The following is a 139,037-nucleotide window of genomic DNA, read 5'->3' as shown; positions in this document are numbered from 1 at the left end:
TCGTCTCGCGGTTTCTAGGCTAGCCGTGAAATTCGTTTTTTCATTCGTGTCCGAAAACCCCTTCCGACACCCGACCAAACACTTAACTTAACGTGACACTTCTCCTAAAAATTTTCTCAATCTAAACTATACCTTAAGAGTTGCTTGGAGGTAATAATCTCAGTATAATAACTGCTACGAGACCAAGCATCTCCTATGATTAGACTATATATGCTGCTAACCTCTCTAGATGGACTTTTTTTCAAGAAGAAACTTATGACCAGATCGTACACTATCCAGTAGCATAAGTTGGGCAGATAGATCACAGATGCGCGTCCACACAACTTTTAGATTAAGGCCTCGTTTAGTTTCTAATTTTTTTTTTCAAAAACATATCATCGAATTTTTGGACACCTAAATGAATTATTAAATATAGATAAATCAAAAAACTAATTACACAGTTATGGAAGAAATCTTAAGACGAATCTTTTGAGCCTAATTAGTATATGATTAGCCATAAATGCTACAGTAACCAACACATACTAATGACGGATTAATTAGGCTCAAAAAATTCGTCTCGCGGTTTCTAGGCTAGCCGTGAAATTCGTTTTTTCATTCGTGTCCGAAAACCCCTTCCGATATCCGATCAAACATTTAACGTGACACTTCTCCTAAAAATTTTCTCCAACTAAACAACACCTAAGAGAACACAAGAGTGCACATTGACGAACGGAGCTCTAAATATCATAGCCGAATTACTAGTACCTAGGCCTTGTTTAGGTCCAAATTTTTTTTCAAAAACATCACATCGAATTTTTAGACATCTAAATAAAGTATTAAACATAGATGAACCAAAAAACTAATTGCACAGTTATATAAGAAATCTTGAGACGAATCTTTTGAGCCTAATTAGTCCATGATTAGCCATAAGTTCTACAGTAACCACGTGTGCTAACGACGGATTAATTAGACTCAAAAGATTCGTCTCGCAGTTTCTAGACTAGCCGTGAAATTCGTTTTTTCATTCATATCCGAAAACCCCTTCTGATATCCAGTCAAACATTTAACGTGACACTCCCAAAAATTTTCTCAATCTAAAGACCACCTTAATCAAGCTAGTATCAATCAGGTCACTGTCAGTTCATTCAACGGGCGTTTCATCATTCACCAGGCATGCACGCCAGAGACTCCCATTCGGACTCGGAACTGTGAAATGGTTTCTTTAAGGTGTTGTTTAGTTTGAAAAAAAGTTTTATGAAAAATATCACATCAAAACTTTAAACATGTATTAAACTTAGTTTAATTATAAAATAAATTTCAGATTCCGTCTGGAAACCGCGAGACGAATCTTTTGAGTCTAATTAATCCATAATTAGCACATGTTGGTTACTATAGCACTTATGGCTAATCACGTCCTAATTAGACTTAAAAGATTCGTCTCACTATTTCCTTCATAACTGTGTAATTAGTTTTAATGTTTATATATATTTAATGTTTTATTTAGATGGCCAAAGATTCAATGCGATGGTTTTAGGAAAAAAATTTGAGAACTAAACAGCCCCTAAGCTTCGGCAGCATTGGCGGTATGGCCGCCTGAAACCTCCTGTTTCTCCTGACAGTGGCATTGCCATGATAAAATTGACACTTTTGTGTTCTCCTGACGTTGTGAGGTGCTCCAGCTATCAGAGAACAAAATAAATAAAGAAGAGAGAAAAAAATATACTCGTGTAGTTGATTAGTAGCTGATTAGTGCTGTAGTTTAGGCGTGATTACACCACTGGCACGGTAAGCGCAATGTGAATCTATACGATCTTCGATGGCAAGATCGCCAATTCGCCATTGATAAAGGAGAATGTCGGTATTAATCAAATCGTTGACGTGCATCGGACGCTGCAGAAGGTGGGGAATTTAAGGGCGTCAATGCCAGTAGTATTTTGCTCTGGAATTTGGGGGGGTTATCGGGAAGGCCAAATCCCCCCATGCTTCTCCTCCTCATCGCCGATGCGTTGAAATCTCTATAGTTTTTTCGTGGCTCGTGACTGCATCGAGATCGGTGGTGAGAAATTTTTACTACTGCAAGGGCTTGGGATTCAGTTCAATGGAGAAGGGGACGCCGGGTCCTGCAAGGCTTCCACGCCCGTGAGCCGTGACTCCTCGCATTTTGATTTTTGATCACATTAAAGCGCCCAAATGCGTTGTTGAACGGGAGAAACAAGAGAGAAATGAACCCCCCAAGTCCCCAATTAGCAAACGTTACGTATCAAGCTGTTGATCTCAGAGGGTCAGAGTAAAAGGGAAGAAGAAAAAGAAAAGAGAAAGGGTTGCTCTAGACTGGTCGGAGAAACGTTTCGCCCCTTGTTTCCATCGTTTCATTTCGGACAAGTTCACCGTCCAACTGGTGGGTACAGGATTCTAGTGACATCATTTTGGAAAGTATTTGAGAAAGAATTATATGTTTTATACTCCTTCAGTTTCATCAAGATATTTTGATCTTATCTAACAACAGTAATGTATATCTAGGATATAGAATATGGGTGGTTTAACTTAGGTGACCATCTTTTAGGTATTTGAGAGAAAACGATGAATAACATATTTGCAAAAGAAAAATAATTTATAAATAAAACTTTTATATACTTGTTCTTACTAATTTAAATTAAAGATTAGAAAATAAACTAAGATACAAAATATCATAAAATTAACTTTAAATTTAAGGTAAAAATTCAAATTTTGGTTTATAAAAAAATAAACAAAAGCGAAAAGACTAGGTTGTTACAGATATTCTTTAACATCACATGAAAATACCAAAATATACCATACAAATACGTCTTAAAATCAACAATTAAATAAGAATTTTGACTTAATGGCTTTAAAAGTTTGAAAGAATATTATCGTACTACTTCTTATTGGGTCTATGCTTTCTCATGCCAAGAAAGTTTCTATTATAGCTTCTTCATTCCATTCGAAGAAAATATCACACTCATTAAATTTGAGTAAACAATCATCCAAAAGGCCATCGCCTATCTTATTTCTCAACTTATTCTTAATGACATTTATAGCAGAAAATGCTCTTTCACTATAATCAATACCAATTTAAGAAGCAATTAGACCAACATATAAACATTGTGTCTCTTTGTTTCAACAAGCTTAATTGACGATTTTTGGCCTCTCCATCGAGCCCGTTAATATCAATCTCCTGAGAGCATTTACAAGAGTTTGCTATCCCTACACCTCATCCCTGTTTTTGGTAAATTAAAAAAACGTCCTCCAATGGTTTGTCATATAACTTTCCCAAATTTAGCAATTTGTCATATCTTCTCGTTTGCACCTATATTTAGGAGTCCAGTTTCATTTGCCATCCACATTTCTCTCCCACGCACACACGAAACTCGCACACGCCGACTCTGCCTCCTCCGCGCGTCACCGCGGTGTCATGTGTCGCCGCCTCCGGGCACCGCTGTCGCTGCGGGGCGAGCAGACGGCGGGGGCGATGAAGGATCGGCATGGACGAGAGTTTTGACTCCCAAATTAAAAATAATATATTGTGTGCATAATTTTAGTTTTGCCAACTGAAATATAACAAAATATTAGAGATTCGGTACAGTTTCCTTTGCCAAACTATTTGAAGACTTGCCAAAACATCAGATTTGGGAAACAAAAAATTGCCTAGCTCTTGTAAATGCTCTTACATTAATTCAGATTTGCTATTTGAGCTTAGAATGCCTGCAGTTGACTTCCAAAACCACGCAGGTCCAGAAAATTGAGGATAAACTAAGATTTTTGTTTACATTACATAATGAGAGGATAAACAAAGATACAGCATACAGGATAAGCCCTTCATCAGACTCTATAGGTGCGAACAGGCTGTGAGCTCGGATGATTCTCCAGCTGCTGGCCTGCAGGCTGCAGCCATGCCCCACACACAACACCCATCACCTTGAACAAGAGAACCATAGATGGAACTCTACGAGATAACAAGCAGAAGACATGTATGCGCCTTTTTGGTGGAAATGCCTCCTCCATCTGAATCCACAAGCCACAGCCATCCGTTCGCCAGCCGTCTCCTCCCTGTACTGGTTGTCGGACAGCCTGTTTGCAACGGGCGCTACCCCGTCGAGTTTCCTAAGGCTTCAAGCAAAAAAGAGAGCAGCACAAAAGAGAGGGCCCGAGATATCTCAGATATTGATTGGGTCTCACGTCTACATCCATATAATTTTAGTATTGAACAATCCAGCTCATGGAAATCTCAAACCTTTATAAAATACAACCATAAATAATAATAAATTCTTTCTTTTGAAAGAACTAAAGTAACACGCAAAGCCAAGGCCAAATACAGCTCCTCATCTTGCATTTCTTTGAAGCCCATGAATCAGTACAAACCAAAGAACAGAACAAACAGTACAATACTTGCCACTAATTAACCACGTCGAAAGCTACTGCTGCTCAAGCCCCCCCGCGAGACATGAACCTATATAAACATTTGCGAGCTCGCTGGAGATTGATTTAGAACAATTTATTTGTTTCCAAATCGACATCACAACAACAATTCCTACCCAGCTGGTTAAATTAACATCTCCCGGCCGATCGAGCTAGCCGACGACGAGCGTGCCGGCGCTACCGTCGTCGTCGTCGATGCCGGTGAAGAAGGGGTCCTGGAGGAGCTCGGCCGCCGACGGCCGGTTCCGGGGCTGGCCGATGCAGCGCTCGATGAAGGCGCGCAGCTCGGGGTCCCTGATGCGCTTGAGCGCGGCGGGAGGGACGCCCCGGGTGACGCTGTGGTAGATCTGCACGACGCTGTCGCACTCGGCGTAGGGCATCTCCCGCGTCACCATCTCCAGCACGCACATCCCGTACGAGTAGATGTCCACCGACTCGGTGTACGTCTCCGTGTACAGCTCCGGCGCCATGAACTCCGGCGTGCCCAGGATCGTGTGCGCCACGTGGGTCTTGTCCACGATCGCCGCCAGCCCGAGGTCCCCGATCTTGACCTGCATCATCCACGTCGCGCGGCGGGCCGGCCGGCCGGCCGTCGTCGTCAGTCTCACACGACCAGTCCAAACTCGACTCGAACAAGAGACAGCGACAGCAACGGCGCCACGGCGAGCAACGCGTGCGGAATTGCGCGACGCCCACGCGATTTGAAGTAGTAAAAACTAAAGAGCTCCTCGGCGTGCATCTCACTTGTGTTTCCCTCCTTTATTCGAAAGATGCAGCTCATGCACAAACCGAGAGCTACATGCTACAGGTCATCACGGAAAAGAGGCGGAAAGGGCAAAGCCACCCGCCGCACGCTAATCCCCTAATGCCGTAATGCGCCGGTCGGTGTACATTTCAACGGCCAATAAATCATAAGCTATTATCCCCCTCCTACCACCGTCCACCAATTCAAAATTTAAAGCCAACTCAAATACTAACTCTTTTCTAAAACATGAGCATTTGTGTTATCGAGATTCATTGGAAAAAATGGGGGAAATGCTTATGTTTTGTTGAAATGGAGCGAGTACTTTTCGAAAATTCGGTGTTCAAATATCTACAGAATTTCAAAAGCCCTAATTAAGGTATTGCTCCTAATATAGTCGAACGGTTGTCATGATTCATGAGTACGCACGGAGAGATTTGATTGTGATTAATTCTTTCCCTAAATTCTGAGGATGAGTAAACTTGCCAAATCTACTAGTCTTAGGGGAAACTGGATGCAACGATGAGGGGGATGGTATGAACCTGGCCGGTGTTGCCGTTGATGAATACGTTGCTGCAGTTGAGGTCGCGGTGGATGATGCAGGGATCGTGGGTGTGGAGGTGGTCGAGACCGAGGAGGATCTGGCGCGCCCACTTCTTGAGCGCCTTGACGGAGACGTGGCGGTGGCGGTCGCGGTACTCGCGGAGGCTGCCGGAGGTGCAGACCTCGGTGATGAAGTTGAGCACGCCGGCCTCGCGGTCGAGCCAGACCTTGTGGAAGCCGATGATGTGCTCGTGGTGGAGGGAGCGGAGGAGGCGCACCTCGGCGTGGAGGCGCTCGACGATCCCGGGGTCGCGGTCCGCCAGCGCCCGCAGCCGCACGCGGTTCCACGCCACCTCGATCCCTTCCTCCTGGTCGAACCCGCGGTACACCTTCTTCACCGAGCCGAGGCCGAGCACGTCGGCGTACCGCCCGAACCGCCCCGTCGGGTCCACCTCCTCGAACGCCTCCTCCTCCTCCGCGACCGCCGCCATGCCCCCCTCCTCCTCCTCCTCCTCCTCCTCGCGGCGGCCCCGGCCCTGCGCCGTCGTGGACGTCGTCGTGCGCCGCGGCGGAGTCGGGTTGGGGGGCATGCGGCGCGGTGCGACCCGATGCGGGAAAAAAATAGGGGTGGAAGGCTAGCAGCAGCAACAGCGCCGAAATCGGGGGGCAGCCGCTATTTATACGCGCGGCGGGGGCAGGCCTGACGTGGCCGTGTGAACGCGTGGTGCGTCGCGGTTGGGCTACGCCTAGTCGAGGGAGCCTGCACCGGGCGGAGCCTGTATACGGTCCACTCTTCGTATAGAGCTACGGTCTACGGCGTACTGGAGGGTTGACCAAGCTTGGTGGGGACCCCCGCCTCGCGGTACCGTAGGAGTGGAGAAGCAACGACACGTAGCACGGATGAGCTGACGACGCTAGGAAGGCGTTGGGTGAGGTAGGCGTAACCTGGGCGGCCAAATGCTCATCCATTTCTCCAGAAGAGACTTTCGATTTTCGAATACTTTTAACAAGCCATCCTAGATGAAAATTCTGGTTAACTAGCAAGCATGTCAGGAGCAAATGGCAGCGTCCACCTGCAAGGCTGCGACGTGCAGTCCGTTTACCAAACGGTAATCCCTACGTTGCTCTTATCCGTTGGTAGCCGCTGTTGACCGGGCGCAGCTCGCGATCTGATCGCTACCGTTCTCTGTGTTCGGCGTGATCTGTCTCGGAGGATGCGGCCGTTCAGGCTGCCATTTTACTTGCTCAATTCAACGTAACAGTTCGTTGAATAGTCACGCAATCGTTAAAATTTATGTTTGACTATAATTTTCTATTAAAATATATAATAAATAAGCATTTATTTATTTTCATAAAGTCCTAACTTATTTATACATGTTGTCCTAATATTTCTATTAATGACAACCCAAAGATAAATGTTACTAGAATATAAACTTAAAAGAAACATTAAGTTTTAAATTTAAATTAGGCCAAATGCCCGATGAATGTAGCAGGCCGAGCAGATGGTTCTCTAATTCTCTTCGTTCAGAGCGTGCAGCTGCAGACAGGCAGACAGCAGTCAGGTTCTCCACTCCATTATGATATTTCTTTTGTGTTGACACAAAAGAAAAAAAAAAGAGTAAATGGACTTATGAGTGGGTACAATCTAGTACATATACTTGTAATAAATTGCTCGTTTCATATAAGTTTGTCTATTGCATGCAAAAAACATGGCTATTCCACTAAATTGGACATTGATTGGGATCTCACGGGATGCCAAGATAACGTCATTTCCATATGCACGCGCACATTCAAACATAGAGTAAGTTATTTATGTTTCATATTTTACACACACATATGTATATATATAGATAGATATATTGCACATATAACATTGACATGTCATATATGCGTGTAACATCCTAATCAACTCTAACTCAACATAATTTGTCTCGGTATGTCGTTTTAAGCAAGATTTGCCATAATGTCATTTCGCAACCTCTCCTGCTATTTACTATCAAAAAATATCAATTTAGACTTGGTTCACACAAACTAAAGAAGTTCATGAACCATAATGAGTATTTTACGAGGTTACATACTAAATTGCATGAACCATAATGAGTATTTTACGAGGTTACGTACTAAATTGCACTCACCTGACAAGTGTTTGTACCACCGACAGAATTTACACACGTAAAAAAGAGAAAAGGCATGTAGAGTACAGAAGTAGACAACACAGATAAGGTAAGACAGTAACTTGACCTTAAATTGTAAAGCAAACCAGATCGACCTCACGGCTTGTCTAAAATGTAATAATTCAATCTTTGCAGCGTCTATGCAAATTCTGCCTTCTGGACAGGTCTCAAAGTCTAGGTAGACACTCAAACACATCCTTGGCCATTTAGACTTCGGAGAAAGTTGGCATCAAAATAGATAATTGGCTAGAGAACGCTGCCATTTGCAAGCTTTCAGATGTTAAGCTGAACACACAATAGATTTCACGACATTATATTGATAAATGCAATTTCATGACGATGGTCCTCGCCAGATAATCAATTTTTAGGGAGAATTGACTGCCAATATTCAGCAATATTTTACATGGTTTCAAATGACTGCATTTGCAGTCTTAGTAGTTCAGCAGTTTTCCAGTTACCATCCTTCTTTCAGCATCATGTGCTTCTCTAATATATATTTTCCTTCTTTGTACTTCTGGTCCTCACTATAAGCTTTCTCCTGCATATTGTTCAATGAGGACAGTTATCAACATGATGATCACAATGTCCAGCAAAACAACCGATTCACGAGAAAAAACTGTAAGAACATTAAAGAGAATATTCACTCCTTCACTTGCTGAAATTTGGATCAAATGGTTAAGCGTATATGACACAAATGACAGTGGCAAGTGTAGAGGTATGATTAGTCGTATGCATGAAGGAACATCCAGCCCATGCTCCTAGTTGAAATCATTACTAGAAAAGCAACCAGACAAAACAAATCCATATTAAGCTAACAGACAGCAAGATTTCATAGAAAAGAAAGCCAGATCATGGAACTGAGAAGGAAACATGGTTGTTAAGGCGTCGCTATAGCGTCGCCATAGTGGTAAGGCAGTTGCAGGGGATAAGGCGTCCCTCCGCCTTATGTTTCTTTCGCCTTATATGCAAAACCAGTGGAGAGAGAGGGAAAGAAGGGGGTAAGCTCATCCTAGAACCCTAGCTGTCTTGCAGTCACCTCCTTTCTTGCTCTAGATGGCTTGTTGTCGCAAATCCCACACCACTGCCTTCAGATCTAGCTCCAGATTAAATATGTTGCACCTTGCTGCATCCTTTGTATCTCTAGTGGGGGCAGTGGCAGCAGGCAACGAGATTAGAAGAGGCATCAATCTCCAATGGTGGTGGTAACAGCCTGAGATGAGCGCTCATGCATAGGTGGTCGGTGGCCAGAGACATCGATGGTGGCTGATACATATGCTCATTGCGGTTGCTGGTGCCTAGTGGTGTATGGTGTGTTGAGCCTCTAAGGGTAATGTTGAGCTTTGGTGGGCTGGTTGCTTGGCTTAGTGAGACTTTTATCAATTCTCCCATTTTCTTGCTGATTTCTCTACACTATTTTCCCTACAAATCACACATCGGCCATCTCTTAAGGCGTCGCAACGCCTTACGCCTGCAGTGTGGTGTCGCCTCAAGACGCCTTACCGCCTTAACAACACTGGAAGGAAAATGGAGTAACAAGTTGGATATATGCACCTTGGTTGAAATTTCAGCCACACAATGAACTAGAAGTTCCCAGCACAGGCAAAATACAGCACAGGCTATTGACTAGTGACTAACTAATCTCATTATATATTAATAATATATTATTGCCCCTGTTTCACATTATAAGATGTTCTGGCCCTCTATATTTATATGGATGCCTAATGAATACATATATAAAAGATACTCATTAATCTACAAATAAATCGATGTAAGACCGAAACATGTTATAATCATGAACAGAAGGAATATCTGTTCTGGGTGCAACACAAGAATACATGCAAATGATGAAACGTTGCATGGAAGCTCATGAAACATGATCTAGCAGAGAAGCCTACGAAATCCTATGAGCACAGACGAATTTGCAAAGAGAAATAGCTTGTTAAACTTTAGCCAACCACCGTTAGTACAACATGGAGCATGGATGTATCATGCATCTTCTTAACGACTTCATGAAATTTTCGAAACAGTGAAACAAAAAAGGCAGATCATGTTTGTCTTGTGTCAGAAGTCACAGCTACATCCTATCCCGTTTTGCCTTGACATGCATACAGTATAAACATAGATGGTTTACACATCCAAGAATGGATAACACAAAAGAGGTTCTAGGAAATAGAATGTCATGCAACCACTTAATGCCCACAAATAAGTCATAAGGTAATGTGTGTGCTCTTAAAATAATGTAATATATAGCCAACATAATTCTAAGTTGTTGCTCCCGAGAAATGCAGAGATTATGCCTTGGAAGCTCCCATGCATTTTGTGGCAAAATCTACCCTCCTATTGATTAAAAAGACATCAACCATATCTGTCAAATTGCTGAGTATAAAAAATCAGTCCAATATCATTTTACATGATTATGTTAGGCCAGTAATTCATCTAGATATGGATAAATCATGGAATGTTTAGCAGGTTGGCCATCATGAAGTCTTAAACCATCCTACATCCGTAGTTTTCAAATGAATACTCACTAAACAGCATGGGAACTGGCAACTTACGTATCTCCAGCCAAGGAGTCGTTGGCAGCAGCTACAATAGATATCATTCACTGTGTGCAATCCAGTCATGAGAAGGCGATCCTCCCTGGGACCAAGGCTCACGTTCACCCTGGATGTCACGTTTACTCCGAATCAACATGCAAACAAGAATTGGCTGAGTGGTTGTTCAAATTCTCAATTTGAATGGCCAGTTATGCATTATACTTAACTAATATTATGAAGTAAATTCATGTAACATTAACAGCATTATCCTAATTATCATGTTTGGTTATAGGATCTGACAAAAACAAATGCCAGATAGAAATACTTCACTTTGGCAAATGAAATGCATGACATATTGCTCGCCTATTTCAGAACTACATTTGGTTGACATGTTCAACTGTTTTACAAAACATAACCACCACATGACTCTAACGTCTAGTAGTAGGTCATTTACAAAGAGATGAAAATAGACCAAGAAAAACTTTACTATATTATGTTATACGCTGATATCCCTTCTTATGAGTAGTAGTCCTAAACTGGATTGGGTATTGTGGCATAGATCCTACAAACTGAAGTAGGAATCCAAATCCTGTTAAGATTATTACAGGAATACTAGGTTTAAGACAGAAGCCACTCTCGCAGCATATCAATTAACTTGGGTGGTTCTTTACCGAGCACAATGTTTTCAATCCTGTTACATATAGCACGGGATTGTAGCTAATTAATCTCCAAACATTTCATCGTGGTCCATTTATGCCTACATTGGTAGATTAAACATAATTTATCGTGTGCAACGTTGTTTGCTTAGCTCTTATGCCCCAGCCACCCAGTATCGATCAAATCCAACACGAATCTACTTCCAAGTGCTTGCAATCTAGCTTAATTGCACTCAACAATATTAGATACCGCCGATTTCCCTCCCATCCAAAACAAACAACACGAAACCCAGCAGTAAATAACAGTATTACCATACAGTTTTCTATCTATTGTCATTGACATTCAGAGCAACGGAACAAGCAAAAGAATGGGGGAATAGAGGGATATAGCCTAGCTCACACGCTGTCGAAGAGATATGCCCGGCCGTGGCGGCCGCGGAACTCCTTGGACACGATGGCGTCCGGCGACGCCGAGTCCACCCCGCAGAACTTGCACTTGAACACCTTCGGCCCCGGGAGCGACTCCACGAACAGCAAACCCATCGCTCCCACGAAACCAACCCCCCCCCCCCCCTCCCCTGCCTGACCGAATCAGCAAAGAGAGCAAGCCCGCACGAGCCGCGAGGCTACTCAGACCTGCCAAATCCGAGATACCCCAAATGAGGGGCGGGAGAGGCGGCGATGGGGCCCGATCTCCATGCGTCGGGGAGGGATCGGGCGCCTCGGCGGCGGATTTCTCGACGGATTTTGGGTGGGAGAGAGAGAGAGGGCGAGCCGGCGGTGGGTTGGGAAAAGCGGAGGCGACGAGGAGGAGGAAGAAGAAATGGCTCCTGGCCCCGTCCTTCCTCTCTGTTTTTGGTAGTTTTTTTTCCTTGTTTGCTCGCCTCTTTTCGCCGCCCCGAATTTATAGGGGATGGCCGTAGATAGCTTGGCTTGGTACGCCACTTCTCCTTTTCTTTTCCATTTCGTGGTCGCCGGCTGGTTGCGGTTGGTTGGTGGAGGATCCGTGGGCAAAGCCACATGCGGAAATCAACCAAGATTGGGAAATTGATCGGATCCACGCCCATCGCAGAGGCACTAGACATTCGTGGTGGTCCCTCACCAATTCAGCACAAAAGCATCTCTAAAACGATGTCTAAAATTGATCAATGAAATTAAATTACAGAAATTATGTTAGAAAATATATTTACGACATGTTACCAAATACATTCATAATATTTACACGTGCCTAAAATTAGTCCTCTTGTATTCTAAATTTAGAAAAAAATATGTGTTCCTAATACCACTTATTCAGTTTTAGATTTTTATTAGAGGAATGCATATCTCAATATTTTTGGATGAATCTAATATAAGTTTTTAAAAAGTAAAATATTAGCATTTTCTTGGAAATACTCTCCGGTGCACCGTACACCAACACACTGTCAGTCTATCTCTGTTGTACTACAGTGCCTAATTTTTTTTAAACTCAATGCCTAGCTTAATTAGGCCCGGTTTGCTTAGGTGACTAATCCATTAGTCCCTTTATTTTAGTCTCTTTTAGCTCCTAAAAACCCAGATAGGAGGGACTAAAAGGGAGTAAAATTATTTTAGTCTATTAGTCATTTCCATAGGTACTTATTGTGACTAAAACTTCCTTTCACACCAACCTCACAAAAATTTCTATATATGATGCACTTTTAGTCTCTTTTAGTCCCTCTAACCAAACAGTAGAGACTAAAGATTTGAATCTAGCGAATAATTTTTAGTCCTAGGACTAAAAAACCAAACACCCAACACCACCTTAGTAGTCCAAAGATCCATATGGAAAGACGGTCTGAATGTAGATGAATCATGCTGGGTGTTCGTGGTGGTTTTGGGTTTAGTGGGATTGTTGCTAAATATTGAGCTACCCTTTTTGCTTAATCTCAATAAAGTCCGATCGACACGTCGGTACCAGTTCAATGATCAATGTTACTGCATCGGTCAAAAAAAAACTTCGTTTTTCGATTTATATGTCTAACGTTTCTGTCTTATTTAAAAAATTTCTAGAAAAACTTTAAAAGTTAGTCACGCATAAATACTATTTATGTTTTATTATCTATTGACAATAAAAATATTAATCTCAAGAAAAATTTCAAATATAACGGGAGTCAAACATTATATCCAAAAAATGGAAAATGAACTTATTTTGAGACATAAGTAGATTTTTTTCCCATCGAATGGTACGTAAGATAATGATTAAATAAGCACGAAGTAGCGATTATGGAGAAGAGAGGAACACATTCTGAAAGTCATAATAGGGCCATGTATAAATTGAGTTTATCAAATATTCCCGAAGGTCAATAATAACCGGGTATTGTTAGGCACGTGGTATTGACGATCAAATAAATGTTATTATGCTATTTTGCCAAACATTTGAGAGGAATTTTGCACTACATCTGAATTCAGTGTCATGTTACAATCATATAATTTTCTCTATCTAATACTGAGAATATAAATATCTCACGGAAGACATTAGTTAACAAGTACTCCTTATGAATAACCCCACCACAGCCCAACCAAATTCTTATCCAACAGGCCATCAGCCTAGAGATGGCAACGAAGAATTCACCGTCGTATTCACCGCCGCGTCCCTGTTCTCACAATGATAAAAATTTCCCGTCCCTGTCCCCATCAATCACGATGAGGCTATATTTTACCCCATCCTCAATCACCGCAAAGAAAAATTACCTGTGTTTTCCTAGCCCCGTGACGCGCTAGATGAGGTGGAAGGCGTGAGCAGCATATCGACGGGCAGGCAAGAGGGCGGCGTGCTGGCGGGGCCGGTGCACGTCAATGAACGGAGGCCGGCGAAGAGGCGTCGCGTCAACGCAGCGACGGGCGAAGCAAACGAAGGCCCAGGCAACGGTCAGCAAAGAGGCAGCGCGCCAGCGAGCAAAGCAGTCGGAGGCCTGGTCAAAGGGATGGAGGGGTAGCGTGCCAGCGGGCGGAGTAGCTGGAGGCCCGGTCAGCCAAAACGCTCTGAGCTACGGTGCTCTTGTTCCACGCCTCCACCGGTGGATAGGTTGTTTACTAGGGTTTTGCTTTATATACCATGGTTACATGTGAGATTGCTGTTGGGTTATCTAATCCAACGTTAATTTCTAATCTTAGCCTAATATTGATCATCTCTGCTAATGTGAAAATAAATTGATCTACTGACTTGGTTGAGAAGCCATTGAAGTCGAATTTAGTCTTCTGCTCTTTCCTTCTTCCGTGTTTTCTTCTGAGATCACTTTATGATCCCCTCCAATACCTAATCGATCGGGCTATTAGGTTTTTAGTTTGAGGACATAAAACTTAGGCGTCCCCTTCTCCTATGTTGCTCTATTTATATGGTATTGGTGGGGCTCGGCGTATATCTCTAATTTAGTTGGGAGTTTTGATTCTACTGGTCACCGAAACAAACTTCTATTATATCTGTTTATCTGAAACTTTTCTTGTTAGAGAAGGACATAGTAAATAGTCTTGGTAGATTTCGAATTTCTTATACCGATCTTTATCTCCATTTCTGTTATCCGGTGTCTAAAAAAAATCAACCAACAATGGCTGCTCTGCTTTCTGTGATTTGATTGGTTCATTGGTTGATTCGTCATGGGGGTTCTCCGTTTCTGCTCAAATAACAGGTACAGTGTGATGGTGTGCGTGGAGGCTTGGTTCTTTGTGGTTCTGATTGGAATGCGTTTCGGCCATGTATTTTTTTTTTTGGGTAGGATCTAGATGTGGCTATCGAGGAGTCAACGGTAACAGATTGTGAGATTATTGTCAGTATGGTATGTTTGGACAGCTTCTTTGGGCAGTAAACTGCCCATTGCCATATCATGTGTCTGCATTTACTGCTGAAAAACAACTTGATGCTTCCAAGCATGGTGTAAATGTTTTACCCGATGCTTTTACAGGAGGTAAATATTTCCCTGGTAATCTTGTGCTCGAAAAAACACACTTGTAAATTTTTTATAGGTGAAAAAAATTCAATACCCCGAAGCAGACCCTAAATGAAATGAACGGTTTCACTCGTAAAATTTTCGTGTTTCGAATTTACCTTTAATCTAAGGACGAAGGAGGCAACAAATCAGCAAGCACGTGAACACATGGAAACTCGGTTTAAATAGCCTCCACACCAGTACACTGCCGATCCGTTGGCATTGCGTGTACGTGAGATTGGGAATGTGAGAGACGTTAGTATGACCAAGCAACAACTTTGCAGGCGGATCTATATATATCGCTGGGTGTATTAAACTTGTCAAATTTTTCCGTACCATTCAACACTGGCATGTTTACTGCACAAGAGATTCGGTACGATACACTCGATTTTTATTTCTCTCGTGTCATTACTTCTCACGTTCCGAACATTGAACAACATGGTGATTATTTAGGAATCCGTCATGTAATTTTTTCCAACGGCAGGGCAGGAAGGGGGCGTGACTCGTGCGTGGCTAGGCAACGGTGTGGCCCGTGTGCAAACGTGAACCTTAAGGTTATGGTCCAATACTAGCATTGGTTAATGGCCCAGTGGAATCCTCGAATTGATTTTTGATTTGTTAGTTGTAGCTTTTATATCGCTAATATATATATATATGTATATATAAATTTTGTTCATAAATTATTTTTCTGCTTATAAATATGTAGTAGTGGTGCGCGCGCCGCCATGGCTACGGATTACCTTGCCAGTAGCCTAGCACCCTACTATACGTGTACATGTAAATCACATCCCATGCTCAAAAGAGAGATGCTATCGGCAAATCCTTTGTCCCACTGAACAGTAATAAAAAATGCATCCACACGACCACACATGTATAATATTTATTGGCTCTAAGATTTAAATTACAGGAGGTGAAGGTGGTGTTTGGGACGAGGGATTTATTTGTAGTCCCTTGTCCCAGTGAATGTTTGGACACTTATTATAAATAGTAAATATAGACTATTAATAAAACACATCTATAATTTTGGACTAATTCACAAGACAAATCTATTGAGCCTAATTAATCTATGATTAGACTATGTGATGCTACAATAAATATGCTCTAATTATGGATTAATTAGGCTTAAAAAACTCATCTTGTGTATTACCTCTCATTTATGAAATTAGTTTTTTATTACTTTATGTTTAATACTTCAAATTAGTGTCCAAACATCTGATGTGACATGGGGTTAAAAAGTTTAGCTCCATCTAAACAACCCCGAAATCATATATCTTACTTCTGCTTATACTTATAAGTCAAAATTTGAAATTACAATCTTAATTTGGAGTTGACTTCTAGGGTTGTTTTACCAAAATTTATTTGCCGGCCTTGACTTTTATTTTAGATTGCTACAAATATATACCTATAAATATGTACATACATGTTTTATTTATAAATTATTTTTCGCTCGTAAATATGTCGTTCGGCCGAACAACAACCCATGCATACTCATGACACAGCCAGTACACCAATGATGTTTCCTCGAGACATTGGGAAATTTGTTGCAAGCTTCTCTTCCTTTTGCCAAAAGATAAACTTGTTTTTATGTGAAGCAGGAATTATACGATCATGTTGTTACAGTAATCGGAGACAAATGATCCACTCATCCAAGCGAATCCATATTCGCATAGTATCCTGCTTATACTTTCGGACACACGTTACCCCGTTTACACGGCAAAGGCCCAGAACCACCAGATATACAATGGAGGTTTATGCACTCATATCAACTGTAACACTCTACCTCCAAAATCCACATTTGTCCGCTCTGTACGTTGAGCGGACCTACGTTCGTATAGTATCCCGATACACTTTCGTACTTACTTCGTATACAAGGGTTAACCCGAGAATACCATGGTTAAAGCACCAAGGCTAGGCAGACCGTCACCCACCTAAACTTACAAGGTGGCTAAAGTACCACTACACTTTCACTAGATCACATGGGTCATACACACACTACTGACACGCTTCAAACCGGCTAGGGTGTTACATATTCACATATCAAATACCAAAAGAGATAAAAGCGGCACACACAAAAAGCGTATAAATTAGTATTTGCCATGGTCGATGTAAAGAGATACCTCATATATATATATATACCTTGACAATAATCTCATATACATGGATAAAGTCCCGAGCAGATAATAATTGAGCCCAACAATTTCTTACTCTCTCCGTCTCATATTATATGGGATTTTAATTTTCTGTTTGTAATGTTTGATCACTCATGTTATTAAAAAAATTTAAAAATATTATTTATTTTGTTTATTATTAAAAGTAGTTTAAGTATTACTTATAAATTTTTATACTTGCACTAAATTTTTAAATAAGACGAATGGTTAAAAATTACAAATAAATAAATAGTCATAATCCCATATAATCTAGAACTTACATTTTAGGACCGATCCTCACGTTGTCGCCACAAATATAATCATCCACGACCCAACATAGCTTTTTAATATATATATCCACTAGGGGCCTCACATACGGAAAAGCCACGAACTAAAAGAAAGAGAGATCATTATTACCGACGATTAGGCACAACTCATATTTGGAAACGATTGACCTCAGTTCTCGGAAAATTGACATTGATACAATTCAAAGTTAAACTTTAGCTAGCACTATATTTTTAGAAAAGAAAATAAAAATACTGGGCATAATGTGTTATACGATTGATGTGTGCAACATACTACTTTCATTTATACTAAGTAACTTTATAAACTATAATTTACTAAAAGTCATTTTATGTTCAAACTGAGATGGCAATAGTCGACGGTGATAGTAGTTCCTTCGTGACCATTTGAGATCATGTGCCATTCTGAAGTTCTTTGTCTATACGAATAACCGATGAGGCAAAACACCTTTTGATCTTATATGTAGAAATTTAGGACTTAGGTGTCATTTTCTTAGTTTCTTGTTTTCTTAGAGCACATCTACTTGATAGGAGTCAATCCAATAACTGAAGAGACCTGAGAAAATTCCCACGACATTAAAAAAAAATCTGACATAGATGATGCTTCAATTAAATCCAAACTGACGCACAAGGGTACATTGTTTTTTTTCATTCCTCGATCAAACTGAATGTAAAAGTTAGTACATTCCAATATACCCTCATCTGATCACAAATATTGGACGTTTACGATAAAAATTAATCATTTTTTAAAATTTCAAATATTAACTCTACACTACAACAAATTTATAAAATATAATAAGTTTGTAATACTATATTAACATTCTGTCATCCCAATCTTATCATTTCTACTTATGCTTATAAGCCAAATTTGAATATTTAATTTTAAATTTGGAGTTGATTTTAATGTTTATTTTCACCAAAATTTATTTTTAGCCTTGTCTTTTAGATCTCTAACATACGTATATAATTTTTATTTATAATTTATTTTCTATTTACAAATATATTGTTTAGCTTTGGTTTATGAAAAAAACCAAACCACCACCTCCTATGCCTCTAAAGTACTGTTTTTGACAAAATCTATGCATACCATTTTACTTATTCTTATGCTATGGTCGTAATTTCAAAAAAATATCAACCGCATTGAACATGAAATATTTACAATCAGATAATAAAGCTGTAGCACCAACGTTCAAATTATTTCCTTCCCACTATAATAACGAAACAAAAGTTACAAAATTAGAGCAAGTATAATAGCAGGCTATAAGTTAGCTAAATGCTTATGTGGAGGAGAGAGTGGATGAAAGAGAGTGTAAGCACGGTGTAAGCTTATAGCCAGCTCATGCACAAGAACCAAGAAACTCTGTAAGAGTGACATGTGGGTCCTGTAATGATGAAGAGCTAACTATTATATAAATATGCTAAGAGCTGGCTATAAGAAATCTTGTTGGATATATTATTAAACTTGCTTCTTAACCACGCGTAAAATGTAAAAACATTTGGCATTCAATTTTAGATTCACCCCTCCTCATGTTCCCATTCAATTTCAAAGAGATCATGGGGGTACACTCTGACAGGCATACCACGCGGAATTTAAAACACACATTTATCTTCTCCGCCCGACCTCCCTAGACGCACCCGCCACTCGTACACAGAAAACACAGCAACCCACTGACGGTAGGACCACCCTCACGCGGGCCCACCTGCAGCGACGCGGGGCGCCCTCCCACTCGGTGCCCCGAAACACCCAGCAAGCCAGCCAGCCGGGGTCGCTGTCGTCACTCCCTGCCCCCGGATCCCACCACCGGTTTCGTGCCCCGGTTGCTCACATCACACCAAGCCCCCACACTTCCCACTCCCCGCAATTTCGCATACCGAGCGGGGGCAAAAGGGTCAGTTCACGGGTCGCAATTAATTAAGTCAACACGGGCCGCAGCCCCCCACCCCACGCTACCTTGGCTACAGGGCGACCCCACTTTCCCCAAACTGCCCCTCCCCACCATCGCCCTCCAAAACCACCACCACGCCTTCCTCTTCACTCTCCTCTGGCCTCTGCCCACACCTCGCGCCGCGCCCGCACCGCAGGTCCGCAAGCAATGGCCGATTCGCCAAACCCTAGCTCGGGCGACCACCGCGCGGGCGCCGGGGGCTCGCCGGAGAAGCAGCCCCCGGCGGATCGGCGCGTCGCGGCGCTGGCCGGGGCTGGGGCGAGGTACAAGGCGATGTCCCCCGCGCGGCTGCCGATCTCGCGGGAGCCCTGCCTCACAATCCCCGCGGGCTTCAGCCCCTCGGCGCTCCTCGAGTCCCCCGTCCTCCTCACCAACTTCAAGGTGAGGCTGATCACCTCGCTGGCGCGCGCAGCCGTCCCCCCCCCCCCCCCCCTCCTCGCGCTAGTTACCTGCGGGATCTACGAATTTCTACGGCCGTCCGTGTCGTGCCCGGGATTAATTTGTGTCGGGGGGAAAGGAGGGATTCTGATGCGCATTATTAGCTTTATGCTCTAGTTTATGAGACATTTGCACCGCGGAATTGGCTCGTGGCGTCGGAATAATGCGCTTTTGCCGCGAGCTTTCGCATTTCTGGTGGTGCCATGCGGCTTCTGGAACTGACTTTTGGCGGGGTTCCGCGCGGATATAGTTGTTTGTGCTCTGTTTCTCCTTTTGGGGCGCCCCTGCGCCGTCAATTTGCTGTGGAGTGAGGTGGGAGCTGTTGTTTGTGCGGTTGGGGGAATTATTCTGTGCTGCATACACTTGGTGGCTCGGGGAACAAATCATCATGTGGCATTTTCCTTGTGGCAGCTTGAAAGGGCCTTACTTAAAGGAACGCTCCCCTTGGCTTCGGCTGCTATTGTGCTGGTGGTGTGCGTACTAAGAAATGGCCATCTTTCGTAAGGGAAGCACCAAGCAACTGCGAAAGAGTTGATTTGTAGGCTTGGATTAGCCATGATCGTTTTGCTATTATTGTTTATTGGGTCTGGCCGTAGATGTTGTATTGAGACAACCCACAAATTGAAATTTACTTGCTGAGCATAGGGTGCTTATTTACAGCTTCATTATCATTTGCTTTTCTCTTGGTTCCTTCTTTACTTTGCGGATCTTCCTCTTGATGTTTCATTTCTCAAGGCATATGGATGCTTCAAACAGGTTTTGATTAAAGGGAGAATTTATGAAGGTAGAATTTGGTGTCAATGTTTCTGGATAATTTTTCATTCTGGAGTATTGTTCAGTATGTACCCTGTAATGCTATTGTACGTTGTCGTGTTCAAAAAGTTGAAAAATAATCATCAAACTTTCCTCTTTAGGTTGAACCCTCTCCAACAACTGGTACTTTCAGCATGGCCGCAATTATGAGCAAGAGTGCAAATCCAGACATACTGCCTTCTCCTAGGGATAAATTAGCTGGTAATGCCCATGAAGATGGTGGCTCTCGAGATTTTGAATTCAAGCCTCACGTGAATTCATCTTCTCAATCAGTGGTACGAAGCCTTTCTTTGAGTGATTACCTGGTGTTGTGTAATTCTCTATTAGCATGTACTGGAATTTTTTTCTTTAGAAAATAATATTATCTTGTACAATGACTGAATTGAATTTAATCGTTTTGTTTACAAATGATTCCACCAAACCAATATGGAATATATACTGGGGATCTACAAAGGGGAGTGTAAAGATCTAATATGCTTCTAATAACTTCCTTTTCATGACCTAAAGTTGTCGAAACTGAAGCTGACCTTATTGATATGATATCTACTGGATCTATATTGCATTTAATTAGTGAATCTATCTGGGATTCCAGCTCTTGAAATTCAAGTTTTTCTACATTTAATTCAAAATATTCTCAGTGGAATCTCAATTCTCATTAGGAATATAATAAATTCGTTTTATTATTGTTTCTAGGCTGTGTTATTACTAGTCCATGGTTCGGTGTTGTCAAATTTAGTGTCAAAAAATGCAGTAGCTTTTGTTATGACTTTAAGTTCAAATAACTAGACCAACTTTATTGTATGGTTTGATTACCGTGGGTCTCACAACTAAAAACAAGGTATAATTATTAAAGAAGAGATGCAAGATCTTTGATAAGAATAGAGCATAACAGGTGTACATGATATTTCCTTGCTAGGTGAGACATGAGATGTGCGCTGGTTTCACATTTAGAGAAGTCGTGAAAATGTGAGTTAGAATATAAAGAACTAGCCTCAACTTCCTTGAGAAGAATTGAAAGGATCAACCTAATGAGTTCTTGGTGCTATAATAATTAACGCTAACATAGAAGTATGTGGATAAAATCCTTTCCTCCTGTAATGTATTCTAAACCAAATGACACATTTCTTCTTTAGTTCTCATGAGTACACGTGTCTTGAAATGGTGGATTCCCTTTTAGTTTGACAAACTCTAGTACATATTTAGTGTTATCTACCTTCTCTCTTACTGTTTTCTCTTGCACTTATTACTTCCTCATCATGTAATTTGGGTGTTACTTGTGCTTTGTACTGCAGGTTCCTGCTCTCAACGATCCCCAAAAGCATGAACCTTCTATGCAAAATGAAAGCCTAAATACGGCAGCGTCATCTAACGATATGATGATTGACAATGTACCTCCGTGTTCTCGTGAGTCAACTCTCACAGTTAATGTTTCAAGTGCCCCAAACCAACCTGTTGGTATGATTGGTTTGACTGACAACGTGCCTGCTGAAGTTGGTGCATCTGAGTTGCATCAGATGAGTAGCTCTGGAAATGCTATTCAAGAGACACAGCCTGAAAGTGTGGCTGAAAAGTCTGCAGAGGATGGTTATAACTGGCGCAAATATGGGCAGAAGCATGTTAAGGGAAGCGAGAACCCGAGAAGTTATTACAAGTGCACACATCCTAACTGTGAAGTAAAAAAGCTTCTTGAGCGTTCGCTTGATGGTCAGATTACTGAAGTGGTTTACAAAGGGCGTCACAATCACCCTAAGCCCCAACCCAATAGGAGGTTATCTGCTGGTGCAGTTCCTCCAAACCAGGGTGAAGAAAGATATGATGGTGTGGCAGCTACTGAAGGTGAGGAGTTTATTCTTTTTAAAAAAAACTGAAGCCGTATTCCTCTGGTTGGGCAGCTTGGCCTCCTGCTTCTTGGATGTGACTCCCTTTTTTGTGAATTCCCTAGTTATTCTTATTGTCTCTAAACTTCTTATTGCTTGTCATGAATCTGCCAGATTTATGATTCTGGTCTATGCAGATTCTTGAAAAAGAATTATTTGACATACAAAACACAGTTTGATAGTCTCTGAGTTGTTTTTGAACATAACTGCTGGCATGCTTTTCCAGAAGAGTACAGTTGAGAAAAGTACAATTTTGTTGAAATTATTACTTTGCGTAAGTAGCCAGACATTTCATAATAAATTGTATGAATTAATCGAACTGCAATTTTATACCCTCTCTCTGGAAACTTGTAACAGTGAGCATTGCTTGTGTGTCTGATAGGTGGGCCCATACCTATCAGATGAACAAAGCTGCAGTTTTCTGAATTGTGTAGCTAAAGTTGTGGTGAACTGATAATTCTGACAAAACAATTGTGCTTTTCTGAAACTTATGGTTATGTAAATGTTTTTATGATGTTTTTTAATGGGCATCTTAAGACTTAAATGTTATATTGTTTGTATGCAGACAAATCTTCAAATGTTCTTAGCAACCTTGGTAATCAAGTACATTCAGCTGGTATGATTGAACCTGTTCCGGGCTCAGCTAGTGATGATGACATTGATGCTGGAGGTGGGAGACCCTACCCTGGGGATGATGCTACTGAGGATGATGATTTAGAGTCAAAACGAAGGTGCGTTTCATTTGACTTCTTTCATGCTAAGGAATTGATCACCCATTTCAACCGCTGAATGTGTTGTCTACAACTGTTCAAACAGGAAAATGGAATCTGCTGCTATTGATGCTGCTTTGATGGGTAAACCAAACCGTGAACCTCGTGTTGTAGTACAAACTGTTAGTGAGGTTGACATCTTGGATGATGGGTACCGCTGGCGCAAATATGGCCAGAAAGTAGTTAAAGGAAATCCCAATCCACGGTCAGTTGTTTCTTTATTCATTTATTAATCCTAGTAAATTCTTCTTTTTCTTCTGACATGTTAGCAGATTTTTAACAGTAGCAATAAAATGTTCAACGATTTTCGGGTAATGCACTTTTAATAAGAAGTTAAAAATTCCTTGCACATATTTGTAGTGCTGTTAGGGTAATACCAGGGGAGTAAGGCTTAAGGGGCTTAATGTGAAGGCTTGGAATCACTTACTTGAAAATTGGACCTTCCCTTAAGGCTCTAAATTTCCATAGTTCAATGTAATCAGATATTTTCCATCACTTTTCTGAATGGGTGGATGTGTCCATGATTCATATATTACAAGCTGCAACTCTTCCATATTGGGATGTCAAACGTGAGGTGCACTTGTATATTCATTTTATTTCATTATCGTATATTCATTTTATTATTTCATTATCGCAGGAGTTACTACAAGTGTACAAATACAGGATGCCCAGTCAGGAAGCATGTTGAGAGAGCATCACATGATCCTAAATCAGTTATAACAACATATGAAGGAAAACATAACCATGAAGTCCCTGCTTCGAGGAATGCAAGCCATGAGATGTCAGCTCCCCCCATGAAGCCTGTTGTTCATCCAATTAACAGCAGTATGCCAGGCCTTGGTGGCATGATGAGAGCATGTGAACCTAGGACCTTCGCGAACCAATATGCTCAAGCAGCCGAAAGTGACACGATCAGTCTTGATCTTGGTGTTGGAATCAGCCCGAACCACGGCGATGCCACAAACCAATTGCAGTCTTCAGTTCCTGATCAAATGCAGTATCAAATGCAATCCATGGCTTCTGTATACAGTAATATGGGACTTCCATCAATGCCAGTGCCGACTATGCCTGGAAATGCCGCTAGCAGTATATATGGTTCGAGAGAAGAAAAGCCTAGTGAAGGTTTTACTTTCAAAGCCACACCGATGGACCATTCTGCTAACTTATGCTACAGTACCGCTGGCAATCTAGTCATGGGTCCGTGAGAGTCTAATAATGCTTATAGCTCCAAGAATCATATATTACCAGTGCTTCCTATTGACACATCTCTTCAGAAAGATGCTCAACTGTGTATCATTTACACATCAGATGAACCGGAGGCAAGAGCTGTACCTGTGGGTTACAGCAAACACACACATGGGTCTTCTGGAGCGGCAAAGGCCTTGTTGTATACTTGTATGTGGCATTGGCCCTACATTCGTTGTACAGTGAACCCGTTAAGATTAATTAGATTATGAGAATTTGCTTTTCGTTTAACTATCTTCTCCTTCAGTGGAATGTGGATAGAAACAACGTTATGGTTAATTTGGTTTTGTGAGCTTGTCTAATCCTCTTTCATGGCAAAGCTTTGTATCTCACTGCATGTGTACGGATTTAAGATATGCATGTGATACCTGTACCTTTTACGAATACTAGGTTTCTGTTGGATTCATACCAATCGAACATCATGCATATGCATTTTAAGCCCTACTCGCCACCATTCCAATGGATCGTTAGCTTACAGTAGATAATCTTAAGCCCTATTGCCCTATTCGCCACCATTCCAATGGATCTTTAGCTTACAGTAGATAATCCTGATAAGATTAGTGTGACAACATTACAACAAAACATCAAAAAAAAACTGAAAAATATACTCCCAAACATTATACTACACCTCATCAGCACTTTCATGCCTGACCCTAAACGCTACGGTTGCCATTACAACACCATGTTATAAGCTACCCTGACCTTACGTCCTTGCCAGCACGTAATCACTATAGCTTCCTAGAGTATTACAAGGGAAGTTTTGTCGTCAGATCACACCTCAAAAGTCATCACAGCTTTTCCTACCTCTTCCTAGTGCCATGCCGACGAGACCACCAGTGGCCTGTTCTTCCACCCGAGGTAGAGCGCCCCGTCCCTCTCGGCGAGCTTGTAGTCGTCGGAGTAGCTCTGCAGCAGCGTCCTGATGGTGGCGTTCACCAGCGAGCTGAGCGGGGACGGCCTGAGGCCGGCCATGGTGAGCCGCGCCTTCCACTTGCCGAAGGGCTCGTACCGCTCCGCCCGCTCCTCCCCCTCGCAGGCGACGAGGTTGACGATCTCCCTCGCGAGGCAGTGCTGCTCCATGTTGATCCTCTCCCTGTCGTCCCTCGGCAGCGTCAGGTCGATGGACTCGAAGATGGCGGTGTAGTAGTCGAGCGTCTCCGCGAACCTCTGCGTGAACGGGGCCGTGTTCGTGTTGGACTCCATCTCCACCAGGGTGAGCACCCTCGGCGACAGGCCCTTCACCATCCTCAGGAGGCGGTCGCGGTGGTTCGCCGTGCTCACCGACTCGTCGGGGACGTGGTGCAGCTCCAGGGTGAAGTTCACGGCGACGGCTTCCCCCGGGAGGACCCCGAGATGCGCCTCCTCGACCTGGCTGCCGGAGATGGCGAGTGGGTGGAACTCAAATGGCACCTTGCACAGGCCGGCGATGTGTGACAGCCTCCTCCCGACCAGCTCTAGCCCGCCGCCTCGTGCGTAAGCTGAAACCGAGTCATCGATGCCTGTGATCCTCACTGTTGGTGGTCCACCAGGCCTCGCTGCAAGGGCTTGGAGGAGAGAAATCCACTGAGCACCCTGAGAGATATGGAAGTCGATGATATGAATCCTGTCTTCTCCCTTGACAGCCTCTGCAATGGCGCCATTTGCTGACATATAACCAAACTTGAAGTAGGGGCAGGCCTCATACAGGAAGTGCATGTAGGACAGGAGGTCAGAGCTCTTTGGTTCCTTGCACTTCAAAGCTTTATAGATCGAGCTGCCAGAGGAGGCAAGCCTGGCAACAAGGCCTTCTACCATGTAGGCTCCCAACCTCTCAAGCGGTTCACCGGATACTGAAACCATTTTCCTCAGCTCAGTAATCATCAGATCAATTGCAAAGCTATTCTTCTCTTCCACAGCTCTAGCACAAGCAATCAGTAGCTCTTTCAAGTTGCCTCTGGGAATGCCCATCATATGCACCCACTTCTCCGGCTCCAAGGACAGTTGGTTTGCCACAGAATTCTCAAGGCTGTTGACTATATGGGAGTCTGGCCCAAGCATAACAGCCTCGAGATCCTTCAGTTTTTGCTTCAGATCAGTAGGATCGTCAGTGACACAGGAAGCGCCTACAGGAGATCCATCTGTCGAGTCAGAGTGACTGTCTTCCTGAGATAGAGGGCTACCGCTTCTGGTGGTGAAACTTTGACTGGAGGGAGAATCATTTCTCATACAACGAGCACCTTCAGAGGAGTCCAGTGTGTACTTGTTAGGAGCAGCCTGGCTTTCACAACCAGCATCCGGTGAATGTGACTTTAGGCTATAATGATGCTGTGGTACAACGTGGGTGTCTGAAGGTCCCCTATAAGGATGACAAGGATGCTGTGAATTATCAGAATACTGGAACTGCTTCAGGTTCTGGCTTGATATATTGCTAAAGGGATGAATCATTCGGGAAGTTGGAGTATCAGCCATAGTGGTTTAGTCAAGACTCCAAAGCTATTTACTGCATATTATCAAGTGCTTCGTTCGCGTATGACAAGGAGATCCCAGGAACAGATTAACTGGAGGGGAAGCTTTATAGTTTGTTGTTGATGTCTTGATATCTCCAGTCCTCCAGTTCAATTTCAGAAATCCAGCAGGGACAAAATCTGCAATAAACCAGTAGATGTTAGAAGTCAGAACAGAAACATACAGGGCTGCCAACTCAAATCTAGCACTCAAATACTGGAAGCGTTTGTTTTAAGTAAGCAGTATAAAAACCAACCATATCAGTAAATGAAATGGATTTCTGATGTATAGTTTCATAAAGAAACCACCCATTACCAATTCCCATACCGGAACAATGGACATGCACTCATATCAGCCGGTCTGATCTGCATGCGAGCGTGTCCTAGATACATGTTGGATTGTGGCAACTAAACTGGGATCAAATTGTCACGCGCGTTCTTTTCCGCCCACGAAAACTAAATGCGAACACAGCCAAGCTTCTAGATAAAGCATTATTGTACAGTGAAAACTTGTGAATTTGTGATCCCACTAATAAAAGACAAAACAAAAACAGTTCAGCAATCAGGCTATGCAATACCACCAACCATTTGGCATCCTAGTCCTACCGACAGGTGAACCAAGCAGCTAGCGTGTCGTAACGCTGACCATAGAACAACGTCATGACTGGTACCGTACAACCATCGTACACCACAACTTTGACCAATCTATGCGTGAACAAAACAAGGGCTGTAAGATGAAGTCGTAAAGTATCCCCTCCCATGATTTCCGTGGGTTTGCTAACAGCGTGTGTAGTTCGCGAAAATTTTTGGTTGAGTTTTACATCGGATGTTCGACCGGATGCAGAAAGACTGTTTCGGTGACTAATTAAAAAACTAATTACATAAGGTATCATGAAACCACGAGACAATTTTTAAGCCTAATTAATTCATCATTAATATATGTGAGTTACTGTAATAGTTATATAGCTAATTATGGACTAATCGGCTTAAAAGTTCCATCTCGCAAATTTCTTCTAAACTGTACAATTAGTTATTTTTCTTAACTATATTTAATACTTTATACATGTGTCGGTTCATGAACGGGAAAATTTTTGAAAACTAAACAGAGCCTAAATCTCCGACACCAAAACAGCCTGCTGCACGAGCAGTTTTGACACTTCGACCCGTCTGCTCAACTACTCCCGGCAGGCCGGCACCAAGATAATTAACACTCTCACCTAAAAAAATTCGCTGCAAAGTCAGCGGCCAAAAAAGCAGGGGGCGGATCATATGTGTGACCGGGGGGGGGGGGGGTTCAGTTCAACCCCCCAAACTTTTTGGGAACAAAAAAAACTGTTATTACTAGTTCTTAAGGCAAATTAAGCCAGATCCAGAAGAGAATCTACCTACGGTTCACGATGCAGACTCCATAAGAGAAAAAAACCGCGTGGTGTAGAGAGAAATGAGAGAGAGGATGGACGCTCACCGGTGAGGACGCAGGACGACAGCGCCCGGCCCCTGCTCGCGGGAGATCGGCGCAGGCGGGAGGAGACGAGACGGGAGCTAACGCCGCCGACGAGAAGAGCGGGCGGGCAGACGAGAGGAGGAGCCCGTCCTGTGCCGCCGCAAGGGAGAGCGCGGAGGTGGTGGGGGTGTGGAGCTCGCCGGCCGGCTATGGCGGGGCGCTGCCTTCTGCCGCGTACGGGAGAGAGAGACCGGAGGAAAGAAAGATAGCATGGGGAGGTTCTCTGGTTACGTTTAATAGAAAAGGCTGGGGGTATTTTTGTCTTTTCAAGTGGCGGTAAAGTTTAAACGTAATTTAAAACAAAGAGACGTCGTCCATCTGTCGAGCGACTCGTTTCCTGGCCGTCAATAATTTACTAATATTATTGATATTTTCATAATTATTAACACAAACTTATTTTTTACCTGAAACTAAACATTTCTCGTAATATTCCTTCTTTCTTATTTTCTCGCCCCTTCTTATTTTCGATAATGATATTCCTAGTCCCAGCCACTACCTGGTACATCTAAATAGTAGCTTAGAAACAGGTTACACTTGCTTTTGTCGGCCCTAGCAAAATTTAAAATTTAATTTTAGAATTTATTTTAATATTCAATCGTAGTTTATTCTTTTTAGCATTAACCTTTAAACCAAAAAAATATAGATACAAACGTTTTTTTAAAATTATTTTGATTGCCTAGTTTATTTTTATGGTTTTGTAGTCGGAGAGCAAACGGTTCGAGTGTGCGACAAAAAAAAGCTCATATTCTATTATGGATTATGCTAGGCATATTTGAGTACGATCAAATGTAACGACACGGTGGGCAAGAGAGAGAAATGTAACGATGCTCATATGCTCTAAAGCCTAATTAGCATAAAAATTTTATCGTACACAACGTATGTCCCAAAATAAATGAATTTTTATGTTTTCATATACTATCTCTGTCCCAAAATAAACGAATTTCTAGATAGAATTTTTGACTCTTCGTCTTATTTGAAAAATTTTTGATTAATATTTTCATAGTTACTACATAATAAAATATAAATAGTATTTTATTTGCGATTATTTTTTCAATATTTTAATAAATTTTTTAAATAATACGGATAGTCGATCTACAAAACCAAAAATCTTTTTTGTTTGGACGGAGCAGTATATAGCAGAGCTGATTCCATTACTGTTTACAACCCCGTTATAAAATATAGAAGTGAGCTTACCGGAACGAAGGCAGTAGTCACTATTGTTAGGCTAGTAATAGTTGCTACTTGCTAGTAGCCTAGTTGTTGTTACTGCCGGTTTTTCCTGCCGTGACATTGAAGTATATTTATCACTTTCTTTTTACTTAGAGCATGTCAACAACAAATTCGAAAGATATTTTTGCTGATGGCTAAAACATACTTTTTAATAAAAGTGAATATGATTTTCAGTGACAGAATTAAAGGGAGGTGTCATAAAAAATCGTTTTCTATAGTGAACTAATTGACTCTTCAAGTTTATCTAGACCAAATATTAGGATATATCCTAGGAAGAACGAAGATTACACTACCTGAAAGAGAGGCAAATGAGAGGCACTTGATCATTAATATCTCATGGAATTGGGAATGGAGTTTTCATCCTTTATATACCATTTTATGAATTAGCAGGTAAGACAAATTTCTAAACTCGATTCTTGACTTGTAATATTTACGTGTCACAACTCACACTCGCCGTGTAATGAATAATCTTGACAAGCAGGGTTTTCGTATATGATATTTAAGTTGGCATAGGACCTAGAGCTTAAAGGTCTTCCGATAAGATTATGAATATGTTAATCAGGACTAATGTAAAAAAAGTCAAACAACATATTTATAAATAAAAAATAATTTGTAAATAAAATTTTTATATACATGTTCTTGACAATCTAAAAACAAATATTGAAAAATAAATTAAAAGATCCTAAAATTAACTTTAAATTTAAGGTAAAAAAAATTCAATTTTCACTATGCAGTTTGACAACTATTTTATTCTTGGAATAGGACGATAGTATTTGAAAATTATAATATTGTAAAGTACTTATAAAAAGAATACCTTTATGAATTTTTTATTCATACTAAATATTTTGAGAGCTAATCAAGGTCAAAGAATCATTATATTAACTAAAAAAAGTAAACAATATCATATATTTAACTATGGAGTATTCAATCTGTTCCGTATTAAGTTGATGTATGTTTGCCTTAATTCAAATATTTTCATGTTCAAGTTTAGAGCAAAATGCAGCAATATTTTTAATATAAAATAATTATAATAAAGATATATTTAACGTTGGATTTAATCAAACTAATTTGATGTCGCAGATATTGCTATTTTTTATGAGCTTGACTAAACTTAAAAAGTCATGGCTTAGAATAAACTTAAATCCAATACATCTTATTAATATATAACAGGTAGTAATAATTTCGAAGAAACCATTCAGATGTCCTTTGGAATGTACGGTTTCTAGATGATTTTTTTTTTGAAAATTAAAGGTACCAGTTCCCGCGAAAATTCATGTTTTCTAGTTAAACGATGGATTTAGATTGAGAGGTTGAGATCAGTAGATTTATCGTTCCATCCAGCTGTAAGAGCATCTCACAGCTTTAGTACTGATGCTGTCAGAGGTTGCCACAATTTTAGTATAGTATTGATGCTATGATTTTTTTCATGACGATAAATTATTTTTCTAGGAGTGGATACTGGTTTCCGCGAAAATGCATGTTTTCTAATTAAAGGATGGATTTAGATCGAGAGGATGAGATCAGTAGATTTATCATTACATCCAGCTGTAAGAGCATCTCACCCCTATGTTTTAGAATATTTATGCAGCCTCCTAGCTTTTTCCAGCACATATCCGGTAGATTTTTTTTGTGTCTACACTGATAAAAGGTAGGATGTCCTGATCATCTTTAACTCCTCTCTTTTACTCCTTTCTTTCTAGTGGGCATGGTCTCTACTGATTTCTTATCTGTCCTTGGAATGTCATCCACATTCCCCCGTGCGTGCATCGCATGGTGGGCCCCATAGCGTGGTTTATGACTAAGATGATGACCCTGGTAATAGGACACTGGTGCACTAATGTTCAGAGAGCGACGTCGCCTATTTTCAGTATCTCTGTGACCTCAACCTGACGAGACACCACAGCCTTGCGTCTTGTTTCACTTTCGTTGTCATAAAGAAAGTCCGATGGGTTGCATAATGAGTGCTGATTTATGCATGCTTGATCTGTTCATTGGATTGGAGTGTAAACCTTCATGATTGTGGTTTGTGCGTGTGTACACACACATTTGGTTGTATCATATGTACCACATGTTCTAACTGGGATGAAACCAGGAAACCTTATAGTATCATGAGAACTCTCGAGTTTATAGATTATTATCGAATTATTTGAACAAACTATTCAAATATATGTTAAATTTGGACAGGGTAGCTGAACAAGTTTGCTAAAATTTAAGGAAGAAGTGTCTAATATGGACGATCATATTGTTAGGTTGCTTAGAAGAGCTGTTACAGTGTTAGGGTGGAGGCGTGGAGGGAGAGTAATCAGTCATCTTTATAAGAGTGCTGAAAATAAATAAGAGGTAGCGTACCATCATAAATGCGGCGCAACCTAGGGTCATCTCTAATGTGAATGCCTACATCTCTAGGGTCGTGTTCGCCCCCCTTTAAGTTAACTTATCTCATCATTTACTGCACGCATGCTTTCTGAATTGCTAAATAGTGTATTTTTTTCTAAAAATTTTCTATAAAAAAGTTGTTTTAAAAAACATATTAATCTATTTTATACTTCCTCCATCTTAAATTAATCATCATATAAGGTCTAGGTACAAAGACCAAGAATCTATTTAATTAGCATTGGAAAACTAGAGTTACAAATCACAAGTTGCATGTACATCAAAGCTGATTGGGTAGATACATGCAAATATTTAATGTGCGTGTTAAACAAAGGGTTTTTCACACTATAATTAATGCATAATATGTTATCTTCTCTTATATGACTATCAATTTGAGATTTCTAGTTTTCTCTTATATGACTATCAACTTGGGATGGAGGGAGTATATTTTTAATAATAAAGAACTAATTAATTATGTACTAATTTATTACTACATTTTTCGCGCCGAGGTAAATTAACTTACCAGCCCTTAATCGAACGCGGCCTCACGTATTGACAAGAGTATGTATTGGCTATCTAAAAAAAATATTGAGATTTTATCACTCGTGTAACTTATAGCTTGAGCCGTCTCACGTATTGACAAGTAGTATTGCTCATAAATTAAAATTTTAGTCAGAATACATTCTTTACTAGGACTTGTCATTAAACCACTTTTCGCCCCTCACACTTTGGATTTACTATATATAAATTAAAATTATGATAATTTAGTTTTATTTAATGTGATTTAATTAAATGTGCATCATTACTAAATACTATAATTGACACTGGACCAACAGTGCACGTGGTTGGAATTAAGAAGCTAAGGATAAATTAACTAGGATGATAGTAACTGTCAACTTGTCATTTTGGTCACGAAATAGTTGATCGTGAGACTTATGCCCAAATCGAAGAAAACATTAGCTCTAATATATATAAAATGGTTTCATAGAAAGTCCATCCAGGTATGCTCACCAAATCGTCATGCACCTATCTGTTTACGTAGCGTAGAAGCGCACAAAAGCCTCAAACACCTGGATATAATATGACAATTGACAATAGATTGGTCATTTCAGAACATTAATCTCAAAGAAATAGAGCACTAACATGCCCAATAGCTCACTCAGGTCAGTACCAAACAAAAAAACCGGGGCTGAAACCGTGTGGCTGGGAGAAATTGCCGAGTTGTTGAGCTGATTTCGGTCAACTTTTTTTCGGTCAATGATGTGGTCAACATGAGTATGTTGACGGGTGGTTTGACCCCAACCGTACAATACAGTAATGCACAGCTCCAGCAGATAAGTATAGAACACGTCGTCGTGGAGCAGTTGGTATCGCAAGACTTTGGTTATAGAAAAATGTCGAGCTCACGATCAAAGCATTTGAAGCTACCGCTGTACAGTTGCATTAGCGTCAGAGCAAAGGCTACCTTCTTTCCTAGTATCATCGTTAGTTTTTACCTGCCTTTTACGGCTGCGTTCGTTTCGAACTGCTCCTCTTTTTTTATTAGTATTTTTTTAAACTACTAAATAATGTATTTTGTGCGAAAATATTTTATATAGAAATTATTTTAGAAGATCAAATAAATTTATTTTTTAAATTTTTAATAAGTAGTACTTAATTAATCCTATACTAATTACGTTTATCTTTTTTCGTGTTGCTAATCAGCTTTTGCAACAGCCTGTTTCGAACGTAACCTATTTATATGTTTCTTAAACTGCTTAACAGTATATGTTTTTCTTTAAAGTTTATTATCTCACTTTTGTAAATTATAAATTTTTAATAATTAATTTTATTATTTATATTATTAAATAGCTATTAATACTATAGTAGTAGTTACTCTTGTGGCTTTTCTCTGAGTTTGACTGACTTTAATATTTCTTTAGAAAATGATATTTTTTTATCCGACCTCTCTCTATCTAACTAGATATATGTGCTATTTTTTTTAATTGTGAATCTAGCCAAGTAGGTAAACTTAGTAGCTCGTTCCATAGGAAATTTGAACTGAGGATCTTAAAATTACTAATCATATATAACAACCATACTCTATGTACCATTACACAATTAACCTTTAACATTAGAAAATTGAGGCAACTATAGATTGATTCTCGATTCTCTATGTCAACATGATGCCCGCTGGGTTTTTCCTTCCGCTGGCTTTCGTATAATGCTCCGTGTCCCCGACCTTTTTTCCGGCCTGATCATACCAAAAGCTTCTCCTTGACAAGAGAATATAGCGAAGTGGCTGTGACGAAAAGCGAGTGCCTTACGAGTCACGGCGCAGCATGATGACTCGACGCAGCTCCACCGTATAGCTGCAGCTGCTGCCGTTGCTGCTATTATCCATCCGGATTCCGCAGCAGCCAGCCCCCATCTCAGGTGCACCCATGGGGCGCTGCAGCTGCGGCACAGCGTCGTGAGAAGTTTCTCTTTTTCGTTTCGTTCCTTCGCATGATCCGCGTCGCGATCGCGTCGACGCGGTTTCCGATCGGGGGCGGGCCCGTGTGCTGTGTTTGGCTCTGTCCCGTGGAAGAGATTGGAACCACCGTGCACCCGGTCGGGTCGGGGGCAAACGGGCCGCGGCGGGCAGGGATTCACACGTGTTCCTCCGGGCGCTGCGCTGTACGCCGCCGACCACCACGGCCAGGCTGTGTGCGACTGGGACGTAGTACACACCTGCTGCTGCTGCTGTAGTGGTGTGGTGTGCTATAGTAGTAGATTTTTGTTGGCTTTGGATGGAGAGGTTTTGGCCCAGAGAGGCGGATGCGCGGCGCACGCAGATTCGGCCCGGGAAACCGACAGGCAAGCTGCCCCCTGCTGCTGCGTGCGGCGTGCGGCGTGCGTGCGTGTGTGGCTGCGTCATGCGCTCCGTGCTCATCGTGTCTTGTGGTGGCGAAACAGCGTCTCGATCGATCTCGAATCCACGCGGCCGCGTCGACCATCCTATCCTCCCCGAATCCCCGAAGCAGCGCGCGCGCGCGCGGACGGAGGAATAGCCGTTCCGCGTGGCTCGGCGTTCCACGCTTTCTGCCACTTGGATACTAGGAGAAACGCTGCGCGCACGGACGCACGACCAGAGGGATTTGTCCGTCTCGTTGCGAGTTGTTGGTGTTGCACCCTGGTCCTTTTCTTTTAAGTAAAGACCCGATTCTTAAACTTGTGACGTGATGTGACGTGGTATCACTTAGATACATAAACTTAGAAAATATATGTCTAGTTTATAAACTTGTTTGAATGTATCATCTAGATTCATGAACTTATTTTAATGTACCATCCAAGTCCATTAACTCGTTTTAATGTACCATCAAGTTCCATGATTTTAGATGTTAAAACGAGTTCATGGACTTAAACGTGCATTTTCTAAGTTTTATGTAACTAAGTGGTACCACGCCACAAATTTAAGTACCGACCATGTAGTTTACTCTTTTTTATATTCATATCTATTTCCTCTGTTTCATAATGTAAGATGTTTAACTTTTTTCCTCGTAATGTTTGACCATTTGTCTTTTAAAAATTTAATATAAATATAAAAAATAATAAATCGTGTTTAAAGTTCTTTTGATAATAAATGAGGGATTGGAGTTTCTATATCAGTATATCACGACAAATAAACGAGGGCGTCCAGCGCAAATTACCTTAAAACGCGCTTTACATGTTTCGATTTGGACCACGTTGTTAGATTGGACGGCCCAAGCCAGTGCGTGAGTGTGGGCCAAAATGTACTAAGGCCTAAGGGCAGCGCTTTTCCGACCGGGGCCGCCTCGGCCCATGTGACAAATAAGGCCCACTAAAACCGAAGGTGAAACAGGCAAACTCCGGTTCGAGGTAGACGAAGCGCGCGGCCGGCGACGAACGGCTAGGGCTCGACGTGCGGCGGTTGGACTCCGGCGGACGGGCCGGAGATCGCCGCCGCTCGGCACCAGGATCCGGTCGACGGCGCAACGGGCATTCTCATCCGCATGCTCTCCATCCTCATCCCCCCAAGAATTAGGAGAGAGAGAGACACCAACCAACGAAAGGTAAAATTCAGCGCAATCAGTTATGGCTCAACATGAGATTAATGAACATATGCGATCATTGCCACGAAGGTGCTGTGAGCTTAGAACTGTTGATCCGACTTCTGTGCTTATGATCCTACATTTTTTTCTTGTGGACTTCTTTTGTGCACTCAGCCAATATAATCCTCGATATAGCTTCATTTTTTTATATGACGCCGCTAATTTTTAGGTTACCGTTTGATTGTTCGTCTTAATTAAAAAATATATATAATTATTAATTATATTGTTATAATAGATTTGTTATGATAGGAATTTTAAGTATGCATATATTTGGATATAAATTTCCAATAAGACGAATGATCAAACTTAAATCTAAAAATTATAGGGAGTATTAGTATTATTTCTATTTGGAGTCGAGCGAAATATATATGGCAGTTAAAAGTCTCATGTCAATGGCTGTTTCTTTGTTTCCCTTGAGTTCGATTAAATTTCTATACATATTTGCTAGTAGCTGATATATATCACATGGGGGCATCATCGGGTATTTTTTGTTGAATTTTTTTTTTGCAAAATATATGACTTATTTGCCTCCATTTTTTCTTACTGCTACAAATTCTCTATCGATGATGAAACCATATTTCACGATGTAATTTGATATTTGTTAATAGAAAAGCTAAAGCTGCTAGCTGTGTAATTCATTAATTATCTATGTTTGTGTAAATTCATCATCTGCCGTCTCTCTCTGCCTCTATGTGTGGGCGTGTGTGTGCACGCGCATGCTTGCATATATGTTCTGTTTTAACGTGTTCTCTCTATTTTTTTTTTAGATTTCCCAGTCCATCGCAAAGTCGATCATTGGATCAACATAAAGTAAACTTTATATATATCAGTATAGTAAAAAAAACATATATATTAGAAACGGCCGCCTGTCTGCCTCCACTCAATACGACTCATGGACTGTGCCGTCTACACCATAGGCTGAAACGTTCGCGCGCAGCACCGGCGCACGTGCGCGCACCAATTAGACTGTTCGCCATATCACCCCCTTCTAGTACTAATTGTCAAGGTTAATAATATATTCATTTATAAAAAAGGATTGAATTATTTGATAGTAATTTAAGAAATCCAGTTTACCTTTTTTTTCATAAAAAAAAGTCCAAATACGATGAATTCCAGATAGCATTTGCAAATAGATATGAGCACAAATAAAAAATAATTTTGGTATTCAATTTCTCAAAATAATTTATGGATATATTAATTTTTTTAGAAAATGGTTGAAAGTTTAAGATTTAATTTTCAAATTTAACATCAAACAATTTTATGCCATTTGATTTTATTATAAAGTACTTTTTAACATTGTATTTTTAAGTAAGTTGCATGTAGTTGTCAGTAAGGGTTAATATAGTTATTTTAGAAGAATGTAACAATCAACTAATGGAGAGTATCCAGAGTATCAAATTATGAGATTTGCTCCAGTCTAATAAAAAGTATCATCGTTTTTGATTATTGAATCTAATGATGTTTATCCTGCTGAGCTAGATCCAATGATAAGAAACGTATTGTGAGGTATCAATACATCGAGATACTTTTTGTTGGACCGAAGCAAATCTTTAAATTATACAGTCATGCGGAGGATTCGGCAAAATTCAGAGATTTACAAAGTACACAGGAAGAACTCAGGGGCACACGAGGAATTGTCTCTTTTAGTTTCGGGGGAAAAAGAAGAAGAGAAAAACTGTGTATCCGAATTCCGAAGAACAGCAGCGGTCCGGCGCAGACCCGGCCTTGCTCGTCACTTGGTCAGTCAGTTCCGCAAACCGCTCTCCCTCCCTGCGAAAATGGTATTATAAACCCTTCGTCCCAAGATTTAGGGAAAACCAACTGGCGAAAGCTGCATCCTTTCCGATCTCGGATCGATTTCCATCGGCTGAATCCCACGCCGACGTACGGCATTCACGCCGCTTGGGATTCACATACATGGTGCCGTGCGTCCTGGATGAGGAAGGGATCTGCGCGTTAGGGGAACAGCCGGACGAAGAAGGGTGAGTTCTTTCTTGGGCACGGTTTGTGTGGGACTATGTGGTGCAATCCGAATGGTGTTGGCTGATGCTCTTGGGCATGGCCAGAACGATTCATGGTTAGAGACGCGTTAATTTATTTCGTCCTTTTTCTTTCTTGTGCCATGAACGGGGGTCTATCTCGCATCATAAGAGGAGTAGGTTTTGATCGTTTTTGGTTAGATTCTGGGAGGGATGGAACAGTATTTCTTGATCATGGGTTCGTTCTTGTATTCTGGAGGTTTAGGTGGTTCTAGTGGAGGTAGGGTTGGTAAGTAATCTTTTAGCAACAGCCATTCCCATTCTATCCTTTGATTTCGGAAACAGGAATTGGGGTACACGCGTTTTTTTGATAAATACTTCTGTTAATTTTTTTTTGTCGTGGGGGTGGAAACAGGTAATCCAAGCTTTTCTCTGTCGTCGAAGTATTTTATTCATAACTTTTCTCAAAACAGTCTTAAACTCTTAAAGTCATATCTTTTCTGGTTGAAGGGTCTTGTTTTATAATGAATTCCAATATTTTGTGTGTTTAGCAGGAAGCAAGAAATGGAATTTGCACTTCTGAAGGAAGTTCAGCGATCTGAGCCTAATGGAATCGGTGGCTACACCCACTCAACAGGTTCATATCCGCAAATCAGACAATGTGCATTCAGCCCGGATGAGCAACTACGCTCCTTGACCACAGTGCTGCCTCCTTTAGCGTCTCAAGAACTCCCATCTCCTTACTGGGAGCCTCAGTTTCAGTCAAGCGATAGTTATCAGGGAATCCAAGCTCAGCGTCGTCCGGTTGATCAGACTGGAGCATTGCAGAATCCACTTCCTGAATCCATTTACTTCAAGGAAGTCAAGGAACAGTTGCAGTCTTTGACCCTTACAAATGATGATGGCGCAAGGAGTTCTCTAAATTCTGGCCCAAATGTCGTCAGGTATCCTCAAAGTAGCTCCAAGTCGAGGTCCAGGCTTTGTCATTTCCATTTCTTCAGGGGTTACTGCAAGAAAGGTGCTAACTGTCAGTTCTTCCACGGTCGTGCCTCTGAGGTGCATACTGCGAGGCAAGCTGAACCCTTTGTGTCACTGAAGAAGCTGGATATGGAGATCAGAGAACTCCTGACTGGAATACCACCACCGGTCCCAGTTGATCTCTTGCCATCGATGTACTTTGAGATGTATGGGGGCCCCCTGCGGCCTGATGGATGGCTCACCGAGAGCCAGCGGCATGAGAGGGCTGGTTGCAGGCTTACAAGTCTGCTCTCGCAGCTTAACACCATCAGGGTAATCGAGAGGTATTTTTTTTTGTGATTTTCTGCTATGTTTGTTTTAGATGTTTGCTAATCAATTTGTGTTATGGCTCCATCATGCTTGGTTCTTTTCATTTCCTTCACCTGATTATGACTCTTGCCGTTTCAACTTCAGAGAACATGGACAGTATTATGTAGTCCTTGTGGAAGATGTTCCGAAGTACATGGATTGCCTGGGCTTTTGTCCCAGTTGCAATTTGATGGACACCGGCACTGGGTCTAATCAGATCTACATGACCTTCCCTGTTCACAGCAAATTCACAGAAGATGACGTCGAGAATTACTTCAAGTATTGCCTTCGCTTTGTTGTCCTAGGTGTACATTGTCATGCTATTACGTTTGAGTGATTAACATTATAATGATAATTTGCCAGGCGGTATGGGCCTGTATCTGGTGTGCGAATTCCCTATCAGGAGAAGCGCATGTTTGGTTTTGTGAGCTTCCTATACACCGAAACAGTGAGGCTTATCTTATCAAAGGGGACAGCTCACTTCATCTGTGGATCACGAGTACTTGTCAAGCGCTACATGGAAAAGCCTGAACTAAGGTAACACTGGTACTATTTTATACGGATGCTTCCCATGTCGCTGAACAACCCCCCTCATCCATACACATGTAAATTCCTGAATTGCTGTAATAACTGTTATACTTGACAAATGACATAGTAGATATTGGCTGAAAAGTGTTTTTGGAAGTCACACTATAGCAAAGACCAAGGCCCCATGTTGCATAACAGTAACCAGTGGGGCTTATTTGATTTCACAATCAGGACAGATCTAGGGTATCATTTCCAGAGCCTGATTTCCTTGATTATCCTTCATATTGACAGCACTAGGCTAAATTACAAATTCAATTTGCATTTCTTTATCACTGTTCTACGCGTACCATCATTTGTAAAATCATTAAGCAATTTTACCATTCTTTAAAAGTACCAGGAGATACGATTGTCTTCAATATAAAATTTGGTACCTCTTGGTACCTTAGATACTACTAGAAGATACCAAATTTTACATAGAAAACAATGGTACCTTTTTAAGGATGAAAAAAATACTCAAAATCATTAGTCTTTCTTGCTCAGCTATGATTGTTGATTGGATTGTGTTTTTCAATATAGATTGTATTGGTAAGGTTTTTTTCCTAACTTTTTTTTAGAGAAACGGTGAACTAATAATTTAAGGTTATACCTTGTGCACTTTTTTGCGCTTTAGATTATCAACTTCAGGAATAACAACATTCTATCCCCATTTACTAATACAGAAAACTTTCTCGGAAAAATAAGCACATTGACTATCGTGAACACAGGATCTCAGGTTGCAATGTCACTAATGAGCATAATATAGGTTAGTAAATTCTTACACTTGATTTTGTATTGTGTCACTTCTGAGTGAATGGTACCAATTCAGTCATTTTGCTTACTATATCTGATTCTGTATCATGTAAATCTGCTAGGTTTCACCATGAGAAAATTATCACACAAGCCGGATTGTTTGGATGAAACTTCAGCATATAAAGATAGGTAACCGTTGCTTCTTATGGTCTGTTAGCTATCTTCTATCTACATGTAAGATGCTTTATTAAGCTGGTGGGAAGTAGAGATGAAAACAGATAAACCACCGTTTTCATATTTTTTTCGGAATCGAAATCGAAATCGGAAACCTCATACGAAAACGGAATTGGATATTATCGAATACGAAAACGGCTCGAATTCGAATTGGAGCGGATACGGTAACGAATATTTATCGTATTAAAAAACTCTCAAACCGAGGTTTCAATTTTTTTTCTAAAACAATAGATCAAATTTCAAACATTAGCAACTAACCACAACATTTTTTAACATTACAACCAAGTTCATAAGTCACCTTATTAATGATTGTCTAAATACCAAACAAAGGCTATAATTTACAAATTATTATAGTAAATACAAATCACGCAGATTATTATAAAAGTTCACATATGATATTATAAAATAAAATATGTGTCATACAAGTTGATACAAACTAAAGTGATTTTATATGTTTTTTGATTAAGAACTTAAGGCAAACTTGCTGAAGTGGGCTGGACCATTTTGGTTGATATTGTGAATTTATGTCATATAGGCCTGCAGAAAAATTCTGAAAATATTCCGGAAAGTTTTTGAGAAAAATTCCAGAAATATTCCGACCGACTCTGATTTCCGACGGATAGTGCCCTTACCGTTTCCGATAAATTCCAAAAAAATTTCAACCGACGATTTTCATTTCCGAAAACTGGTCCGGAATCCGGAAAGATTCCGAACCGTTTTCATCCCTAGTGGGAAGCTAATTCGGACTTTCACCTTGTGTCTTGTTGTTCTTATAATAGATAAATCATAAAATTGTGCTAGGATCTAATACCTTCATATGCTGCCTACATAGCTCTACATCCATAATGTAGAGCGGCAATAACATCGCTATTTCATATTCTTCTTTGTTTTCCAAGATAACTAATCTGGCATTTCTGGTTGTAACATCTTAATCTGTTTTGCAGTGATGAGGTCAGTCTTCCAGATAGCCTTGGTCTTTACTGAGCTTTACTGAAGAGTTATTATTTACTTGCATAGATTATATATATGTACCACAGGACACAGTTGCATTTAGGTCAACAAAAGGGTGCTTTCGGTAATATGGACCGGAAGCATTCTTTAGTAGGTTGGTTTTTGGGTCATTCAGAAGTTAGGATCATAAGCATGGTCAGATAGGCAGCTCATTTTCTATAGGATGGGGTTATCTTGCAGTCAACAGTAAAGCCGGAACACCTTGGTGTGTACATGACATAAGCGTAGCCATGAAATCCAGTCCCCCCCCCCTTTTTTTGTCAGGTTGCTTAGTACTTAGACATGTAATACTCCCACATGATTTTCTTATAAGTTAACCTGTGGAACTTTCAATTTATTTTACTTGTGATGCGTCGTTGTGCTGCAGCAGAATAATATTGAGACGTCAGGTATGACTTCTGCTAAGTTACAGACAGGGTGACAATCAACCAAAGACGCAGAAAGAAGCCACATCAACACAAAGCAATTTCAACCATAACAAGCTTGAAGCGACGAAAGTACATACCGAACTGGTGACAGAATTCCCACCATTTACATCCGTCCAAACAAAGCATCAAGCTTAAACGACGTTACATGCGTACGGCAACACAGAATGCTGCCTAACATGTCTAGATGGTTAGCTTGTAGTTTTGCTAGACAGTATTCTCTCCAACAGTGGTTAATATTAGCTAATAGTCAAGGTGATATGACCCTGGTAGTGGACAACAAAGTGCCATATCAACCATGTGTGGTGCATCCCTTTTGATCCTAAAGATGGACTCCTGGAACATCCATTTGCTTTTCGATTGAATTTACACCTTGTTGTAAAAGGAGTAAAAATAAAAAGGAAGTCTAAGCTGTAGTTAGTGATGTATCTATGATATTGGTATAAAAGTCTGCTGAATGCTGATGATTGAATACCAGCCCAGCAACCTAGGCCTCATCCTGCAAACAGTAAATCAATCAGCAGAAGCAATCTCTGGAAAATAAAACTTTAAGTATTAGAGATTTACTGTGTGAAAAGATCGTCTTACGGTGTGGCATATGTTCATAACAACCTGCTTCTCAATCTCAAACCATCTACCGCCTCGATGTTAATGTTCTCCTTCCAGTCTTCCCTGCAAAACCCTTGAGCAGCATGCTCTGCCGAAATGTATGATACTTCTCTAAGCTAGTCCCAGCCCACTGCTTGCAAAATCGCTCATCCGTAGGCACAAAGGAGCTAAGAGGGAACGGGCCCTTTGGAGCTTTCTTCAATGAAACAAGAAAACGGTGTCGGGGGCGGATTCTCTGGTCAAGGGATAAGCTCAGGTACATAGGATACTTTGTCAAGGACTGAACATCATTTCTAAGGTCATTGACCAAGTAAAGATACTTTGGTTTGAGATTTTCCTCCAAAGACAAAGACAGCACCTGAAAAGGAACAAATATGGGAGGGTACATTGATGATGATGCTTGACTAGATTGAACAATAACGCTACAGAAACAAACAAAAAATGAAAAGGATTGGGGAACATGAATGTGGTAATACCTGAGTCAGACTTGTCAATATCTTTAGAACATCAGTGTCTCTCATGCCAATGCTTCTAAGAAAATTGATTCGAGGTAATAGTCCATCCTCAATGCTGTAATGAAGCAGCTGTGGGTGTTTTGTGACCATCTTAACAATTTTATCTTTTGGAGCCCCTAATTCTTTTGATAGAAAAAGAAATCGAGATTTCCATGCACTATCAATTCTTTGGACCAGAATCTGTGGGCTTAGTTGCACTACTTTCCCCATATCACTCTCATCAATGCCCACTTCCTCAATCAGATACCTTACAGTTGGCTTGAGAGACTGCTCAACACTGTAAGAGAACAATGATGGAGCAGCAGAAATAATTTGACCTATCCGTACACTCGGAATACCTATGCTCACCAGAAACGCAACATGAGACTTCAGATTGCTGAGAGTGTATTCCAAAATTTGTGGTTGTCTAACAAGAATCCTCTTCATATCCTTGCTTTTAACACCAACACTTAGAAGGAACTCTAACCTTTCTTCTGCAGAAGCTTGACTGATTTGAAAGCAGGCCATGTGCCTCTCATACATGTTGGTAAAATGAGATTCCTTCAGCCCAAATGTGCATAAGTAATCAACTAGAGGTAACCATTTATCATCAAAGTCATACTCTTCTTGAAGTTTGTGAAACATGCTTCTAGAGATACTTTCATTCTTCAACTGCAAAAATAAATTATTGTTAGCCTGCATACCATAAATATTGAAAATAAACAAGAACATGGACATGCTGAATCAACCTTAGTAGTCTACCTCTACTTCATTGTCTGTGTCCACAAGACCAATTGATCTGCTAGCTTTACTCTTGGCATGCAAGGCATCAATTTTTTCTGGAGTGTCATATCTGCTTCGTGTTTTAGGTTGTCTTCCTTCCCAGTTCTGTTTTAGCGCTGGTTTTTCCCTAACTGGAGAATAAGATATTAATACAAACTAACCACTTTATATCAAGAATTTTCACAGCATTCCCTACCTAGTTTCTTAATTGGAGCACGGGGATTGTTTGAATAAAGTACACCAGGATACTCCAAACCCGATAAATCATCCTGAAAAGAGTATGAGAATATATCAGAATGCCAGAAATGTACAGCCTCATCATTTCGCTCCTTCTTATGCTTATAAGCAAAAATGTGAATTTTTAATCTTAAATTTGAAGTTGACTTTAGGGTTTAATCGTAGTTTATTTTTTAACCTTTGCTTTTAGATCGCTAAGAGCACGTATATATAAGTATTATTCACAAATTATTTTTCATTTGCAAATATGCCATGGGAAAAAGCCAAACGATGACCCCCCGTAGAGTATTGCCAATGGTGAGTTCTCACACTTAATCATTCTTTGAGAAATGAATGCAAGTCATCATCACAAAACTTTATCCTTTTGAGTTCAATAATATGCATTGTTTGGCATTTGGACCAACATCCAGTGATACACTATATCATATAACGGAAACTTAATGCAGCATGGACCATATAGTTGGGGTGGCAAAAGAAACATAACCAGTTCTCCTCCCTCCCTGCCGTTTTATTGGGCCCCATGTGTTGGACATGGTTTTCCTAAGGCAGAAACCAAATTAGTCCCTCACCCAAATGCCCACCTCTACCTACTGTTACCCAGCTAGCATAAGTTCAAGAGCATACGGCAGTTTTGTGGAGTGGTTTTGCCAGAATATATATATGGCAGAGATACATGTCTGAAAAATCTCACGAAAAGGTACAGAACCTATACGTAGATTGCCAAATCAAGAAATGGCAGCTTATGTTAGGGGTCCACTTTTAGTGAATATACAAATATTGGAATTCAGTATCCACTAGTGTATTGATGAAGGATCCATCTGTACATGTTGTTCAGTTACTGTGTAAAATGCACATGTAGTGACCGAATGAGTTGTTGCTCAGTGGATTTTTTTAGCTTGGTGATCTTAAAACAGTCCACAATGTGCATATAACATTACATACAACAACCAAATGAGATGTTTCTTAGTTCGGTTTCTAAAACACCGAATGCAGAAGAAGTTTTCTAGTTTAATGCAATAGTTTTAACTACACATTGAGTGCATAGCAGCCGTTATGTCATGTGATAGCACAGCCTTGCATTTCTCCCATGGCACGAGACGGGCACTCGAGCAATTTTAGCCAAGGGCTCAGGCTGCGACTTGTGAGAGCAGCCAGCAAGCTAAGAGCGGCTACTGTGCCCAATGAGGGAAGCAGAACTCACATCGCCCTCGTAGTCGTCTTCCTCCTCGAACTCGAACTCGTCCGCCTCCTCCTCGTCGTCGTCCTCGTCGTGGTCGTAGTAGGGGTACCGGGATCGCCTGGAGCGGCGGTTGGGCTTGAGGAGGCGGACGTTGGTCTGCAGCGAGAAGGCGACGGCGCAGCCGCGGCGGGTGGCGGCGGGGCAGGGGAGGGCCGGGAGAGGGAACGTCGCCGGCCGGAGCGCGGCGAGCGGCGGCGGCGCCATGGGAGCGCGCGGTGGCGGAGTACTGCGCTGGGGCCTTCGATTCCTTGGATTTTTATCTGCGGCGGTGGGGGATGGATGAGGACGAGGGGAAGAATCTTTCCGGCGGCATACGTGGAGCGCTGGAGGCAGCGGAATCAGGTAGGGGACGAGTGGGGTTTAGCCCAATTGGGCCAGGCCGGTTGGTTCATCACAAGTTGGGCCGCATTTTTTTGGGCCGTGATTTTCTGTGGATAGTGTGTTCCTCACAAGATATAGCTCAAAGAGAGTGGCTATATATATTTCTTTTAACACGGTGTAAACACAAATGAACACGGTGTAAACACAAATGCTCGAAACTATAATTTAACTTGTATCTCACTTTTACTCTCTACATTTCGATATTTTAGCTATAACTAGATTTATGATCGATTAATAGATATGTCTAGATTTATTAGAATCTATTATACCATGAAACCGAGGTATTTATCAAAACAAACGTGCAGCTACGCTGGCTAGCTACGCAAGCTCCAACTACACAGGTCATGTACCCACGTATTCGATTTCAGCCCAACATGTGCCGGCATATTTGCAACGAAAAATAATTTATAAATAAAACTACTATATTATATATATGTTTATGGTGATAGAAAAACACTTAAAAAAATAAAATACATACCATCACCCTTATCTTGTCGCTGATCTGATCCCAAACATGAAGCATCCATGCCACAGTGATTGTTTAGGTGAGATGTTAGTATGGGCCAAATATGTTTCTATCAGTGGGGATTTAATAATATATTGATATGAAAGAATAGTGTTTAATGTATGCCTATTTGGACAATATCTTTAGAATAATAGTATTTTTTTCAACAAAAGAAAATGGCGAATTGAGTGAAAGGTCATTAAGGACTCGACTCTGCAGGAGGGTGGCATGTGCCCATGTGTATTGATATCAAGATAAGTTGATAATGTTTTTTTTTTGTAGCCAAGACGTTGCCAATTTTTTTTTACTCATGCACTTTATTTAGTAGAGAAAAGTACACATGTCATGAGTAGTCCTCGACACCGAGAATTTGTACCAGCAGTTTTGCAAAGAGGGCCCTTGTAGCTGGCCAAATCAACCTAAGCTCAGGACTTTTGCAACAAAGGATTTTAGAGGATCTAAAAAAATCAACCAGACCCTTCGTTGCTTCTCCGCCTTGACGAAGACACCTATGACGACGACGACGGTGATTTGAATACCACAAGCAGCTGTAAATGAACGTCAAGAAGTAAACCCAAAAGGGGCCTCCGATGGAGGTTGAGGCTTCATTGACTGCAACAAGAAAGTTCAGCCACTTGCTGAAGATCCGTCTGCATTGACGAAGAAGGTCGACGTTCTTGCGGAAAGATTGCCGGAGATGAAAGTGAAGGCCGGCACAACCCGCTAAAACGTAAACTTGCAGCACATCCAGTTGAAGACGCCATGGGAAAACTCGGAGCTGCTACCACGGGAGATCAGCAACCATGGTTTTACACCGAGACAAGAGGACGCGACGCCGGCGACCTCTTGAGCTACACTGAGAAAAGAAAACACAAACAAAGTAAAAGGATTTACCCTACTACGGGATCTACCCAACTACCTGGACCCCCCTCCCCGCCGCCGGCGACCGAAGCCGCCGGAGTCGGAGGGGAAAGGGGGTCGATGACCATCTTACAGCTGGCGCGAGCTCAGGGCTACGGCTGGGAAAGGAGGAGGGAGAGGACGGGAAAAAGGAGCCGGCGTGTAGGCAGTCGGGCCGAGCCTCCGCCGCTCTACTGCGTTTGCCTCCGCCTCCGCCGCTCTTAGATAAGTTGATAATGTTGACCCATGCTTACATAGTTTCTAATGTACGGTGTGTCTTAAACTTCACAGTGGGCTACTTGAAAAATGAGAATAGGAGTACAGAGAGAGGGAATTTTGGTGTAGGCCAGTGGTGCGTTGCATCAGCATCATATCCTATCCATTTTGTTGTAAGTGATGCCAAGATAAGAACCTGATGATTATGAGTACTTTTATGTGCAAGTTAGGCACCGCAGTTGGTTATAACGATGGCATACTAGTTTGGTTCTATGTAGGGTCCTTTTTTCACTTTGGTTTATCCTTTATGCAAATAAAATATACTTTTGTTTAGAAAAAATGTACCGTATAAAGCTTATCTCCTAGTATTATATTACAACACTTGCACACACATGTTTCACGTTAACTAGATTCTACTGCCTACGCCTCTGTCCTAAAATAAGTTTACTTTTTAGTTTTTTATAAAGTAAAGTACATAGCCGGTCCTTAAATATATGCGTGGTACCACTTAGGTTCATAAACTTAGAAAATGCACGTTTAGGTTCATGAACTCGTTGTAACGTCTAAAATCATAGACCTGGATGTTACATTAAAACGAGTTTATAGACCTGTATGGTATATTAAAACAAGTCCATGAATCTGGATGGTACATTAAAACAAGTTCTTGGACCTAAATGTGTATTTTCTAAGTTTATGGACCTAAGTGGTATCGTGCCACAAGTTTAAGGACCGTCCATTTATTTTACTCATTTTTATATAATGTTTAACACCCGGTCTTATTTCAAAAAATTATGATTAATATTTGTATTGCTATTAGATGATAAAATATGAATAATAATTTACGCATGACTAATTTCTTTAAATATTTATTTTTTAAATAAGGCAAACCATCAAATGCTAGACATAAATAAAAAATAAGGACCTCTTCAGTTTGAAGGATTTTCAGAGAAAAAAATACAAGAATTGAACTGTTTTTTCTAAAATTTCTGTAAAATTCCTGTGATCCGAAGAAGCCCTAAAGTCTTTTTTTTTTTTGAAGGATCGGGTAATTGTCACTTCGAAAATGGGCCCTGTTTGTCAGTGACAACAGGCGAGATAATATGCATGGAACAAAAGCTAACACTATATATTCGATCGACTCAAGCCAGTTAGTAGCCATTTGACAAAGTGAGTTATACCTAATCCATATTTTGACATGAAGCATTTGTGAGAGTAACGACTAAGATGGTGTTCATCTTATTCGACAACATATTATTTATAGTTTATATATACTTGACGTGATGCATGATACACTTTAATCTCTTCGTGCGAGTCCTAACCAGAATCGCTTCCGCATCTTCATCACATTAGAATGCAGGAGCGGTTACCTAGACTCAACCTGGGTTCCGTTTTATCGTGAAGAAGATCGAAACCGTTCCTTTATAGTAACGTGGTTATCAGCAATAATCACGTAAAAATCATATAAATTTAAATTTAAATTCTTTTAAATTTAAAGGTAATACCCAGCGGGCTAGCTAGCTCGCACCGAAGCGCGTCACCGGCTCACCGCACCGCCCGCGCCGAGCCGGTGCAGAACTGCAGACCAGCCCACGGGGAGCGCGAGACAGGGAGCTGAGCTCGCCGCCTCGGGTTATAAGGCCGACCGGTTCCGCGCACCCCACCACATCACACACACACACACACACACGGCATTTCGCCACCTCCGCGACCCGTCCCCATCTCCCCAATTTCCTCCGCTCCTCCGTGGAATCCCTCCGCCACCCCCGTCCCTCCCTCCACCGCGTCCCGGCTCCGCGGCCACTCACCTGCGTGCGGCGCCCCCCGATCACCATGGTTAGCCTTCAAGGCGTGGCCTTTTCTTATCATCCTCTGTGCAGTCGTGGTCTGGCGTTCGTTTGTTGATTGGAGGAGCCTCTGTCGTTTGCCGTCGCTCGTAGGGTGTTCTTGCAGATCCGCGTGCGGTTCGACTTTGGGCGGCCGCTTTCAGGCGGCGCGCGGCGGAGGGCGAGTTTTTTTTTTTTTCGTGTGTGTATGTTTGTTGATACGGCGATGAGAGGGTTTATGACGTGCTTTCGGTGAACAGTGCCTGATCTGAATATTGTAATGCGTGTGATTCTCTAGCGTCCTTTTTTTTTAATCGAAGAACATTTCTTCTGGAAGAATCTGGCCTTTTTTTAAAGGATATACTGTTATGCAGCTTTTCCAGCGATTCCTGCATTGGATGCTTATGTCTGTATTCCTGCCGTAGATTTTGTGAAATGGGATCAACGAAATCATTGATTTCTGGTTCCGTACTTCCGTTCCTCTATTTTCGGGCCTTCTCAAGAAGATCCATACATGTGTGTTTGCTTGTGAATTCATATTTCTCCTATGTGTACCTAGACAGTGTTCTGGACTTCTATGATACGCTTGGCTATCTGTAGTTTAGGCCGTTCATTTCGTAAACAAATAAACAATGTTTATTTTCAATGCTATCCTTTGGCAAGATTAGAGGGTCTGGCAACAAGTTTTTCAAGTTCTGTTGCTGACTAGCAAAATGTCAGATTTAGAATAGCAGTGATCCAAGGTGCACATTCACCAATTCTGGATAAGTCTTGCATTATGTCCCTGCTTGTAACCACATGGTTCCGAATTAATCTATGAAAGAACTATAAAATCTTGCTATGAATTTGCGCGGGATAGCCATCACATTTGGTAACACATTGATTACTCTATAATGCATTTGAAATGTTGACGAATAGTGATAACTGACCCATGCAATTTGCATGTGTTGTCTAGCAAACTATGGCAGTTGTAATCTTTCATAACTTTAATTATACGGGTGCATAATTTAATGGATTGTTTTATGGTTTATGGTCTTATATTTTGATTCGAAAATGTGTAGCAAGATGTGAAAGGTAGGATTGGTACGGAATTAGGGTCAACCAAATCAAGCACCAGATAATTCACTGAGTACACCTTGGTTTTATAATTTTGATGGATTCAAATTATGATATTGAACTTTCAGACCTTCCTTACTGGTTTTATGGGCTAATGGAAAAATTGCACTTTTAACTTGCATGTTTGATAGATCAACAAGTTGTCAGAGAATTGTTTTGGTAGCAGACAGAAATTAGCTGGTGATGGCACTGTTGTGCTCTGCATCTTGATTTACATTTTTCTCTAAAAAAATAAAAGTTCCGATGTATGAAATTAGAGTAATTTTACCATCATTGAGAAGGTACCAAAAGATACCACTGTTTTCTATATAAAATTTAGTACCTCTTGAAATCTTAGGTACTAGAAGGTACCAAATTTTATATAGAAAACAGTGGTACCTCCTCAACGATGGAAAAAAAGCTTATGAAATTATTGGCACGCATAGAAAGGTAGTATGGTGAACATCTTGAACAATTATTAGCGTTGTTATACCTCAATGACTTGATACTATGTACTTCCATCATAATGGTATTTCCTTGGTACTCTGTCCAAATTCAGTGTGTTTTTGTTGCCTTTAATCGAACAAGCTGTTTTATCATGTCTTCTAATATTATCCGTTGATAATGAAACAGACTACCTCCAGGCGTCTATCAGATAGGAAAGTGGCACGATTTGAGAAGAACATCACCAAGAGGGGTTCTGTTCCTGAAACAGTCAAGAAAGGAAATGATTATCCCGTTGGACCTATTGTGCTTGGATTTTTCGTCTTCGTAGTTGTTGGTTCATGTAAGTTACATCTTCAAAATTTTGGGTCAGTGGTTGAGTCGTTTACCATCATGCATACTCTTTATAACTTAGAAGGCCTCAACGGTCTCCAAGACTAAACTGCTAAATTGTGAAAATGCTAATATTAAGAGTACTACTAGCAGTACTGGTGTATGTGGCTAGTTGTAATATAAACCATTAGCTTTGCTTTAGAATGTTGTCACTTAGAGGGAAGGTATCTATGTATTCCATGAAATTGGATTCCTGCTCTGATTAATTCGAAAATAGTCTCATGATTTTCTCCAGATGGTTGCTGCTGCTACCGCCCACGGGTGTCAGCTCTTTAATCTATTGCTAGGCAATAAGTCCTTGCGGACTTGTACACTTAAATTTATCTATGCTTCTTATTAAGACTTCGGAAAAAAATAGGAAGGTTTGATTTTACCCTACTTGTACATTTTCATGTTTCAAATGGATACAAACGACATCTCTTTGAATGAAAAATCCTGCAACTATTTCAGTCTTCATTGTAGCAATGAAAATAATTTATCCTACAACTATTTCAGTCTTCATTGTAGCAATGAGAATAATTTATTTTCTGATCATAAATTTATGAACTTTTTATAAATGTCATTTTGTTTTCGACTCTTTGTTTGTGCAGCTCTGTTTCAGATCATCAGGACAGCTCAAAACGCTGGCTACTTCTGAGAATACTTGCCTGCTTATAGTCCCGTTAACTTCAGGAACAGGGTTGATTATGCAGCCTTTTGTCACTCCAAAAGGAGAAACTTATTGCATAGCTAGTTCGGCGCTATGATGTTACCTCGTCGTTGTACTGAGTCGAGTTTAGTCTTACAGATATCAGATCAAATATACTGCTAGTCTTTGTCCGTCAGACCATTGGATGGATTCCATCTTATACCCAGTTATACTTGTGTTTAATCTGCATGTGTCTATAGACTAGTTCTGATGTACTCTGCGTTTCTGAATTCTGATCCTCGCCTGCAACCTATGGATGCATAACTCGGTGAGTCGATATTGGCCAAGGCGCTACCTCTCGGCTTCCGATATCGCTGCCTTTTCTGTTGAGCTAGGATAGGTAAAAATTAACACGTACGGATCCATCTAGCTTGTTCATATAGTAGCTACATATAAATATATTATACCGTTAAGGATACTTTTAATGTTAAACATGGTTTCTATATTTTAGTACATCGTGTCAAGAAATTATCTTTCACGATGTAACTTTTATATCTTGTTATTACATAGTCCACTCATCTCTCTCATAATCAATCTTGTTTTACGGGAAGACATTAGTTCTTAATTTAGAACTAGTTTCTTCATTTTGTCTCTCTTCAATAAAATATGTCATTTCACCAAGTTGCTTATGGGGCATAGCAATAAATACAGATAGAAACTATCTCTTGGGTCTGTATTCATTTTTGTAACATGTCATTATCAAATTGCTTATGTGACATAACAATAAATACAGATAAAAACTATTCCTTAGATCTGTATTGTGAGTGTCCTAATGGTCCATCTCTCACAATGTTTGGAGTCTATACTGCAGTTGCTGCTTTTGATAGACCCAGTACTGGAATGGGTGCTTTTCTTCTCTTCTCTCTCAACTAAATACAATCTAACGTGATAATTTTTAGAGTTTGTTTATATAATTTATTGTACCGCTCTTATGCTACAGCCATATAGGTGTGTGGATGATAAGGGCAATAGTAGTTCAATCTCAAGAAACAGGTGGTCTATTATTGATCCGAAATAGACGGCGTCGATCAATGTCTCACAAGCCCAATCACACCAAACAGTAGATGAAAGGTGAACATATATGGAGAGTCATCATTTCATTGCTTTCCTATGTGTATAAAGAATATTGGGATGAGTTTAAACAAGTGATAGGTTCAGATTTAGCTCAAAGTCCCTATATACCTATACTAAAAAGGGTGGTCTAGAAGACGAAAAAATGACGTGTGTATCTCCTATCGAGGAATGGTTAGTCTGGGTAAAATGGAAAAAAAAAAACGAAAGGTGATTGACAATAGGATTTTACTTATTTTAGAGCAAAATTTTAATCTAAAAATAAAACTTATTCCAGGACGAAAATATTATTTAGTATAGAGTGACATACTGGGTTGGTATATCTTTTGATTACAGGTGAGTATGTGACAAGATCAACGCTAGTGTAATACCGAGAAACTAGTAATCCATACTTTCTTTCGAAATACATTACAAATGTATTCATTTACAACACGCACACACATATCATGTTGCCTATCACTAAAAGATATTAATCATAAATATTATCATTTATGTTACATCTAGGTTTAAACTACCACATCCATCTTTTCGCTTTTACCTATGTTTATAAGCCAAAATTTAAATTTTTAACCTTAAATTTAAAGTTAATTTTGGGGTATTCACACCAAAGTTTATTTTGTAACATTAGCTTTTAGACCAAGAAGAATGTATTTATAAAAGTTATATTCACAAATTATTTTTTTTAATAAATATGGTGTTTGACTTTTTACGTAATAAAGCCAAACAATCACCCCCTATAATGTTACCATATGCGCACACATATCACGTCATAAGGAATCTAACCAATTGGATTATGCTAAGTTGGCGACGAACCTTAAATTTCATCCGATTTCATCGTGCAATTTGCTTTATGCCTACTTTGAAAAACATGAGAGGAAAAACACGTGAACAGGGAGAATACATGAATCGAGGTAGCACTTTCTAATTCTGTAACTGAAAACACAATAAACAGGAAAAATGGGCCCTTTGATTACACCAAAAAGTTGAACCAAAGCAAAGTTTCTGAGAAGTAAGACTATTTTGCTTGTTCTCTTTGGAATTGACCACAGAAATGCAATTCTATGAAAAATTCCTTATCCTATTCCTATGAATCAAAGGGGTCTAAAGGAAAAAAATGAATCCTCCAAAAATCATCTGTCAATCCTCCATTTCAAAGGGCTCCTAGATTACAAAGGATAGATTATATACTGATTATTTGTGTCCGGCTTATGAAAGTATGATAACTTTGTATACCAATATTACTCACATATCTTCTATTTGTCAGTGTTCTACTGATACACAATACTCCCTCTGTCTAATGATATAAGCATCTCTAATTTATTTAGCAGAATTAAGGTCGGGAAGAGAAGATCTTTTTTAGAGGATATTCGGATTTATTACCAAATGAATATTTCAAATTGAAATCTAGCTTATGAAAATCTGTATCATCCATGCTAACATCGATTATAAAATGTTATGGATATCTACTAGTAGTACTATTATTGTCCAAGCAAATCTATCTTTGACTGACGTTCAAGCCAAGCACTTGCTCCCGAGTAAATAGGTTAGCTGTTACTGCTAATTAACTACCTGTAGAGGGTTTCAGTTTTCGGGAGAGTTTGTTACGTCGTCTTTCAAGAGGATTGAGGAAGCTCCCAATCAAACTGTGCTATTTCAACGAGAAAAAGGGAAGCCTTGGAACGATTCTAAAGGTGGATCAGTCTGAAGAGAAGAGATTTTACCTTGCAAAAAATCAAGGCACTGGGAAGATCGTTGTGCGAAAGACCGGTACAATTCAGACTTCTGAACCATCTTCCTCTTTGAGATAATCGTTCGTGCTCTTACGATTTACTGATCCAAACAAATCAATGCATTTCTCTGTTTCATCAGAATTGTTTTTATCAGATTTGCGAGAATTTTATCAGCGTTCACCTCTTGAAAATTTTATCAGACGGCCGGAGTTTCTGCCGGAGATGGGGCGCCCTCTGAACAAGTACACTCTTGTCAGCGCCGTGCTCTTGACAGCGACGCCTTTCTTGCTGGGATACGGTAAGTACCATCGCGCCCCGCCCAGATGCATCTGTACGTCCATCGGAGCACGCCATGATCTTGCAAGCACGTTGGTGATGCAGACCTTGTCATGGTGTGCGGCTCTGCCGTGCTGTCGGAGGCTCCCGACGTGAAGCTCCTGGCGTGCATTGCCGTCGCCTCCTGCCTGCTCGGCGCTGTCGCCGCCGTGGGAGCCCAGTGTCTCGCCGGCGACCGCTACACCGTGCTCCTGTCTGCCGCGGCGCTCTGCGCGGGGGCGCTCTCACGGGGGATCGCCACCAGCTTTGTGGGGTTCGCCGCCGGCATGTTCGTCAACGGAGTCGGCATGGGCCTGGCGCTCATGGCCGTCCCGGCCTACGCCGGCGATCTCAGCCCATCCTCGCTGAGCGGCGGCCTCACCTCGCACCCCGAAGGCTTCGTGTACCTCGGCTGCATCGCCGGGGCTCTCTGCTACTCCAAGAGATTCTTGAACCTCCCGGTGCACGTCGCCTGGAGGGTGACTGTAGCCTCCGGCATGGCCATTCCGGCGCTGCTCGGCTTCGCCGTCGTCCTCATGCCGGAGTCGCCACGGTGGCTCTTGGCCACCGATCACGTGAACAAGGCCCGGCGCGTGCTCTCCAGGACTTCCGTGACGCTGGAGGAGGCCGAGTTCCGTCTGCTCGAAATAAAAATGGAGCTCGGAAGAACACCGCACGACAGCTGCGGCGAGACGGTGGCAACGCCGGCGAGGCAAAGCCGGTGGAGGGACGAGTGCGGGCTATGGCTGGAGCTGCTGGCGAGGCCGACGGAGCCTCTCCGCCACGCCGTCGTCAGCGCGCTGGTCGCCAAGGTGTTCCAGCAGGCGTCCGGCATCAGGTCCATGTTCCAGTACGTGGAGCGCGCGTTCCGCGCCGTCGGCGTCTCGTCCACCGCGCAGACGACGAGGGCGCTCGTGGCGTTCGCGCTCGTCGTGGCCGCCTCCTTCTCCATGTCCCTGGTGCTGGTCGAGCTCGGCTGGCTGGTGGTGAGAGCGCTCGCCGCCGTCGCGGGGGGCCACCTGAGGTGGCGCGCGCCGTCGCACCGCCACCCGTCGTCTCACGCGCACCGAGGTGGCGGCGCGGCGGTGTCGTCGACGAAACGGCGGCGGGAGCAGACGAAGCGGGCGAGGAGCCAGTCGGCGACCATGCTGGTGTCGCTGACAGCGCTGGTGTGGGTCACGCTTGGCCCCGTGCGGTGGGCGGACGCGTCGTCCCGCACGGCTGCCCGCGGTGGCTGTGGACGGCGGCGGCCGACGTGAACCGGGCCGTCAGCGCCGCGATCTTCTCGAGCTTCGTGTGGGCCTACGAGGTCACCGCCGTGCACGTCAACTTGCTCGTGTGCCCCGCGTTCCTCGTGCTCGCGTGGTTCTCCTTGTATGCCTGCATCCGCGGCGTCAAGGAGAGATGAGAATTACTTTGCCCGGTGATCACACTTAATTGTTTTGGAGAGAAATGAGTGGAAATAGCTAAAACATCCTCATCAACAGCTTACCCATCATGTCCGAAGCGGAGAGATATTTTAGTATAAATTTTGATATCTATTTTTGTATCTTAATATACTAAATTTTTATACTGAAAAATATAATATCTCGATATACTTCGTAAAGATGTTTAAAAATCCGCTGTAGCGAAGACCGACAAATATTAGCACAAGTAGCTTAGTCAGAGATAAGTAATTAGGAGTTCCTCCGAGTCCTAAAAACAAGAAGACCATATTGCCAATTAGGAGTTCCTCGGTGCTCACGCGAGTGTGAATTTGTATTTATCGTCCTTGAGATAAACAGAGATTATTTTACATGGTCATCTAAATAGAGAATCTGCTTGGATGAGCTTGGATGAGCCGTTGGGAATGACTCGTTTTGTCATCTGACGGCATCGGTATCCAGTATTGGAAAAAGTCCTCTGCTTCTCCAGAGCACTGCCGGCGGCCGAAACACGGGTGAGGGTGGCCGACGTGACCGGAACATGAGAGGGGAGGGGGGGGGGGGGCACCGGCAGCCGGCGCGGCGGTTGTGCCGATGAGCTTGTTGTGGTGTGCCGCGTGATCACTGTAAGCTAAGGCTGGTGTGCAAGAGGTGGTTTCGGCCGCTCGCCGACAACTACTTCTACGCCCTCCGCCGGTGGCTCGGGCGGGCCGAGCAGTGGGTGGGCATCGTCAAGTGCGACGGCGGCAAGCTCGGGCAGGCGGCTGCCTACGCGGCGGTGGCGTGCAGCGGCGGGCGAGCGCGAGCGGCAGCCGACGCCGCGGTGGCACCAATGAGCTTGTTGTTGCAGTAGAGGAGGGGTGAGAGAGGAGAGAGAAGGAGAGAGAAAATAAAAAAATCTGATATATGGAATCACTGGCTGCCACACCACTAAAATTGGTCAAAAATGAGTCAATACTACTGAGGCTTTTTTAAACAGATTTCGTGAGTCTAAGAAAATACATTTTTATATTATGATTAAAGGATGAAAAACAAACTTGCATCTAGTGGACTTTTTCCTTCAGTATTCCAGTTAATTTCGGTGGATTTAAGGCCGTATTTTTCACTTTTTACACCCGTGGGCTGACTATTCCAGGTGGGCTTGGAACGTTGGGATTCCAGGTGTGCTGACTTTTGGCCCAACTGTCTATCAAACATAAGAAAAAAAAACTGCTTTTTGTGTAAACAGAGCAAAGGTGCTTGTTGTATTGATCAACGTTCTATGGAGATAGGATAGTGACGATCTGACCTCGACGTTCCTAGGAGATAGGATAATCTGAGCTCATTTAGTTGGTTAATCTAGGTTTTAAAATGACTGGAATCCATAAGTCAAAGAAGATGACGAATTTTGAAGTTGCTTGCACGCTGACGCTTACAAATTTAAATGTGCAGTTTCGTCTCCTAATGTATTTTAGGCTCTGTTTAGTTTCCAAATTTTTTCACGTTTACCTGTCACATCAAATCTTTGGACACATGTATATAACATTAAATACAATTAAAATAACTAACTGTACAGTTTAGAAAAAAATTGCGAGACCGAACTTTTTGAGCCTAATTATTACATGATTAGTCATAACTGCTACCGTAACACACATGCGTTAATGACGGATTAATTTGGCTTAAAAATTTTGTCTCGTGGTTTCCTGACACCTTGTGTAATTAGATTTTCAATTAATTGCCGAATAGCCTTCCGACGTCCGATCGAACATTCGATATGGCATTAACCTAAAAATTTCGGCAAACTAAACCAGCCTTTACGGCGCTTAGCTCAGCCAACATTTCAATCACTTGTTCGATCAGATTAATAACGGTAGCTCTTCCAGAAAAGCTGCACTAATAACTAGTAACTACCACGAATGGCATTGGTATCCACCGAGCTCCCAGCCATGTCCGTGGAGCCCAAGAAGAAGAACGTCAAGTATGCATTCACCTGCACCATCCTTGCATCCATGGCCTCCATCGTCCTCGGCTATGGTACTCGTATATTCGTATTCGCATCCTTCGCTTTTCAGATGTGTTGTCTGTTTTTTTTTTTTCAGAAGTGCTGTGCACTGTCAGAGTGCACTGACTGTTCAAGTTCGCGCCAAATTTTGCAGACATTGGGGTGATGAGCGGCGCGTCGCTGTACATCAAGAAAGACCTGAAGATCTCGGACGTGCAGGTGGAGATCCTGATGGGCATCCTGAACATCTACTCGCTCGCCGGCTCCTTCGCCGCCGGGAGGACGGCCGACTGGATCGGCCGGCGGTTCACCGTCGTCTTCGCGGCCAGCTTCTTCTTCGCGGGCGCGCTGCTCATGTGCTTCGCCGGCGACTACGCCACGCTCATGGCCGGCCGCTTCGTGGCGGGCATCGGCGTCGGGTACGCGCTCATGATCGCGCCCGTGTACACTGCCGAGATCTCGCCGGCGACGTCACGTGGCTTCCTCACCACGTTCCCGGAGGTCTCCATCAACCTCGGAATTCTCCTCGGCTATGTCTCCAACTACGCCTTCGCCCGCCTGCCGCTCTACCTCGGGTGGCGCGTCATGCTCGGCGTTGGCGCGGCGCCGTCCGTCCTTCTCGCGCTCATGGTGTTCGGCATGCCGGAGTCGCCACGGTGGCTTCTCATGAAGGGCCGTCTCGCCGACGCCAAGTCTGTACTGGAGAAGATCGCTGACACGCCCCAGGAGGCGTCGGAGCGCCTCGCTGACATCAAGGCGGCGGCTGGCGTCCCAAACGACCTCGACGGCGACGTGGTAACCATGCCCAAGAAGAGAGGCAGCGAGGAGCTGCGGGTCTGGAGGGAGCTCGTCGTGTCCCCTACCCCGGCCATTCGGCGGATCCTGCTCGCCGCAGACGGCCTCCACTTCTTCCAGCAGGCGTCGGGCGTCGACTCCGTCGTGCTCTACAGCCCGCGCGTGTTCAAGAGCGCTGGCATCACCGGCGACGACCAACTCCTGGGCACCACCTGCGCCGTCGGCGTCGCCAAGACGCTCTTCGTCTTGGTCGCCGCGTTCCTGCTCGACCGCGTCGGCCTCGCGACGGGGCTCGCCGCCGTGGGCCGGAGCCCGGACGCCGAGGTCCCGTGGGCCGTCAGCCTCTGCGTCGCTTCCCTCCTGGCCTACGCGGCCTTCTTCTCCGTCGGGCTCGGGCCCATGACCGGCGTGTACACCTCGGAGATCTTCCCGCTGCGGGTGCGCGCGCTGGGCTTCGCCGTCGGCGTGGCGTGCAACCGCGTCACCAGCGGCGTCATCTCCATGACCTTCCTGTCGCTCTCCGACGCCGTCACCATCGGCGGTAGCTTCTTCCTCTACGCCGCCGTCTCGGCGCTCGCGTGGGTGTTCTTCTTCACTCACCTCCCGGAGACGCGCGGCCAGACGCTGGAGGAGATGGGCAAGGTGTTCGGCACGAACGACACGGCCATGGAAGCAGGGGACGCCTCCGCCGAGCCCGGCTACAGCGAAGGACTCTTGTTAACTTCTGCATGAAACAAATCAAAGATGTAATTATCATTATTGTGCATTCTTAAATCTGCAACTTCTCTTTGATACAAATCAAATATAAATTATCATTATGCATTCTTAATTTTGCAGCATCAGACGGTGAGAGCGATAATAATAAACTTCGAATCAGGCTGTTGGCTGCTTGCGTGATCACAAGATTCCGGTCCCGTGATTGAGTCGAACAACTTATTATTTTAAAACTTCATAATTTCTCCGTGGCAACCAGCCATGCGTGCCACCATTTTAAAAGGGAGAAATAGTTTTTTTTTTCTCCACACTTTTCCGTCTCTTGCTTGACTCAATCGGGAGAACCCTCAAACCACCGCCAATTTTCTAACCTCACGCTTGACCCCTTGCAGCGATCGAGGACTAACTGGCTAAGGTTGTTGGTTACTGCAACAATACTTCTTAATTAACACTTGAAATTTAAAAACACTTCTTACAAGAACAACGTGGCTGACAGTATACCGCTTCTAGTAGCTAGCTACACACACTTAGCCTCAGCTTGCAATATGGGAGTATACTGGTATTCATCGCATTGATCACTAATAGTACGGCTTTTACGGACAAAGCAATTAAAGAGCAAAGTAAAATCCATGTGCTTGGAGATGATTTAAGACGTCTTCAAAGTCTCGAGCTGGGGAGCTCAGCTCAGCTTCCAGTGTGTCGCCGGCCGGCCGTCGCTCTCCAGCATCGCCGGATCAGCGAATCTTCGCACGTTGCTACCTATTGCACGGTGGCAGCTAGCTTAGCTAGCTAGCTATGGCGAAATACAGTTATACAGCACACGTTTTTGCGAGAAACCCCTTAGGGTTTGGTAGTTTTGGGGGTTAGTTTGGGTCAGTTCGTGGCGGCCATTTCCACTTTCTGCTTCTCCTTCGCGGTGTCGTCTGCTTCTGGGCGCGCGTCCGTGGCGCCGAACAGCTTGCTCATCTCCTCCAGCGTCCGGCCACGGGTCTCCGGGAGGTAGGTGTAGAAGAACACCCATGCGAGAGCGGCGATGCCGGCGTAGAGGAAGAAGCTGCCGCCGATGGTGATGGCATTGGAGAGCGACAGGAAGGTCATGGAGATGACGCCGCTGGTCACGCGGTTGGAGGCGACGCCGAGCGCGCAGCCCAGCGCGCGCACCTGGAGCGGGAAGATCTCGGAGCTGTACACCCACGTGATGGGCCCGAGGCCGATGGAGAAGAAGGCGACGTAGGCCAGGGTGGAGGCGATGCTCAGGCCGATGGCCCATGGGATCTTGGCGTCGGGGTGCTGCCCGACGACGGTGAGCCCCGCGCCGAGGCCGATGAGGGAGAGGATCATGCCGCCCGTGCTGCTCAGCAGCAGCGGGCGCCGCCCGATGCGGTCGAGGAAGAAGGTCGCCACTAGGATGAAGAGCGTCTTGGTGACACCCACCGCGCAGGTGGTGCCGAGGAGCTGGTTGTCGTCGGTGATGCCGGCGCTCTTGAACACGCGCGGGCTGTAGAGCACGACGGCGTCGATGCCCGACGCCTGCTGGAAGAAGTGGATGCCGAGACCGGACAGCAGGATGCGCCGCATGGCCGGTGTCGGGGACAGGATGAGCTCCTTCCACACCCGCATCTCCTCGCCGCTCCCTCTCTTGGGAACGGTCACCACGTCGCCGTCGAGCTCCTCGGGGATGCCAGCGGCAGCCTTGATGTCCGCGAGGCGGTCCGCGGCCTCCTCTGGCGTGTCGGACGTCTTCTCCAGCACGACCTTGGCGTCGGCGAGGCGCCCCTTCATGACGAGCCACCGCGGCGACTCCGGCATGCCGAGCACCATGAGCGCGAGCAGCACGGACGGCGCCGCGCCGATGCCGAGCATGACGCGCCACCCAAGGCGCAGCGGCAGGCGGGAGAAGGCGTAGTTCGAGACGTACCCCAGAAGGATGCCGAAGTTGATGAACACCTCCGGGAACGACGTCAGGAAGCCACGGGCCGACGCCGGTGACACCTCGGCGGTGTACACCGGCGCGATCATGAGCGCGTACCCGACGCCGATGCCAGCCACGAAGCGGCCGAACATGAGCATGCCGAAGTTGACGGAGAACCCCATCAGTAGAGCCCCCGCGAAGAAGATGACGGCGGCGAACACGATGGTGTACCGCCGGCCGATCCAGTCCGACGTCCGGCCCGCGGCGAAGGAGCCGATGAGCGAGTAGAGGTTCAGTATGCCCATCAGGACCTCCACCTTGCCGTCCGAGAGCTTCAAGTCCTTCTTGATGTACAGCGACGCGCCACTCATCACACCAATATCTGCAAAGCCACACGCGTCGGCGACATGAGCACCCATGCAGAGCTTGGAGAGATCGAAGCAGCCGCCTGCTGCCTGCTGCGCGGGAAGTGAATGTGTGTTTTAACCTTTAACTTACCATAGCCGAGCAGGATGGAGGTCATGGAGGAGAGAATTGCGCAGGCGAAGGCGAACTTGAAGTTGCCCTTCTTCTTCGGCGCGACGGCCTCCGGCAGCGCGGCGGAAGCCATCTCCGGTGGGTGCGGAGGAGGAGGAGGAGGAGCCTGGTCTGGGCCCTTGTCCTCTAGTGGCGGTCGAGAGCGAGCTCGTCCTCGTCTGTCTGTGTGGCAGAGGAGGCAGTGGAACCGGCGAGCATATATAGACGCGCGTGGCGTGGGTGCTGCAGGTTCGGGTCACCTCCGGCTCCGGCCCGAATCACCATGTGGGCCCAGCTTGACAGCCTCTGTTAAGGTGGGCCCGGATGTAGGCGGCTCCCGCTGTTGCATGGTCACCACTCACCCGGTGGTGTTGCTACTTTGCTTAGCCACCTCCTGTCTTAGAAAATACGGAGTACTGTGATTGATTAGGCCAAGACAAACCGAGGCCTGGTTAAAGACAGTTGGAACGGTGAATGCAAAAGTAATTTTTTAAGCTATTATCATTTTTTTTGGAAAGTGAGAGATGATCCACGTTCCTATGCACTTTTTGATGAAATTTACTAGTCTACTGTCAAATGCAAAGTTATCATTTTCTTACTCTAAACAGGGCCCAAGGCTGTTCTATTCTAGCCATCTTATTATCAGTTTTTTTCCTCGGTTTTTAGACGTTGTTTCCTAAACTGCTGAACTACACACTTCTAAAAAATTATGTATGAAAATTTAATATCTTTTATCTTTCTAAAGTAGTTAACTCAGTTTATATCACTAAATAGTTATAAGATAATTAGAAAATCCTTCGTCTTTCATCACTTGTGTTAGGAAGTCCAAGTACCACTGATTGCTGAATATAATGGCCAATTGGATCACACGTCGCTGGACCCAATTTATTTTTTCAGAGTAGGTGGATGAGATTATCTGCTGCTTCGGGCGCCGAGATGGCTGAAAATGGGACAACGGCCCTTTTTGACAAGCTGAATTTGGTAATGCAGTAACCATAAACAAATCAGTAAAGCTATATCATTGTTTGATATATTTGATCACCTTTTTTTCGTAAAGTACATTGTTTTGGGATTAGCATCCAAGAAGAGAGGAAAAGGTCTCCCCCAAAAAGTGCACACAGAGCAAAGACTTTATATGCCAACGCGTGGATTAACATAAAGCTGGATCTTATCCTTCACTATGACACTATTATCTCACTGTATTAACCATCGCGTGTGTTGTTACTATACTAATGCATGTCATATGTCTGATTATAAATTTATAATGTGCGCTAGTCCTATCTTGGTCTCTGCAGCTGAATTTCTTACTGCACACAGCTACAGTCCCTGCATGCATCGCTGGCTTCTCATGTCGGCCATGCGCTGGATAGTTTAGTGAAGTGATTAATTGCAACTTGCAAGTACGTTCACATGTCAGATGCCCATTTGAGAAGCAACGCCTGATAATTTAAAACCTTGGACGGGTCACCGCTGAAATTTGACCTACTATTTCTAAAAATTAAACTGGGACTCTCTACCTGCTGATGAAAATGGTGCCCAGGCAGTGAAATGCAAGTAGGAAAGCAGATGGGACTGTGGGTATGAAGAGGTTAATTTTGTAATAATCAACATAGAATTAATAACTCTGCTACACAGAAGGGAATTAACAGAGATCGAGTAATGTTCTCTTTTGAGGGTTTGATTAGAACGCTTTGAATTTGCTAGGATGAAAAATACAGAGTTGTTATCATGTTTGGAGTACTACCTCTGCTTACTTTTACATTTTTCTTCAGATAATGGATTACAAACTTAGGAGTAATTGTTTGTCTTTTTCTGAAAAAAAATCAAATAACATATCTGTAAATTAAAAATAATTTATGATGAAAAATTTATATATATGTATTCTTAGCGATCTAAAAGCTAAGACTATAAAATAAATTTTGGTGAAAAAATCCTTAAATTACTTTAAATTTAAGATTAAAAATTTAAATTCTTGCTTATAGGTATAAGCGAAAGAGAATAGATAGGGGTGCTGGCCTCTGCGACTATGAGCGACGCACACAGCCACAATAATACAACGAGTATTTAGACCCAACCTTAAACAGTTATATAATAGACACACCATAGAAAACACAAAGACTCCAACAAAACTTAATGGTCTCAAACATCATGAATCTACCCCAAACACATTAAGAGAGACGGATACTGCTCCAATTTCAACCAACAGTAGAGAATATGTCCATAACCCGTACTTATAGGACTTTGCATACGTTCTTCACATTGATAACATCATCTTCCTTAAGTAACATGGACCACCGGCAAATTGCTTCTGATTTTTAGGCTATGTTCAGTTTGCAAAACTATTTTGCAAAAACATCACATCGACACATACAGATACACATTTGAAGTATTAAACATAGTCTAATTGCAAAATAAATTTCAGATTCCGCCTGAAAACTGCGAGACGGATCTTTTGAGTCTAATTAATCCGTCATTAGTACATAATGGTTACTGTAGCACTTATAATTAATCATATATTAATTAGGCTCAAAAAATTCATCTCACTATTTCCCATATAACTGTGTAATTAGTTTTAATATTCATATATATTTAGTGTTTCATTTATGTATCCAAAGATTGTTTTTGGAACTATAAACAAGGTCTTATTTGTTTTCTGTAGCTCCGTCATATATGGACTGCATAATTGAAGCGTGATGAAAACTACAGTTATCTTGCGGAGATTTTTCTATTATATATCTTTGAATGATTAAGGAATCTTTGAAAATGGGTGTTAAATAGTTGTCCTATGAGCCACTCAGCCAGCGTTGGGTCAACTGAACTGAGCAGCATTTTTCAATACGGAAACCCGCTGAATTTATTAACCTTGATGCTACTATCCGACTATTTTAGGACTTCAGAGAGCATGATTTCTTAGATAATCAGCTCAACACCTGGAATTGGCTTGCCATTCTTTTCGAAATTATAATCAACTTGGCATATCTGGCAGGCATGATGATAGGGTAATGATCTGATGACCCGTTACACACCTAACAAACAGTACAGTGAATTTCGTTTGTACCAGTAGGCTCATCAAAACTATTACCTGCTCTCGAGGACATAATATAAATACTAATCAAACCCCCACTTTTAATTATTGAATTCGAAACAATTTAAAGTACAGCTGGAGTCGTGTCGTATGAATATACAATCAAACAGATCAGCTCTGCTAAATCTCGTTTCAGTGGCGGTCAATGGCCGCAGCTATCGCTTACTACACGTGTAAATACAATCTGAAGACTCTTAATCACTTGTCAGTTCGTAAGTTCATTTTTCTCCTACACCAACCGGAGAAGGAAAGGCAGAATTCTTCGAAACTTTAATGACTCAGAGCGCAGTAAATTAATTGCTCTGTTGATGGATCGACTACTCACATCGTCAGATTCGTCAAACTTCGAACGCAGCCCTAGAGCAGAGGTAACGATCGGTCGTTCCTCCCCTGCCGTACGCGCACGCCACCGGCAGTCTCTCACTCTCTATGTCAGCTATCCAACCATTTTTATCGGTATCATCTTTTTCATATTTATTTATTTTATAAGTCAAATTTTAAATTTTAACATTAAATGTGAGATTAATTTTGATGTTCTTTTATCATATTTTATTTTTTAGCATTAGTTTTTATATCGCTAAAAAGTATATAGAAATTTTATTCACAAGTTATTTTTCGTTTGCATATATACCGTTTAGCTTTTTAAGAAAAAAAATCAAACAATCGCACTGTATGCGATAACTAATTAAAGTACACGAAATTTCAAGGGGAACGATCGTCGTTTCATTTGTGCGCGTCGTGGAAATCGACTGCATGCTGCCGATGGCCAAGAACACGCTGTCGCTGCAGCAGTGGTCCAGAATGCTACCGGTGAGAGGCCGAGAGCCGAGCCGGATCAGCCGAGCTGACAGCAACAAGCGGGCAGGAGCTAGCCAAATGCGTGCAGAGGATGGCGTCCTTGGCGGCATGGCTGCAGCTGCCGGTTGCCGTTGTCACGCGCGAAGACTTTGCCCTCCATGCCGATCGAGTTGCACGGAGTTGGCCCAAAAAAACGTCGCCGTCTCGCCGTCGCGCGGCCCCGGTTCCATGGCCGCCGCTGCTCCAGCGATCAGCGATCGTCTGGCTCTCGGTGCGCGCAGGCGGGCACACGTCGCCGTCTGCCCAGCAAGAGGGGCATTGATTGCTCGCGTTTTTTTTTCCGCTCGTTTTTTTAATTTTTGCTCTGCGAGGGCTTAGCTTTGACCAGCCGACCCGTTTTTCCTACGCGCAGACCGGCCGGCCGGCGTCCCGCACGTCTCCTTTTCCTCCGCCGACTGCCGGACGCGTCCGCCGCTGCAACGGCGTGCATACATACATACATACACGGCGATAGCTGATACAACATGACGTACGTCGGAGGAGGACTCGGTTGACGATGAAGCGAAAGCCAAGAAATCTCTCCCTAATCCCTATCGCGGCTGATCGGCGAATCAACAGGGTGACACTGATGTTTTTCAAATGAAAAATAATTCATAAATAAAAATTATATATATATTTTTAATGATTAAAACTAAAACGAAAAAAACTATAAAAGAATCTTAAATCTATTTTTAAAATTTAAAATATAAATTTAATTTATAAATATAAACAACAAAAAAAAGATAGGGATGAAAACCAGCAGCTCACTGCTGCCGTGCTCTGACTTGTGACTAGAGATTCAACGGGGAGGGGTCGTCGGGCCGTCGACATGCGCGCAGATTCAATGGAAATGAGAGTGGCTGACAAGTCTACGCATGGGCTGTCTGTGCAAGGACTGCATTTCACATCTGACTTCCAGAGCAGATTGCAAGTTTGCAACAGTAGTAGCCATGCATACGCCCACACCGAAATATTGGTACAGTACTATATACTAGTATATCTGTACAAGAACATGTCCTCCATTACGCGGCAGATACCGTAGTGCGTGCATACTGCGACGATACTGTCGACAAGCGACAAATACCTGCTTTCCCTTGCTTCCTTCGTGCCGGGTATTTTTAATGACGTGGCAACATAGGGTGTCATTCTCAGCAGAAGTTTTATGGACAATAAATAGGGTGTCACGTAGGTATTTTTAATGATGTGGCAACGTATTAATGAAGAGAGAGATGAAATGAGTTTTATGGGGATAAAACTTCTATGCACTGTTACCTAGACAACTTGTGTCTAGCATGTAATCTAGGAAACAATAATAGATAAAACTATGTATTGAGAGAGGTGTGTTTCATCCTAATTTTAAACTTTTTAGATGACATGTCACTTTAGGTAATCGTGTTCATGAAACTTGCATTAAGAATGACCTTATAAAGTATACTCTTTGTGTCTCTAAAAAATGCAATTCCTACCTTCTCAAGAAAGAGCTAAGGAGTTAGCTAAATTCCTAAAATATCCATCACTAATAGCAAAATAATTTGGTGGGTGGGTAGGTGAGGAGTATCAGAGAGATAAAATTTCTCGATTTACGAATCATGGGTAGATAAGATAAAGAAGTTGATTTATTTAGGATAAATTTAAAAATTTACAAATTGATTTATCTTGGAACAGAGGGAATAACAATGCTATCTGTGTAGCACTAGGCGTTGTACGAAAGAAGCCGTTGAACTGCTCTCTCTCGACCGGCTTTTCTGATGTGTGCATTACATCGGCTACACAGAATCAAATAGGTTCCATGTTACTTTCATGTGCAAATTAATTCGTCCGTAGTTTGATTGAGCAAATCCAAAACTTGCTTCTTTTTCTTTCATACAAAAACGTCGTTTTCAAGCACTACAGGGTCTAGCTAGAGTCAAGAAGTCAACCCAAAAGGGCTACTGTTACGTGTAATAGGAGCTGCGAATTGTGATGGATTGAAGCATGGCCAGGCACTCAACAATTGGATGAAATGGAGAGATTTTTCCAGGCCGCAAAAAGTAAACACCCATTTTAATTTCTCTGGCTTATTTGGAGCCCAGGTATCCAATGAAAAAAAAACTCTTTTGTGTGTGTGTATGCATGCCATCAGTGCCGGGTAGATTCTGATGCATGACTCAGCTCACAACCGTGACAATGAATCGCCAGTTCTCTGCATGTTATTAATACAGTCCTTTTCATCCTCTTTCGCTCTCTCTCTCTCTATACATGATTCTCTCTAAGTGAGCTATCTGAAAATTAAGAAGAATACGGAACTCGAGCCAATCCAACAGTGACACCATGTCGATCTGGCTTGCGTAAGTGTAGTGGCACTAGCCAGTAGTCAAGATATACCGTGGAAAAACGAAGCCATATCTGGGTCCTTGAAAGAAACCAGCCAGGGCTAACCACCCACTGTCACTGTGCTTAAATGACTAGTGACGACAACGGGTTCAGGCCAAAAAAGTTGCTCCAAGAATCAGAATTGAGCTATCAAGCTACCACGTCTGTCCTAAAATATAAATATTTCTATTCAAAATTTATTAAGTATTTTTATACTGATTTCTACGTTTCAACTATTTCAATGTTTCTTCATATGCTCAAAAAAAATCTAATCAATTGAAAATTTAAAAAATAAATACCTAAAGTGACTAAAATAAAATATTTTAATATATACTAAACTAGCATATTGACCCGCGCAGACTGCGCGGCTAACTTCGCTATGAAATTTCTTATATAATATCAAATATATTTTTATATTATATTGTAAAACATAAATATTAAAATGTCAATGTAGTTTTAAACTCGGACCTAATTTAGATCAAACTTTTACATTTGAAACTCCACTTCCTTTTATATTATCTTAATAATATAATAGATCTAAGAATAATACTACAACCGATTAAAAAATCCGACTTTCTCTTTCCTTATCCAATTTCAAAAAAGATATTATCTTTTTTATCTCTTATTTTGCTATAAATCACAATTTTCTTCCTTTTCTTCTCCGATCCAAAAAAATCATTATCTTTTCTTTTTTATTCCAAAAAATCACGTTATTTTTCTCCAAAAAAAACTCCTTATCCGATCAAAAAACCATTATCTTTTCTTTTTCTTCTCTTATTTTCTTTCTATTAATATGAAATTTTCTAGCACGTAAGAGTAAACATAGTGACTCTAAACCTGATCTTTTATTTTATCTTTCATAAAAACACATAGATGAGACGTCACGTGTAAATAAACCTGATCTATCCGATCAAATTGACATACCCATGCAAATATTCTGATCTTCTTTTCTTTTTTTTTCTGATTGATATTTTTTCTCTCTCTTATTTTTCTTTGATTAATCTTGGATTTTTTAGCTCATGAGGACGTGGATGCTCTTTTTTATATTACTTTATATATATTGTTGAGCTAGCATTGTTATAAATTTTATCTATAAAGAGTCATTTATTTTGATAATAATTACTTTGAAATTGTCAATTCGAATATTAATTTTTTAGTTATATTTTTACATGAAACCCTATTTTACTTGTGCATTAACTCTTTTATGCATAATATTTAAGTTGTAATTCAAATTTTATATACTTCTAAATTGTATTTGTATTTTGACACATTCTCTTATTTTTTTCCCTATTTTTAACCAAAATTTTAGATCTTTCTAAATTGTATTTATAGATAGACTCTTCCGTTAATATCAATTATTTTCAATATTTTAATTCAAGATTTGGATTTTTCCAAACTTTATTATACATAGACTTTTTTAGTATTTTTCCTTATTTTTAATCGACCTGTCAAATTTAAAAATATATTTTCTTTTTTCTCTTATTTTCCTTTGATTTTCCTTGTCTGATTAAAAGTCCGTTATTTTCTCCTTTTTCAGTCCGATTGCTATTAACGTGAATATTATTTCCTGGAGTTTCTATCTTCACCAAGTCCGATCCAATTAATGTGGCGTTTGCTGTGGCTGCAAGTGTGCTCCACCTCCGAGAGCCCACTTAACGATCTCATCGCACGCACCTAAGGTCGGAGAGTCGATCATGATTTTCTTTGATTCTTTTCTAATTATTTTAATCAATTTCCTTTCTATTTGTCTTATTTTTCTTGATTAATGTGACATTTTCTAGCTCGTGAGAGTGAACGTGAAGACTTCTTTTCCTATTACTTTATTAGTCTAGAAATATTTATATTTTAAAATATAAGCGGTAATACTTTTGACCCGTCGCCTGGACCTAGCGAAATAAAGACAGAGAGAGTATGGCTCAAGATGGCTTGTTTGCGAGTCAAAGGCACGTGCTAGACAATAATTAGATAATTAGTAGGCCCAATCTTGAGTTGATTTCCCACTCGAGAGCTCACCGTACACGTACGATCGACGGCTCAACTCAAGCACGGCTCATCATAGTTACTAATGCTGTTTGGATGATCCGAATGTTTTTCTTCTCCTTGGAGGTAGGGTTTTACAAATGCTTGAATCAACATGATTCGATGGAATTCCATAAAAAAAAAAAAACTATCAGTTTCCAGTGGTTTTACAACTCTGTGATTCGACGGGGGGCACTATAAGTTTCCAACCCCGTTCTTGCCTTGCTTGGAGGAAGCTAGCTGCATCAAAATATTCTGCTACATTTAAACCCATATTTTCTCTGTAGCGACTACATGCATGCGGAATTTCAGTATATTTGGGCGTCGTGTTGTATGGATTACTAGCATGAGACAAGCAAGTCGCCGTTTGCTCAACCACTGCTTTGTAGATTAGTCATGTGAATGTGATCGCAAGAAATGAATAATCGGCTAGCTGTACTTTCGTTTCAGTTCACCTCTGACGCAGAGGTGTTGAATTTTTGGCGCATCATGTCCAACAGACGAGTCAAATTGGCCAAGCTATCTGAAGAACGATCGGCTTCTTAAATCAGATGAAGTTCCAAATCATCAGTTATCACTGTGAAGTAACTGAGTGTTCGTACTGTCTACTACTAATAGAACTAATCTAAATAGAACTAATCTAAATCGTTTACTTTTTATAATCTAATAGATCAGATACATTTATACAATTATATTACCTAAACAACTACTGGTGGTAAAATAATTTTTCTACTGATAGTAAAATGTTAAATCAACGGTCCAGATTCTAATATCAATGACAATAATGTTAGTAGGATACTACCAGGAGAGAGTATCATAGTCAAGCTCTTAAGTAACATCATTACGCATAAGGTTATGTTTCAGCAATTCAAAATTTGATAAATTCAGTTGAAGACAATGATTAGGTTGTGCTCTTCGAGCCAGCTTATTTTTTATCAGCTTTTTATACGGCTTTTGCATAAACGCTTAATGAATCGCTAAACAATGCATTTTTAAAAGGTTATAAAAAATTTTATTATTTCACTTTTTCTAAAATAGATTTTATATTTTGTAATAGTTAACTTCATTGTCTATAAAATTAAATAGCTATACAAAATTAAAAAACAAGGACCCAGACCCAGAAATGCCGGTCAAAAATAAATCTTAGGAACCGTATACAAAATTGACTGCCGATCAGAGAAGTTCATAGATAAATGAAATCAGCAACAGATAAGAACCTGAATACGTCTATTTCAGACCCTGATTCATATCTTACATGGCTGCGCCAGCGCTAGATGCTTATAAAGTTGACGTACGTGCGGACAAGCTATAGAAAAAAAATAATCATGTGAACAAAGAATCTGTTAAACAATAATCATGTGAACAAAGAACAAATGTGATGTTGCTTTTTTCCAACAGAAAGTCTTCAAAGTAAACAATTCATCTTAAGTAAAACATATACTGAGTTTTTTTTACAACAAAATTGAAAAGAGGAATTTGATTTGTGCCCATGCAGTCCGGACCAAATCTTTTAATTCTTGGCCAGTTTGTGGCTATGAGAAGGAGAGGCCAGCAAGGAGGCCCATGGCAGAACGAGCTCGGAAATTTGAAAAGGGCTGCTAAAAGCGGCCCCTTAGAATCCCCAGACCCCAGGCTCCGTATTTGCGAGCCCATATAAGGTCTAAAATATATATACACATATAAAGCAGCTACTGATCTACAGTGTTTATCAAATCGTCTAGAGCCAACATTTAGTACGAGGTCTTATTTTTTGAATAAAAACACGTTTCATATCCCGGATGCAAATTTCAGTAATCCCTCCATTTGAAAATATAATCCTTTCTAAAATTTAAATCTTGTACTTAATGTAAGTATTTTAGATACTATTTATAGCAATATTTATCACACTGATTACTTTCCACTAAAAATTATTCTCATTTTATCCCCGCATATACTCTCACCCTTATCAATTTCTTATTTATTGAAAAATATAGCAAATGATATTATGATTTCTGAACAAATTAAATAGAGCTAGCTCTCTTTTCTGTTAATCTTTAGCATGAATTTTATCGGGGTGGAGATAGTGAGGGCTTGAGCCTCAGCCGCCCCACTGGAGCACATGCATTTCGGAACCGATCTTTTTTATGGGCCAACATGTGGCTATAGGGTAACTGATTTTTTTTGAGTTTTTCAATTTATTTATTAAATAATTTACCAAATTAATTTTGTATTTAAAAAAACACAGATCTAACCTCCTACCACCTTCTAGGAGGGCGGAATGACGGGACGGATGACAGGAACGGGTGATGACGGTGGCTCGGCAATTTGGAGTTTAGCTTGCAAAATTACCACCCTGCCTCCCTCACCTCTTGGCCGGGCTGCGCTTTTTCATTTACCCCCTTGCCGCCCTTGCAGGCTAAATGCAAAAAGGCCCGAGCGGCCGTCCCTCGTGGTCGTTTGCCACTTCATCTTTCTGCCCGCATAGAGGGCGGTGGGAGGTTAGTTTTGTGATTTTTTGAAATGCAAATTTAAATTTGTAAATTATTTAATAAATAAAATAAAAAATTCAAAAAAAATTTCTAGGATAACCAAGACACAAAGCAAGCCCATAAGATGTTGGACAAAAGAATAGAAAGTGGGCCTTTAGTATATCCAGTCCATGGATTTGGTAGCCCATAATAATGAGCTAATCCATAGCTAGTTGGGCCAGAATCCACTGTGCTAGCAGCCTCTTAGCTTCGGTGTCATCTCAATTGGTCAAACACGCTTAAGCGGTTTGGCCCGTATAACTTTCTGAACATTTTCTGTACGTTCAACTCGTTTAAGCCGTCCATTGTATCATGTTCAGACTGCAGAGCTTCACAAAATAACCAGCATATCAAAATGTCACTCTTCAGCAGTAACTGTTTATTGAGACCAGGAAAAGATATGCACCTTCTAGTTGACAAAAGTTCCATATCATGCTTTGTCAGCTTCGAGCTCTCACAACAGTGGACAAAACATAACCCAATCTCCCTTTGCAAAAGAATGGTGGTGGTCGGAGCTAGGGTTTCTCCCCTAGCTTGGTCATCGGTCAAGACCATTTATTACTTTGGAATGATGTCTGATCGATCAATCAAATCCCAAATCTTCTCTCTTCATGCATATCAATCGCTGTTAGCACAGTGGATCGAGATCCAGAAGCATATGCTGTCCGAAGCGGGTGGTCCATAAGTAACCAAGACGATTCCATTGCTTACACGGGTAAAAGAACAAAAGAAAATCACGCGTATCATCCCTCCTTTGTCAAGTTGTCATTGCATTATGCCAATGCAAATCCTTCTAAACAGAAGGAAGAATATTTGGGCTATTATCATTAAATCCCTACCTTCATGCACCCGAAAGAGAAGCATGCGCCCGTCAGTTAACTTGTGTCATCAGTAAGACCGACAAATGGTATCCTATTAGTCATACGAATCAAGTTTACTCTCTCCATTGCAACGACATAAGACACAACTATCGCTAATTGAAATACCAATATATATAGATATAGCCACATATTTGTTTTCATGATTTTGATGCATGTATGTAATATGTTGGACATTTTAATATTAAAGAATTTAAAATAACCAGATTTAATGTAGAGATATATTATAGTTAATGTAAACTTGCATGCACCTCTTAGGTTACGTTACGAAATAGAGAAAAAAAATAGCTACACAAATACACTTTATATTTTGTAACAGAGGGAATACTTCCTAGACTCACCGGGTTAGCATGCATGCATTGCACTATGGTTGCGCTACCATCCACCAGGCTACTAGTATCACATATCGACAGGCTGTGAAACTATTATTGGTGTATCGTGGCGCCGCCTTGCAGTCCTACTCCTATATATGTGTAGTAGTACGGGTTCGATATAGCGTATAGTAGGCAAAGCCCATGCATTCCCTGGCAAAATGGCAGTCCGATCTAACCCTGTTTGCGATAGAGAGTCTAGGTTCGCTGCCCGCACGGACCTGAACTAACTTACCGTCAGCAGCTGCGCGATCCATGTGCGTGTACCCTGGGCACGCAGCGCTCCTTCGTCTATCGATGCCGTACGTGTCGGTCATTGCAGATGGAGCATTACCACCCAGACCTGTGGATTTCCAGCGTACGCTCGCAAATGTGTTCTTGACCTGCGGCGGTTTCTGGCCGTGCATCTCTCCCGATCGGATGGAGGCTCAGAGACCAAGAAAACCGGCTTGATCATTCATTCCTGTGTCACTCCCGCGCGCGAGCGTCACCAGCAAAAAGCGAAGGCGGTGTCCTAAAGTAGATTTTATGAACACGATTATCTAAAACTAAGATAAAACACCTCTCTCAATGTATAGTTTTATCTGTTGTTGTTTCTTAGATTATATACAAGACACAAGCTGTCTAGGTAACTGTGCATACATAGTTTCATCTCTATGAAACTTATTTCATCTCTTTATTAACACGTTGTCACATCATCAAAAATTTTTACATGACACCATATTTATTGTCCATGAAACTCCCACTGAGACTGACCTTATGTACAAACGAAAAATTATATATATTCTCAGTAATCTAAAGGTCCAAACTAACAAATAAACTATGATAGAAAATCTCAAAAATCAATACTTAAAAATTAAAATTTTAGCTTACACAGGTAGACAAAAAGCAAAAAGACGAGCGTGAAAGCCCTGTGATGGGGCTAAAGCAGGCAAGGCAGGAAGAAGCTAGCATAGCTCCTCTGTAAATCGATCGATCGGCAGGCAGGTGAGGCCGTGAGGGCGAAAGCGTCTCCACAATTGTGTGTGTGTGGTGGGGTGGGGTGGGGCTTCCCGTGCGGCCGGCCGACAGCACCGCCACCCACTGCTTGGATAAGGTGCCGGACGAAAGGCTCATCAGCCCACCACCTGATGGATGCAACCTGATGGCGTCACGTCGCTGAGCACAGCACACAGCCACCAGCAGCAGGAGGTCGGAGAGAGTGGTAAGCCGTACGTGGACGGCCGTTCCACGCGGCGCGCCCCCAGCTGGCTGGCGCAGCGCAGGCAGGGGCCGGAGGGCCCCCCCGAGACGGTTGGTGTCGTCCACGATTCCTGTGGTCTCGACACGGATGGATCGACACCTTGGCCCCCCCTACGGCGAGGAGGCTTGCTTGGTAGGACGCAGGACGACGACGACGACCACGATCACGTAGTACGACGTCACGGCACTGCAGTCGCGGGCGAAGGCGAAGGCGAAGGCTTTACAAGAGCGCCCGAGCTGGCTGCTTTGTGTCCCTTCGCGGCCGTATCGCCTTATCCCCAGCTCCGTCTTTGCAGGAATGGGCCGCGCGGCCTAGCGAGCGATCGATCAGCGGCGCTCATGATGATGGTTTTGGTCGATGCTTGCGCTTTCGTTGGATCGGATCGGAGCACACGGGGTAGGTGCTTTAGGATAGCCCGCCGCGCACCGGGTGCGCACGTACGTGCCGGTGGTTTTGTCGATCGATCGGCCGATTTACCTCGTAAATCTCGTAGCCGTGGGCCGTCGTGGCCGCCACGCCCGCGGTTGTTTTCTCCTTGGCGCCGGGTCCTCCTGTCCAAACCGTCGAATCGAGATCGGCCTCTGGCTGACGGCGGTCGGATCGTATTCAATATTTTTTAAAAAATATACTCTATCCATTCTTAAATGTTTGACGCTGTTGACTTTTTTATACATGTTTGACCGTTCGTTTTATTTAAAAATTTTACTTAATTATTAATTATTTTTATATTATTTCGGGTATTGTTAAATATATTTTTATGCATATATATAGCTTTACATATTTGATAAATTTTTTGAATAAAACGAATGGTCAAACGTGTATAAAAAAGTCAATGACGTCAAATATTTAAGGATGAAGGTAGTATTATAATTTTATATTGTTGGTTTGAAGAGTATATAATTACACGAGACATAAAAGATCATGTATAAAGTAATAGAAAAGAAGTCACTATATTCGATATCACCCAGCCACTCCATAGCACTAGCGTGGACCAAAAAGGGTGATCGGTGATACCATGGCACGGAAGGGAACACAGGAGCGCGCAATGGTGCGTTTGCACCATGGGGTGCCATGTGTTGGGAAAGCGGCGCCACATGATACTATGTTCCCATCCAATGACACATGTATATTTTTATAAATTAGAGCCAAGCCTATATATATACGTGTAAAATAAGATAAACAATATATATCTTCAATATTTTTTGGGCAAGTCATGGCTTTCACGCGCAAACGTTCTTTCATGCCTTGTTGAGATTAAGTCATGCCGTGTATTTTTAGCATTTTTTGTTCTTTATTATTATTATTATTATCATCATCATCATTATTTATGTTTACATTATAAGATATTTTAACCCTAACTGAATTTACACCATGCAAATAAATTTGGACGCATGAAAAATATATTATCGATCTATAACAGAGAGAGTACTTGGTGATGCACGCTCAATGTGATCGATCGATAAGATGCAACGATTTAATCTAGAGTAATTTTACGGTCCTTGAGAAGGTACCACGATGTGTCAAAATTTTAGTGTAAAATTTATATAGGAAAAAGTGGTATCTGTTGATACCTTTTTAAGAACCGTAAAGTTGCTCTTTAATCTATTGACATTATGGTACAAACTGTAGACTTCTGAATTTCTCATCAGCTTATAGGATGGACTATTTTTTCTTAAGTGCTAAACGATGTGTTCCGTGAAAGAAAAAAAATAGAAATTTTCAAAAAAAAATAATAGATAATACTTAGTTAATGATGTGTTAATTGTCAACCTCATTTCACGTGCCATATTCAGCTTAGCTGATAGTTCAACCGAACAGGCCCAGCTATCTATCAGTCGTGCGACGTAACCGGGTGCACGCAAATTATGTTGAATTGTGTATATAGGTGCACGGCAAAAACATATATATTGTGCTATCACGCTAGGACATATCCATGTGTAGCTCTATATATAGCGATACATAGTGTACAAGCAAATTAAGTATAATGGAGTTCGTTATTTGCTAATATAATGGATTTTGTGATGCTGAGTCCCGAGAAAATTATTATTTCTATACACCTATCAACTTTTATACAAGTTTATTCTCTATCTATTAACTTTTATACAACTTTATTCTTCACATCTATCAACTTTAATTTATAATGTGATTGCCCTTTTAATACTTAATTTTTACCAAAAAGAGACATGAACCCTTGTATTATAATTTATAGAATGGAGGGAGTATGTACCAGCTAGAGTGCCAAGCTTATTTGAACTTGTTACTCATTACACGAGATGAGATGCATGTTAGATCTACTCTCTTCATTGGGAAAATATATGGTGTGCATTATTTGAAAAAGTATTTTTGTTTGTATTTTTTTTGTTAAATAATGAAGCTAACAAGTACTCCCGATGAATTCATAAATGAAATCATGTACTACCTCTGTTTCATAATGTAATATGTTTGACTTTTTTAGTTGTAACGTTTAACCATCCGTCTTATTCAAAAAGTTAGTATAAATATAAAAAATGACAAGTCGTGTTTAAAATTATTTTGATAATAAAGTAAGTCACAAGCAAAATAAATGGTATTTCCATAATATTTTAAATAAGACAAACAGTCAAACATTGTAAATAAAAAAGTCAAACATCTTACATTATAAAATGGAGGGAGTATTTTATGATGATATATTATTAGAGATACTAATAATTAAACCTCAACATTATATAATATGTCAAAGGGCATGTTCAAAGCAAGAGTCTATTGTTTGCCTCTTCTCTCATCCACACCAGTAATACTAACTTATTTTACAAGCATACGTACAAAAGTAGAGTTGAATATGTTTTTTCATTAATACAACAAAATAGTTTTAATTGATCTTCTTATACTAAGAGTCGATTCTAAACCGTTGCCATACATAACAATGCATAACAATCATTTTTCTAATTTCTCACTTATTGTCATCATTTACTCATATGTTGATGAAGAGAGTCGGCTAATGATCGTCATCGTACCTGCTCTAATACACTTTATGTTTGTCAACGGAGAGAGTATCTTGTTGTCGACATCCGAGTCATCATCCCACGCCTACACTACTATTAGTGGCGGAGCCGCCCTGCCCTCCCCCAAAAGCCCGGGAGGTGGTTCACCATTGACTACTATCACTTCCTCAGTGTCTACATATATGTCACAATCTACGGTGATGGATTTTTAGCACATACAACTCGCTTAAAAACTCTACCTTGGCTCTTTCTTATGAGCTTCCTCAAGCCATCCATTTCCCATCCTAACTATTAAAATATTTACCCAAGTTATATAACTATATTGTCAGCATTAAGTGATCAAGTGAATTGCATAGCCTTATATTGTGGTAAATAGTTTCAAGGGCGTAACGTTTGTACTTTTAATAGAATGTTAAAACACATAATCATAATTTAAATAGTTCTATTAGTAAAACTTTCGACGGATCAAACTGATAAAATTAATGCGGTGGCAACTATATAGAACCCACGTTATAGCAGACCACCCTGATGAACCAGTGACTCGTCTCATTGGCATGCATGTCTGTTCAAATTTGAGTTTAATATGTATTTGAATTTGTAAATTCAATCTTGCGTGTTCAAACTTTGTGTTTGAAATGTTAACACGTCCTCCATCATTTTTCCTTGTAATTGACAGCACTAACATTTTCACGACATAAAAGCTGTCAGTATCATTTTAAAATATCTTTTTTTTTGAAATAGAGAAAGCACTGAACAGTCATTAAGCCGAATGACAAAATTGGGGAACAGACCTGGTTAATTAATCTTTAAAAAAATCAAACAAGCATGCCCAAAGGTTGGTTTATATCAGGACTGATTGTGGCGCATGTGGAGTTTCTGAAGCTAATAGTATGTTCTTTTAAGTAACATGCATGAGATTATTGTGTTGATTGTGGTTCATTGATATTCTTTTATCAGAGAAAGGTAAATTAACTATGTGGAACTTCATCTCGAAAGTTGAAATGCATGTGCCTCCCCCATCTAACTAAAGATGATCTCCAACTAGTACATACACAGTAAAAAGTTCCCATCAGGAAGTACATACTAATACTAAAATTCTGAAGCATCGCAGGATATGAAATGATATAAACACACACATCTGATTTTTGGAGATAACCAATAGTAATACATGCTAGCTAGATGGCTAGTTTTGCCATTAATCACTTAATCTATGTACATAATTAAACACACACTTAGAGATGACCATCAGTTCACCACAGCTTAATTAACACTATGACTAACTAAAAATTCGCACATGCCATGCCATCACCGATCCAACCTCTTTTCAGATCAATCCATACAGGCTGAACCACTCAACCACACTGTTATCAGCGTAGCCGTACTCCGGCACATACATCAGGTCATCGTCTCCGAGGTGATCTCCGCCGCCGACGCCGGGAGGCTGGCAGGTACCCGTCGAGAACGACGAGCTCGGGCTCCCGGCGCAGACGACGCCACGGCCGACGAGGTCTCCGCCTTCTGCGGAAGCCGTGTGGCTCGTCGTCCCCGCTGATCTGAGCCGCCGCACTTCCTCCTCGGCGACCACCAGCCGCTCCTTCAGCCTCAGCACCTGCACGCACGCCATGCAGCCATGGATTGCATCAGAGGAACCGGGGCATGCAGCAAGAAGTAGATGGAGCGAGGAGGACAACATATATGCATCATGTGGCTTTTGTATGCGTGCGAGTACTACATGCAAGGATCGATCGATGTGTTTAATTACCTCGTTCTCGAGGTGGCATTTGTGGAGGATGGCGGAGTCGTGGGCCTGCTTGAGCTTGGTGAACTCCTCCTCGAGCAGCTTGCTCTTGTGGCGGGCGCGGCGGTTCTGGAACCAGACGGCCACCTGCTTGGGGTCGAGCCCGAGCTCGGCGGCGAGGTGCACCTTCCGCCCGGTCTCCAGCTTCCGCTCCTCCCGGAAGCTAAGCTCCAGCATCTCCACCTGGTCGTCGCTCAGCCGCCGCTTCTTCGGGTCACCTCCTCCATCCACCTCACCACCGCCCCCTCCCCCGCCGCCGCACCTCGCCGCACGCCGCCGCCTCTTCCGCGCTCTCGGCCTCTCCTCCTGCGCCCCACCTACACACACGCACAAACATCGAGCCAGCCAGCCAGCATGCACGATCAGTACACATGTCAAGAAGATGCAGAGAGCGAGCTAGCAAGTAGCAACCCGCGCGATCGAATAGCGCACACGTACGTACCGCTGCCTGCTACTAGGAGGGAGGCGTCCTCGTAGGAGGCAAACAGCTGCTGCTGCTGCTTCTCGCCGTATCGGTCCATGCCCACTCGCACTTGCTAGCTCTCTCGCGCGGCAGCCGGAGGACGGTGTGGTTGGCCGGGTGAGGACGAACCGAACCGAACTGAACTGGATTGTCCCGGATGGAGAAGAGGACCACCACCACAAAGACACCAGTTGATGTTTAAGTAAGGCCGGGTGCGTGTCTCGAGGGAGAGACCTACGAGTAATATATATAGATAGGAGAGGTACATACGCAGCCGGTGCTGCATGCCTGCCTCCTGCCCCGCCCAGCGCTTTGCTTTCTCATCCATATCACCGTGAAAAGCAAACTCACGATCAAATTCTGATCCATCCATCCATCCATCGATCGATATATCCATCGGTCGAGCACGATCACTACCGGTCACTGGAGGGAGAAAAAAAAAGTTTCTGTTAATTGCTGAGCGTTTTGAGCTGAACAAAGGCAGTGTTGCTGACCGGGCAAATGCTGTTATCTGGTTCCGATCATGAGCACTAATACTACTGCTGGTATATTACCGTAGGCATGCCGACCGACAAAAAGCTAGCCTGTTATCCCCTTGGAATGGATACTCACTCTGTCTGACACTGTCACACACACTTTGGTGAAGTAGGGGCCGGCCGGGGTGCCAGTGCATGCATGTGTCAGTGCATAATTTTGGGATTAGTGGGGGAGAGAATGCACGACCTTCTAGGGCAGCACCCAGCGGATCGAACAAGGAGAGCCGGCTGGCTCGACAAGGTGGCACTTGTCCCTGGAAAGGGCTCTCGCTTTCTTTGAAAAGATCGGCGAGGAGCTCATATCTAGCTAGACGGTGGAGAGATTCTCGCCTGAGTCGGTAGCATGTTAATGGTTCCATGGCTGACTGTGCTACCTCTGCTAGCCAACTGTTTAACCCTCTTTTGAATTTTAGAAAGCTAAACTGCTATCTCTCCAGCAGATCGATATATATCCCATGTATAGTGAATTAGCAGTTGAGCACACTGTTAATTTTTTTCAAGAGAGAGACGTGCTCCATTATCTGAGAATTAATTAGGTCGAGCATGCACACACGCATGCAGAAATCCTACTGTCCCTGACGTGTACCCATGCCCATATATATGCCGTGGATGCATGCACTGTATAGATCAGCAGGGGGCCTGCTGCACATACGGTACGGTTACAGCGCCGTCACGTGTACGTACGTACGTGAGTACTGCAGATAAGGCCAGGGGATATATATCCCGATATCCGGTCGATCATATGTGTCATTCGATGGTCGGATCCCATGCATCGTGAACCAGAAGAGGGTAGATATAAAAATCGTTGCACTGGATTGGTCAGGATGTACGCACACACTTGCAGTAAAGATAGCGGCCGGCCATGCGTACGTGCGTGCGTGCAGAGAGCGAGATGAGATGGTCCCGGACCTCCCGGTGGATAGGGTTCGTTCGGTCGGAGCGTTTCCAGGTTCGTACCTGGCCGGACGAAAGCAACAGGGGATAAGCCCTGCCCTGCCCTGCCTTGTGCGTGCGTGCATGTGTGTAGATCACACCGTGATGGAGCTAGTGGCGAGCAAGGAGGAAAGGAAGGAAGGAAGGAAGAGAGGCCAACCTGCAGAGGCGCGTCGCGGTGGGAGGAGTGGAGTGGGAGTAGCTAGCCCGGGAGACAAGGGGCGTAGGCACATGGGGGTGCAGCCCGGGGGCGCTACACGCGTCGGGCTCCCACCCGCGGGGACCGCCTGCGCCACCGCGCTGTGGCGTGTCGCCCGCGCGGCCGGTCGCGAGGCGAGAGATCGAAGAAAAAAGCTACGCTTTTAGTGTTTATTGAACGTTTGACTTTTTTTTTCCGTTAACCACACACGTGATATACGGGGAGCGAGGGAGGACATGTATAATTTTTTTTTGTTACATGCATGTCTTTAGATTAGCATATAACGACAGTGATCGAATTTAATTAATAAAATTAAAATTTTTAAATATTTAATTACTATGTGGACCCGAAAAACGGCTGCTAGCACGCTCTTGCTGCGCTCGATGTCGCCGCGCGGGCACGCACGCACGCACGCACCGCCGGCCCTCCACGGCTCCACCGTTACAACAACCCTAAAGGCCGGCTCCATCGTTTCGTGTTTTTCTTAACTAAACAGTTTATTATTTGTAAGATAAATAATGTATAAGTAGAATATTATATGTATTTATAGTGATTTAAAACAAATAATGTGAAATAAATTATAATATAGAAAATCTAAAATCAATCTCTAAGTCAAGTTCGACTAGTGTTTCATATCCATTTTAACTTTATATAGTACAATAATTAATTCACTCATTTGCAATCTGAAAGTATTGTCATAAATCATTCATCTATCGAGCTGTTATCCAGCTTAACTTTGATGATATGCCCAACTTACCTGACGTACTTTAAAGGGGTTTATTAAATTTTCAGTTGCACCTACTTTTATAATAGTTAATTTATTTGTCTATATCCCTAGTAGGTATATTTATCTATTCAATCATTCACTGACTGACTCGTAGGTTCGACATAACTAACTTTGCTGAGCCAATGTTCGACATATATAATCCCTCTACCTCATCTCATAATATAGGATATAACTATTTTCCCTATAATATAAGCGTATATACACACATACATTAACTTGCACATGTTTTCTCTAAAGTTGATTTATTTTAAATTCTTCATCATCAAAATATCAAACCACATTAGATGTATACATACATGCACCTAAGTAATTTAAACGAGGTGGTAGTTATAACTATTTCTTGATCTTTCGTATTTATGTCGGGATATTATGATATGTAATGAGTAAAGTTTTTTGGTGAAAATTCTCATTTTTTGAGTATGTTTTTAAAACGATGTACTTTTTACAAAATATTTCCATAAAAAGTTGCTAAATTATATCAAACTACTTTTTAAAAACTTAAGTAATTAATCATGTCTAATGGCTCAGCTAATTTTACACATCCTTTTCTTTCCTTTACCCTCGAACTCATCCTTAACTGTTTGGTGTTGGCATATTCCTTCCTGTGCGACAGATCAGATCGAAGGTCGATCTGTACGTGTAAAGTTACTCCTGTCCCCTGTGAACATAACTGCACGCTCTGGTTGTCTTATTGAAGTTTCAGGGCATGCAGTGCGTAATTTTGCTTATCGCTGATCAGGCTTTTCTCTGCACAGGAGATCAAGCAAGATTTTGTAAAGCTCCCAGGGCTTACCGATTCGATCGCAACCAAGCCCGGCCGGTTGCTCATCTACTCAGCAACTAGTCGCCGCCGGCCTATTTACGGTCTTGGCAGATGCTATATTCTCTCGTCTGAACTGTAAAGGTTACAGTATAACTAGACCGGATCTTGGTTGATCTGTTCGAATCCAACTCATGGCCGGGACGACGGACAGCCGATCCGCTCGTGGACGCACATGCCACTCAAACCATTTTCCCCTGATGACTACTGAGTATTTTCTAGTCTAGATTAGGGTTTATCTTACCGCGGAGATGGCCCGGTGGAGCATGATCGTCGTTGTTTTTTTTTCTGGTTTTTTATGATTTTGTGTCACGATAATCATAATGGAGAAACCGTCGGTTTCATAAATGCTAGTCTGGATCCTATCACAGCAATTATCATGGCGAAGTAACCGTCGGTTTCGTGAACGCGATCCTATCAGCTGTGCCGTTACATGCACTGATACATTGATGAGTCATCTACCTCGTATGGGAGGGCTCTCTAGACTGTTCATCCAATTTTTGATCTTGGCTTTGTGCATTTCCAGTAAGGCTTATCCAGTTGCTCCCTGTTTAGTAGCTCAGGTTAGCTGAGCCGGGCGGAGAGGTTAGCCGCCATTGGTGTTCTTGGCAATGGTAGGGGCCTTGTTGATGTGCAGCTTAGCTGTAGCAGCTATGGGTCCAAGAGAAACCGGAGTTGTTGGGTGCAAGTAACACACAACACACGCTGTAGACTGTAGAGTCGTAGCTTGACTGACTTATCGATCCAACGATATCCATGCATGTGCAGTGTTGTCAACTGTTTTGGTAGTACGTGTACAGTGCACTTCACCAGTGTGAAGGGGTGTATTTGGTGAAGAGAAGCGAGAAAACTTTGACTTGGCTAGGGAGAATTTTGCTCAGAGACATGTGAGGTAATGCTGAAAACACCAACTTAATTACCCAATCTAGATTGTTCTTTTAAAATTTAGATGTTGATGTCCTTGGAAGAAACTTCTGTCCTGGAATTGTGAATTTGAGATCCCAAGTGCTTTTAAAAATTACATAGCAATGCAGTGTACAAACTCGTGTACATGTATGTCATGGGCCATTCTAGCTAATAGTAAAGCTAGCCAACCATATGAAAGGTTTTTATAGAAGAAAGGCAATGGTCAGTGGATATGGTTGATCTACATGCATGGTTAGCTTCTGGGGTTAAGGAGGGAGAAGTTCTTAATAGACCTCATTAGCTGAGCCTAGCTGTATTAAGGCTGTATGATCATGATCCTTTACACACACATCTAGGCTGGTTTCAATTAATTATAGCAGTAGTACTATTGAAAAGTAGTTAATTTAGAGATCAAAGCTAAGTAAGGACACAGTTGTCCAAGTCAGAGAGATCAACATGATGGCTAGGATAAACCCAAATTCTGATGATCATGTGCTCGATTCCCTCGCATGCTCCATGATCTCCACTTGCTTTATGTTAATACACTTACTAACTACAAAAGTTGATTAAAGAAATGGAAGAACCCTTCCTCCCGGACAAGCCACGCCCCTGCTTCCCAACCTCCAACTAATCTCCTTGGATCTGCCCAAAACCTGCAATGATCATCTTATAAATGGTAGTATAAAAAAACTACACAAAAGATTAATCTATGGCAAAAATTGCTGTTAAGCACAAATGACCATCTTAGTATGGCTTTATATATTCATCAAGACTTGGAAGTTGCCGTAATGCAGTTGCAAATGCAGCATTTGGTGGAAACATGGAAAGAGAAAAAGGTAGCACACACATTAATCTGCCTGTAACAAAAAGTTCATTAACTTCTTCTACCTACTAACAACAAGGCAAGTCAAAGCTCCATGACAACCCCCAAACCCCCAAAAAAAAAAAAAGATTTGATCTTTACTCGTACGGAACATAGTTTTGCACCCACATTTTAATCTTTAACTACTACCCTTATGAAGAACTCACCAACTTTATCCAAACTAAAATCTTTAACCTTTCCTTGAATTACGCCACTAACCATGTGACATGACCCACTAAAATAACACCATTTCAATGCCTAAGCCTGATAGGATGCCCGCTAAGAAAGGGTGATTATTTAGTGATTAGTCTGCAGGTAGTAGAGTAAGGCCGCGTCCGGGTGTGGCGGTAAGTTAACTTATGCCATGACATCGAAAACGTTTCTATTAGTACATAATTAATTAATTATTAATTATTAGAAAATATTAAAAAATTAATATAATTTTTTAAAACAACTTTCATATATTTTTTTAAAAAATATATACCGTTTAGCAGTTTGAAAAATATGTGCGTGAAAAACGAGGGAAGTAACTAACCTACGTGCCATCCGAACGCAGCCTAAATAGCACTAGACAGTACGCTTGCCCATGGCACGGCGAAACGTGGCAGCCATTCCCTCTTGCTAATCTTTTGCTTGAGCCGTAAGGAGGATGGAGCAATTGATTTCCTTTTTAACTCTCCGTACATGTTTGATGTTGTCTAGACTCTAGACCAATGGTGCAGCGATAAGCAAGCGAATCAATCGACTAATTAAAGTAATTAGCTGCACTGACCCATGCATACCTGGTGCCAATTGGAATTTAACCTAGCAAATAAAGGTGTGTACTTGCAGAATCTTTCCAAGAAATTGTATATATATGTATACGAATTAACGTCTGCACAGCCGGAGGGCACGCTGACATTTTGCGATATATGTTTAAATTTAAAGGACCGTGTGTGCTTTTGAAGTGTTAGGCTAGCTAGCTCTTTGGAGTAAAGTTAATTATGTTTTTGTTGAATAAAGCTGTTTGCTTTTAGTATGGCATATTGCAAATAATATTATGATAGCACTGCCTGCTATAAATTAAACAAGAGGACTGGGTGCTTTTGTAGGAAAAAGAACCCTCTAAAGTTAAAACAATGTTTTGCACCTTTCATCATCATCTCAAGATTTCTGTGGCCTACTTTTAACCCATGAAAATAGGGACAAAACACGTCATAAATTTTATGATGAAATTCAATTGATCGTATCCCCATTATCCCAGCAAACCAAATCAATTATGTCATCATTGCACATAGCTCTCTTTTTTTAAAAAAAAAATTAGGCACCTTGCTAGCTGTTTTTAACTTCAATACACCGACGGATCTGGAGCAAGACATGTTTGATGAACATGCTAAAAAAAAAGGAACTGCAGGACCACACATGAATCGGCACCAAAAACACCACCCAGAGAAAACAAGATCAAACAACATGCAAAACTTGCGGCCATCAATCCCCAGAAGGCCACCAATAGAAAAGACGAAGAACTGAAGAAACCATTAAGATAAGCGAGCTGCAAACCTGAGGATAACATTGATTAATCCGGGGCCTCGCTGTGGCCGCCACGGGATTGATTCCCTAACCACCGAATCTTTTCTCCAAATCCTAATGGGACTAGTTAATCTGATGAAACCCGTGAAAAGAATCATGGGAGTAGTTAAAATGACAAAGGAATCCGTCGCAGCTAATTAATTGTCTGGGGCTCTGGGCTACTTTGAACCCAAAAATAACATTGGCCAGCTTTGCTTCTTTTTAAGGTGCAGGCTACATGGGCCATCTCCTGGGAGAAGTTTAAGCCTGTGGGCTCCAAGGTCCAGGTGATGAGGTGAAGATGCCAATGCATTACTACTTCAGGACGATTTGAAACGTTATTGTAAAACTGTTACTAGAAAATTACAAAAATCTCATTAGAATTGTCATTCGAGTGGTACCCTTACAATTTAGAAAAAACCGATGGCAAATTAAAAAAACCTAGTTCTTTAACATAAATTAAAAAATTAAGATAACTTAATACATTAATGTAATATTACAAATTAATTCTTGTTATGACAAACTTCAGTACATCATTTTCATTTTTTTATGTGCCTAAAGCATACATTTTAAATTACTTTTAGGTTAGAATCAGCTCATATTTGACTATACACATTTGAAAACGACTTGTTTTTTAAGACCTGGGAGAGTATCAAGCAATACAAGAAAGCAGAGAGGTTGGATATTCAGAGTGAGCCGGTGACGCGATCGGGAGGACGAGGTGAAGAACTGAATATTCAGGCTCTGGTGTTTAGATTGAGAAAATTTTTGGGAGAAGTGCCACGTCAAATGTTTGACAGGATGTCGGAAGGGGTTTTCGGACACGAATGAAAAAACGAATTTCACGGCTAGCCTAGAAACGCGAGACGAATCTTTTGAGCCTAATTAATCCGTCATTAGCATATATTGGTTACTGTAGCACTTATAGCTAATCATGGACTAATTAGGCTTAAAATATTCGTCTCAAGATTTCTTCCATAACTGTATAATTAGTTTTTTGGTTCATCTATATTTAATGTTTTATTTAGGTGTCTAAAAATTTAATGTGATGTTTTTGAAAAAAAATTTGGAACTAAACAAGGCCTCAGCGTATCAGAAACCCCACACCAAATCGCAGTCACTGCTCAGCGGAAGGGATGAGATGACGAACTGGATAAGATGTGCGAAGTGGATTGCTGAGCAATGGCCATCCATGCAGAAGGAACGGCATTCAGACACAATCACGATCAGATGTTCAGATGTAGCTACAGTACATGTGCTCTTGGTTTGCTTGTTTATACGTTCCAGCATGCGTGTTGTCAGCTATATCGGATTTTTAATACTGGGCCATCGTACTTATTTCTAGATAAGATGGCGATATTAGTTCATGTCAACCTCATTAACTCCGGCATCTGATCGGCAAGACAGCAACGCTGTACTCCCTCCATTTCAGATTTTTTTTTTGTTTTTTTGAGAAGTGTATTTTTATCCGATCTTTATATCCACTCGGATATATGCAGCCATTTTTTTTTATTTCGAGAACTTTAGAAACTTAGCCCAAGTAGGGAACTTAGTCCCTCAAATACCTAATTTAAAATTCATGTTCCTATGAAGATTTGATTCCAAGACATTGGGTGCTACTCAATTCACTGCAATCATTAGACTACATGCTCTCCGTTTTAGATTATAAGACTTTTTAGTTTTGTTTAAATTCATCCATGTATCTATGTATATGCTTTGTATATATGTCTAGATTCATTTGCATATAAATAAATCTAGATAATACCTGAAAGTCTTATAATATGAAGCAGAGGGAATAAAAATGAGAACGGATCTGCGTCGAGTTTGCTATGACAAGCCTGTGTTCCTGAATGCACAAGAAGTTCATAATGCATGGGGGTACACAACATCTAAGATAAGAATATGATACCTTTCAGCTTTATTTAGTTAAAATTAGTATCGAGATACTGAAACAGCATGGCTACGTCGCTGTTGACGTGGTATCAAGTCCCCTTCGATTTTGACAGCAAGAACCGCTGTTCGCAGTAGATCATAAAGCCTGAAACTTTTTCAGAAGCAAGCTAGCTATGATGATTAGATTACTAGTTTGTAGTCTTGGAGATGCTTAGCAAATCTACAAGGTGACATGGGGTAATTGCAAACCACAGAAATACAGCCTGCTGATAATGACTAAGAAAGCAATTTTTTTAAGGAACTAAGAATACTGTAGTACTTTTGGCCATTGCCGTGTACACCCAGTTCGCATTTGAATTTCAGCTGATTAGTACAAATAGCTAACCATCCGTGCTTAAGTTTATTTACATTACGTTATCTAATTTCGTGACATGTTCTATTTTATATTTTTTAAGATAAACAAAAGCTTTAGCAAACCCAATAAATTACATCATAATTGTCTTGAGAAATTTCCAACATCTCGACAGCTAGGATGCACAGAGCCGACTCATTCACATAACGAAAGATAAAACATAAATTGATTATAAAAATACTTAATGATCATTAACCATCACCTATATCCCTTGATTAAAAAAAACCCGTTGACCACCCTGTGCAACTACTGACGCGTTGCAATCAACCGGCCTTGCAAACCAGTTTTTTGTAGAATAACCCTTGTGCGAAGCCAATAGGTAAGGAAAAAAAATCCAACAAAGAAGATTATATCATTGTTAATATAAAACTATAGTACTCTTGCGTAATCAAAGTACTATAGTATTCTTGTATAATCAGAGTATCGCCTCTGGACTCTGGCAAGAGGCTTCATATTTTTTATGTAACCCACAACCAAGTAACCAACTTCCAAGCATACGATTTACAGTAGGTGGTGAAGGTCTTGTTGGGGGAGTTTCTCCCAGCTATAGCTTTTTTCAAAAGCTGCTTCCGTTAGAAGCTGCTCTAAACGGTCCACAGCTTCTGAGAATCGGTAATTACAGATTTTGGAAAATGAACTAAGAATCCAGAAGCTGGGTTTAGGAGCTTTTTCATATTCTCAGAAGCTGGCTCCCAAGCAGCAGCTTTTTAGAATCTAAAACTCCCCCAAACAGGCCCGAAGATAGCCCTACAAATATACAAGGCGGTAAGAGGGAGTAATATTTTGGGGTGTTTGATGGAATAAGCCAAATGACATATTTATAAATAAAAATAATTTGTGAATAAAATTTTTACATACATGTTTTTAGCAAAATAAAAGTAACAACTTAAAAAATAAACTATAATAAAAAATATCATAAGCTTAACTCTAAATTTAAGATTGTAAATTTAAATTTTAGCTTATGAACAAAAGCAGACGTGAAGAGACGAGGGCGGCGTTAGAAAAGGGCTCTGACAAAAGCAACAGCTGACACTTCGTTTTATTTTATGTAATAGCTTAATTTGGTATGACTATCACCTTTTTAACAACGCATTTGTTAATACAAAGTTATAACATGACATAAGTCTTTTGTGCAAAACTACTGATGTTGTTTTCTTACGTGACAGTCTTGAACATGTAAAGTGATGTTTGAACGGTACACGAGTATATACATCGATTTTACTCCACACATGCTAGCTATACGTGGCAAGGGTTTCCTCCCTGAATTTTTTCTTTCACCAAACTTTGGACAAGTGATGTGATGAATCATAGTTTCTGCAATCTGCCGATGTTAACTTTTCAGTTGTGCATGTGACAGATTACACAGTGTTCATCCTGTCAGACAAACAATGAAACAAACCTGTAGGTCTCTGTACTACCAGTCCCAGTAAAATCTCGACACGTTCGTTCTCTCCTTTTTTCCTTTCCAGAGAACGTTGACATGTTCAGTGGATACAACACCGAACTCTGCCACAACGTATACTATCCACCAGTTTGCAACTGTAGGACAAGACTACAGGAAATGATGAATAATCAAAAGAATGCCCGATAGACAAACATATATTCAGCTCGAAATATCTCGTCTTGGATATGTTTGGAGAGAGTACTTTATGAGCTTTTGTATGAATTTACGGCCTTTCTTTTTTACTTCTGGGTATTTATAAATCAAAATATAATTTTTTAATATTAAATTTGGAGTAGATTTTAATATTTTTTTCATCGTGTTTTATTTTGCTGTCGATAAGAGTACATGTATAATAGTTTTATTTATAAATTATTTTTTGTTTACAAATATTTTATTTTGGTTTTTCTCTCGAGAAGCCAAACAATGACCTCAATAGATTGGATGTATGAAAATCATATTAGTAAGATCTATCTTGAAAAGAAAGTACTTTCACAAAATATAATTTTATTAGGATTTGCATATATTTTACAAAGTTAATACCTTTATCACAAAAAAAGACTTCATTTTTTTCATATCTCACATATACTCCCTCTGTCTCAAATTAACTTTATTTTTCACCCATCACACATATACCAATAAAAAATAAAAAGACTACAATACCCTTCACGTTGTCAAATCTAAATATAATTATCATCTACTTTATCTATTTTCAAATACATTTATCCTTACTTTCACGAACTCCAATGCAATAATTACTCAAAAATAAACTTATTTTGGATAAGTTAAAATACACAAAAATGATCTTATTTTGGGATTGTGGTAGTACTCAATATATTCCAAAATAAATCAACTTCTAATGTTTAAACTTTGCCCAAAATAAGTCAATTATTATATTTTTACCTGCTATCGATATACTAATCCGGAAATTTTATCTATTTAACATACCTTACATATGCACCAACTAATACTATTTTTGCACGAACAAGTAGTATTTTAGTATCTTCTCCTTACAAATGTTTTGTATTGAGATTTTAGGAATCCATTTTTTGGGATGGAGAGAGTACCGATACGAAGACAAAAAAGCGGGAATGATCTCCACTTTAGCAAACTTCACTGTAATTATTCCCTATTTAACAAACTTCAATGCATTTATACCTCACTTTTGCAATCTCCATTATAAACTCCGGTGCATTGATTGTTTTAAAGATGAAGACTATATGTGATAGAGAGTACACTACAAAATGAAGTTATTTTTTGGAGGGATGAAGTAGTGGTTAAGGTTGGATCTTCAAATTGGGTTGATCGATTGGAGGGATGTCCCACCAAAACCTAATTCCTAGCGTCCCAAGGAGAATTTAAAGATAATAACATAGGGCCAAAATACTCCCTCAAGAAAATAATATTGATGTAGGTAAGGGGCATTAAAGTTATAAAATATTTAGTAAGAGTTTGCATACCAAGGGTATGTAAGAATATAGATATTGTTTTATTTTAGGAGAAATTTTGAACTCTACGGGGATTTATGTAGGAATGTAGAAAAATTCCCTATTCCTAAGGCTCTATAGGTTGTTTGGAACACATAAAATTTGAGTTTAAATCACCTCCAGAACAGAAGAAAAACTTGGTTTGAATTGGAAATTTTGCCAGTTTCTCCTCACTTCAAAATGTGTTTGTTCAAGACATACTGCGATGCTAGTGGTCCGGTCAATGGTCATCTCCACCTGTTTGTTGTAGTTGTACTGTTTATATTCGAGGAAAGGGACAGGATAATGGAGGATATTAGGATGTGATTCTATTCTTGAGGTAGGCGTGCCTAGATCCAAAAAATATCTGTGTCATTAGCCGTAGATATCTTTAGTTCCAGACATAGCGCTAGCTCCTACTAGATCTCTGTCTTCTCTTTGGAATCAGGAACACTTGTGTCTGAGCATCCAAAAACCTGCTAGAGATGTTACCCCAGTAACACTGTCCTAAGCTGCTAGCAAAACAAGTGTCATTGTCACGGGTGAGGAACTGAGGATCCAGCTCTGCCGTCCGACCAGTGGCTGTAAACATGATCAGAAACATGCATGAGATGGGTTATTGACCTTCGCCTATTTTCTTACTCATATACACAGTCGTGGAAAAGCATTTGACTGATCAGTATAGAGCATAATACAGAACATAGTAACATAATAATAAAAGGCAGTGAAGAGCTCGTCGGTAAACATCACAAATGGTCATCCAATCACAGAACGCAGGGTAAAAAGTAGTAGTAGTAGTAGTTGTAAAAGACCACAAAAGTAGTTTTTTCGGCAAGGATATTGACCCTCCCTGCTGATAGCAACAGCACAGAAATCTTGCTCATGTCAACCTCACTGTCCCAATCTCACCTTATCTTTTCCGAAACAATCTCGCATTCGCACCACAAGTCTCTCAGTTAAGATAACAGCAACTACTTACTGCCCATGTTACCTTCATACAGTTGAAAGGAACAGGACCAGCAAAGGTCAAGTTCCAATGACCAGATTTTTCTCTATAACAATAGCCTTTAATAATCTAGACAGAAAGGCAGGAGAGAAAGCACGGATGTATTTACAAGTCTGCATCTTACATTGTTCTAGGGCTCTACCAATACGGGGGCTGAAAGAATGATACTCCTAGCCAGAGCACAAAACCCAAGGTTACAAAAAAGAAAACCTCACAGGATTGTGTGGCCGTTGGTCTTTCTCTTGGCCTCCTCCCATGGAGCGGGCGCCTGTGCAGACCCCATATCCAGCTCTCCTCCAACCATCAATGCCGGGAGGCCACCATTGGCAGTGGAGCCACCCATGGTCCCTCCAATGCCAAGCCCAAGGAAGTCCAGAGTAGCAGGCTTGGGACCGTACAGTGTTGATGGTCCCATCATCAAGTCCGGCAACACTGAATTCCCACTGTCATACGTGAGACCAAGGCCAAGACCGCCAGATAGCATCGGCCCAGGCTCCATTTCCATTTGCTGATTGCTCCTATGGTGCCACTGTTGTACACTGTTATCGGTGAACATTCTGTGTGGCAGCTTGGTTGGCGGTGCATTATCCATGAACCTCCCTTGAGGCGGCTGAGATGGTGTGGTGTTGCCAGTGAACCTCCCTTGAGATAGCTTGGATGGGGGGGACGATGAGGTGGAAGGGGCAAGTCCAAACTCCTTCAAGAAAGATGAGCTTGATTGCGAAGCACCAACCTCAGCAGCCTTCTGCAGGAGAGCGGTCGCGGACATGTGCGGTGCTGGAGGTGGAGCAAAGGAGCAAGGGTCACTTGCATTTGTCTGAGGGAATAGAGAAGACGGCGCACCAATCGCAAGGCAGAGGAATGTGGGATCAACACCGATAAGATCACGAAGGGATCTACTCTGGGGAGTGCTGCTTGTTGTGACCGATGCAAACAGACCAGCAAACGTGCTAGTTGTTGTAGCTGGAGCGATAGAATTGGTAACACTGCTTCCCGTGCCGCAACTGGTGCTGCTGCCATCTGTTCCAATGGCCTCTGAGGGCGAGGGAAGGAAACAAGGCAGCATCGGAGTGTCGTTATCCAGAAGGTTTGAGTCCTCCAGTTCAGCGTCTTTGAATCGATCCACTTCATGAAAGCAAGTGTCTTCACCTCGATCGTCTTCCACCTCTTGCTTGGCGATCACGGTTGTCTCAGCAACCACCTCTTGCTCTGCAAACGGATAGACCAGAACAAGACAGAACATGTCACTCCTCATTGATCAGCTAATTGATCAAATGACCAACCGAATTGGGAAAGAAACAAGGCACATGTATGCTTTCTTGTTACAGTAGTAAGATTGACTAAATGAGCTCCAATTTGCCATAAATCTCATCTAGTCTATCTATGGGCAATATGACAAACAAACAACCAAAGCATGAAAGAAGCATACCATCCGCATTTGGTACCACAGCCACCACCGGTTGCTGATGCTCCTGTAGTATCGGAGGCGGCGGTGATGGAGCACACTGCTGCGGCGCCTCCACCACCGGCTGGCTGTGCGGCGATTCATCGACCTCAGCCACAGGAGAATCCTCATTCTCCTCTAGCTCCTTCTTCTCTTCCTCCTCCTTATCCTTGTCCGCATTCTCCTCGGCCTCCAACTCAGGCGGGCGAGGTGACGGCGGCGCTGGCACGGCGAGCACCCTGCCGGTCTCCTCCACGAGGGCGCCACAGAAGGCGCGATGCGTCACGAAGCTGTCCCTCCTGAACCCGACCCAGCACACCGGCCAATGAATCAAAGCAAGAACACGAAATTTTTTTTTTTGTTGTTGCTGCCCCCAAGGGACCATTGGGAGTTGGGGGGGAAAGGGAAGCTGGAAGGTTACCTGGTGAAGAGGGTGCCGCAGTCGCAGCGGTACTCGCGGGTGCCGCAGGTCTTGGAGTGAGCCTTGAGGTCGGCCTGGACGGCGTAGCGCTTGCCGCAGCGCTGGCAGGCCCAGCGCTTCTCGCCGTGCTTGCGGCAGAAGTGCTTCTTGATGCCGGTGAGGTCGCCGAGGGCGCGGGTGGGGGCGTGGTGGACGCAGTTGGGCTCGGGGCAGACGTACACCCTGCGGCGCGGCGGCGCCGCCCCGGGGCCGCGCTGCCGCAGCCGCCACGGCAGGTTGTGACCGCGGCGGTGCAGCTGCAGGTTCTGGTCACGCTGGAACCCCTTCCCGCACACCTCGCACACGAACCGGTTCGTCGCCAGCAGCGTCCCCGGCGACAGCGCGATCACCTCCGCCTCCGGATCTGCCCAAACAAACCACACCCCACCCCGCGCGTCAGAGCATCCAAACCACGGCGGCGAGCAGACCCCCCACCAAAACCCAGAAGCAAGCCCGCTCTCTCACCTGGCGTCCCGGGGAGGTTCCTCTTCTTCTTCACCGGCGCCTGCTCCACCACCACCTGCCCCGGCTGCGGTTCCGCGGCCTCCGTCCCCGTCGGATTGGGCGGCATCTCCTCTCGATCCGCCGCCGTCACCACAGCTCCTCCCCCTCCTCCTCCCCCGCAGCTCCCCCCCTCCCCCGGAGAACTGGCTACTGCCCGGCTGCGCGGCGGCGGGCGGAGGACGGGCGAAGTGGGGAGAAAAAAAAAACTTTTTCTCTCTCCCCCCGCTCGCTCTCTTCTTTCCTTTCCCCCTTTGCTTCTCTCTCTCTCTCTCTCTCTCTCTCCAATTTTCGCTGCCTTTCTATTGGGGGAGGTGCGGTGGGAGTCAGAGAGGCATCGGGATGATGAGGCCGAGGGGAGGCCAGGCCACACCCCGCCCCACCCCACCCCCGCACTGTGGGGGTCACTCCCCTGTGTGTCCTCCTGGTGCCAATCCGGCACGTTGGCTTTCCGTTCCGCGGTGGGTAGCGCCCCCTCCCCCGCCGTCCGATCGCCCGCCATGATTCGTGCGCACGTGCCCCCCTCTCTCTCCCTCTCTGCCACGCCTTTTTGTTGTTTTTTTCTCTTTTTTTGCCGCTCTTTCTACGTATAATAACACTCGAAATTAGTAGTACTACGTAGTACGTATGCTAACCAAAAAAAATACTTGCGCCGCGCCGCGAGAGAGCGAACGGGAGAGCGCCGCCGCGTAGAGGGGAGGGAGGGGGGGCAAGTGGGCAAACACGAGCCACGGCGCAGCGGTTGGATTGGATCTCCCGCGGCCGGGAGGGGGAGTTGATGATAAGGCCGGCCGCGGGGCGGGCGGAAAAGGCAGCGGCTGGCGGCTGGCCCCAGCCAGCCAGCCAGCCAAATGGACGGCCGGACGGCTTCTGATCGACTTGTATCATCACGCGACGTCGCCGTTATCCACCCAGCCACGCCACGGGCCACCGGCGCCAGCCCGCCCCGCCGCGGGGACGGACCCGACGGGTGGCGCAGCGGCCGGCGTGGGGTGAGCCCTCTCTCGTGCCGTGCGAAGTCGGCGAGACGGGGGGCGGGCGTGTGGTGTGTCCGTGAAGCAGCTCGCGGCGCGGGGGGAGTTGAGTTGACACGGTGGTAATAGACTAATAAAACTAAAGCAAACGAAAAATTTTAGATATCATATAAGACGTTTGGCTGAACGTTGGAAGGGGTCTTTGGACAGGAATGAAAAAACGAAGTTCACAGCTTGCCTGAAAACCGCTACACGCATCTTTAAAGCCTAATTAATTCGCCATCAGCGTACGTAGGTTACTGTAGCACTTATGGCTAATCACGTACTAATTAGGCTCGAAAGATTCATTCTACGATTTCTCAGGTAACTATATAGTTAGTTTTTCGTTTTATCTATGTTTAACATTTTATTTAAATGTCTAAATATTTGATGTGATGTTTATGATAAGAAAATTTGGAAAGTAAATAGGGCAAGCTCGTGGCTTCCCGGGACGGGGGCTGGAGCGGGAACTGGTTTCGCCGCGGAAAACGAGTTTCTTTCTTCACTGTTTGTTGACGTGTCATCGGTGTTGTGGTTGGGAACCTGGTATGGCTTGGAGAAAAAATCGTAGGGGGGGTTCTGTTTCTCTGTGCCAGGTCTGGTTTTGGTTTTGGTTTTGGCTCGGCCCCGTGAGAACGGTTTACTTTGGGGGTGTGCAGTGCAGAACACGTCGCTGGTGAGGCTGATGAGAGTACCGTGGGGGGTCCCGTGTAGACCCGCGTCTTATATTGTGCTGGATCTATCACGGCGTACGGAAGGAGAGCGCGGTAAGCAACGACGATTGCCAGCTGGGATGTGGACATGGATGGGGGGTGTGGTTATGGTAACCATCTTCCCTCTCATTTTTCTCTCTTTCTTTTTTTTTAATAGTGTTTTCTAGTTAGGGATCTGGAGGTTTTTTTTCTTTATTCATTGTTTTGTAGTCATGTTCTTTTTTTCCGGTGCTGTGTTACCTTTTTATAATGGATAATCAACACATAGAGTCTAGCATCACGTTATCGTACTAATGTCACGTCAAATGGTAAATTTAAGATAACAATAAAGGTAGATGGTTATAGGTTTTTGCCCGGGATGAATGTTGATAATATTGCATCCGGTTCATTCATAGAACTCGTTACATTTAAGTAGTGTTTGCCAGTGATCAATTAATTATTTTTTGTAGTTAACGTTAATTTATAGTAGATGCTGCAGCGACGACCCTAGACAGCCGTTTGACCCCCGGGAGGTACATCTGCCGCTGCATTTAAGAACAAAGATAATATGAGTACTAGTTAACACACCGAACATTGCTACAAAGAATTGCATAAAACAAAATCAACATTTAGAAATATGATATGCAAAATTAAATACACACTGTAGCAATCATACATATTAATTGTTGAGTTTCTTGATAGCGTGGCTTCACGCATGTGCTTCTTTATGGGAGTAAATGTTTAGTTGGTTTTTATTACTACTGTATAAAGAGGGATGATTTGGCGTTGAGGGTAAATTCTTAGAACATCTTCGTTAAGAGATTAGAGGAGGGGATTGAGATTGCATCGAGTGTGTCTGCCACAAAATGTATCATGTATGAGTGCCTCTTATGCCAAGGTATTTTTGCCTATCCAACAAGATGAGGTTGTCAGACTGTTGCCTCTTCGTGCACTTTTTCCAAATCATGTATATGTCTAGGGGCACGAATAAACACATGTAACCATCAAAAACCATTTCCAGGTGGTTCTTGATATGTTGGTAGCTTTGATTAGGATCTCATTAAATCTGTGCAAATTTCCAAATTGTTGTCTCTTCACGCCCTTTTTCTAATCCGTAACTTTTTACAAGGTGACATGTACCTATGAACCCCAAACAAACACTTGAAACATCAAAAACTGTTTCCACGTGGCCCTTGGAACAAAGTAGGCTTTAATTGGGAACTACTTGAATAAATGGAAGTTATCAAACTTTTGCTTCTTCGCGCCATTTTAAAAATCATTATGACTTTTTATGGAGCAATGGATGTCCAGGGGAGATTATTTGGCTTTTTCATATAAAAATTAAATGAGATATTTGCAATTATTCTTAGCGATCTAAAAGTTCATGCTGTAAAATAAACTACGGTAAAAAAAACCTAAAATCAACTCAAAATTTAAGGTTAAAAATTATTTGTCTATAAGCATAAACATAAGATAAATGATAGGGTGCTGGTGTAGGACTCGACCAAATACCTATCGCCATCAACAAAACCGTTTCCACATGGGCCTTGACAAAGCGGGTAATTTTACTTTCTCATGCCGAAAGAAACAGGGCCTTAGAATCTCCTTCAATCACTGGCATATCTAATTTTCATTTCTCACGCTCTCTGTGCCATTCTTTTATAATTTATGGTTTCTTATTGCAAAGAGATGCTTTGTCTCCTGGGTCCTGATAGACCAGCTACAAAATTGTCTCCACATAGCCTTTGATAAAATAACATCTACTCAAGTCAATGTAAGTTGCAAATTCATCTCTTCACACCCTTTATCAGACCGCCATTTTATTGTGCAAAGATATGCATCTCTCTTTATCCCTAACATGACACCTGTAAGTATTCATAACAGTTTCCATATGGTCCTTGATACATTGGAACTTGGCTCATACAAATACAAGTAGATTTTTCCCCTTCTTTTCTGAACCTTATATGTCACATTGCATTCTATTATTTTTCCATACAAAACTTAATAATTCTTGTATGCAACTAAACAAAAAACATGTTGCTATCTTATAACACCAATGCCCTTCAATGCACCATGACACAACTACCACTAGAACTATGCATGTTTTCTCTCTATGTGTGTATGTTTTTTTGGGAAATGGGTAAACAACAAACCCCACGACGCCGAATCAAGATCCACTGCAGCTACAACAACGTGAATTTGGACTTTTAACATTGGATCAAAATGAACGGTTCAGATCGAGTGCTACATGGATGGTACAATGCCTGAAACATTGTGGCTTTAGTATTTTGGCAATGTTCACAATATTTTTTAACTGCTCCACTCGTATGAACAGTGTCTATCTGCTGTAATGCAGATGATCTGGACTGCATGATGCCCTCATCGCTGCCCGCCGGCTCCATACACACATTTTAATGCTTCAATCTCTTTTATACTCTTGTCATCCTTACGAGAGCTTCTTACTCCGAGACTTGGCTAGAGCGCTGCTATGGACCACCACCATCGACTCCATCACTGGCTAGTAAGCAGGAATCCTAGTCATTTGGCAATTCATACATCTAAAGAGAAGGAACAAAGGTTATCTTTCCGCTTTTGCTTATAAGTCAAAATTTTTAAAATTTCAACCTTAAATTTAGAATTAATTTTAGGTTTTTTTTATCATAGTTTATTTTTCGGTATTTATTTTTAGATCGCTAAAAACATGTATATAAAAATTTTATACATAAATTATTTTTATTTATAAATATGTCGTTTGGTTTTTTCCTCTAGAAAAGTGAAATAATGACCCTGTTGTTTATTCATTTTGTAGCTCATTTAATATCATGTACTCGTGTAGATGGTGGACTACCAATAGTGGCAAATGAGGACAAAAAAGGCTCAGTAGTATATAAGTCAATGCTTGTTTTCAATGGCATATATAAGGAGATTTGAAAATTTTAGATTCTAAAATATTCTTCTCTGATATAAAAAAAACCAAAATACCGCCTCTCAAGGGAAGAAGTGCAGAATCCTTTTGTGTACACCGGTGGGCCTCAAGATGCAATGCTCCTAGTCCTAGGGGTGGGTCATGGAGAAACTGGATAAGACGGACAGAGTATAGGCAAGAAAAATGGATTTTCCTTACGATTATACTCCAGTTCATTGATTAATCTGGCTTTTCCTGTCCTTGAATTTTCTTTTTCTGTGTACCATCGCCTTCTAAAAATAAAAAACTTCCACGCGTGCCTTTTATAACTAGACATGTAAGTACCAAAATTGAGACTCATAATAACATGATGGTGATGATGATGATGCGGTAAAAAGGTTACACACTTCCATCTTGGTCCATGGTACTACTTTGCATGGTTGGATGGTCGGTTATTTTCTTTCTTGTTTTCTAAATTCTAGCCCTCGCACACTCCTACAGCGTCACGTACCCGTTCTGCCCGTGGTCCTCTCCACGAAAATCTTTTCTGTTCCTCGTGTGGGGGTGAGTGTTGTGTTGCCGTTGCCTGGTTGCCACGAGAGGATAAAAAGGTGGCTATAGCCAATGGGAATTATTGGGTGAAAAGTCCCAATCTGCCCGTTTGTAACGCTAAAAACTTCATGACAAGTACTAACAAAAGTTGCATCAGAGCCACCAAGGCAACTGTACATTTGAGGGTAGCTGTATTATTAATTGAGAAAAAGAAAGTTAGGAGTAGATCTTAACTCTCTCTAATACTACGACGTATTTTTTTTTCAGGTCAGGGGGGGTGTATTAAAAAAAAAATCAGCTCCGAAACAAAAGGGGAAGGATAAATGCTACCGCCAAGCAGAAGGAGACACATGGAGCATATGCAGCATTTCAATCATTCAGTGGAGGCGATCATTGTGCCCCTTGGGAGTCATTTTCAGGCAACGAAAAACATAAGCAACATTCGGAGCAGAGCTACCGGCACCTGTAAATCATACACTGATACGGGTTTAGTGAGAGGAGCAAACTGTCGCACTTGCACATGCCCAAATCATTTCAATGTCACGGGTTTCTCCAAATCCTTCGAGTCGTACCGCGTTCAAGAGAGCTAGTTTGGCTTACCACTGCGTTATACGAAACTGTATCGACATAGTCTGCATTCTTTTGCTAGATTTTTTTCTCGGCTTTTAAACACACGCATAACAAATTATTAAATTGTATTTTCTTTTATATATATAGGCTTCCTCTATATATATATATATATATATATATATATATATATATATAAAAGTTGATCATCTTATATTTCTAAAGTATATGTTAAACCTTTCCGTGATTAATTTCATTATTTATGTAATTAAACAATTATCACAAAATCAGATATTTTTTTAATTTTCAGGTAAAAAGGCGCAGCCATACCCTTCGTCAGTTTGGTTGGACCATGGTAAAACTGACTCTTGACTGAGCAGAAACTTCAAATCCGAGCAGCAGCAGCAGGCCAAACGCCCGTGAAGACTAGACTAGACTTCAGCCTGGGCTACCGACCAGAGTAGCGTTGCTCAGTGAGATCAGGCAATCATAGAATGGCCGTGCAGCCACCATTCCAAGCCCTCATTCTTGATCTCCTGGATCAGCTGGAGATTGGAAATTGAAATATGCTTGTACTGTAATCTCCCAAGATTGCGTTCTGAATGAAGCCATTGCTCCAGTAGCTGCTAATGGTCTACGACTTATACCTGAATTATACAAGCATACCTGCATCCAATACATTGGCTGTCCAGTACGCAGTACGCTATCAGCTGGTCAATGGTAGCATATTTTTATGTTAAAAAAACATAAAGGCAAAAGGAGTGTCTCCGGTAACCGGATGAAAATTTTGGATTAACGTCTGCGCGAAGGCAGCATGTTGTGATTCTTGACCTGAAAAGACCAGACCAATCACTATAAACATGTAATAGCATCACATATGTCGGCTGGGTCTGATTGGTTGTTCTTCTTGAAGCTTCTGAGGTATGAATAAGGCAAGGAGTAGGGACAATGGAGGTGTCGGAGATCTTTCGGAATTACTACGGGGTTCATGACAATGACCTTCCACTTGTGCTGTAAGCGGACTCCTTTTTCTGGATTGCAACCTGTGATAAATTCCTTAAGGATAACATATAATAGCTAGATCCTGAAATAGCCATGGTGACATCCACATCAGGCGATAAAGCTACCAGATTCTGAAGGGACGGGGCACCATAATGTCCCTTCTGAAATAAGAATTGACACCGTGAGAGCCGAATAAAATATAATTCGTGTGCTGCAGCCGCACGCTGGCAGCATCATAGGTACCGTGGAATGGAGTGAACAGGTGAGCGTGAAACGGAGCTTTGATGCGTTCATCAATAAGTATTTGATGCTAAGTTCCAGTACATGAGAGATCATATGTACAACAACAGGAGGGGTGCTACAGTGGAACGCCAGAAGTTGATAGCTCTGCCCTAAGACCTGCAAGTGCGGTATACCTCACCACGCATCACATCAATTGGTCCATGATCAAGTGCATAACGATCTGGCCCGAGATACACGCCTGTCTTCTCAAGGAGAGCTAAACCTTCCTCCCTGCCGTACCTCGAGGAATAAAGCTTCAGGTACTCGATGTCCTGCGTTACAAGATAAGGAACAACTCTGAGCAGAGTCAACTGTAAGAAATTGTTTACTGATGGAGGGTTTCAGAATTTGTACTATCCACAGCCGAGAATTGTGGCTCTTGTAACCAAAATTAACAACTAGAAGGCTGGATGTTTCATTTGGCATGCAATTTTCCAATTGTCATTGACTTCAGTTTATAATAATATGATGTGTAGACCAGAGGCAATGGAATTCAAATACAAAGCTTAAGTGATTCAGCGACGAAGCTTATTTTCAGAATAAATGCTTAGCGTCTAATTTCAATCTGAACAGTTCTAACTTAACAAACATATAATAGCATTGTGGCCAAACATCTTTGATACACAGGCTGGATTTATTCCCATTACCATTATTAAAAAAAAACAAATAGTAGCTTGCGAAAAAGATCACCTGCATGCCACTGAGAATGCGCTCTAGCCTAGTGGACGCAACTGGTTCATGTGAGGCAGAAAACACTTCACCAGGATAGAACAGAACCCCATCGCCAGGAGGAAGACCACGTCGGAAACAAATCTTCAGCCACACCAAGTATAACAATCAGATGAGCAAATGGATGCAGATTGTAGAGCGCAAATACTACAAATCAGGAAACAAAACAATCCTTCATAGATTAATGGTATCGTGTTGTACCAATAGTTCCCAATGCCACGCCATACCTCTGCGCTTGGAATCATAGCCTTCTCGTAGCAGTTTGTACCCCAGTAAAGGAATCCTGTTCCACCTTCCTTCCACACTCTCCACATCACTGCCCTGTGCTGGGTTCCACGCATCCCAAGGTGCCAGTTTGGTTGAGGATCAGAAGGCCCCATACACACATATGTCCACCATTCCTAGATAGGATTGAAATTACTTCATCAATATAAAAGACTATAAACTATAAAGGACTATATATATGCATGTCCAACAGTAAATGGATGGTGCACCAGAGAACAGTACTGTTTACATAGAGAGCCCACTGACCATTTTTATAAGGCGTGGGTGCTATTCAAGATTCAAAATTTCAAACATTGTAACTTTTTACACAAACTTAGTCTCATTATTATTATATGTAGGTGTAGCTATATAGAAATGGTAGCACTGGATTTGTGATTGAAAATCTTTTCGTTTGATTTTCCCATTTTGGGTAGTTATTAGGAAATAACAATATATGTGATGGGAACAATAATCGTAGTTCAATAAAATATTGTGTCGAGTCAAATTGATCCTTAAGAAAAGTGAAAAGAGAGGGTAGCAGGAATACAGACACAATGCTTCATAAGATTACGATTACAAAACCTGGTGCGTTGTCACCCAACTAATATATTTTTAATTCTGACTAATACTAATCTTAGACCAAAATACCAACAGATAACAAATTAGCATTATTCGGAAAAGAAATGCTCTAAATCATGAGCTCTTTTAAGCATGGCAACATCCACACAACAACTTAAAGCACAAACTCAATGCAAGTACAGATTCTGTAGAAACAAAATGAATGTTGTCCATAATATATAAAGGAACATGATTTGCTCATACTTCACCAAGATCAGGTCGTAGTTCAGCAACAATATCCTTCACTAAGTCCTCTCTTGTGCCAAAAACCCATTCACTGTATAAAAAGAACAATAGATCAGTTGGAAATACTAGATCTGATATTGAACAATGTATGGCATTAATTTTATGCACCGAGCTACCAATACTTCTACTAATCTCCATGGGGCATATCCAAATCCACATAGTGCCAAATATTCCCATCATGTATCAAAGTTTCTATCAAATTGACAATGCCGTGTCATCACAATGTCAGTGCCTTGTGAGCATGGACAAGAATTATCTCAGACTGGCATTGATAATCGTATGTCTTGTATATGTTACAAACTCGGATTAATTTCTAATCTTTTGCATTTGATACATAACCTAGCTCTGAATTGTATGACGAGAATGCAAGAAACAGACCAACACAGTAAAACTTACAAGTTTTGAACCTTGTGTATTTTCTGTGTAGAACAAAGCACTATAACTCCACCATTTTAGCATCAGTATAGAGCAGCTATCGGAGTGAGTCCACAAATGGGTACTCACTGACCCATAGTTCAACAAAAAGAACCCTAATTTTCTTCCTTGCTAGTGAAAAGGTGCATATCTTGTTAAACTAGTGCAGGTCAATGGGTACCCATGGATTAGCTCAATCCCATTCCTAGTATAGATCTATGTTGTTGTATGTGTTTTCTTGGAAAATTTATGACCATAGCATTCTATGAAACATGCGTACATGTTGTAACCTAGAGATATGAACAACATGCCCAAATATTTTAGCAGTTCAAAACAAACAAGAAATACCAGCAGGAATGCAAACCTTGTGCAAAATATCTGCGTATGTGGGCGTAGAACATTTGGAACTTTCGCAAAGGCCTCAAATGTAGAAGGAACCAGTTCGGAGCCACTTGGACCTGCATGAGCCATTCATATTACAAAAAGGATTTATGGTTAAACGAAACTCTAAGATTTGCCAAGGTGATCAGCTTCCATAACCATAGGTATATAAATGTTACCCTGACTTGAAGAAAACCTAGGACCAAACAGGTTGGTAGGAGATTTTTGCATCATAAGCAGATAATCATATGGTTATTCCATACAAAATAAAGAAAAAAACCATACCTAACTGCTAGACAATGAAAGAGGATATTTTATGGCACACCAATGATCAATCTAAATACATATTACTTACAAATTCAAGTATGGAAGCATGTATTTTAACACGCAGTGTTGTCACTAAGGGAGATTAGATTGTCTTACTCACCACAATAATAAGTTGTCAAAATACGCACATCAGATGCATAAGTATGTAACTCATTAGAGATGCTGCGAATTACATCATACTGTTCCATATTCAATGGCTGAACAAAATAAAAATAACTGTTAGATGATCATGAGGTAAGTCTTCTTTAATACTGAAATGAACAGGGTTTATGTTAAAGAGTGGCCCAAAGAGTACCCACAGGTTGGTCCATACCCATCCCTATGTTCTACAGAGCACACAAGTAGCTGTTTTAGTTATTGAGCAGTGCATGCGCTGGTGGTCTCATTATTACCATGCTCACTATTACATGTATCTACAAAATTCTTGCATGTTACAGGTGCTGTTACACTTGCTGGATCGCCAGTTTATGTGTATTTATGATATAAGAATATATTGGACATTTCCATGTATGATATAACACTGCATGTAGATGCTGGTAACATGAGAAGTTTGACATGCTCCGTACCACTATGCTGTTCTTGGTATGCCACATCAGGCAGGATTATATTACAACAGAAGTTGCCCTCATCCATTAGGACAAAAATAACTAAACATCAGTAAGAATTAGCCATCCTTTTCTATTCAACATTAGATGTCTAGTTAAATCTGATGATCAAAGACTGTTACTGTTACTCATATCATAGCCATAATGTAGTAGATCTAGGCAGGTCATAATGAAACCTAAAAAAATGATATGGCATCATAAGGCACAATACAACCATGGAGACACTTGCATTTTGTGTTGTGGAGCCATGTAACTGAGCAATGACACACCTCATCCCACAGATAGAAGTAAGATTTCGACCAATGAGTCTCCGATTTTAGGATTTCAACCTCTCTTCGCAGGGAATTTTTCGCAGCATCAGTGCTATTGTGAATAAAAAAAGGAGCCAAGTTATTTTTTTACAACATACGCCCTCAGTCCCAGGATAAAAAACAACTTCCGGGTTTGAATCTGGAGTAGTGTATGTCCCTATTCAAACCCAGAAATTCGTTTTTCTGGGATGGAGGGAGTATATAGCAAACTGTTATAGAACTTGGCAGGAATTTGAGCAATACCTTGATAGGATAGGTGCGTATGGTACAGCATATGCTGCTAATCTTGGATCAGAGTAATATTCTTTCGCCTTTGGATGATCAGCTAAAATAATAATAAACAAGTGAGAAAAAACCACACTTCCATAGCAGCACATTCTTTTACCAATAAACTGAAGTGTTACCAGGCCAAGGGCACGTGTATGCTAGAATGCGCATGCTATCTCCCCATCTGCAGAAAAATGGACTGATTCTGTATTGGAGGAGCCACCTGAAGTGATGATCAAGTGCATCATACCAACTTTCGGTACCATGCTCCAAACAAAACCGATCTTCAATCACGGTTTCAGATATCTTAGTATAGTCAAAGAACAAATCCATACAAGTACAGTAAAAAAGCAAATTCATGGTAACTACAAAGCAAGGCCAGTATGGATAATTTAGTCAAAAATTCCTAACTGTATGTCTAGAAAGTATGTGCTGCACACCACAAGCATATTGAATCCTTATTATATCTTAAATTATCAGAACATAAGAGATTGAAAGAGAATATTGACAGGATACGCCAAAAACAGCAGGTAGAGAAGGTGTCAGTGGGAGAGTAAAATCCCAAACGGTAAGGCTTAACTTCAAGCGAACTGCCACATTGTTCATAACATCTTCATCCATCATATCTCCTAATCCATTATTCTCCTGGCAGTCCTGGAATGATGGAAGAGCTAACATCCTCCTCAGCGTGGTTGAAGCAGATGTAAGTCTTTGCACCTAAAAGTTGTAGAATTGTTACATAGGAATATTTGATATAAGTATATAACATGGCATGTCCCTACTAATATAGCATCAGAGTAAAATACCATTTCCTCTGATGATGAGAAGTCTCTGGGTTCAGTGATGTCAATGCAACTTCTTAATTCTTTATAAAGTTGGTATCTCTCAGATTTTGTCAAGGACTCTCCTCTAGACCTGCCACCATAGTTAAAGACCAATGGCAGTCAACCAGAGATGAACATATGGCTACAAATAAAACTAGGAATAAAACAAAAATGTCACATGAACAGTTGTGAGTTGTGACCACTTGCAAGGATCAGAGTGGACACTAGGCAGGCGTCCTGAATATCCATATTTGTTACTTAAGCTGTCTTGTTTCAAGATGAGATAAAGCTTACTACCCATGTTTTACAATATAAGACTTTCTAGCATTGTCTAGATTCATATTGATGCTAATGAATATAGACATATACATGAACAATACACATTGATCAATAAATCAATCTAGACATAGACGAAACGTCTTACAATATGAAACGGAGGGGAGTACTGTCTAATATAAAATGATTGTTTCATAAACCAAGACACCTCTAAATTTTGTGAACTATTTAAAAATATATAAGAAGAACATTACATTAGTAATTCGCTCACACTAGACTCCAAATTTAGCAGGTCATGTGATACAGTAACACAGAAAGTTCAATGTCCTCGGGAAATAAAAGAGTCTCAGATTTCATAGATACAGAAGGACATAGAAATATAGAACCTCTGATTATTACATATTTTTCATGGGTACGTGCATATAAAACATTGGTCTTTAACTCTTTATACAGTGGTGTACATTGCTTCGAATACTTCCTGTGTGCTATAATAAATCCACTATACACAAAGTATGCAATACAAGCACTGGTGTCAGTACTAAAATCTGATGTTCTATTCATGACCATACAATGCTGATCAGATTATACTATCGCTTGTGACAGAAGCACTGAACCAACTTAAAGCATCAAGCAGCATAGTCAAGCTTACTCTGCTTCTGCCCTCACAGCAGTAATAAATATTTCACCCTCATATAGACCAGGCTGTTGTCCGCAAGGAACATTTAGTGAGACCCATATTGCACTTGTCTCTCTGTAGAAAAAAAAAGTAAATTAGCAATTATGAAAGAGAAAATGTTGATGCGAGTGAATCATAGTTATCTAAATCACAGAGGCAATACCCTGGAAGTAGGTTTATTTGTGGATTCAGTGGATCAAGTGGCACAAGAGCATCTGGTACACCTAACATAGGCACCACACGTCGCAAGGTTACAGATTGACCGATCACTAACCTGGTACAGCACTGTTATAATCATGCAATGTAGAAGTACACAAATGAAGGTATCTCTCAAAGAATGAACTCAGACTTAAATAAACAAACCTGTCTCCAGTGGAAGAGCAAAGATCAGTGCACTGAACCTGCACAGATCCTGCAATACCTGAAGTGGCCCATGATACCTTTGGACGTAAAGCAATTTGGAAGCTTTCCCTTTCATTCCTTGCTGCCAAAAGGTTAACCTAAACGAAAATAACTTTTAAATATTTTTGGAATTGATTGTGATTGATATGATAAAATCATGCATACAACAGCCTATCACAAGTAAACGCTGGAAGAAAAAAAAGACACTGCATGTCTGATGGAACAGAGAAATGGTATGGCCCTGAAACATTATGCATGCTGAAGCGTCAAAGCAAGAGAGTTCTTGCTCTTCTAGCAGTGCTAATAAATGCATGTATAACTTACATGTTCCAGAGGTCGAGGTGCTTCTTGCTGGCTAACATTTGCTGTGCTGGGCATAGACCATACGTGCAATAGATCTGCTGAGTGTACCTTTGTAGGGTCAATTGCACCATTACCTAAACTCGACCCCTGTAAACCTCCATCCACCCATCCATAACTAGTCCCTCCTCCAGCAACACCTTCCACAGGTGGTACAGAACTGTTCTGCGACTTACCTCCTGTGATCAGAAGAAGGAAAAGGATTTAAGTCACATAGTTGAACTTAAGCTCCAAGACTCCATTATCTCTTTTCTATGCCAATCAAAAACTCAAAAACCCAGATATAAATAAAATATTTCTCTCTGGATACAACAAATCTGTATATTAATTGTTATCAACCAGAGATTCTAAGATGTCAAGGGCTTTTCCACTCAAGCTACATAATGCCTGGGATTCACAAACATCCCTGATTGGCTGATTCTTCTAGCATGACTAACTTCTTTTTTCGCAACTTTGCAAGTACGTCTTCTTATGCACTTTCCTACACCTGTTCCATCATCCCATGTGTGTGGATGCGGCTGTGAGGCAGACGCAGTCACACTGCAGAAACTACATGACAAGTCGCTCTCCTTAGCTCAAAACTGAAACCAGGAATGGGCTCAACCAATTCCACCGATGAAGAGATTGAGCTGTTGAGCATCTCCATCCAAGCACTCTGCACTTAAAAAAGTTTTCCACCACTGAATAGCCAGACCAAAACTCTCAGAAACCTACGAAGTTTGATTGCCAAATACTGTAACAGTCTCCTATTCCACCGATGACCGATTAACCTCCTACAAGCAAAGGGCGAGCAGACTCGCCACATTGACACAGAGAACTGCAAAAACGCAGCCTCAACTGGAGCTCCGGGCGGCAGCAGAATCCAGCACCAGCCAGACCTCACCCACGACAAGCGCACCTACATCCCACCTGCCCCCCCGCCGCACAACCCGAGCGAGCGAGAGCAACACTACCGCTCAGCATCGCCCCACTACGCACAAGCAGCTCAGTCGAAAAATGGGCAGAGGGGTGAGCCGGGAGGATCCAATTGGAACCCACTTCAGGCGATCGGGCAGTTCCGGACGGCAATCCAGTTCGATCGGGCCGGGCGGCCACACGAGCGGGGGAAAAAGGCAACGAGCACGCACCTGCAGCGGAGTTGGACTGGTCGGATTCCATGGCCACCGCCGGCTGCGGCTGCGGAGAGTGATCGATCGAGGGCAGCGGCGAGGGGAGCAGCGTTGGGAGTGGGAGAGGAAGGAGAGGAGAGGATGATGAGGTGGGGGGAGGAGAAAGGGAGGCGGTTTCCGCTGCGGCCCAAGTCCCGAGACGCCCCCGACCTCCCCCCACACGGGACCTCACCTCCACCTCCTCGCCTCCCGCGGGGGCCGCACTGGTGGGGAAGGTGTCGGCGTCGCGCGCCGCAGGATCTCACGGTGATCAACCGGGCGCGCGCGTGTTGGTGTTGCCGCGTGGTTTCTGCACGGTGGCAGCGAGGAAAAAATGATTTTTTGGAGGACGGAGGAAATCGCGGAGGCGCCGACGTGTTCCCGTCTCCAGAAAACTCACACGGTTCGAGTGTTCGGTTTGGCCCAGTATTCCTTTGATCTCACATGCGCGTACTATGAAAGTCGTGTATGATTTTGGCCTGGACAAACGTTGTGAGTACAGTGTACAGCTAGAAGAACACAAGTCGACACGCGGCTGCGCGTCGCACGGGTACCTGCTGAATACCTGTTAGTGATTATTTGACCTTTTAACAAAAATGTAGGAGACGGCCCAGACTGCAGTTTGTGACACAAAGTGAACATTGAACAACATAGCTTGGTGCTTACCTCGTTACCTAGGCTGGCCTATTGAACTGATTGCGATGTCGTTACTCATTAGTAACCAAGATATTACCACAACAGTACACATACTGTAGTGCAACAAAGAAATTACGAACCACTGCTCTCAAACGAAATGAAACGAGACAAGATACATTCAATTGTGAAATCTAGCTACAAAACTAACATAGCCCACTGCATCCACAATACCACAAAGCAATGCTTGGGTAACTCATATTAAGCTTAACACTATTCATCTAGAGGAGAAATAAGTAGCCATAGTGAGCCGTAAAACCAACCAGGTTTGTCTGTAACAGTATCCGTCTATGACTGCATGGCATCGTCCCCATCTGCTTCCCCTGGCACCTCATTGAACATGTACTGGCTCTGATACTCCATCAAGTACTGTGTCGATCTCTTGACGTCCAGGAATAGCTGGTAGACCCGGCTTATATCCTCCATCTCCACAATCTTACCCTTGCGTTTCTGGCAAGATAGCGCAGCCGAAGTGATCAGGTGGATCGCATACCTCAGGGAGGTCTCCACTCCAATCTTTGTGAGCAAAACCTTGGCATCTGCAGACATTTCCACGTCTTCTTCGTCACACCTGATGTCTAAGATCTTCCGGATATCATCCTCTGTGTAAGGCTGTGTCGTGATGATTAAGAGCCGATCAAGGAAATCAGGTGGTATACCATGTGGTGATCGGTAGTTTGTTCCACGTATGGACGTGATCCCTCGATTTGTTGCAACGACTAGGATTGGAGCCATGTCATTTTCCAGTGCACGGTTTAGGAAGGAGAAGCATTCAATATCTAGCATGTGGACTTCATCAATAAAAAGGACTCCAGGCACAATCTCAGCCTTCCCTTCCTCTCTCCATTCAGCAACTTTTGTATCAATCTGCTCCCGAACCTCTGCACGAATTTCACCAGTGTCACCAGTGAAAAGTGCAAGAAAACCCTGTGTCCTGGACAGCAATAACAAAAAAACAAAAACAAAAATGAGATCGTGAAAAAATAGGATCACTTAAATTTTTAAAGTAGATAGAAAACCACATCTAAACGCCAATAAAATGTGTCTAATGACCTAAAAGACTACCATGCAGTTATAAGGAAAAGTTTGGTGATTAAAAAATGAAATGTTCAGAAAGATTCCAACCAAAGAATTCTATTTAAAACAAATCAGATAGGTGTTTGGTTGAGAAAAGGCCATAGCAAGAGAGAGAGAACATGATCGTAATCACAATCAGGTCATGATGCCAGACTAGTTGAAGCATATTCATGTACCTTGTCTTGGAACATGGTTTGTTTATGTGCACATAATAATTACTAAGATGTACCAAAGTACTAATAGGCTTGCCTAATTTTCATCAGGCTATGCTTTCACTTGGGAATCCCTGCAACAAGCTCAAGCAACATCGTGCAGGTCCTTGATTCCAAAGGACTTACAGAAGGTTGCTCTCTATTGTTGTTTCTCTATGGGCCTAAAGAAAAACTAGATCCAATTTGAGCAGCTAAAGTTTATTTCAGCTCCAAGCCCAATATGCCAAGTAAACCATATTTTCTTAGTCATTCTTTTGGGCTTATAAGGCTTACTAGCCATGCACAAAACAAGACAGATCAAAAATGCATGATTAATTGGGTATTATATAAAGTTGAAAATTGGATTTATTGATTTTCTGAAGAAATTTTACTATATTTTTTCACAAAAAATGAGCCGTTTAGCAGTTTGGAAAGCATGCACACAGAAGAGGGTGTGTTAGCTTAGGTTCAATCAGCCCCAAAAAAACACTGCCTTAGTATTGACCAATTGTGTAGATGTGTCACTTGGTAGGGACAACCTGATCCAGCTAGGGCTGACCATATCCAGTTTAACTGATTTTTGTCAACCCTGCCTTTTACATGTCTGCACGATGAATGAATGAGGAGACTAGGTGCAACGCAGTCGCTGCAACACTATGGGTAGCAATGGTCCATTCTGCCAGTTTTGCCAATACAGGGAATACTCACCCCTTTGTCCAAGTTCAGCATCATTCAATAGGATTTGGGTGGGGCGAAGCATGGGGTGAAAGGGTCCTACAGTAAGCAGGGACTCCCATGCAAAGAGCATATTCAGTGCAACTAGGCAACATTAGTCAACCTCAATTTTATTTATGTAATTCTCATCACTGCACATACACATAATACACAAATTATCTTCAGCAGGCTCAAGAGCAAAATGTAAGGTAGTCCTTAATGTGTTTTGGAGCGACAAGTGATCCGTTGTTCAGCTAGTAAGTGCTTGCAAACGTTAGAACAGAGGTTCCAAGACTGAAAGAGAAATTTTGATGGCTAAGTTATCACATTAGTAACAAACAAACAAGCAAGCTTGCACACAGCTCCAGGGTAACCGGATAGAAATTGAAATACTTAAGGTGGATTCGTTATAATAGATTTTTTTTTCTCACTGGGCAAATAGAATTTTAGTAATATGTGATAACAAGTCACTAATTTAACCAATTTCAGATAAATTAATACTCAAGTAAATGACCTCCATGTCCCTATTTATTTACCTTTGTGGTAATGGGAATATGTGAAATAATTGTCCGCGCCCCTATTTACTCGGGTTTTTTCCTTTTAAGTTCCAAAGTAGTCACTTATTTTGGAACATATTTTCCTATCAAAATGTTTACTTATTTTGGGACGGAGGGAGTATATAGTAATGTACCAATGTAAATTCCTTTGTCAGAGCTGTCAAGGTATGAGATATTGCTTGAATGCATGTGCATCTACTCTAGTTATGGACGAATTTTTGGGAAGGTAATGTGAAGTTACCGGCTATTGATGACATCAATTTCATGTAAGGTGACGCAATGCACGACCTCCTTGCGCTTCTGGAGCTCACCCTCAGGGCACTTCACGAACTTGGTGTGAGGGCCAACAGCATCGTAATCCCGCGACCTCCCAATTGAGCGGCCAAGCTTGGTCACCTTCCCAGAGGCCTTGTCAAGTGCAACCACATCCCCGCTCTGGACCTTCTCTTTCCCCAGGGCCTCAATCATCTTGCCGCCGAGCTCATACACCGTCTCCATGTCCGTCGTCTTTAGCGTGAGCCGCCCAGTCTTCCCAGCCGCGACAACACCAGAAGGCGCGGAGCTGCCGCTGGCAACTGCCGCTGAGACAGGGCGGTCAATTGAGATTTCAACGACCTCACCCTCGATTATCTCCGCCTCCTCCTTGATGCGGACGCCGATAGAGCGGCGAAAGGCCTGGGTGAGTGCCTCGGTCTTGGAGAGGTCGAGGGAAAAGAGCTCGGATGCGGCGACGGAGGCGAAGGGCGTCTCGGCGCCGAGGGACTTGGCGATGCCCATGGCGAGGGCGGTCTTCCCGGTGCCGGGCTGCCCGGCGATGAGCACGGCGCGGCCGGCGATATTCCCCTGGCGGATGAGCTGCAGGATGAGCCCGGCGGCGCGGCGCGCGGGGAGCTGCCCGACCATCCCCTCCGAGACGTCGCGGGCCTCGAGCGAGGAGTCCAGGCCCAGCCCCCGGATGTGGGAGTGCGCGCCGATGCGCTCGATCCGAGTCAGGTCGCGGCTCTCCGACAGCCCCTTCAGCTCCGCCATGGCCACCACTCGCCGCCGCCGCTGAGGTGCTTTTCGCTTCTCAAGAGCAAAGGAGAGGAGGAGAAGGTTTAAGGCGGGGGAGGGGCGAACGAGCTCTAGGGTTTTGCCCCCCAGGAGAAGCGGGTTTGGATAGGATGAAATATACGAAGGCGAAGACGAAGGGGAAATGACAATGTCCTTAAGGGAAATGTAATGGGCCGGTACTAGTCGGCCCATCGAAAATTCCAGACCATTTTAAAGGGAAATGTCCTGATTTCCCTTATGCTATAGTCCACTATATTAGTCCTGCTGACCTCCTTCGACCATAAAACCATGACATATAATACCTAGGAGTATGATTTATTGAAATCGGTTCATTTGTTTCCTAGGCTGATTTTAAAGGTGGTTTTGTTCTACGTTACGCTTATTTGTCCTCCTCTATTTTATGTTTGATGGCTCGGACTCCTAAGCGTAGGTTAGGTTATTGATCTTATTTGAATTTTCTATGTAAATATGTAAAATTATAGGTTGTGTGCGATTCACGAAACAAATTCTATAGAATTATATTGATAACATGTACCCCGTAAACACACGCAATTGTAGGGGTGATTGTTTGGTTTTTTTTATGAAAAATAGTTAAACGATATATTTTAAAAAATTATTTGTGAAAGTAACTTTTATGTATGTATTCTTAGCGATCTAAAGTTAATGATAAAAAATAAAGTTCGATGAAAACTCTCAAAAGTAACTACAAAATTTAAAATTGAAAATTCAAAATTTTAACATATAAGCATAAGCAAAAGCGAAAAATAAGGTTACGAAAAAGATATCCAAATCAGGTATAAATAATTTGTCCAGCCTGAACGGATAAAGTTAAACTTACGGCTATATCAAATCATATTACTACAGCATGCATCTGCTCCATTTAAGAACGTATAGAACAGATGATTGATGATGTTGGTTAGTTCGTACGTAGTACATGTAACCCACCGCTATAGTCAGTAGGTGTGACTAGTTGCCGTAGTTCTATGAAAAAAGAAAAGCAAAAATACAATTGTTATTTACTCTTTCTGCTTCAAACTATAAGTATTTATAGGTTTTTTAAAGTAGATATTAAGGTTAGGGGAAAAAGGTATTTATCATATTACTAAATGAAGAATGGATGAGTATTGTACGGTAGATGAGGGTGAAAAACAAAAAAATTTAAATGGAAAGTGACCGATGAGAAAAATAGTAATATATGAAAAATATTAGAAATGTTTATATTTGGTATATAATTTAAATTCTAAAAATACTTATATTTTAAAACCGGGACAGAGCAGATTACGGATTTAATGGTTGAGACTTTTTAAGCAGGGGTGCATCTATACATGGTTAGGCCGGCCTAGTTGTTGAGATCATTAGTTGGTTTGGTTGGGAATCATTAGTTGATAATCAAAATTCCCAGCATCGTGTTCATGGGCGAAACCCTACTTGAGTTTCGGGCTACGACCTTGATGTGTGCATGCAATTGGAGTATCATCTTGTACATTGGTTAGTACAGCTGTACCAACCATTTTTATTAGTAGCGCGCACCTCTGTTCCTAATAAATAGTAGATGTCCGTCACTGTTTCAATAACTTTCTCTCATTACACGACATTAGTCATAGGAATCATTAAGTAGCCAAAGAGTGAGCACATACCTATATGAAATAACTAATGTGCATTTGGTTGATTGTAGATGCGAAATAAGATATGGTCCTCTGTAGTTTTAGGTATACAGTAACATAGTTTTATGTTTCGTTGGATAGATTAGATAAGCTTTCTTTTTTTTTGGGATGGATGAGGACGAATAGAATGACCATATTAAATTACTAATAAAAACAACAATATAAATTAACCATTATATTGGAATTAGTACGAAATAACAACAAAATATATTCATATATTCATGAACATTAATTAATATTGATTCTAACTTATTAGTTATTAATTAAGGACAGAATATGGTAATTATCACTAACTAATCAGTAATTATCACGGTTATTTGAGGTGTATGAGCTCATCCGACCAATTTATCCAAAATACTCACCCAACATCTTCATACCATATTTCTTTCTAAGACTGTACTATCCAGCTTTGTCTATAACCATACGCATCAAGATAAACTGGACGGTTATCTTCCATCCAGAGATATAGGAGACTTTTTCATAAGACACGTGGTCTCCAGCAACACTCGCTCGAACAATTTAAAGTTATCAACTCAGGCCGCGTTCTTTAGCGGATTAGTTAACCGGCGCGGAAGGCGTAGCAACATATTAACATATGATTAATAGTTATTAACTATCAAATAAATTTAAAATAGATTGATATGATTTTTTTAATTCAATTTTGCTTATAAGATTTTCAGAAAAAAAACTTGTTTAAATAGTTTGGGAAGCATGAAAAAAAACAAAAAGACTTTGGATTAGTTAACTTGGTTGAAGGACATGGTTTCAGTGTAACACAGAACTCATATAAGTCCACACGTGAAATGAATCTGGACACGCGATTAACCATCCCGTTAACGAACAGCATCACGTTCTCTAGATTTTCTGCTAGGGAAAGGGTACACTATGTACCGACACATCGTCCGTCGCTCCGGTGTGACCAGCGCGGGCACGCCGGCACGACACGGGTTAGCCAGCCAGTACCCATCACGCACTGACATGCGCAACGCAGAGGTCTCGGCGGGCCGGGCCGGCGCACGTACGCGGCAGCGTGCATGCCATGCCCTTCCAAGATTTGGAACGTGACGAGACGAGACAAAAAAATTTTCCGCTTGTCCAATCTGCTTGCGCCAACGCCGGGGTGTGCCCGGGCAGTAGCGGAGACGCTCAGACGCCCGCGCGCGTCGGCGCTACCGGTTGCCTCGTTAATCACGGCGACATCGGGCGGGCGCGGCTTTGTCCTTTGCGACAGGTCGTACCAAGCAATCCAAGCAAGCGGCTAGTACTAGTAGTACAAATGGCAAATGTTTTTTCTTCACAGTAAGCTCTTCCATCATAAGAAGGTACGCGCGCAAACTCCCCCATAAGCACAACGAGGAGTCGAACACAGTATCTTAGATGCTATTAAGATCTTACGTAACCACTAGACTACAGGCCTATTCGCAAAAGTTTTTTTCTTACTCGTGATTAGGGTGAGAATGAGTCAAGACTCGTGAGTTTTTTACAGCCCTATTTAATTTAAAAAAGTTTTAGCTCAGAACATTATACAAATTTAGGCCTCGTTTATTTCCCAAAAAATTTCAACCAAAAACATCACATCAATTATTTGGACACCTAAATAGACACCTAAATAGAGTATTAAACATAGATAAAACGAAAAACTAATTGTACAATTATGTGAGAAATCGTGAGACGAATCTTTTAAGCCTAATTAGTACATCATTAATCATAAGTGCTACAGTAACCTACATGCGCTAATGCCGGATTAATTAGGCTCAAAAGATTTCTCTCGCGTTTTCCACGCCAACCATGAAATTCAATTTTTTATTCTTGTCCGAAAACCCCTTCCGATATTCGGTCAAACGTCTGATGTGACACGTAAAAAAATTCATTTCACTAGCTAAACACCCCCTTATTTTCAACCCGTTTTAGACCCAGCATTGAAATTTTATAGACAAAATGATTGGACTCATGGTTACCTCTACTTATGATTGGGACGTTGTACAACCGATATCTGAAAGCGACGAGGGGTGCATGGTTGGGAAGGGAACTTCTCTTCTTGTTCGTTCTCTGTTTTTTTTTAGCATTGGACCATTGACTGTTTCCGTGTTATAGAGACAAAAACCTAATTACTCCTCTATATTTTTTTTATATGACGTCGTTGACTTTTAGGTGCACGTTTGACCATTCGTCTTATAAAAAAATTATATAATTATTAATTATTTTGTCATAATATGATTTATTATTATAGGAACTTTAAGTATGCATTATAATTTTGTATATTTGAATATAAATTTTGAATAAGATAAATAATCAAACATAATCTTAAAGTCAACTATGTCAAACGTAAAAGTAAAAATATAGAGAGAGTACCTAAGAGACCACGTTGACCACCAACCACCGAGCGTGTAACACTGAATAAACGAACACCTACCGCTGGTATATTCCATTGCCGACGATGATCGATGTATACTTGATGGAGAAATAAACCCTGTTGTTGTGCTGGGCATGTGGCTACATATCGTAAAATATTTATGCAGCCTAATAACCTATAGTCTTGTGAGCAGAGATTCGTGTAAATGCATTTTATCTCCCTGATTTTATACTGATCGGAATCTACTCTTAAAATAAACTATAACAGCCATAAAAGAATCAGGGAGCAGGCACTTTTGTTAAGTCAAGACATGCACTCGACATGTATCCCTTAATCTACCGCCATTTCAGTCTGTAATCTATGCAACATGCATGTGAGCTTTTTGCTCGATGAAGGAATGTGGTGCCAAGTCAAATGAACTGGCCACTACTAAACGTTGATTAAGCAAAGCCGGGTCAAAAGGCTCACGGAAACGGGACTCGATCAAAACAAGCTACCGAGCCTTTTGCTTTCGCAGGCTCTGTAGTAGTAGGAGCAGCTTCTCCGCCCCGTGTACACGGTCACCCGGCCTAACAATAATCGGTGAAAATGTGTAACGTGCCAGGACTCTCTTTGCCGTCCTGGTGGGCCACCACTGGGCCCCAGCCATGGATGTACTCTCCTTATAAAAAACAACTTTTTCGGTTTTTGCGTCGAGCGTTTGATCATTCGTTTTATCCAAAAAATTTTCAAGAAATTTTTAAAAATAGTCACATATAAAATATTATTTATATTTTATCATCTAATAAAAATAAAATTATTAATCGTAAACAATTCTTAGAATAAAATAAAGAGTCATATATTATATCTAAAAACTGAAAAAATTAATTTGTTTTGAGACGAAGGGAGTACTTGTCAGCATGCCTGTTGCCTGACGGAGTGACAGGTGCTCCCGAACGCAGATGATTCCGGTACTTAATTTTGATCTTGAAAGCCATGTTTGAATTGTCGCTCCAATCAGTCGATTTGTCTGATTGGTTTTAGATCGGATGACGAGGTACTTTCACAGATTAGAGCGCATCTTGGCACCGAAATGGACACCCCACATCCAAGTTCAGAACCCAGGATGCACGCTTGGTGGAAAACTTTTTGTTTAACAAGTGCCTGGGCTGATGCAGATGCGATGTAAACAATATTTTAATAGCTATATTTAATGTTATAAATACTCAAATTAACTACTAAAAAAGTAAAAAACGATTAAACATATATGAGATGACAAATTTCTATAAAATCTTTGTGTGTGTATCATAGTAAAAAAGCTGAAAATTAGTTTAAGAAAAGAACCCGGCCTCGGTGGTAAACCAGTCAAGCAGAGCACCGGGATCTCGAGGGAGTGTAGGGCTCACCGCAAGCAATGTTTAAGTAACTGAGAGTATCATATATGATGCCACCTTGGCAAGAAAAGACTCAAGTTCTTCAAGCCTTGCTTGCCATGGCAGGAAAGGTTATTCAGTGGCGTAGTCCTGAGCTTCTTGTGGACTATACGTGTGTACTATATGGTACACACGTATACGCTGAATGGTATACAATTATGGAGAGGTGTTTTTAGCGCTTGGATAGATGTGTACCCTTTATACATATAACCTAATAGTCATAAAAATATTAAAAAAAATTAACAACATAAATTAATATAAGACGTATTACTCCAAATATGTAAATTCAAATTTAACTTCTACAAAACAACAAATATATAAATATGAATGTGCGTATACTGGTTTCAGTTACTTTGTTTCCTATACCTTTTAAAAGTCGAATTTGAACTTGTATACCTATGTTGTGATACATCACATATTGTTATTTCTATTTTCTAAAGACTATTTAGATTATATGCAAGGGACGTATGAATGTTTACGTAGAAATTGTTTCCCATACAAATATACATGCTAGCGGTGCTTAAAAAACCCTTCGATCAATATCTATATACAACTGTCTCGTTGATAATTATAGTCGCCGCTTGGGTAAGAATGAAAACCTATAAAATTCTATTGATTTTGCACGAAATTCGATCAATAGTTTGACCTTTTTATTAAATTTGGCTAACTTTACCGATGATTCTTGATCTATACCAGTTTGATAAGTAGTCTAACCAGTAACCATGATAAGCCGCATGTTATAGCTATATATTACCTGTATTATAATCTAGCAGAGGTCACATATAATCCTTGATTGGCCTAAGTTAATTAATGAATTAACTTTATTCTTAAGATCTCAAAAAATAAAATTTAACTCATTTCACTAATGTAGAGCTGATTATGGATTAACAGGGAGCCGACCCAGGCCTATCCCTACCACGCTAATGCGAGCTTCACCGGATTTTGCCGCTGTACCGCGTGGGCAGAAGGGTGAAAAGGCTCGAGGCTTTCACCTTTAAACTCAACAAAGCCGGCCCGGCACTCGCAGAACAAGTCGCGGCTCGCGGCGCGGCGCTTTGAATTGAACGGGAGCGAGAGATCCTCAATCCGGCACAGGGCAAAACGCGCAAAAAACGGGGGAAACTGCAAGGAAAAAGGGGCAAGGGCAGCACGCACAGCATCCGGCCGCGCCTGCTCGCCCGCCCAGATCCCGCTCTGTCGCCGTCGCCGCTGGCTGCCACCCCTCCCTCCCTCCCTTCCCCTTCCCCTTCCCCTTCCCCTTCCCCCTCGTCGTCTTCTTCTCTTAACCCCGCCTCCCCTCCCCTTCCCCCGCAGATAGCGAGATTTTTCACCGTCTCGGCGTCTCCTCTCCTCTGCCCGTGCAGTTGACGCTTCCGCCACTGCGTGGGCACGCAGCACAATTCGAAACCCCACCGCACACTCCCTCCTCGCCTCCCTCCCTTCCTTGCCTAGGCGGCAACGCCTCCGTCCTTTATAACCCAGCGGCCCCTCCCGCGTGAGGCACCGAGGCCGGGGGGGTGGTAGACCGCAGACGAGCCGAGCCGAGCCGAGCCGCGCCGCGCTGCGCCGTGACCGTCCTCCGCCGGGGTTCGAGTCAGCGAGAGCGGCGGTAGGAGGAGGAGATGGAGGCGGAGAAGAAGCCGCCGGCGGTGTCCGACGTCGGGGCGTGGGCGATGAACGTCGTCAGCTCCGTGGGCATCATCATGGCGAACAAGCAGCTCATGTCCTCCGCCGGCTACGCCTTCTCCTTCGGTATCGTACGCGCCTTCGCGCGCTCCTCTCCTCTCCTCTCTTCTCCCCTTATCCGTCCCCGCCCCCCTTCGCTTCCTCCCGTTCCCCTCTCCACAGATCTGGATCCGCCGGTTTGGGCTGTGCGCGGTGCGTTCGCGGATCTGACGCGGTGTGTTTTTTTTTGGTTTTCCTCCCTTGCGAATGCAGCCACGACGCTGACAGGGTTTCACTTCACGGTCACGGCGCTCGTCGGATGGATCTCGAACGCCACCGGCTACTCCGTCTCCAAGCATGTCCCGCTCTGGGAGCTCGTCTGGTTCTCGCTCGTCGCCAACACGTCCATCACCGGGATGAACCTTAGTCTCATGCTCAACTCCGTCGGCTTCTACCAGGTATCCGGTGTTTGCCTGTATTTACTAGGTTGGCCATTTGGCTGCAATGTATGGTGGTGGTCCTGTGACTGAAGATGCGAAACCTGTGCAAACCTGTAGATCTCAAAATTGAGCATGATCCCGGTGGTTTGCTTCATGGAATGGGTGCTCAACAGCAAGCACTACACTACCAAGGTTATATCGGCGGTGGTGGTCGTGGCAGCGGGTGTTGGGATTTGCACGGTCACGGATGTGGAGGTCAATGCCAAGGGGTTCATCTGTGCTTGCGTGGCTGTGTTCTGCACATCGCTTCAACAGATTGTGAGTTTTTCTCCCTGCTATTCTTGATACTAGACTTGTGCTGTTGTGAATTCCAAATTTCCCTATAGGATGTAAATAGTACTAGTTGTCGATGCTGTAATTGGCAACCAGTCAAATGGTATTCGTCGATGCAGTAGATTTGATACTATTTGAAACTGAATTAAGTTATTGAGTTTGAACAAGATTAGATTTTTGGTTGAGCAATGTTGTAGCAACTTTTCTGGTGCCATTTATTTTACAATCTGTTTTTACTTGGGTGATTCTACTGTAGCATTATACTGAATTTCCATAGCATTGAAACCAAGGTGTGGTTTCTAGAACCTTGTCAATGAGTCCTCATAATACAGAATTTAAATTCAGCAACAGCTAATCTGAAACATGGAAACAGTAATGCTGGCCTTAGAAAATGCACAGTGAATGCTTATTTTTGCATCATTAGCTGTAGATTTGCAATTCTAGTGGTAGATTGCTTCTCTGTACCCCCCTCAAATGTACTTTATATTAGTGGAATTTCCATGCTAGCTATGAATCACTTTTGAAGATTGACAACCAAACTGAAGCAACTTTTGGACTATACCAGTTTCTAAAACATGGATCAGACCAGTGGTCCAACTACAGAAGAGGGCAACCGGGCCCATTTCCTTTTAGGCTACCACTAGAGATGTTTTTTGGGGGCGAAATGGACTATAAATTATTTTATTAGATTGTCCAGCTCAATATCTGACTTTGAATAGGACCAGTCTGCAACCTCCATCATGGGAGCATGCCAATGGGTGAAAACTGAGCTGGGCCATTACGTCTGTGTTGCCAGGATGGGACTACGGGGACTAAAGCCTATATGAATGTTGAATAGGATCATATAACTATATGAGTTGAGATTGGATTAAACATAAGTGATAATAACGATAATATCACTGACTGAACTGTAGTCCGACAGTTTGAAGTGGCAGTTGAACCAGTGAACTGGTTTAGCAAGCGGATCACCGGCCAGCTTTTAAAAAGTAGGCCTATGCTGTTTACATCCCTTGAGTCTTACTATTACACTGGACAGTGATAAATATTCGTGGCTCTTAGGCCCTGTTTAATTTCCAAAAACTTTTTCCAAAAACATCATATGGAATCTTTGGACACCTAAATGAAGCATTAAACATACATGAACATTAAAACTAATTAAACAGTTATGCAGTAAATCATGAGACGAATCTTTTGAGCCTAATTAGGACGTGATTAGTCATAAGTGCTACAGTAACCAACATGTGCTAATGACGGATTAATTAGACTCAAAAGATTCGTCTCGCGGTTTCCAGGCGGAATCTGAAATTTGTTTTGTAATTAGACTATGTTTAATACTTCAAATGCGTGTTCAAAAACTTGATGTGATGTTTTTGCAAAAAAAATTTGCAAACTAAACAAGCCCTTAGTACTGCAATAAGAAGTTGGGTCTTTGAAATTTGTGTAGGTTGATTACTTTGAGATATGTTGATGTAGAGTTGTACTTTTTAAATCTGAATGCTGATGGATCCCTATTTGTAAATTGTTTTTCTTGGTAATTTCTATGCACTTTGATAGATTGTATCATGTGCTGGCTTCTGACATTGCGTTATTTGTCCTTGTCCCAGACAATTGGCTCCTTTCAGAAGAAGTACAACATTGGGTCATTTGAACTTCTGAGCAAAACTGCTCCAATACAGGCAGTGTCTCTTATTATACTTGGCCCCTTTGCTGATTATTACCTAAACGGGCGATGGCTCTTAAACTACAACTTTTCAACAGGGGCAACTGTAAGTTCTCCCACATGTCTCAATTATCAATTCATGCCAGCACACTTTCCAAATGAATGATACCTTTGCCATGTTGTATATTCTACTCTAGATTTGTGCCAGTGTTGAGTATTTTATTGATATGTTTCATCTATGATTTATCCCATTCTTCATCTGAAGTGGATGTCCCCACATCAGTTCCCTAGGAGTAGTAAATTGTCAAACTTCCTTTCCCACTTGAATAACAAATGTTCTGGGTAATGTTCTTCCCGACAAAACTGTCCAATGCTCATTTACTATTCTATGGCTTGAAAGAGCGGTGAAGTTGAATTTACTGTTAGCCAAACGGAACAGTTACTATCATGCAACTTTCATCCTGGTGCCTGTTTTAATCATTATGCAGTTGACCTTGTTGCTTTAATACTCCTAGTGGGAGTTCTTTCTGCATGTTCTAACAACTTGCTCTCTTAATCATTCTGCAGTTCTTCATTCTGCTTTCTTGCTCCTTGGCTGTCTTCTGCAACATGAGCCAGTACCTCTGCATCGGCCGGTTCTCTGCAACCTCGTTCCAGGTCCTGGGCCACATGAAAACCGTCTGTGTGCTCATTCTTGGATGGGTCCTGTTCGACTCGGCCCTCACCGTGAAGAACATCCTCGGGATGCTCCTCGCCGTGATGGGCATGGTGGTCTACAGCTGGGCCGTGGAGACGGAGAAGAAGGCCACCGCCCCAATCCCACGGAACAAGAGCGACATGCTGGACGATTCCGAGGACGTTCCTCTCAAGGCCAGGGTGAGCGGCCTGCCCACGTCGGACCTCGAGGAAGGCGAGATGAAGAGCTAGCTAATGACAGATTATTTATTCATTCTTCTTGTTCTTTTTGTACGTGTTCAAAAATCCATCCATATTGCCCCCATTGTAGGGGGAAGTTCTTGAAGCTATCGGCACTTGTGTTAATTTTGCCTCCTCTCTTGTTCCTGGGGCTCATAGATGATGATGGTGATGACCCCTACCGGTCTCGACGTAGATGACCATTTTAGAAAGCCATGTCAAATCCTTGATGGCGTGTTGTTATTATAGATGACAAGACTATAATGGAATACAGGTGTTTCTCCGTTGTAGGATGCTGCTGCTGCTGCTGCTACTTTTTTCTGCTTGTGGTATAGCTGTCGGCTTGTGGTGCTGAAGCTGTGGCATCTTTCGCCATGGAGTGCCATGCGCATCGGCATCGTGCGTTTTGTCGGGGTTGCCTGCCTCACATGGGAGATGGTGAGGGGTTTGAGGCTGAAACGTGGCGATGGCCGGCAACGAGGATGTCGACGGCGGCCGGCTGCCGGCCCCACCGAGGAAAGCCCGGGCCAATGGCAGGGAAAACCTGTCTCTGCATGTGACGTGAATAGCTCTGATGTTTTATACTCTTTGGCTTTTTGTATTTCTTTGTCCAATCAACTTTACACTCTTCGATACGGATAGCATTATACCGAAAAAATGTATTTTTTACTTTGTTAATTATTTAATGAGCAGCATTTTGTAATTTTATTTTTTTAATAAAGATCACAAAAAAAAGACTATATTACCCATTCAAATTTCTATTACACCTAATATTATTGGTAGTATAATTTAATAACAGTCCTCCGATAAAAATAGATCATCGGTATGAATTAAATTCTACTGCTCGTAAAATACACCGAGGAGTCGGCCCCACCGGAGAATATTCGTAGTTGCATGAGTAACGGGTTCCGACTTCGATTCAGTTGTCTTCTTGCAAAACGTAATGGCCTCTCTAGAATTTGGGCGTGACAAATGGCGTGATCATCAGCCTTACAATGTGTAAGTGAGTCATGATGTTTTACATAGGGGGAGTAGTGTAGGATTATTTTCCAGTCAAATCGCCCTGGGTGACTGACTCCACCTTGTGCCGTATTCCTGTTCATAAACGCCACAAATAAAAGGGAAGTACTAACCAAAGTGTATTTGCATTCAAGAATACACAATCACACGCCACAGCAGTCCATGCATGCTTTGAACTGGACGATATCACCATATTCCACATATACCGTCCCTCTCTTTAGGTGCTCTTTAGATTGAGAAAATTTTTAGGAGAAGTATCACGTCAAATGTTTGACCGGATGTCGAAAGGGTTTTCGGACATGAATGAAAAAACGAATTTCACGGCTAGCCTAGAAACTGCGAGACGAATCTTTTGAGCCTAATTAATCCATCATTAGCACATATTGATTACTGTAGCACTTACGGCTAATTATGGGCTAATTAGGCTCAAAAGATTCGTCTCAAATTTCTTTTATAACTGTGCAATTAGTTTTTTAGTTCATCTATATTTAATGTTTTATTTAGGTATCTAAAAATTCGATTTGATGTTTTTAGAAAAAAAAATTCGACAACTAAACAAGCCTTAGTTTGTCGTGAAATTTGCCAAATTGCCCCACCTTGCATTGAACAATCCCCAGCTTATGCAGTAATTCTTGTAGACTCCAATCACGCGGCTGTCTTGACACGGAACTCGGACCCAGCTGCTGACTCCGAGCATAAAGGCATGTTGAATAGTAAAGCCTATTATGATTTCTATCTTAAGCCACGTCAGTAGAAAAAAATTCTTGTATAAAGGATAGTCTCTCAAACTAGTCCTAGACTAATTAATTTCTCGTTTGCATTTCATCTAGTTAGCGTCTCTAATTAGAGTCAGCACACGTTCAAGCAGATTTTATGGTTGTCTTCTTGTTTTATGTGCCAAGAGTCGATGTTTTGCCGACTTTACGCAAAACAACCAATTTTCTCCATCCTATCGTCTCTCTTCACGTCAACGAGTATGAGCGATAGAGACGACAATCAAAGCCCTTTGTATGTGCCCTAATTAGCATTAAGAGCTTAATTAAACTGTTGCTAAGTTCATGAAACTACAACAGTGCTTTGAATACCCCTTTCCGCTTATGCTTATACTTGTAAGCCAAAACTTAAATTTTTAACTTTAAATTTGAAGTTGATTTTAGGGGTTTTTTTACCGAAGTTTATTTTCTATTTTTGGCTTTTAAATCACTAAGAATATGCATATAAAAGTTTTGTAATTTATTTTCCGTTTGTAAATATGTCGTTTGCCCCATGATCCTCACATACTACTCCCCCCATTACATACTATAAGTGTCTTATCTATATTCATTTATGATCAATAAATATGTTTTATACGTTTCTATATCCACTAGTATTCATATAAATCGAGAAATGGACAAAACATTTTATAATATAAAACAAACGTAGCACTATTATTAAAATTCCAACCTAAATATGTTAAAACTGACTGATAATCAAAAATTCGAAATATAACTAGAAAATTGAAACATCATATTTTTTTTATTGAAAAGAAGGTTAAATCATCCTACTGGGGAAAATAACCAAAATAGAAACAACCTTTTCAAATTAAATGGTTTATATATCTCATATTCCAAACTTTCTCCAAAAATTCAAATTCATTTTTCACTGAGTTAGATGGTCTAATTCTTAACAGTATTACTTCCTCAATTGACAGGTTTCACAGCAAATCTCTTGGTTCAGAATTAGAAACTCACGCTCTATGTGATAAAGTCATTTTCTTACACTTATGCAGTATATCACTTTATCTTGTTTCTTAGTATTATCTAAAATAACCGATAATTTTGAATTTTCTATAACCTGAGAAGGTGCTTTGTGTAGAGTAGTAAAAACAAAATAAATGAAATTTAATCCTTTCATGTTAACTACTCCCTTGGCCACTCTATCTCCGAATATGACACTTACCTATCAAAGAATTTAATATTTTGTAGTGTTACGAATATAGACGGCTATTTAGCCCTAAACATCCTATCCGTCTTTTCTCCGTGCCAAGTTGCCAAAGCATAGAACCCCGTTTGGTTGCTTCCTTTCCTTGTAGTATTTTTTTGCCTTCCTGGAATGTTCTTCTCTACTGCTCCTAAAGTTTTTGCCCCCACACCCCTCTCTCTGCCTGCATGTGTTTTGACATTCCACCTTTTCTCCCGGGCCAGTGGTGTCGGAAGTCAAATGAGACTCTTTCTAGGTTAGTTGTTTTATTTATCTTACACCTGATCTCTCTAACACTAATTAGGCCATATTCTTTTAAATTATCATATGATTAATTAATTATTAGCTATAAAAACTTTAAAAATAAATTCATATGATTTATAAGCAATTTTTTAATAGATTTTTTTTAAAAACATACTGTTTAGCAGTTTGAAAAGCATGTTTAAGAAAAACAAGGAAATATGGGTTGAGAAAGTGGGGTAAATAACAGAGGCTTAGTCCATGCATGTATACCTTGAGGTTGGGCAGTCGCTCCACATGATTTACTCACTTGGACTTCCAAACGCACACACGTACATGTGCTTTGAAAACGAATGGCTACATCTCTCCACCACCAGTACGTAGTACTTGCTGTTCTTCTTTGATTTATTTTTCCTTTCTTGTGTGTGATGGAATGAATTAATACTCCTCGGACTTGATCGTGCAGTACGGCGATCCCAGAGGGAAATTTCATCGTTGGATCTTTGCAAATCTTGGACAGTGGCAGCCGAATAAAACCGTTGGCAATATCATAATCGTTGGTGTTCGAAATGCGTGGTATGTGATTGGTGCTGGGTGGCGTAGTGTCAAGATTGATGCCAAAAGGTACGGTTTTGGAAAATATTTTGTACCGCTCCGATAATCATAGCATCTCTTTCTATTTTGAGTATTCTTCGAATACAAGACATATTATATACATTCTTTATCGGTTTATTTTAACTTAGGTATAAAAAAAATACGCATTTAGCCCTCCCTTATATATATGTTTATGGTGTTTGTACTATACGTGCGCCGCATCCGTAACTTTATCATATATATTATCAATGCTAGCTCACTTAAACTTCTTTTTGAAAAGGAAAACGGAGCTGCCAGCTGCATAGGATGACACATCAATAATAATAAAACCACTCCGAGACCATGATAATAACCATTTATCAAACGTGATTTGCATGGTTTTAATATTACAAGAGCCATTTTAATTTTTCATAAATGGTGTTACTGTATAATGTGCAAATAAATCCAACCCATAAATCGTTCAAGCACAAATATACAAACCTATTCTAGCTTAGTTTCTAAACCTTGGGACCTCCAACTATGGCCACGCTAGGTAGAACTCCTCTCCAACCTATATTCTCTCATTTTGTTATTTATAAAAATATTTTATAAAAATATTACCTTTAAAAAATCAGATCAATTTATTTTTAAATTTTTATAGCTAGTAATCAATTGATTATATACGGATCTTCTTGCCACATATTCTGCGTCAGTTAATTGACCAGCAACTGAGACAATTTTTCCCAAAAACATCACATCGAATCTTTAGACATCTAAATAAAACATTAAATATACATGAACATTAAAACTAATTACATAGTTATGGAGAAAATCGTGAGACGAATCTTTTGAGCCTAATTAGGACATGATTAGCCATAAGTGCTACAGTAACCAACATATACTGATGACGGATTAGTTAGACTCAAAAGATTCGTCTCGCGGTTTCTAGGTGGAATCTGAAATTTATTTTTTCATTCGTATCCAAAAACCTATTATGATATCCGGTCAAACATTCGACGTGACCCTTTTGTCAAAAAAAATTTTTGGCAACTATACCAGGCCTGAGATTTCTTTCCGTTAAGAGATCGTCACTTGTCAGCGAAGGCGACCTCCTGCGAGACGAGACTGGCCGCACTGACTGCCTCCCCCCTCTATAAAATCGAGCAGAAAAGCGTTGGGTTGTGTCTCCCCACACGCAGTGGAACGGAACCACCGGCCCGGCCAGAGTCAGAGAGAGAGAGAGAGAGCCCAACGCTGGAGCTGCGCCGTCTCGTCTCTTGCCAATTCGCCATCTAGATAGATAAGAAAAGAGAGATCGCAACACGCACACGGCCACCACGCGGCCCGCCTGAGCCTCCTCCCCCCAATCCCTCCACCCCCACCCCCACTTCCGCACCGAGAAAACTCTCCGGCCATGGCCGCCTTCCACCCGCTGGCCGCCTCCCGCGTCCGCATCTCGCCTCTCGTCCTCCCGGCGGCCGCGATGGCGGGGGTGGGGGCGGGGGCGGGGGCGGCGTCGTACTCGCATCACAGGAGGAGGTACTGCGCCATCGTGGCGACCGCGGCGGCGTCCCCGGCGGCGGCGACGGAGTTTGACTTCAAGGCGTACATGGGGGAGCGGGCGGAGGCGGTGAACCGGGCGCTGGACGCGTCCATCCCGGCGGACGAGCCCCCCGTTACGCTCCACGAGGCGATGCGGTACGCGCTGCTGGCGGGCGGGAAGCGGGTGCGGCCCGCGCTGTGCCTGGCGGCGTGCGCGGTGGTCGGCGGGAGGGAGGCCTGGGCGATGCCCGCCGCCGCCGCGGTCGAGATGGTGCACACCATGTCGCTCGTCCACGACGACCTCCCCTGCATGGACGACGACGACCTCCGCCGCGGGAAGCCCACCTGCCACGTCGTGTACGGGGAGCCCATCGCCGTGCTCACCGGCGACGCGCTGCTCTCCCTCTCCTTCCATCACATGGCCAGGGTCGACTCCTACCCTCCGGATATTGACGCTGACAAGCACCCAGCCCGCGTCGTTCGCGCCATTGGCGAGCTCGCCCGCTGCATCGGCTCGGAGGGCCTAGTCGCCGGCCAGGTCATAATCTTCTACCCGATTCCTTATTTGAACTATTTAAGAAATTACTCCAAATTAACCAATGCGCCAATTATGTGAATCATATGCCTTCCTAATAGTGATATTTTGCATTGTCAATTCTGTCATCTGCAATACGTTTTAATTTGATGCTGTAAATGCTTCTTACCTTAGAATGCGACTTCGACTTGCGTCGTTTCTGAAAAATCTTAGTTAAACTTTTGGACAGGTTGTTGATCTTGAGATGACTGGCTCATCCGAAACCGTACCCCTTGACCGCCTTGAGTACATCCATCTTCACAAAACTGCTGCATTGCTTGAGGCATCGGTGGTAATTGGGGCAATCTTGGGGGGTGGCTCTGATGAGCAGATTGAACGGCTGCGGAAGTATGCGAGGTCGATAGGATTGCTGTTCCAGGTGGTTGATGATATACTTGATGTCACCAAGTCTTCTGAGGAGCTTGGTAAGACAGCGGGGAAGGACTTGGCAAGTGATAAGACGACCTACCCTAAATTACTAGGGCTGGAGAAATCACGGGAGTTTGCAGAAAAGTTGCTTTCTGATGCAAGGGAACAACTTTTAGGATTTGATCAAGAGAAGGCAGCACCACTTCTGCACCTGGCCAATTATATTGCCTATCGGCAGAACTGAGGTGATGGTTACTTCGTCGTTTATTGTTGATTTATAACTTTGTAAGCTCATTAAAATTCGGATTTGAGGAACAGCTGAATTGCATTGTGATACGCACTAGTTGTAGTTTCTTGTCTGGTGTAAGGAGAATATCTGGTTGACAAATGTCAATGTCCCAGTGAGTTAGACAAAACAGAATAATGAAAATCAGCCTCTCTGCCCTATACTCCGATTGCTTGATTCTTAGAGCAAACATTTTGTTTAGTTTCTTTCCGTGACAATTACACGCACCATGTCATAAAGGAAAAATATTTTATAACCATATGTATGAATGTGTACAGCGTTTTGATCCATTATCATAGTTCATGTTCATACCTGTTTCAGTGTTTATCCCATACAATTGATTTCGTTTAATGTGCTTGTATCAGGTTCGTTTTACCATGTATATAATTGTAAGCTTCTTTCACTGGAATGAGCTTATATTGGAATTTGTTCTGGTGAACACAGGAAGGAGCCAAAATTTTCTCAAGCCTAGGGCTCAACTAGTGTAATTTTCAAGATTTTGCATTTCTCTTTTATGTTTCGAAGTTTTCGAGTGTAATTTTCAGTGGATATTTAGGCTTATGGCAATTGGGATCAATGTTTCTCTAACAGCTATATATATGTATATTATTGGTTCCAAGCATTTGGAAACTGCAATCAGAGAAAGTGTTTAGTTACATAAGTGTAGTAAATGTTTTCTTTTCCTGCCCGATGCAAAGGTTAGCTTATTGAAAGGCCGGAACACTGCATTTCCATGACACTATGTATTCTCTTAGGGATTATCAATGGTACTGAAATTGATTCCTGTGCTTTGCTTATAGCCTGTTCAGGTAGTCAAGTACAGTAGGACCTTGAATACATGTTTTTTCGTTGGAATAATGGAACAGTAAAAGCTGCAATAAAGTCGCCTCCACTTTTTCAACCTTTTTTTTGGCTTCTTTTTTCTACTCCCTCTATTTTATATTTTATATTGTAAGACTTTCTAGTCTCGTCTAAATTCCATCCATTGATCAATACATATAATTTGAGACTCATATAATTTTTATGTGTTTAGATTTATTAATATCTATATAAATTTAAGTAAGACATAGACTTCTTGCTGTCTTATCTTTGATCTCATTCTTTCTCTGAAAGTACGGCGATTCAGGAGATATGGAACCAAATACGGTTCTCCGGTCCAATTTGGCTGTACACACGTGATTTCAGTTTCGAAATTGTTGGAACTGAAAACAGAAGCCTGAAAATTTTCCTGATCATGCATAGAAGTTGAGCAGAAGAATTCTGCGCTAGTAAGTGGTCACTGGTCAGTTTGAACGTGGATTTCTTTTTCGCACCGTCTGCACGGGTGGTCTTCTGGTCAGCTGCCAGTGACCACTGTAATTTGTAATTTTGTTGTATCATGAGACACGAGCTCCTTGGCTTGGCGTCCTAATCCTTGTTCGCTTTCAAGACTTATCGGTAGGTGGAGGTACAAAAACAAAATCATGTGTTCTGACATTTCCTAGTACTGTCTTCTGAATGTAGTGACGTGATGGATGGAAAAATATGAATCACGTGTTTTGACGCTGAACCATGAGTTCTTCTGCGCCCCAACATCGAAGAATTCACTCCCAAAATCTTTTGGTTTCTCGTCGGATTGAAAAACAAATCATGTGTTTTGACGTTTCCCAATCGCTGTTTAATTTCTTATTAACGTGATGGATCATGGATGGACAATATGAATAATGTGTTCTGACATTTTGCCAATACCGTGTCGTGGGAAGGGTAGCGTGATTATATAATATGTTTTTTTCTAATGGGTTTAGATGCAGAGGCAGGAGCAACCAGCATTTGGTTAAACATGATTGACAGTTCACACCTAGAATAGCCGGAAACTTGTTCGAAGACTACAGAAATTTGATGAAACCACCAGGAACTATTTCATACTAGTAGTACGGTCGTTTGGTGAAGTTAATCTGCTGTGCTGCTGCAGTATCTCTGGTGAACACCGGAGGGCAGCAGATCTGCGGATACAACTGTATGAAGGTCAGCAATCAAGAATTCAAGATCCGGAATAATAAAACAATACAAAGATTACAAACTAGTATTTCTTTTTAGCAGCTGTCCCTTGCGAACTGAATCGACTTTATGCAATCCTTGGACATTATCAGCCTAATTGTTTCTGTTGTTTATAAGCATAACTGCGATTGCTTATTAACGATTAAAAAAATTATAAGTGAAACTTTTATATACGTGCTCTCAGTGATAAAAAAATTAAAGGCTAGGAAATAAACAACACCGACAAAAAGCTAAAAACCGATTTTAACTTTAAGTTTTAATTTTTAAATTTTAGCTCATGAGTATAAGAAAAAGATGGATTAATTACAACTTGAAAATGCCGACTGAATGCTAATGTTCATTCCTCTAACAATTTCAGTATATTGATCAGAGGCAGAGAAGGAACAAAGGCGAGGCGAGGGAGAAGGTGGCGGTGAAACGAGAGAGGAGAATCCGAGGATGTACAGGTAGGGGGCAAACTCTTTTAAAACATTGAGAGCATATACGCTCATGTAATTTATATGGTTATTAAAAGATATTACGAAAGAATGATAAGATAAATTAATGTGTGATACATTATTATACGAATATGGAAGATTAAATTTAACTTTTATAAATTATAAAAAATTATATGAAATATACGTATAGTAATTAGAGTTTAATTTTGTTTGTTTTGTTAGGATTTATGGAGATTAACTTTGAACACGAATATTTTTGAAGTGATATATTAGATATTAATCTATCTTATCATTACAACTATTTAGATTTTAAAAAAAAAGTAGTCGAGTACATATCATGTCGGGGGATTAGAATTAGGGATGGCAATGGGTAAATACCCATCGGATATTGCTATCCCATACTTATACCCACTAGTAAAATTTCGTATCATTAAAATACATATACCCGTCACGGGTAAGAAAATTTCTCCATATCCATATCCGCTTAGGTAAACCTTATCCGTCGGGTTCAAAACAATCTAAATATCACGGTTTCCATATAGTATATTGCATAGACGCTAAATACTTAGGACATCACACATTCATATAGTGTGTCCATATAGTGTGGTGAAAAATATATGGATGGTTTAAATACCTATGGTTTTGGTTAATTAGGCTAGGCTAATTTGATATTAGGCCATAACATGCATTTAAGCTTGCAGGTATTTATTATCTATGGGTAAACGAGTATGAGGATCACAAGAACGCTTCCATACCGCATACCCGTCGGGTGAAAGTATTTGCCCAATTACTTACCCACGGGTAATATATTTAGCTCATACCTATACCCTAACAGAGTAAATACCCATCGGATCTCGGGTCACGGGTCTCCATTGCCATCTCTAATTAGAATCCAATTCAGCGGACAAGGATTAAGCCTTTTTATAGAAAATCCCATCAAATTTTATATATTACAGTGAGGTCCATTGTAACGATCTCTCACCGTAGATCAGCAATCCAATGGCTGTGTGGGTTGCTCAAAAACCCCTGAAACTTTGTATATTATAACTAGGTTCAACACGACAATATCTAACCATTGCACGGATATTCGATAGCTGCGAGAGGGGAGCAGTCCACATTGCCAGTTCCGCCACGTTGTACGCTTCGGCCAAAAAATGGGCCTTAGAACCTTTATTAGAGATTCTTATATTACATTGACAAGTACTCTATTTTACAGTAGTACAAGACCAATACCTCAGATACTAGGTGAGTCTATTTAGCATAAAATTTAGACATATAAACTTTAATAAGCATATAAATTTTATATATATATATATATATATATATATATATATATATATATAAACTTTGCATAATTTTTAATATGGATATATGAACATACGGATTTAAAATTATAAATCAAATCTTAGTTTAAATGGGAGTCGAATCTGTAAACTTTATATCTATAAATATTAATGGTATAAGCTTTACATGTATAAACTTTTTTTTTTAAAAAAAAGTTATGTGCCAATCGGGCCGTACCTGGACCAGGCTGCACTGGGCGGCCCATTTGACCATCTGGAGCCGCCCGTAGTGTACATGTACCCCGCCCGAGGTGCAGGACGACTCCATGGACTTCTACGCGAAGGCCACCGACGTGGTGGTGCCGCCGTGCCGGCCATTGCAGCAGCACTCCCCTTGCCAATCTACGTGCAACAGCGCTGGAATTACAAGATTATTGGTTGGCTGCTGAGCACGGAGCATGCAAAGGTGCAGCACGTCTATTCACGACAAGGAACAGTGGTTTCTGTCGATAAAATTATGTTCCAGACTTCCAATGTTAGATTTGTTTTAAAGCTCTTCGAGAAATAAAAGAATCATTGCCACTGCCCTGTCCAGAGCCAAGCCAACGGCAGTCAGTGATCTTAACTCAATTTTTACTTATGAGGAAGCACATTTTTGCAATTATATTTTTTTCCCATAGATTCACAGTTCCACATTTTCAACTAATTCAAGTTCATAACTCATGATTTATGAGGGGTTTTTTAAAAGAAAAGGTCATAACAAATATCCAAAGCAATCACAAATAGAGAAAGTAAGTTTAAAATCACCTGATGTATTCATAACTTTATGATAAAGAGTTTACGAACCATGAAAACAAGATGCCCGTGCTTCTATCCTAATTATGTAAAATATCCCTGTTCTTTATAGCAATTCTGAAAGAAATACATGTGTTGGCCGTGCTACGGTAACGAAGGCGTTCATGCCAATCACATCGGCGGTGCTCGGCAAGAGGATGAGGAGATGCGCACGCCGCGTTCGCGCTCATCCGGCGCCTCGCGCACGCATGGTGGTCGAGGGCGCGACGGCCGAGCGAGGGCAAGGTGTTCGTCTACCACTCCGGCGCGCGGGCGCGCACCTGTCCCCGTTCGTGCTCCTCCTCGCGCTGACCAACCAGGCCGGCACCGTCGGGCTGATGCGCGCGCGACATGTTCGTTCTCCCGCAGGTGATCGACAACGCCGCGTGGCGCGTCAACCGCAAGCTAGCCTCTCGCCGACGGGGGCACGACCTCGTCCTCGTGCGTGCGGCCCACACCGGTGGCCGACGGCCTTGCATGCGATGCGCCCGTGAGGGGCCGGCAGATGGGAGAGCTTCTTCCCCAAGGCTGTGGACGTGGCAACGCCCCTCGCCGCCGTCGCGCTCGCCGCCGCGGTGTTCGTCCAGCAGCTGTGGAAGTGGAACTACTCCATCATCCGTGCGCTGGCAAAGCCAGAGCCGAAGTTGCATCACATCGTCCAACGTAAGGAATAAGTCTACTTGAGTGTCTCAACTGATAGCTGGGCCCACTATTAACTGAAAGGTGGGTTTATTGCTTGGGTTTATTGTTTTTCTGATATATAATTGCCACGCAACCGATATATTAATGCTATGTGGAATGGAGATCTAGTCAAACTAGCCATGTAGACGCCAAGTCGGCTAAAATCGCCTTCAAAACCACTGAGGGATATCTTTTACGCCAGTTTTGATAATTCAGAGACCGGTTGTATCGGTTATCGGTTTTACGGTTCAAATACGAAAAACGGATCGGACGAAAAGCAGAGGACCTCAAAGTGAACTTATTATTCCTCTAACATAGCACTAGCAGGTCTCACCCTTCGGCTATATATGGGCCTTACAGGCTATTCTGGGCCAAGTGGCTAAAAAAATGGGCCGTACTGAGCTCTTACATTACTGCTGTTTGAACGTGGCAATCTGGTCAAACCAACCGAACGCCGGGGGGGGGGGGGGGGGGGGCGTCCGGGCACACGGTCAACAGCGCCTAATGGTCCCCGTCTGCCGCCTAATTACCCCTTCTCTGTCGCACGATTGTTATTACCGCCACGGACAGCGTGGCATAAATAAGTGGGGGCTTCGGCGCAGCGCGTGCGTGAGTACTTCTGCTGCGTGGCAGTAGATCATGCGATTTAGCACCGGCCAGTCAAAGCAAACCAGGCTCTTCGAATCGCGGCGGCTGGATGGAAAAGCATGTCGTCGGATGATCTCCTGAGTCCTGAGCCCCCTGCTGGCTGGCTGGCTCTCTGTCTCAGTGTCTCTATACGCCAATTCGAGTATACAACTAACAGGATTAGTAGGCCACAGGGCCCTGATTTATGGCTTCCTTAGCTCGCAAAAATTTTTAAATTAGATGTTACATCGGATGTTTGTGTGGATATCGGAAGACTATTTTGGTAACTAATCAAAAAACTAATTATATAGGGTGTTAGAAAACCACGAGACAAATTTTTTAAGGTGTGAGTTACTATAGCAGTTATGAACTCATGTGTAATTAAACTTAAAATATTTGTCTCGCAAATTTCTTCTAAACTGTGTAATTAGTAAATTTTATAAAACCATATTT

General features: G+C 42.0%; 14 protein-coding genes and 1 pseudogene across 23 annotated transcripts; 6 read left to right on the top strand and 9 right to left on the bottom strand.

The window, feature by feature from the left end:
- Nucleotides 1–4,140: 4,140 nt before the first annotated feature.
- LOC102718288 (probable serine/threonine-protein kinase WNK5) lies at nt 4,141–6,332 on the bottom strand. The gene is made up of 2 exons (XM_006657828.3): nt 5,698–6,332; nt 4,141–4,964 (listed from the first exon to the last, which is right to left on the bottom strand). The coding sequence occupies exons 1-2, from the start codon at nt 6,286–6,288 to the stop codon at nt 4,566–4,568; spliced, it is 990 nt and encodes a 329-aa protein (XP_006657891.1). The 5' UTR covers nt 6,289–6,332; the 3' UTR covers nt 4,141–4,565.
- A 1,826-nt stretch (nt 6,333–8,158) lies between these two features.
- Nucleotides 8,159–11,957, bottom strand: LOC102718007 (putative yippee-like protein Os10g0369500). The gene is made up of 3 exons (XM_006657827.3): nt 11,466–11,957; nt 10,428–10,536; nt 8,159–8,410 (listed from the first exon to the last, which is right to left on the bottom strand). Exons 1-3 carry the CDS (start codon nt 11,606–11,608, stop codon nt 8,327–8,329), a joined length of 336 nt encoding a protein of 111 aa, XP_006657890.1. The 5' UTR covers nt 11,609–11,957; the 3' UTR covers nt 8,159–8,326.
- A 7,516-nt stretch (nt 11,958–19,473) lies between these two features.
- Nucleotides 19,474–24,777, top strand: LOC102709860 (WRKY transcription factor SUSIBA2-like). 2 transcript variants are annotated; one of them, XM_040526203.1, is made up of 6 exons: nt 19,474–19,782; nt 20,754–20,927; nt 21,945–22,488; nt 23,095–23,260; nt 23,346–23,504; nt 23,937–24,777. In XM_040526203.1, exons 1-6 carry the CDS (start codon nt 19,549–19,551, stop codon nt 24,502–24,504), a joined length of 1,845 nt encoding a protein of 614 aa, XP_040382137.1. In that variant the 5' UTR covers nt 19,474–19,548; the 3' UTR covers nt 24,505–24,777. The 2 variants fall into 2 exon arrangements, with proteins under 2 accessions (XP_040382137.1, XP_015695163.1); XM_015839677.2 differs by lacking the exon at nt 19,474–19,782 and adding an exon at nt 20,523–20,623 and having other exon boundaries at nt 23,937–24,504.
- Nucleotides 24,778–24,975: 198 nt separating this feature from the next.
- Nucleotides 24,976–28,717, bottom strand: LOC102717728 (chitin-inducible gibberellin-responsive protein 2). The gene is made up of 2 exons (XM_006657826.3): nt 28,493–28,717; nt 24,976–27,168 (listed from the first exon to the last, which is right to left on the bottom strand). Exon 2 carries the CDS (start codon nt 26,990–26,992, stop codon nt 25,355–25,357), a length of 1,638 nt encoding a protein of 545 aa, XP_006657889.1. The 5' UTR covers nt 26,993–27,168; nt 28,493–28,717; the 3' UTR covers nt 24,976–25,354.
- A 9,173-nt stretch (nt 28,718–37,890) lies between these two features.
- On the top strand, nt 37,891–42,547 carry LOC102709581 (putative zinc finger CCCH domain-containing protein 51). Of its 6 annotated transcripts, none has more exons than XM_015839827.2 (7): nt 37,891–38,210; nt 38,759–39,508; nt 39,639–39,812; nt 39,897–40,070; nt 40,781–40,863; nt 40,973–41,039; nt 42,466–42,547. In XM_015839827.2, the coding sequence occupies exons 1-7, from the start codon at nt 38,146–38,148 to the stop codon at nt 42,488–42,490; spliced, it is 1,338 nt and encodes a 445-aa protein (XP_015695313.1). In that variant the 5' UTR covers nt 37,891–38,145; the 3' UTR covers nt 42,491–42,547. The 6 variants fall into 6 exon arrangements, with proteins under 6 accessions (XP_015695313.1, XP_015695312.1, XP_006658742.1 ...); XM_015839826.2 differs by having other exon boundaries at nt 42,463–42,547; XM_006658679.3 differs by lacking the exon at nt 42,466–42,547 and adding an exon at nt 42,029–42,456 and having other exon boundaries at nt 38,762–39,508.
- LOC102709296 (transcription termination factor MTERF9, chloroplastic) lies at nt 42,541–46,180 on the bottom strand. Its single transcript, XM_006658678.3, has 6 exons — nt 45,845–46,180; nt 44,603–44,675; nt 44,386–44,537; nt 43,606–44,295; nt 43,109–43,487; nt 42,541–43,019 (listed from the first exon to the last, which is right to left on the bottom strand). Exons 1-5 carry the CDS (start codon nt 46,085–46,087, stop codon nt 43,155–43,157), a joined length of 1,491 nt encoding a protein of 496 aa, XP_006658741.2. The 5' UTR covers nt 46,088–46,180; the 3' UTR covers nt 42,541–43,019; nt 43,109–43,154.
- An 8,858-nt stretch (nt 46,181–55,038) lies between these two features.
- Nucleotides 55,039–57,235, top strand: LOC102717450 (annotated as a pseudogene).
- A 1,528-nt stretch (nt 57,236–58,763) lies between these two features.
- Nucleotides 58,764–60,417, top strand: LOC102709014 (polyol transporter 5-like). The gene is made up of 2 exons (XM_006658677.3): nt 58,764–58,881; nt 59,004–60,417. Exons 1-2 carry the CDS (start codon nt 58,764–58,766, stop codon nt 60,374–60,376), a joined length of 1,491 nt encoding a protein of 496 aa, XP_006658740.1. The 3' UTR covers nt 60,377–60,417.
- Nucleotides 60,418–60,949: 532 nt separating this feature from the next.
- On the bottom strand, nt 60,950–62,972 carry LOC102717170 (polyol transporter 5-like). Its single transcript, XM_006657825.3, has 2 exons — nt 62,769–62,972; nt 60,950–62,652 (listed from the first exon to the last, which is right to left on the bottom strand). The coding sequence occupies exons 1-2, from the start codon at nt 62,878–62,880 to the stop codon at nt 61,232–61,234; spliced, it is 1,533 nt and encodes a 510-aa protein (XP_006657888.2). The 5' UTR covers nt 62,881–62,972; the 3' UTR covers nt 60,950–61,231.
- Nucleotides 62,973–80,189: 17,217 nt separating this feature from the next.
- Nucleotides 80,190–81,517, bottom strand: LOC102716887 (homeobox-leucine zipper protein HOX14). Its single transcript, XM_006657824.2, has 3 exons — nt 81,300–81,517; nt 80,822–81,174; nt 80,190–80,668 (listed from the first exon to the last, which is right to left on the bottom strand). Exons 1-3 carry the CDS (start codon nt 81,376–81,378, stop codon nt 80,384–80,386), a joined length of 717 nt encoding a protein of 238 aa, XP_006657887.1. The 5' UTR covers nt 81,379–81,517; the 3' UTR covers nt 80,190–80,383.
- A 12,696-nt stretch (nt 81,518–94,213) lies between these two features.
- On the bottom strand, nt 94,214–96,868 carry LOC102708731 (zinc finger protein ENHYDROUS-like). Its single transcript, XM_040526418.1, has 4 exons — nt 96,499–96,868; nt 95,995–96,397; nt 95,559–95,872; nt 94,214–95,338 (listed from the first exon to the last, which is right to left on the bottom strand). The coding sequence occupies exons 1-4, from the start codon at nt 96,602–96,604 to the stop codon at nt 94,341–94,343; spliced, it is 1,821 nt and encodes a 606-aa protein (XP_040382352.1). The 5' UTR covers nt 96,605–96,868; the 3' UTR covers nt 94,214–94,340.
- A 6,600-nt stretch (nt 96,869–103,468) lies between these two features.
- LOC102716429 lies at nt 103,469–111,665 on the bottom strand. 2 transcript variants are annotated; one of them, XM_006657822.3, is made up of 16 exons: nt 111,375–111,665; nt 110,212–110,426; nt 109,849–109,985; nt 109,649–109,759; nt 109,459–109,560; nt 108,516–108,624; nt 108,226–108,426; nt 107,847–108,015; nt 107,686–107,767; nt 107,401–107,494; nt 106,627–106,723; nt 106,183–106,276; nt 105,363–105,435; nt 104,504–104,677; nt 104,238–104,360; nt 103,469–103,819 (listed from the first exon to the last, which is right to left on the bottom strand). In XM_006657822.3, exons 1-16 carry the CDS (start codon nt 111,403–111,405, stop codon nt 103,658–103,660), a joined length of 1,974 nt encoding a protein of 657 aa, XP_006657885.1. In that variant the 5' UTR covers nt 111,406–111,665; the 3' UTR covers nt 103,469–103,657. The 2 variants fall into 2 exon arrangements, with proteins under 2 accessions (XP_006657885.1, XP_006657886.1); XM_006657823.3 differs by lacking the exon at nt 111,375–111,665 and having other exon boundaries at nt 109,649–109,709; nt 110,212–110,417.
- A 310-nt stretch (nt 111,666–111,975) lies between these two features.
- On the bottom strand, nt 111,976–115,795 carry LOC102716145 (ruvB-like 2). Its single transcript, XM_006657821.3, has 2 exons — nt 114,869–115,795; nt 111,976–113,022 (listed from the first exon to the last, which is right to left on the bottom strand). Exons 1-2 carry the CDS (start codon nt 115,654–115,656, stop codon nt 112,377–112,379), a joined length of 1,434 nt encoding a protein of 477 aa, XP_006657884.3. The 5' UTR covers nt 115,657–115,795; the 3' UTR covers nt 111,976–112,376.
- A 6,612-nt stretch (nt 115,796–122,407) lies between these two features.
- On the top strand, nt 122,408–126,423 carry LOC102715869 (UDP-rhamnose/UDP-galactose transporter 2-like). The gene is made up of 5 exons (XM_006657820.3): nt 122,408–122,861; nt 123,048–123,232; nt 123,332–123,532; nt 125,152–125,313; nt 125,775–126,423. Exons 1-5 carry the CDS (start codon nt 122,732–122,734, stop codon nt 126,132–126,134), a joined length of 1,038 nt encoding a protein of 345 aa, XP_006657883.1. The 5' UTR covers nt 122,408–122,731; the 3' UTR covers nt 126,135–126,423.
- Nucleotides 126,424–131,113: 4,690 nt separating this feature from the next.
- On the top strand, nt 131,114–133,579 carry LOC102708453 (geranylgeranyl pyrophosphate synthase, chloroplastic/chromoplastic-like). Of its 3 annotated transcripts, none has more exons than XM_040526168.1 (3): nt 131,114–131,994; nt 132,221–132,644; nt 133,130–133,579. In XM_040526168.1, the coding sequence occupies exons 1-2, from the start codon at nt 131,329–131,331 to the stop codon at nt 132,641–132,643; spliced, it is 1,089 nt and encodes a 362-aa protein (XP_040382102.1). In that variant the 5' UTR covers nt 131,114–131,328; the 3' UTR covers nt 132,644; nt 133,130–133,579. The 3 variants fall into 3 exon arrangements, with proteins under 3 accessions (XP_040382102.1, XP_040382101.1, XP_015694796.2); XM_040526167.1 differs by having other exon boundaries at nt 133,051–133,579; XM_015839310.2 differs by lacking the exon at nt 133,130–133,579 and having other exon boundaries at nt 132,221–132,875.
- Nucleotides 133,580–139,037: the final 5,458 nt, after the last annotated feature.

The sequence above is a fragment of the Oryza brachyantha genome, chromosome 7 (assembly GCF_000231095.2).
Source record: "Oryza brachyantha chromosome 7, ObraRS2, whole genome shotgun sequence".
NCBI classification, from domain to species: domain Eukaryota; kingdom Viridiplantae; phylum Streptophyta; class Magnoliopsida; order Poales; family Poaceae; genus Oryza; species Oryza brachyantha.
The sequence above is the reverse complement of the archived record's forward strand: the minus strand, read 5'-3'. Positions and strand labels throughout refer to the sequence as shown.

What these genes read in the sequence shown, in the direction of transcription:
- LOC102708731 (XM_040526418.1), bottom strand. Translation starts at nt 96,604, where the DNA reads ATGCCGCCCAATCCGACGGGGACGGAGGCCGCGGAACCGCAGCCGGGG. An exon ending in GAACCTCCCCGGGACGCCAG is followed by an intron (nt 96,398 to 96,498) that starts GTGAGAGAGCGG and finishes TTGTTTGGGCAG; the next exon opens with ATCCGGAGGCGGAGGTGATC. An exon ending in TGTGGTACCAAATGCGGATG is followed by an intron (nt 95,339 to 95,558) that starts GTATGCTTCTTT and finishes ATCCGTTTGCAG; the next exon opens with AGCAAGAGGTGGTTGCTGAG.
- LOC102715869 (XM_006657820.3), top strand. Translation starts at nt 122,732, where the DNA reads ATGGAGGCGGAGAAGAAGCCGCCGGCGGTGTCCGACGTCGGGGCGTGG. An exon ending in CGGCTACGCCTTCTCCTTCG is followed by an intron (nt 122,862 to 123,047) that starts GTATCGTACGCG and finishes TTGCGAATGCAG; the next exon opens with CCACGACGCTGACAGGGTTT. An exon ending in GCACATCGCTTCAACAGATT is followed by an intron (nt 123,533 to 125,151) that starts GTGAGTTTTTCT and finishes TCCTTGTCCCAG; the next exon opens with ACAATTGGCTCCTTTCAGAA.
- LOC102717170 (XM_006657825.3), bottom strand. Translation starts at nt 62,880, where the DNA reads ATGGCTTCCGCCGCGCTGCCGGAGGCCGTCGCGCCGAAGAAGAAGGGC. An exon ending in CTCCATCCTGCTCGGCTATG is followed by an intron (nt 62,653 to 62,768) that starts GTAAGTTAAAGG and finishes GTGGCTTTGCAG; the next exon opens with ATATTGGTGTGATGAGTGGC.
- LOC102716429 (XM_006657822.3), bottom strand. Translation starts at nt 111,405, where the DNA reads ATGGAATCCGACCAGTCCAACTCCGCTGCAG. An exon ending in CTCTACCTGCTGTTTTTGGC is followed by an intron (nt 108,016 to 108,225) that starts GTATCCTGTCAA and finishes GACTATACTAAG; the next exon opens with ATATCTGAAACCGTGATTGA. An exon ending in ACGCAGATATTTTGCACAAG is followed by an intron (nt 105,436 to 106,182) that starts GTTTGCATTCCT and finishes CTTTTTATACAG; the next exon opens with TGAATGGGTTTTTGGCACAA.
- LOC102718007 (XM_006657827.3), bottom strand. Translation starts at nt 11,608, where the DNA reads ATGGGTTTGCTGTTCGTGGAGTCGCTCCCGGGGCCGAAGGTGTTCAAG. An exon ending in GCATATCTCTTCGACAGCGT is followed by an intron (nt 10,537 to 11,465) that starts GTGAGCTAGGCT and finishes CGTGACATCCAG; the next exon opens with GGTGAACGTGAGCCTTGGTC. An exon ending in GACTCCTTGGCTGGAGATAC is followed by an intron (nt 8,411 to 10,427) that starts GTAAGTTGCCAG and finishes AACAATATGCAG; the next exon opens with GAGAAAGCTTATAGTGAGGA.
- LOC102709296 (XM_006658678.3), bottom strand. Translation starts at nt 46,087, where the DNA reads ATGGCGCCGCCGCCGCTCGCCGCGCTCCGGCCGGCGACGTTCCCTCTC. An exon ending in TGCTCCAATTAAGAAACTAG is followed by an intron (nt 44,538 to 44,602) that starts GTAGGGAATGCT and finishes CTTATTCTCCAG; the next exon opens with TTAGGGAAAAACCAGCGCTA. An exon ending in ACACAGACAATGAAGTAGAG is followed by an intron (nt 44,296 to 44,385) that starts GTAGACTACTAA and finishes TTATTTTTGCAG; the next exon opens with TTGAAGAATGAAAGTATCTC.
- LOC102709581 (XM_015839825.2), top strand. Translation starts at nt 38,146, where the DNA reads ATGGTGCCGTGCGTCCTGGATGAGGAAGGGATCTGCGCGTTAGGGGAA. An exon ending in ACCATCAGGGTAATCGAGAG is followed by an intron (nt 39,509 to 39,638) that starts GTATTTTTTTTT and finishes TTTCAACTTCAG; the next exon opens with AGAACATGGACAGTATTATG. An exon ending in GACGTCGAGAATTACTTCAA is followed by an intron (nt 39,813 to 39,896) that starts GTATTGCCTTCG and finishes ATAATTTGCCAG; the next exon opens with GCGGTATGGGCCTGTATCTG.
- LOC102716145 (XM_006657821.3), bottom strand. Translation starts at nt 115,656, where the DNA reads ATGGCGGAGCTGAAGGGGCTGTCGGAGAGCCGCGACCTGACTCGGATC. An exon ending in ATTGATGTCATCAATAGCCG is followed by an intron (nt 113,023 to 114,868) that starts GTAACTTCACAT and finishes ATTGCTGTCCAG; the next exon opens with GACACAGGGTTTTCTTGCAC.
- LOC102718288 (XM_006657828.3), bottom strand. Translation starts at nt 6,288, where the DNA reads ATGCCCCCCAACCCGACTCCGCCGCGGCGCACGACGACGTCCACGACG. An exon ending in TCAACGGCAACACCGGCCAG is followed by an intron (nt 4,965 to 5,697) that starts GTTCATACCATC and finishes TGGATGATGCAG; the next exon opens with GTCAAGATCGGGGACCTCGG.
- LOC102708453 (XM_040526168.1), top strand. Translation starts at nt 131,329, where the DNA reads ATGGCCGCCTTCCACCCGCTGGCCGCCTCCCGCGTCCGCATCTCGCCT. An exon ending in AGGGCCTAGTCGCCGGCCAG is followed by an intron (nt 131,995 to 132,220) that starts GTCATAATCTTC and finishes ACTTTTGGACAG; the next exon opens with GTTGTTGATCTTGAGATGAC.
- LOC102709860 (XM_040526203.1), top strand. Translation starts at nt 19,549, where the DNA reads ATGGCCGATTCGCCAAACCCTAGCTCGGGCGACCACCGCGCGGGCGCC. An exon ending in ATTCATCTTCTCAATCAGTG is followed by an intron (nt 20,928 to 21,944) that starts GTACGAAGCCTT and finishes TTTGTACTGCAG; the next exon opens with GTTCCTGCTCTCAACGATCC. An exon ending in GATTTAGAGTCAAAACGAAG is followed by an intron (nt 23,261 to 23,345) that starts GTGCGTTTCATT and finishes CTGTTCAAACAG; the next exon opens with GAAAATGGAATCTGCTGCTA.
- LOC102717728 (XM_006657826.3), bottom strand. Translation starts at nt 26,992, where the DNA reads ATGGCTGATACTCCAACTTCCCGAATGATTCATCCCTTTAGCAATATA.
- LOC102716887 (XM_006657824.2), bottom strand. Translation starts at nt 81,378, where the DNA reads ATGGACCGATACGGCGAGAAGCAGCAGCAGCAGCTGTTTGCCTCCTAC. An exon ending in CCTCCTAGTAGCAGGCAGCG is followed by an intron (nt 81,175 to 81,299) that starts GTACGTACGTGT and finishes GCGTGTGTGTAG; the next exon opens with GTGGGGCGCAGGAGGAGAGG. An exon ending in AATGCCACCTCGAGAACGAG is followed by an intron (nt 80,669 to 80,821) that starts GTAATTAAACAC and finishes GCGTGCGTGCAG; the next exon opens with GTGCTGAGGCTGAAGGAGCG.
- LOC102709014 (XM_006658677.3), top strand. Translation starts at nt 58,764, where the DNA reads ATGGCATTGGTATCCACCGAGCTCCCAGCCATGTCCGTGGAGCCCAAG. An exon ending in CTCCATCGTCCTCGGCTATG is followed by an intron (nt 58,882 to 59,003) that starts GTACTCGTATAT and finishes CAAATTTTGCAG; the next exon opens with ACATTGGGGTGATGAGCGGC.